Source organism: Numenius arquata, chromosome 12, assembly GCF_964106895.1.
Source record: "Numenius arquata chromosome 12, bNumArq3.hap1.1, whole genome shotgun sequence".
NCBI lineage: Eukaryota > Metazoa > Chordata > Aves > Charadriiformes > Scolopacidae > Numenius > Numenius arquata.
This window is the reverse complement of record NC_133587.1, coordinates 28,048,771-28,192,949: the sequence shown is the minus strand read 5'-3', so window position 1 is coordinate 28,192,949 and position 144,179 is coordinate 28,048,771. Positions and strand designations below refer to the sequence as shown.

At 37.7% G+C, this 144,179-nt stretch overlaps 1 protein-coding gene across 1 annotated transcript; it reads left to right on the top strand.

Annotated features, from left to right (window-relative positions):
* Positions 1-27,565: 27,565 nt before the first annotated feature.
* Positions 27,566-140,386, top strand: MPP7 (MAGUK p55 scaffold protein 7). Its single transcript, XM_074157630.1, has 19 exons — positions 27,566-27,698; positions 46,206-46,324; positions 73,836-73,913; positions 78,387-78,467; positions 95,403-95,534; positions 103,855-103,936; positions 104,861-104,946; positions 106,764-106,838; positions 107,453-107,649; positions 108,173-108,237; positions 117,255-117,275; positions 117,376-117,387; positions 118,458-118,499; positions 126,715-126,885; positions 133,797-133,877; positions 135,687-135,780; positions 136,886-136,994; positions 138,502-138,645; positions 140,207-140,386. The coding sequence occupies exons 1-19, from the start codon at positions 27,566-27,568 to the stop codon at positions 140,384-140,386; spliced, it is 1,902 nt and encodes a 633-aa protein (XP_074013731.1).
* The last annotated feature ends 3,793 nt before the right edge of the window (positions 140,387-144,179 follow it).

Sequence of the window (144,179 nt, the reverse complement as noted above, 5' to 3'; positions counted from 1 at the left end):
ATGATTCTCTTCAGATTTCTCTGTAGTTCTCGGAACAGCTTTTAGAGACCTTGTATGTAATAATACACCGCTCTGAATTAGTAAGTAATGACATGACCTTTTCTTCTCCAAAACGCATTCTTGAGTAGTATGCTGAGATACTATCTCCCCACGTGAATGCTTCACTAGAGAGACGAGTTTTGATATGGGCATGCGTGACAAGCACACTTGATAGCCTCTCTTCCCCCATGGAGGAGTGAGAACATGCCACAGCCCTAGCGAAACCCTCATGTCTGGTTACTTTGTGCCAAATGTCGTGATGTTTTTTTACTATGTTATGTTTTCTTTGCTGGATACAGACTTTAATAGGAAAGTTAATCCAAAATCCAGTGTTTGCATTGCTGCAAAGCCACTTACACATTTAGAAACTGGAAGTTACAAATACATGGGAAGGTACAAATTCTTCTTATTGGTAATTAGATTCTTTTTTTTTTTCTTTCTGCAAGTTGGATGTTTTCATGCACAAACTCTTTCTCTTGTATGTACACTGCTATATACAAAAAAAAATTATTTTATAGCATTCGTACTTGAGCACAAGGCAGCCCTCACTGCAAGGAGACTGAATTTGTGTGTGCGAGCATGCCTCTACAACTGTTACTTTGAGAAATATTTGATCTGTATTTTAGATATCTGTTGCAGGGAACCTCTCTCACTAATGACTATTCCGCATTTCCTTTGACGGTGAAGTATTTCTTAGGCTGAGGAAAAACAAGCAAAAAGAATGATGAGGTGAAGGAAGGAAAATGTCAGGTGCTCACCTTTCTTTTAGCAGTATCAGCATGTTCTTCCTGAACTTCTGTTGGAAGGGAATAGAGTAGTACTACTATGTGCCCAGAAAAAGTAAAGCTAAAGGAAAAGCTCATCTAATCTACTGCATCCTACAGGAATTTTGTAACTAAAACAGGGATGGTAAAAACTTTAGATAAAGGCCTCTTTTCTAAGGAGTTAAAGATGAGCTATTCTGGTCTCCCAGTAAGAAATCAGCTTCAGCCCTAGGGTATGAGTTAATGTCATGGTACCACTGTCTAGGTCTGGTTCCCAGTCAGTAAGTTGCATTGTCATGAGACATAGTGTTTCTTCTGCTTTTTCTTTGTTAGACAATACTGAAGAGAGAATAGTTATGGTCAGGCTGTCTGTGACTTCTTATGATAGTTCTTGACTTGATGCTGAGACCTTGTCTCAATGTAACTCAACCAGGCTGTGTTCTGGCAGTCAAGATCAGGCAGATCTCTTTTTCTATTGCTCATGTCCCATCAGAGGGTCACTGATTTGATATTTTGTCATGGGAGTCTTTGGCTTATGACTTGGCATGTGATTGTACCAGCTGCCAGAATGACCTATGTAGTTCTATGAACTTGGAATTAATTATAAATGAAGAAAGGAAAAAAAAAAAAAAATCAACACCTTGCTAATAAAAATTGCAAGTTTGTGTCACTTTATTACCCCGAGACTTGACATAAACAACTGTATTTGAGATCCAGAATTTGTGTGCAGGAATTACACCAGTCCTACTTCCAAGATAAAATTTAAAAAAATTGTTTCAAAATAATATACTAAAAACCCCTATGCTACTTGGGACATGGGATTCCTTTGCTGTCATTGCAGTGGCATAGCAAAATCATTCAGGCTGCCTGGAAACTGGCCAGGGGTGAGCGTAGGAGAGTAATCGGAATATCTGATAGGGAATTCTGCAAATTGTCTGTGGGTGCAGCTTGGAAGAAGCAGAAGACAGAAAGCACGTGCATTTTGAGATAGGTGCAATTCTTAACGTCTGCCTGTTTTCTGAGTGCTCTAAGATAGTTTTGTACAGACAGCTTTTCCTTTTGTATGCTTTGCAGTGTTTACAGTATTTCTGAAGAGTTCAGTTTGCCTGTTTTTAATGCTTATCTTAAGGTAAGACCTTTTGTGATACAAAATAGTCTTTCTAACTTTATTCCAGTTTAAGATAAGTTTGTGCAAAATTGAATTACACTTCAAGGAATTTGTGTGTTTACAATTTTGCAATATTTGGAGGAATGAAAACTGGTTCAAGTAGATTTCATCCTACAATTTAGTTACTTTTGTGTCAGGCTGCTGATTGTCAACATTAAAATGTCATAATGCATGTATATTATATTGTAGTTTTGTAATTTGATATCTAATCTGATAGCAAAATAATCAAAACAGCCTATAAACAGTTAAGATAAATTTCAGTTGTCTTATTAGTATCCAGTATATCCCTTTCTGCACGTGATGGGGAGAAATGCAGTTAAAGTTGAGATGAGTCCTCTACCCACGTCCTGGTAGTAGAGAGATCAGATGGTGGATTACGAGGAGACTGTTACATAGGCCAAGGAGCAGAAATCCATTTGTTACTTCCAGATGAAAAATGATCAAAGGCTGGAGGTGGAGCTGCACCAAGGATTTGGAAGTGGTCATTTGAGCTTTGCATCTGTTACTAAGGACTAACTAGCTGAGATTAGTGGGGTAGGTCAAGTAAAATATGTCCTCTTATGCTCAGCAGGGCTAGTGGGAAGTCTTTGGTAGTATCTTCTTACAGCGTACTTTTTTTAAGCTTGTCTGAATTATACAGTCATATGTCTGGAATATACTATAAATCAGATCTGCAGGCTCTCATAGTGAATTAAAGTGTAGGCTATTTTGATGACAAGTTTAAAAAAGCATTGGTATTCTAGTATAAGCAGATGAACTAAAATGGTAGGAAAATGTTGTGGTGTGATATAAACTAACTGAAAATGGATTGTAATGCTTTCTTGCAGCTACCACGCTTTGTACTTTGCTAAGAGAATACAGCTAAGAAAATACACTTTGAGATTAATTTACATAAACTTTATTGCTCGGACACAAGTTTTACTCTTGTTCTGCAAAACTTTTCTATATGTTTAACCACAGTGGTTTTGCAAGGGATAAGGAGAGGGAAAATAACTGAAAAAAGGAAATGCCTTTGAATTCTAAATTAAAAGTGAAATTGTGTGATAATTAATGAAAAATTATATACTGTAGGTCTGTTGACGAGAATGTAAGAGGTCTTATGCTTTCCTCAGAAGTGACCAAGAGAGAATGTACAGGAAAAGAGAATAACAAAGAGCTGTAAGGCAGCCTTTGTTTTGGTGTAGCAGTCTAGCTGCTGACAAAGACTGATATCAAAACTTTTGTCTCTTACAGGCTGTGTCTGGACCATTTGTTTGACAGCAGCCAAAGAACCTGTTCTCAAAATGTGCTTTAGGTACTTATTTGAGTAATTGGGTTTTGGCTATTACAACTTAACCAGGTGTTGTATAGAAAAAAAAAATATTACCTATACTTTGCTCTTCTATGTTGCCGGATAATTTCCTTGAGTGTCCTGAGCTTGTGTGTTATGAGAAGTAGTGAATGGTCGTGTTTGGTTTGCCTTTGATACTCAACTCCTGATGAGTGCTCATACTTTCCCATCTTACACAATTCACTCAGTTGTTACATTTCAGTATGGGCCTTCAGAAGGGAACTGTAGGATGCATGATGTGATCAAGGACTCTGCAAATAAGCAGGTGGAATCTATCAGCCAAATTTTGCAGTTTGTCTTCAATTTCAGGTATGTTGCAATAATAAAACAAAGGTATAAAAAGACCCCCTAGCCAGGCCTGTACCTGTTAGCGTACAGCCTTTCCTAGCCTGAAAGACTTGGAGGGGCAGGTAATAGTCTTTGTTAGACCAACTTGTATACTTCTTTATGTTTAGATGTCAAGCAAGTTGAAAGGCTGGTGTGCCTGAAAGACTGTCTCCTCTTTCAAACCGTAAAGCTTTGTCTAATAGAATATGTTATTTCTGCAGACTGATCATGTCTAACCAATTGTCCTAAACCATTGTGGTTGCTGCAGTTTTTCTGGTTAATGATATGGGGGCAAAAGTGGTGATTGGAACCTTTCAGGAGCAAAGCAGTTGACAGCCAGTTTTGAATCATCCTGTCTGGGCTGAATGTAGTAATGACTGTAGCAAATAAAGAGCCTGTTGAGCATGTTAGATGTAATACTGTTTCGGTAAGGTGATCTGCTGCCTGTGTGCAGAATGGTAGGGGGGCAGATGATAGGACTGGCCAGTTGCGTGGAGACCACATAAGCCAAGCTCTTTCAGGTTTTGGGAGTGAGTACTGCATGAGAGGTGTGCTTTCTGCAGCTCTTGTTTGCAGAGGGAGCGAATTTTTAGCATGAGGTTACGAGGAGTGAGGTTTCGGGTCTAAGACATTTTATGAAAAGTTACTCCGTGAAGTTTATTCTGGGCAAAGTTTGTCCTGCTATGGTATTAATATCTGGTTTTACTTTCTGTGGTACAATTATTCTTGGGTATTGCCTGACAGATGGTTGTATCTTAGACTTGTATCAGAATGATGTTATTTGCTTGACAGTTATTGTTCTCTTAGGAACGCGGGACAGGAAAGGACCTCCCTATTCATCAAGTTTATTTTCATGCTCTCGTAGGCTTTATGTCATATGGTCGTGGACATATGGAGCGCTGCCTGAAAAGCAGCTGGGCTTTTTCCCCTTGCTACTTTAATTAGAAGCCTGTTCCAATGCTAAATTGCCCTAAACATGAGGAAGCTGCTTGTAATGTTCAACCTAAATTTACTCATCAGCTGTTGGTAATAACCAGTTCTTGTGCCAAGGTTGTCCTTTTATTTTAGATAGTTTTTTCTTATTATTTTATAATTATTTCAGTATGTTTATATACAGCCCTTGCTTTTCTGCTTAGCTTTACTTTTGCTAGGTTAAGGCTAAGTCCTTGCAGTCTCCCTTTAGTTCTGTTGTTGAAATGTAGAGCAAAATGGAGGTGTGGGTACTTAGAGACTTTTCAGCTTTCACTTAGCAGGTTTTTCCAGTTCCCTGGGAAGGGTGTGTCATATTCTTTGTACTATTGCTGATAAAAGAAGTGAATAGTAGCTTCCTCGTTATTGTAGTGCACCAACAGAAACACGAAGATAGAAAATTTTGTATTTTAAACTCTCTGAACATTGTCTTTGAGTGGCAAGGTTGATCAAACAGTAGGGACTTGCGGTATATCCTCTAATGTAGGAATGCAGGCAGTCCTATGAAAGTGGTGTTGAAAGGCAGGCAGATGTTTGAGTGCTTCAAGTGCATGGGTCCCACTTTGTGTTTTTTGTTTTTTTCCTCAGGCTGTTAAATGTTCAAATCATTATTCTGTGGCTGATCTGTGCACAGACAAATTCTTTTTGCATTTTGAATGAGTTACTGCAAAAGTCTGTGATCAAAGATAAGCCAGACCTATTACAAAGGAATGAAAAACTGGAATTGTGTTAAAATATTTTCCTGACTAATATTTATAGATACTTGCTCTTATAAAGGTTTTGATAAATCCAAGTACTCTTCAAAGTTTTATTTTCTTAAGATATCAATGAAAGATGTAATAGGCAGGTACATTTTGGAGAATTTAACTACAAAAATAAAAAAAAAAAAGTTTGAAAAAACTTCAGTAGGAAGACCTGACCTACTTTCTTCCCATTTAAAATCCTGAAGACTGTTGTGTTGGATAACATAAAACAAACCCGTAAGACTTAAAATGCAGTGGAAGGTTTTATATTCTAGATTTAAAAAAAGAATTTAAGCCTTCTAATGTTCAACACTGCAGCTCCTAAAGATTAGGCTCCTGGCTAAGAAAGTATGGAGGTAGACACCTAGGGACCATATAATGATGAGATTCTGATTTCCTGGCTAGAATTTGAAATCCGTGATGTGGAGCACTGGTAGAGTGAAGCTGGTTGGTAGGAAACTGGGGTATATCTTAGACATCCATATAACCCTTTTATTGATCCAAAAATAAATTCCATACCACTTTCTGCAGTTTTTCTCTTAGGAAGGTGCTTTTGATACCTATCTTATATGTAGTAGACTGGCAGTTAATTAGCTCATTTGTCCAAGGTGTAGGAGTACTTAATTCTAGGTCCTTCTCAACCCGAGGGAGCTCAAGCCCACATTTTTCTCTTCTTACAATAGTGCCATAACCCAGTCATCCGTGCTTAGGTAAATGACCTAACCACCACACTGCGGATTCAGACGTCTTGCCTACTGTCTTGCATCCATCAACTTGCATTTCTGGCTGTATTACGGTCAACTTCATCAGGAAGGATGGGGCAGTCCTGTGCAAAGTACCCTGCAGGCTGATGAGTTAAATATTCTCCTGGAACATAGATTCAATTCTGCCCTTTCCTTTCCAGGAAAGGAAATTCTACTCCTGGAGAGCAGCAGAACCTACTTCTAAATAATCTGGTTTTATTCTAATTTAATATTCTTAGCAATTGTTTGAGTACTGTTTTCTATTTAATGTTTGACTAGGAAATATTTTAACAACCTGAGATAGTGTAATAAGGAAATGGAATAATAATGGCTGTCATTGATCTTGTCGCTTCTGGGGATGAAGTTTTAAAGTTGTATCAATTCAGGGCTATTTAAAAACAAACAAACAAAAAAAAAAACCAACAAAAAAAACCCAACAAAAAACCACTTGCACATTTGGTTTTTTTTTCTAAGACATTGTGATTTAGAATCCTGATACAGGAAAACAAAAGGGAACTTATAGCTATTTCAATTAAAAATAAATAATTTTCTGTATATGCAGGCTATACTGGGAGATGCAACTATGACTCTACTTACAAGGAACTTTTTTTCTTTTTTATTCCGAAGTGGGGGCATAACACTTGTGCAAAAGATTCCTTCTCTCTTCAGATAAAAAAGACAAGATTACAGAAAATGGGAGATTTTAGGAGGGGATAACCTAGTTGGGAAACGTAGACTTCCAAAGCATTAAAAAATAAACTTGCTGTGTGTATTTCCATGTTGCTTGCTCCCTGTGTGATAGCCCTCAAAAGTTGTGCTTCTACCTGAGCAAAGTTGTAAATGAATGAAATGTAGCCGACTTTGGTTCTTAATGAGTTACTTACCTTGGCAGTGAAAAAAAATTGTGAAAAGCTCTACTTAGTGAAACAATGAAAATAATCATATTAACTGTTGCTTTTTGGGTACAGCCCACTAAATCTTCTGGGTTTCTCAGCGTGAGGCAATGGTTGCCTTCACGTGTGAATGACTTATTGAGATATACAATTCCTGGGTGCTATAAAGTAGTAGTAATGAGAAATATGTTGAAAACTGGTATGGTTGCACCCTTTTGGGGTTGGCTATAAAGCGGAAGGACAACACGTGTGCACGGAGGGCCATTGTGGGATTGGTTCTTGTGCCCTGTATTGTCTGGAATATGAAGTAAGTGCAGACCATACATCTGATCTGCAAGACATCTTACCTTAAAGTGGTTTAGTTTTCATAGTTGGCACAGTTCACTGCAAGGAGCACATGTGCAGTGTCTTAGATACCTCCACACATTAGCTTCTGCCAAATTTCACTCATGTTTCCAAATGTAATATTATGCTTATGTCCTGTCCTCTCTTTGGCACTGAATTCAAACAGCACCTGTTAATGTTAAGAATAAATGAAGTTACTGTAATGTTGAGGATAAAGAGGTTTTGGTGAAAGAAAATTGGATATGAGATTTAGATTTCCTGCCTAATTAAATATTTCAAGTGGAGGTGCTCTACTTCAGTTTCATTTAGAAGTCAGAAAGCAGTATTATAATGTTAGCACATGCCTTTTTACTAAAATCTTCTTTCGTAAGCTGTTTTTTCAGTTCAAATGCTTTTAAGTAACAACCCAAAACATGCCGGAACATCACTTTTTTTGCTGGGAGATAAGTGTTTTTTCCAGAAGCTTGTAATTCCCCTGCATGTTGGCTGATTCTCATTTGCGTTTAAATCAGCTTTAAGAGAGTTGTGTAGCTTATTGGTATTCCTCTTCAGTTTGACAGCTGAAGAATAGCAGCCATAAGTATGAACATTAGGCTAAGGCTTACATTATGTAGCCAACAATCATTTGTTCTAGTACTATGCAGTAGAAAGGTAAAACAAAGATTTCTTGCTGCTTCAACCAGTGAACATTGCTGCGTTGGCTGCTTCAGTACTGCATTTGAATGGCATTGAAACCACTAAAAGCAGCGAACATCTGTTCCATGAATGTTACTGCTGTGGGCAATGTAGGGTAATGTTACAGATGCGTAATTGTTTTTCTAACACTGTAGCTGTCTTTTAAATAATGTGTTTCCTTTAAGATTGAAGAATATCTGGGGGGAGAAAAAATACCTGTTTTGGAATCTGTAACTGAATTTCTCTAAAGAGTGGTAGGTAAACGACCATGATGATCTAAGCACTGTTCTATTTCTAAATGAAAGAAAGAAGCATGGGGTGAAGGAGATTATAGTACCCCTATTAGGATGTGGGCAAGAGATGACTGGGGAAAGGAATCCTCTGTATTACTGCTCAAAATGTATGGTGTGCAGCTCCTTGGATGGGAAAGGAGGAGTAGCTGGTTGTCAAGGACCAAGAAATCCAAAGGGATGGTAAAGAAGTTCTGTGGTGTCTACCTTGCACTGAGAAATGTGATTAACGTGACAGGTTCTCCAATAGATTAATTGTGGAGGAAGTTGTCTAGCGAGAACTGAGATCATAGAATCATAGAATGGTCCGGGCTGGAAGGGACCTCCAAAGGTCATCTAGTCCGACCTCCCCGCAGTCAGCAGGGACACCCCCAACTAGACCAGTTGTGTTCCTTAATATGACAGTTCAATACCTTCATCTCTTAGTTCCAAGTGGTTTTCATTATGGTTATTATCAGAAAAGGAGTAGGAGAACTAGTGATTTTACTTGAAGAACACTGTTTTAGAAGTTCTTGTGAATGTGCATGGCTTTCATTGGAATCAACGGAGTAGAAGAAACCTGTCTCTCCCAAATTTTATGTGATGATAGAAATACTCTTCTTGTCTTCATTGAAAACTAGGCGTACTTCAGTTTGATTTACTTGTGCCTGGTTGAGTCTTGTTCAAATGTCAGTCCTAACTTAGAAGCTACAGAGGCATCCTTCCCAATAAATCATTACTTGAAAGTAACACAGCACTAGGATATTTTTTTCTTTTTTTTTTTTTTGAAAATTGAAATGGATCATTCCAGACAGATACTATTTTAAGACTATTTTAATGGATGGGCTTTTTCCTATTTTCTCAGTTGCTCACTCATTAGAGACAATAGCAGATGAAAATATTGTGTTAGTTGATCTGTTATCTGTTGGGGTACAGAAAAAACAAGAAGGTGATGAATTCTAGTTCGATCTGAGGGAAGTTAAAAACCTTGGTTTTCATTAACCATGTTGTTGAATTCACTGAAAAGCTAAAAAAGGGTATTAGTAGTCATTTTAATTATTACTTATTTGTGCACAAAAATAAATTTAATGTAGAAAGGCTGGATTATTTGTGCGTTGTTTTCCTGGACCAACACTAGCACTTTCACCTTTTTATATGTATTCAGATGCAGATTGTGAAATAATTTGTTCAAGACTATTTTTCTAAATTGCCATCTTGCTTAAGATTAATTTTTCTGACATACAGTCACTAGCTAAAACTGTGATTATATCAATTACAAAAACATGTAAAATTTTCATTGTTTGCAATGTTTGAATATATATTGTTAACTTTAAAAAAAAAATGGTGTTACTGTTAAGTTACACTGGAAAGTGTTGTAATAGTATTAATACTTTTATTGTAAGTTTTCAAGTAAATTATTGGAAATACTTGACTTCTAATTTTAAAAAAGCACATTACTTTCTTTCTTGAATAATACAATTCATGCTATAATTTCATCACCATTTCTGAAATTCCTCTTATGTCCTGTCTTGATTTTCTGTGAATGATGCCATTATTCTGTCTCTCACTGGAGCTCATAAACAGGAAAATATTGTCCAATATCAGTATCATGTCAAGGCTACATTTAAGTCTTAGTCATTTCAAATCCTGTAATAATAGCTGTAAGATACGTTGTTTCTGATGGGTTTAAACAGTGAAAATGTCTTGGATCGCATAATCTCTTTTGTCAATTACTGCAGCATTTGCCTCTTTTCTTGTAGTACATAGCATCTAGTCATGCTTCTTGCTGCAACACAATTCTGCTGCAAAGATTTTACAAGGCTGTTGCTTGTACCATGATATTCTTCTTTTTCTTTTTTCTTTTTTTTTTTTTTTCCTGCAGAAGTCCTGTTTGTTATTCAGTTATGTACAGGGTACCAGACCTCCCTTCAAAGTCCTTTCATTGTCTACTCCTATCCTGCCTGTCATTCACTCGCCAGCAATATGATGATATATAGGGGTCCACCTCCAATCAGCCCTTAATGACTGCCTTTATATCTTCATATGAATGTCTTGAAGCTTTCTTTAGTGCTGCCTTGTGGAGTGTGTTCCTGAGATATAAGTAAAATGAATGCATTTCTTCTGATAGTACCTTTTTTTTTTTTTTCCCTTTTTACATGTGGAAAGTCCTTGATGAAGGCAAGGCAGCTACTGTTCTTAAACCAGAAGGCAAGCTTGACTTCAGCTTAATGGCAGTCTTGTGTTCTGCAGTGGAGTGCTGAGGGAAGATCTCTACATCTTTCCAAAGCATCTGTTTTGTATGGCAGTCCCGAAATTGTGTCACATAGCCCAATGGCTGCTTTCTAAGCACTCGGAGCACACAGGAATCCTGGATGGCAAGTAATGTTGCCCTATAACTTTTAGGGCACATACCTTAATTTCGTAGTTCCAGTTAAAACTCTTCTAGCTCTTCAAAGATGGGCAGCGTGTAGTTTGTTAGCCTGGAACTAGATCTTAATCACAAGTAAAATTCTGAAGGAGCTCCATTGAAACTGTTGACCAAATGCACAATGTTTTTACAATGTGTCCAACCCAAAGCTTTCACAGTCAAGGGATCTGAAGTCACAGCCTGCAGTGTTAGTTGCAGATGCTAAGGGATTAAGCATCTGAATGTTTTCTTACATAAAACGTAATTATTTTAGCAATACAACTCCCAAATTTAAATTAAATTGCTCTTTTGAAGTAGTCATAGAATAGAATCATAGAATCTTCTAGGTTGGAAGGGACCTTCAAGATCATCTAGTCCAACCATCAATTTAACTCTGACAAAAACCAAAAACCATCACTAAACCATGTCCCCCAGCACCATGTCAACTCATCTTTTGAATACCTCCAGGGATGGTGCCTCAACCACTTCCCTTGGCAGTCCATTCCAATGCTTGATAACCCTCTCAGTGTAAATAGTCAAGTTGATCAGGTAGGGGAGAAAATCCATGAAGGTATGATCATACTAGAAATTTAAGGTCCAAGAAATAAAACAAGAACCAAACCCAGGAATTCTCTATTTTGTTTTCTAACAGTAATCTAAACAGTTGGCTGGTTCTTCTTTTAGTGTGCATAAACTTCTACTAATTTAGATAGGAATTGGTCACAAATCTAACATAGTAAGTGTGTAGGACAGATGAAAGAAGATGCTTTAGAGAAAGGCAGAAGTAGTCACGTTTCTGTGCCTCTAAATATATTTGCAAAGACGAGACATTCCAGTTCAAAACAAAATGGATACAAGTGCATGTGCAGACTTCTTGTGCGTCATGATGTCTGTATATTAATAGAATTCAGAGAAAAGAAGGCAAACTTAATTTGCTAATTCCAGTGAATGGTTGTATTCAGCTTCCTATTGAGTAATCTCAGAAGGCATTTTTCATTTTAATGAGCATTCTGAATCCTTTCTGTCTTGTTTTTCTCTGTTTTCCATTAGGTATTTGCTGTCTTAAATGTGTTCCGTAGCACTTTCATCAATATTGTATTTATTTCTAGATCAATTAAGAAGTGATTGTAGTGTGTAACTTGTAATGACTGGCTTAAGGAGGTGTTGAATTTGAAGGACTTTATTATGTGATGGAAAGTTGTGGTTTAATCTGTGAATTTATTAACATCTTTCCTAAAAAGGAAAAATCTTCTCTGGCAGAAACATCTTATAGAAAGCATCAAATGGTAGCTCCAGGGTTTTAAGTTAGTTAGATATTACGTGTGTCGAAAATTAAGTTGTTTCAAAAGAACAATTTCCTTGTTATGCCATGAATAAGAAGTACTCTGGAAAGATAGCTTTTTGTAATAAATTATCTTGGTTGTTGCATTCTGGAGTGTTCACAAACTGCAGTGGGGATCTCGCGTTTTCTTTGCCGTATTCAACAGACGTGCCAGGGAAAACAGACCTAAATATCTATGCTTAAACATAATATAAAAATATTAATTTATTACATGTTTATTTCATAGCTGACGACCAATTATGACAACCTGTATGATGTTATGGTTTTTCTGATTGTGATTACTTTCATATGTAGTTTGGAGTTAACGTACTTGACACCACTATGCCATCTTTCGTACTGCTGTAAATGGTTTTGTTTCACTCTTGCCTGGGATAAGCATAGAAAAAATGTATATATGCCTATGTATTAGGCTTTATAAACATTGTTTTCTTTTAACATATATTACTATGAAAGCATATTTTTGAATTACACTATGAAGAAAAGGCCCACTTTTGAGGTTTGGGTGACAAGAAATAGCTTGGCTTAAAAAAATTAAGAGACCGGGAGGATAACTCTGCAGTGGGGTGGTGAGACTGTGGGTTCTTTCTTTCTGCCTAATCAAGAAAGACGAGGGATAACATCTTGTAATCAGAAGTAGAGCATGTGTCCCTGTTCCATCACCCAGTGCAAGTCATACGATGTGATGGGTGTTGAATTTTGTGACCCAGTTATTTCATATGGGCAGGGTTGGGCCCTGACTCCTACATACTTGCTGAAGTGCTGGGAAGTTCCTGAGCTTCTGTACAGACAGAAAGGAAATGGAAAAATCCACAGCTTGTTTCTAAGATCCTGGGCAAAATTATTTCCCCCTAAAATTTTGTGAATGCTTGAACATTTGCTTCTTTTCTGGGACTGATGTAATTCTGGATCTCCTGAGGTATTTAGCCAGTGTAATGAAAAGAGAGTTAACAGGGAGCATCAGAAATTTGACGTGGCTTCCCCGTTAAAAGAAAAAAAAAAAGGTAAATAAACTAATTTTTCTTTGGAAAAGAGGTTCTTGAAGGAAGACATGAAAGATAATTATAAATAGTGGGAGCAAATTAGTAGGAGATTATTATTCACTATTTCTGAGACTTTGGTCTCAGAATGCAAAAAAAGTGCTTTACACCTGGCATAAGTTATAGAACTTATTTTCACAAGATACTGTGAAGAGTCAAAACAAAAAAAAAAAACAGGCCTAACAAGGAACTTTAGAGATCTGTCAGTATTACTGGTGATAGTCCAGAGTCAGCCTGACTCAAACAGATGCTGTGCTGCTGGTTGCCGGGCGAGGAAATAGTTTTTATTTATGCTATCTTTAGTGTGTGCTAGATATTCTGTCATGACTCTCCTGAATATAGGATTCTGTACTACGTGGACCTTTACTCTGGCTAAGTATTGAAGAGCTTGGGGTTTTTCATAGTTATTGTTTTTATCTGCTATGAAGAGTTGGCTGAAGAGCATGAAGGTTGTGTCAGGCCTTTGCTAGCAGTGGAAGAATGAGGGTTAGTGGGCCTGGGTCATCAAACAGTCCTAGCTTATCAATGGCTTGCTTTCATGTTGAGGAAGCAAACTTTCAGGCTGTGTGCATGTTATTCTCAGGTGGATCATCAGCAAAACAGGGACAGAGTAGTGGTGGCATTACAGATAGGCTTCTATCAACCCAGAATGTAAAATAAGTGACTGAAAGTAAGTTCTAAATATCTATAATTTTATACTAAACTAAAACTCGGGTACTTTCCCAGATGTTTTACTTCTCTTAACCTCCTTTTCTATAAAGCATCACATCAAAGTATTATAAGAGTGATTGAGATGAAGCACTTCCACAGTTGACACGGAATGGACAAGTCTATTATCCCTGGGTTCCAATTTGTCCTGGTGAGACTGAAGAGGTGGCTGTAGAGTGTGCCGGCTGGTGATAAGGTTTTGCTCAGCCTTCCTACCATACACAGTCTGTGCTGGGAATCAGGACAGGCGAGTTCTTAAGAAAGATTAGTAATCGTTGTTTCATCAGTCGCAGTTCAGACTTGATGGTGACTAATGGATGCTGCCTAAACAGACCGTGTGGGTGTCTTATACTCAGTAAAATAATAATTTAAGTATTGTTATAAGAAATTTTCATTTCTACAGACCAATTATACCACCACTTATTTGTGACAAATGAACTTGGCCTGAATGATGGCTGACCCTCTGTAAACAACCAAATACTACTATGTAGATGAAAACATTTAGGAAGTGCGGAGATGTCTGGTGGGATCATTGGGTGAGGTGTATCTTTTTAAGATCTTGGTAGAACATTTTGTGGTGCTTCTATCAACTGCTAAAGCAAAGCTTGCTATATCATTACCTGAATTATGTGAAATACAGAAGATTGGGACAGCTGCTTCTAGGGTACTAAGCAAAATTATAGCCCCCAAAATACTGGAATATGCCTATGTGTTAAAGACAAATGGAGCCAAGGAGTATTTTAATGCCTGGTATAGCAGCAAGAAGGAATAAGAAAGAGTAGACTCCTTTTAAATAATTAATATTTGTATCTATTTTATAAGGGTGATTGTTCAGCATGTAAAATGTATATTTGGTTTTGGGAGTAATTGATATTGTCCTACAATAAAAACACTGTGTTGACAGAAAATCTGGTTGTCCTCATTGGGTAACCTGTCCTCAGTGCGATGTAGGAATCTTTTGCAGCTGGATTCTGAACCTCCTCATTCTGCAGACGGGTTGCCTTAGTGTGGAGACACTTTATTCATAGTAAATCGACCATCAGTACTGGATTTATTTCTGCTTCCGTTCTACTGTACTTTTAACATGAAATAAAAATGCAGCGGAGCATACGAATGTCGCTTAAGGTAGCAGCAAAAAGGAATACAGTGATTCTGTTCATGTTGGATATTTTCTGATAACTGGAAAATATTATTTTATTGTTTTCTGGGTCAAAGTGGCAAGATATTTGTCATTTTTTACCATGATTTTAGAGAATTATTTTAAACAGTGTGCTTAGGAAAAAAGCAATACATGATACAATTATTCTAGAAATTTTGTCAGTGGATTTGTAGACTTCTCTGTCCCATATTTACATAAGCAGTCTGATCCCATCTTTAGGTTGTAAACTGATCTCTTTACTTATGAAACTAGAAGTAATGCCTTCATTCCCCCTCTCCCTCCCACCCCCGTTAAGTTTGAAAACATTTTCAGAAGGTGGATAATTTCACTCTTCCTGGAGAGGCTGACAATTTTTTTTTTTTTTTTTTTTACTCAACATCAGCAATTGACTGGGAATCAAACTGTTTTCATATGCATCTTTAATGCCAGGAGTGAACAAGTGTCTTTCCTTCCTCTTTAGAGAATTCAGGTATCTGCGTCTGGTGTTAAAATATGGAAATTCTAGGTTGAATAGAAACTCAGAGCAGGTCATGATTTTGTCTCTCCATTGCAGTCTGATAATTTAAAAAATAAAAGTAAAGTATCTCTTGTTTAGATCCAGTGAACTTACTGAACACAAGAAGCTATTTTGGTCCTTAGAAGGTGCCCAGTGGGGTATTCCAAAAGCACTTAGAACCAGGGTGGTACTTAGTTTTACTTCTTTGAAGTTTCTGTTGAGAATTCCCATCCTGTGAGGGGAATGGGGACTGTAATAGGATTCCTTGGGGAGGCTCCACTTCTCTGTGTTCATTACACGGTGCCATCTGGTGAATAAAAGAGCTTTTGAAATAATAGCATAGAGCTCTGAAATACACGCAGTTTCTTAAGGTTTGCCTACATGATGCTTTCTTCGATGTGTAAATCCAGTGTTGCTCCCTCAGGTCATCATTAACTTGTTTGTGTATTTGGATTAACTAACTTGGCAGCCTCCCAGTGCCTTACTGCAGATTAATAAGACAGCAAGTTTCACGTTGGTTTTTTGGTCCTTTCATAACTTTACATGTGACTTTCTTTTTGCTGCTTGTCCATGGCTTGTTTTTTCTGATCTAGTCTTTTAAGGAAGACATGTAGTTTCTTGAATATGGGGAGAACATTGTGTGCTGACAAATAAGATAGCATATTTATGGCTGGATAAACCAGGATATATATCCAGGATAAACCTGGATATAGGTCTTCCCCTCCCTCTGGTGTTAGGCTGATTTGTGTGTTTTCTCCTGGAAATACGGGGGGGGAGAAATTTCTTTCAGTTGGGAAAGTTTATCCCTTCTAGTGCAAGGGGAGCTGTGGAGACCAAGATTTACACTAAACAAGTTTGGGAGTATCTGTGTATTGTTTAGCAGTGCGCATGGGGAATTTTGTCATGTTATGTTTCAAATTACACTGTATTTTACTATTTCTGCTAAGCTAGTTTTGCATCCGTGGCCTGCTGAATATCAATGGGCTTAGAAGGTCTTTAAATATACACAGCAGAGCCAGTGATGCCGGTTTTCCTGCGGTCCAAGTGTAGTGCCCTCTTGCTACTGGTCTCTGTAGGTGGTGGCAAATGACTGCTGCCAGTTACCATAAGCTCCAGTGGCAAATGTTTGTGCAATGTTTCAGAAAGCTCCAGTTCATTCAGCTAATGAACCATGTAGCTGTTGATGATTTGTCATGATAAAGTATGTATTTTTTGTATGAAGACTGCAGGGAACTCTATTTCTTCACAACCAAATTTGAAAGAATACCACTAAAATTGTTGTCAGGCGTGCTAAAATTGGGCAATTTTAAGACTTGTGTTTATAGCTTAGTTCTTTTTCTATAAATGTTTTGATGGTCCTACATGACACAATATGCTCTTTGAACAGATGCCTCAATCTCGGTTATTGTCAAAGTTGTAAGGCTTATAGCTATTGCAAAAGCTTGTGGGAAAGGGAAGGTCAGGTGTCGTTAAGGCAGTGGATAACTGGAACAGGGAATTACTTCATGTTCCTACCTCTGCAACAGAGTTGTTCTAGTGAGTTTAATCACGCTTTAATTAGTGTTTCTAGGTAATTTAAAACTTTTCAAGAGATGATGCTAAATAGACATACCTGAGTTTGATTTCCCAGTGTAAATCTTTGGAAAATGGCTTGCAAAAGTCCTCTCTGTCCATTCGGCAGGAGTTTAAGTTAGTTGTAACTGTGCTGTTGCACATATGTCTTTGTTAAATTGCCCTTAAATATTAGAGTGTCTCAAAAAGGGCAGTACAGATAATCATTAGTCAGATTCCTGACCTAAGCCCACTTGTGTCTTCTCTTTGAACTTGGGGATTAAGTACAGTGATGCTCTCTTGCATGAATATTTTGAAAACGTGTGGAAACTAAAACAACAGTATAGTGCAGAGAACTTATTTAAATCAAATTGTTTTGCAATAACCATATTGGATGACAATTTATGTAAGAATCTGGAAATTTGTGAGAATTAACTTTTATAATGTTTCAATATCTTGTGGTATATTGAGCAAGTGCTGTGGAAATGCAGAAGAAGGAAAAGATCATCCTGTCTTCAGAGCAGTGCTTGGAGGGTTTGCAGCGAATGAGGGAAATACATCAGACAGTAAAGACAAAGCAAATGCTCAGTGAGCATGATTTGTCCTGTACAGTGGGTGAGATGGGGTATATTTTGGGGAGTGGGAAGGGAGGGAGAATGATTACTTATAACTGTAAAATACAGGCTTGGACGTGGTGTAACTCCAATGCTAACACAGAACATGAGTTGTTTCAAGATGTACTTGCCAGGTTTTTATAGAGCAACCTTCTGCTTCCAAGCTAGATTTTATGGTTAGACTATTGGATATTGCAAGTGTCTTTAGCAAAGTTTGGAAGTAAATTTGGTAGTGAATTCACTGATCATACTTGTTTGCACCGTGTTTTCAGGACTTCTTTTAGCTCTCAGTGAGGGGCAGGACAATTCCCCCTCTCCTCTTCCCTCCTACCAATTAGCTTCATACTCTTCCCCCTTGCACACACAGAGACTTCATTTTAGCAGATTGCCTTAAACCCACAGGCAAGGGTGGGTTTATTTTGGTGTTGAAAGATAAGACAAAACCAATTAAATGTGCATAGCTGCTTATCACAGACAGATCTTACTTACCTTGATTCAGTGAAGAGGCCCTCCCCGGCCTTCAGAGTCCCTGTGTAGCCACTTTCAAGATATGGCAGGGTGACTGCTTTCTGGTATGGTATTGTCAGATAGGAGAGATGGTGGTTGGGCTGGTTGTGGTCACTGCTGGCGTTTGGCTTCAGGAATCAAGCTGCCCAGCTGATGCTGGCGGGTTGTCAAACTCCTCGGGTCTCAAAAAGCAAAGGGAGATCGGTGGCTGGCTCAAACTCAACCCATCTCCTTCTCCACCCAGTGCTGAACAGCATGTTTCGGTGCTTTTAACGGTTATGAAGAACTTATTGGATGCCTAATTGGTGTGTTTTATTCTTTTATTCAGAGTTAAAGTAACAACTGGAGGCTTTGTTATTTCTGTAGGCTTTTTTTTTTTCCTTTCTCTTTTAAGTTCCCCCTCATGCAGCAGTGGTATATTTTTCAAATACTTGTGCATTTTCACATTGGTAACTATTGCACAAGCACCTGTGACATTACTAATAACTTTGATCTTTGACATGCTGTAGATTTTATGGCTTTTGTACTAAAAGCAATAGTGTTACCACAGGGTGTTTCGTGACCCTGTTGTTACTGTTGCTTGTGACTGGGGGGGGTTAGAGGCTGGGCCATGCCCAGTGTGGTTATTCTATATTGTTCAAGCATATAAGTACAAAAGAGTTTTTTTGAAAATCCCCTATCAACCTCGTGTTTTTTGCATAGCTTTCTAAGCTAGAACTCCTAGTGCTGACTTTTTTCAGTAAGCTTGTAGTTCATGAGGGCCTGAAGAGGTTCTGCAGGTGGCCAGAAGAGGAGAGAAAAGATTAGCAAGCCTTGTTCATCCTCTTTTGTGTCAACGTGTATGATATATCTTCAACACGGAAGGATACTCTGCTGATCTTCAAAATGCACTGTTTGACTATTTACATGTACTTACCTGTACACTTTATGTGTGATTAACCCTTGGGGGTTTGTTTTTTGAATTTGATTATTATCATTTATCTGTTTGTTTTTGTTTACGCTCTCTGCTTGAAATAGTGTGATGTGCAAGAATTTAGAACGCGCTGAAAAACTCTTCCAGAGTGCTTACGTGCTTTTGTAGTTCCATTTCCTTGCCACTCCCTTGCTGATGATGGCTATATTAGTTGCAGTTGAAAGCTGGTATTTTGTTTTGTTTCAAACTAGTGGGCTACATAATGATGAAGTATCTTCTGGGATCCACTTAATAACTTTTAGGGAATTAACTTCTAGGTCCTAATGTTTGTTTAAACTAGTCTATAATGTTATGAATAACAATCACAATATTTGTGAAAATTAAGTTACATGTCAAAACCCTCTTAGTATGCTTTAATCTTACTGCCATACCTGAAATGAGCTGTGACAGTGATATTTTGGCAAATAACTATTTTTCACAGTATATTATACTCTAATATTTTTCACAGTATATTATACTCTAATATTTTCCACAAATCCGAAGCTTACCGATGAGTGAGAGAAAAGTAGTTATGAAACTGTATGAAATTTAGACTACATAATTATATTGCTGTACTGTAAAAGTTGACAGTAATGTGAAATTTGGCAGCAAATATTACTGCTGCTTTTGCCCTGCTTTTTATCTTTATGGCTTTTCTTCTTCTCCTTCACCACCCTAGTTGAAGGTCATAGCAGATGCAATGGGAGAATTCTGAGCATCATTTTTTCTCTATCATGAGGCCAAATTTCCAGATTTTGTAGAACAGACTATTGCAGTTAGACTGACTTTGTCATTGATGAGTAGAATTATGCTGTATATCAATTCTGTTTTTAAGCACAGAGCATTAGCTCAAGAATATTAAGATCATAAAATTAGAAGTTACATAGACCAGATGGCTAATTGGTTGCTGGAATATGATGATGCTAAGTTTTATTTTTCTGATTAAGTGGAGAGTTGTGTGCGAAATGCTAATACAGTCATCAGTAAGGAGCGGAAGAAATGTGCTTCATTTGCTTTGGGAAGAAACTCAGAATGTTGTTGCTTTTACCATGGGAAAATGAAACCATATATCAAGGTCCAAAGCACTCGCCTGGGAACCTGGAAGTTCCCAGCTCACCTGGAACCTGGCTGAGAATCTTGATCAAAGTAGCAGAAAGGGATGTGAAGTGGGAAATTGGAGTGCTTACCTGGAACTCAAACCACTGGAAGATGGAAATATGTGATTTCCTGTATTCACCACAAATTGCATCTTCCATCTTAGACATTTTTCGTCTTCAAACTGGCGTGTGCTTTCTATTGAGAAGTTTTCACAGATTAACTTCTTTCAATCGAAACAAATTTCTTGGACATTCTTTACTAGGCTGTTAGAAACACAAGTAAGGACTGGCTCAGTCTTGGGACATTTTCATTGAAAGAGAAACACAAGTTATCTCCAGGATTAAGCTGTATCAGTTCAGTTGCAAACCAGGTAACTCACTATGCATGTGTCCTTTGAAGAGAAGTGACTTAAAAATTCACTGTAGCGAGATCTTTTAAATATCCAATCCATTTTATTCCACGAATTTTCCCTCAACCTAGAAAATGTAACTGGTATCACAGTGATGAATCTGGTACGAGGAATGTGTTCCCATGAAGCACACTATGAAAACTTGTGTTTTGTCCCCTTTAACTTTTTTGTGGTCTACTCTAATTTTGAGTAAATACTGCCTTTACAGTAAGGAACTAGACCACAAATTCTGTGAAATACTTGTCATTATCTTTATTACAAAAGCAGAAAAATAAGCGCTTTAATAACTATTCTGGATTTAGATGTTTTAAAAAACACCACCTTCATAAAAAGATTGATTGACAAAATACAACTGCATCAATATTCTGCAGCAAAAAGTTGCAAATATTTGTTGTAATTGGCACTCCTCCAGTTTCCTAACTTTCTGAAAATTATCAAAATCCAGTTCCTCATTTCTTGTAATTCTAGAGAAGATAAGCATTCAACTTGCTCAATTTAAAGAGAGATTACAAGAACACCCCTTCACTGTTAGGAAATTCAGTAGGTTTTCATATCTATTGCGTCATTGTTTATGGATCATGTAATTTTACTTACTAAACAGTTTGCAGACAATTATTTCAGCTTTATGTTTACATCATGTGAAAATGAGCACATGATGTGAAATAATTTTAACCAATGGGTTTTTTTAATCTATATCAGTCATGTATAATTAGAGCACTATCTATCTTAACGTTTCATATTAGATTCTTCCTGTATATGTGCTCTTTAAGCAACCCGATGCAGACCTATGTGTGGCATGAGATGAAGAGAGCTGCTTTCTTGTTACAAAAGATGAAATCCATGTTGACTTACTTGAAAAGTGCAGGAGCTCCCTCTTCTGGCTTAGAGTGCTTTAAATTGAAAGTTTATGGGACTGTTCTCAATTCCTTACACTAAAAAAATCTTATTTTGAATACTTACATGCAGAAATGTGTTCCTTTTATCTTTGCAGTCACGGTAAAATTTGGTTCAGCCCTCAAACGCCCATTTGTATTCTGCTCCAAGTGCAATATCTATGTTTCCGTAGTCTTGCCTTGTACCATCATAGACAGCAGATTTCCTCTTCTGTCAGCGTGGTTTTGCTGGTATGGTCATGACAGCAGTAGTTACTGTAGGTTTAAGTTGTAATTCCAATATAATCTCTTCATTTAAGTCCCACCTGAGCTGTTCACGTCTGTTAACAGTAATGTGAGTCCTTGGTGGTCGCTTTGTACAAAGCCCTATAAATCATCATATGTTTAGAAAGGAGAAGTGGAGCCATTTAAGAACATTGACAGGGCTTTAAAGTTGATAAGATATACTGTGATCCCTTCTATCCCCTCCCCTCCTGTTCATCGGTTATTCAGTCATTCTCTTTTCATAGCTTCTTCAATGTTGCAAATCCTCAGAGAAATGTTATAGTTATGTAGATATTTAAATTTGGTAGGGCAGCACCCAAGTCTTTCATGCAACATCATTGCCAAGGAACCTGACTGGAAAAGGTGGCACTGGGGACAGATTTCTTACCTTAGCTATTAAAAAAAAAAAAAAATATCTAGTGAATTTCTTAATTCTGAGAATGCAGGATGATAAAAAAATAAGTATTCAACTGACCTCTGTCAGTGTTGTGCCTTTAAATCATCTGTCGAAACAGGAGCCAAGAGTGCCAGATGAGCCCCAGCCACTGTTCGGTTCCTTATCTCAGGGATACTGATGGAAAGAACACACATCAATACATACTTGAAGAGATGAGTTACTTTGCAGTGACTATAATTATTGTGCAATGTATGTGGTTACCTGCCATCCCGCTATTTTTTTTTTTGACTTTCTAGGTATTTTAGCTTTTGAATTCAGAGAGAAGATTGAACTGCCCCTGGTTACACCCTCTCATAGGAGTATAAGGAAGTATATGACGTGTACAGGAACAGTGCACATTCCTGTTTTAACTTCTCCAGTGCTATTAGGGAATATTCAGTGACACCATCTCAAGGAAATATTTTTACTGTAGAATATTTTTCCATTGCTTCATCAAAACTTCTCTATCCACAATATTGTATTTTTCAAAGCATCAGATTTTTTTTAAAGTATTTCTACACTTTTATTTAGCTACGCTTGCTGGAGCAGGTATACTAATTTGTATAGCATCGCCTTTGTCATTACCTAATATACTGCAAGATATGGAAGTTGGAGAGGCCACTATGAATAACAGAAAATGTCAAGGGTTCTCTATCAAAACTGCTTAGCTCTGATTTATACAGTTTCAGACAAAATAAGAAAAAATACTTTGGTACTTGTAGCAAATGCCAAAATAGAATCAATGCAGTATTGTTCACCTAGTTAGAATTGCAAAATCCAGGAAATGCAAACATTAAGTTTCCAACAGCAACACTAACTTGGACTCTTTGCATATCCTGTGTTTTCCTGGTATACATTAAGACATAAAGTAAGGTATTAAGCTGTGAGTTGAACAAGAAAAACAGAAAAAATTCTTCATGTAGGTAACGCTGCCAACTTAAGTTTTGTTACCATTTCTGTTTATTGATCCTTTATCACTATTTTCTTCATAAAGATTGAACATTAATTTTTTGGCCAAATGAAGTGAAATCTGAGACCTTGTCTCCGTTGCAGTGTGAACTTGACATACAGCTTACCCCTTGCCTTGAATTTGACTCTTCATCATCCATCAGTATCTCAGATTTGAATTAAGGGGCTTTTAAACTTGAAAATACGACTTGAATCTGATTGCAGCAGGAATGTAACAGGCTATATAGGTTGGCAAGACAGAACTTACAATTAATTCTAATTGATCTCTTTTCTACTAATTAAATTTGTAATAACTAAAATGTGCAGAGTGACTGTATTCATAGAGTAAATCAAGCTTGAAGTGTTGCAGTAAAGATGAACTCTGACCGTATCTCTTTGAATTATAATGTATAACTTTGGAAACTGTATATATGATTGGTTCCAAAATTTTTAGGGAATGTTCCAGATGTTACTGAGTGTTGATTATATATAACTTGGAACACGAGTAAGTCCTGCTCTGAGGGTGGTTCCATCCTGGAGATGATACAGAGATGCATGCAGAAAAATCTCCCCATCTGCTCTGTCCCCATCTGCGACTGCCTGTGTGTGTTATAAACTCAAGGTTTCTTGCCTGTGTGAACTTGGCTAATCCATGTTCTAGAAGAAAGGGAAGAGCCTTAAAGGAGATGTAGTAAAGGAGAGTAGTAAAGCAAGGACTTTGCTGGTCAAGAATAGATTTGGGAAGTGAATCTAGGCTTGGAAAGCAATGGTGTGAAAAACATAGAGGGCCATTAGGGCTGTGGCAGTGGTGGGACAGGAGTGGAAATGGAGACAGGAGAAAGCAAAAACTGTAAGGGAAGTGAAAACAAAGTGTCAGGAGGTGGGGTTGTTTGTAAGAGGGGTAAAAGCAAGTTTTGTTTCTGGAAGATCACAAATTCATAAAAACAGTGAGTACATAGCAGTGTCACACAGGGAAAGGGTACAATGGATATAGGTGTGAAGCAAGAAACTGCAAGGTGGAATTGGGACGACAACAGTCTGAGATGAGGGAGCTTCACTCCTAGAAAGAGGGACATGGAGAAAATTAAGATGATAAAAATAAAATTGGAAGGAAGGGTGTCCTGAGTGACAAATCACACAGTGGGCTCAATGCAACGGTGCTCCCAGAGCTTGCCAAGGAGGAAGAGGAGGAGGGAAGGGTGTGAGGCAGGAGAACTATACAGTGGTATTTGGGAGTTAGATGGAATTGGAGAAATCAAGGATGAAGAACGGCCACAGGGAGCTTAGACGGAGGAACAGAAAACTGCGAGGAGTGTCTGGTGTGCTTGATGTGCCAGCAGTGCAGAGGCTCTGGAACAGCTATTCAGCTTCATCTTTGTTTTCTTCTACAAACTGAGCATCCAACAGCAATTTGGCTTGCAAAGCCTATAAACTTCTGGAAATCAAACACACATACTTCCTCTGACTAGCTCTCTGTTTGTGTGCGGCACTTTGTTTTCACTGTGCACATGTACACGTAAGGAAGTTGTTTGTTGCTTACACTCAAGATGCAATTAACAAATTACCACTTAATAAATCAAAACCTTTTCCATAATTGAGCTAAAGGCATATACTTTTTAGATAGCTTATATTAAATTTTAAAACTTCACGATAAAGAAATCAAATTACTGTAGTGACGGTTTTTGGATAAAAACATATACTAGGAAAGTGGGGTTTATTCGGCTTTTGCTCTCAGAAAAAAGAATACGTATTGTTTCATTATTCATTCATTCATCTTTTCCCCTTACCCATCTTCTCCTCCATCCAAAAAATAAATCATCTCATTTTGACAGAAGTGGATTATGGAAAGTTACGCTAAACAACGGAGAAATGTTCAGAAGATTAGTTTATCTGAAAGAAAAGGGATGGTCAAAACTTCTGTCTTCTGTGATAAAATATGGAAGCATTTTAAAACAACTGTGCCTTATTTGGCTCTAGAGGTGTATAAAATTTTGAGTTTGAAAAATAAATCAATGAAATGTTTACTATTCTATTAAGCATGGCCTTAATCCTGTTTTGATTTCTATCAGTTGGAGATTTTTCCATCAGCTTTTGTAGATGTGGGATCAAACTGAATTATAATACTATAAAAATATGGACTATATTTCTAAAATAGGAGTTGCAGAGGCATTTGTCACACAACTTGTATAATTGTTAGGGAGCGTTGAGGTTATCAGGCAACTCAGTGCAGCAGGTTTGCTGAACTTTAACAATTGGACTTGATGATCTTAAGGGTCTTTTCCAACCTAAATGATTCTATGATTCTCATTTACAGAAATCTGTTAGTTGTCATTTTTTTTTCAGTATTCTGGGGGGCTGGTAAGGTTTATCATGTACTTTAGTTAGTTACGCTTTTCAAACAGACTGTCAAGAAACCATGCCAGAACAAAACTGTTTGTGCAAGTAATTAATGGAGAGGCTGTGGTACCTGCTGACAGGTATTTTCCAAGAAAAGGAATGGTTTGCAGCCAGGGGAAAAGTGTTAAAAGCATACCCAAACCAGTAACTCAAACCAAAAGAGCAACCTTTGATCTGAAACATAGTTTAGGTCACATTTTAATGAATAGCTTTATTAAACTAGTTTATTAAACTAATATTATTCTGTCAGTTGGTACATTTTATTTGCAGAAAATTGGATCTGTCTAAGGGTATCTGACATCTACTACAGCGATGCTGTTTTAAATTAAACTGGTAGCTTTAGTGTATGTATTTAAAGGAATGTTTTCATACATTTAAAGGAATGTGCTCAATTCCAACACTGACATTTAAAATCTGAGTCTGGACAGAGCTCATGATGGGTATTTTGCGTTAAAGACAGGGAAGGTGCAGGTTGCAAATAGTCTTGCCACTGTTGCAATTTTATCTAATGCTGCTTATTGGATGTATTTCATTTGTTTTAAGGCAGCAAAGACTTGTCTAAAACTTAATGTACAATAAATTATAATTAATATATACATTAATACTCATAATTTATCTTTTAATACAGTCCGTATTTTATTTCTCTTTTTGTTTTACATTGGATTGACTCATTATTGAAAGAAGGTACTTCACAGTTGTATTTAGAGAAGGTTCAGATAAAAGTGGTATCTAGATAAACAGGTTTTATGTTATCGTCCCTGTTTGGGCAAAGGGGAAAAACAATCTGGCTGAAATTTGGGACATCGATTTCAGTCTTGCTATTGGAGTGTTTAAGTGAGATTTTTCCAATTGACACAGGATTAAGCTCTTCAGGAGGAGGAATATATTTATCGTTGAAGTACTAAAGGAAGCAAATCCTGTGCTGCATTCTCCTTTCCGTCTCCTGCCAGTCTTCTGAGCCTTTGAACAAATTCAGTCCAGTATGACAGAAGAGAAGAGGTCTCGATGTATTAATTTCTGGTCTGTTTTTGGACGTGGGTGGTCAGGTAGTGATCGGAGTTGTCTGTCATCTGTTAATGACTCAAAGAGGGAAGGTTCTAGTGGGAGCTCATCCTTTAAGAGGAAGAGAATAAAATTATAAAGGCCCAACCATGTAGCCGAAGTCGGTGAGGTCAATGGAAATCAGCCTTGCTCTGTCCTGGTGGTGATCAAACTGTTCGTTATAGTAAGACCTGAGCACTCTCAGAAGTAACCACCACAGACTAATGGGGATTCATTTCTAATGTCTTAATGTTTTTTCAGCACATGACTTCTTCAGTGCTCTTACGTTTTAATACTGATTTTAGGTTTTATCATTTAGGTCATCTTTTTTCTCCATCTGTAAAAATTTTCCAGTAAATGGGAACTGGAGAAATCTCTTTTCTGGTTCATTTGGGCTTCACAGTTAAATTTGATCCATGGAAGTACAAGACACACTACAATACATTATGAGTTCAGAGGAATGGTTTTTCCAAACTGAGTATTTGTTAAAGATGCCCCACAAATGTATGAATTAGAAGTCAAGCAGTTTTACATTCTCAATGGATGCTTAAGAGTGTCTAAATTCTCACCTATTATTCTCAAAGCCTTTTTACTAAGCAAGGTTGTTTCTAACATCCCCGTGGGGTAAGCTAAAAAGTTACGCAAACTAAACAAAATGGAGAACACTGCTATAACACTATACAGAAAAATATTATGCAGAAGCTTTAAATTCTTCTGAAGGTTGAAGACTGATGTGATGGCAAGACCAGGAGAAAGTTAGTGAAGGCAGCTGTTTTCTTTTCAATTTGGTTGTTCTTTTCTCTATGTTGGTGTATTAGTCAATAACATTTGGTAGTTGCCATAGATATTCCTATTTTTTTATTGGACTCTATACCCACAGTCTTTTTGCCGCTCTGTTGCCGTTACACCCGCAGCTGACTGAGTCAGAGGCAGCATCTTGCTTCTGCAGTGCCTTTGAAGTCCCATCACGTTTGTGCGCCGTGTCCTTTATGCAGTAGTTCCAGTTCAAGATTTTTCTGAGGGTTCCTGCTGACATCGTGCATGTACCACCTACAAGGGTGGTTGACCAGCTTTGGAAGCCCATCAGGAGACACCAGCAGGTTCCAGCAGTCTGTTGGAGACCCTGTGATTGAGGAGGTGGAAACTTCTTCAGAAAAGATTAAGGATTCAATAGGTCTCATGTTACAACTTCCAAGAGAATAGACCACCATTTTAAATTCAGATTTTGTCTACCAAAATAGATTTACTTCTCCCAGTCTAGAAAACCTCCTCTGGCAATTTCCTGTGCTGACTAGGTTTTGGAGACTTGTATACATGTCCCCAGCCATTCAATTACTTGAGGCCCCATGATGAATACAAGACTGAATGGCTGTCAAATTTCCTGTCTCCACATGAAATATCTATCTGGTAGTTCAAATACCATTTGCAGGCATGCTGGCTTAGTTCTGGAAATCAAGGTTACAGTCTGCATAACTGTAGCATCCCTTAGAAAAACAGGTTGAGTGTTTTTATGTCCTGTCCATCCTGTCCCCCCATTTGTAACATTGCTAGGTTCATAGTTCTTCTGTTTTTACCTGTTTTAAATCAGTCAAAAGTCTTCAGCCTGCTTTTTAAATGTGAAGAAAACAAATTTATAGTCATTAAAGTGCCAAAAATATTAAGTAACTTGTAAAATAACCTTTCAGAAATAAATATGCAGTTTATTGAGGTTTGGATGGGGAGTCAAAGGTAGAACCACGTCTTAATGCACGCTGTCCCCAAGTGCATGATTTGAACCAGTTTTTCTACCTCATCCTTTGTAGAAAAATGAACTTGACTGAAAAGAAATGTGTGTGTGGCTAATGGAGTCACTTCCATTCAAAAGCAATAGAGGATGCTAGAAAGAAGCTACTAAAGCTAAAATTATGTGGAAGGCTGTTCATCTTGGCACTCTTTGACTGCCTTCAACCTTCCTGTTTTATCTGACTGCCTCTATCCGTCATGACTAGTCCTCCTGTATTGGCCTGGGTGATCAGGAACAAGATTTATCCCCTCATCCCTTGGTGAGGGGCCCCTCTTATATGTGGCATATGCAGAAAAACTGTTCCCTCGGAGAGCTGTAATTCTAGGATTTTGCAGTTTTGGAAGTCGTTCCCTGGAGGCTTCTTCCTGGAGGCTCCTGGCTATTTATAACCGGGGAGGGGGCTTGGCACCCCAGTACGTTCTGTCACCTTAATGAGCTTGGCAGTGAAACGAACTAGAACTGTGTCTGGTGTGGTGGATGTGGGGGAGCCCTCAGAAGGCGGGGAACAGTGCTGTTCCCTTACAGGCATCTAGTTTTGGGGTTCTTTAGTATCAATTTGAGCGGAAAGCCCTAGAAATAGAAATGTCGTTCATTATACAAGTAGATGCAGGCAGAAATAATTAAAATTACTTATTGTTAAATTTTAATTAGTTAATTTTATATTGAGGTGGTCAAAAGCGGAAATAGTTGACGTTGGTACTTTTCAAGGTGCTCCTCTCCACAGCTGGGCAGGCGGCCGGGCCGGGCCCCCTGAGGCGCGGCGAGTCCCCGGGGTGTAGGGCCCGGCCCCCTGAGGCGCGGCGGGTCGTGGGGAAGTCGGGCCGGGCGCCGCGAGGCCCGGGTCGGGCCCGGCCCGGCGCCCCCCGCCGCCGCCGCCGCTAGGTGTCAGGCGCCGCGCACGGCCGCGGGCCCGGTGGAAAGTGCCCGGCGTGTGAGGGGCCTGCGCGGCTCTCGCTGTTTCCAGGCGGCGGGTGCCAGCAGAACCCGATACGGTGTGATATATAGAAGCAAGGTACGGCTGGAATAATGAAATTTCAAAAATAAGCCCTTTTTAGAGGCTGGTTGTAACGGTCCTGCTGGGTATTGTAAATGCCTCAGGTGCACTTGATACTGCTGTTACGTTCCTGGCGTTGGCTTCTAATTTTTATGGAAAGATGGATTGAACTTCAATTTAAGAATATTCGGTAATCCCTCTCAGGACATACTGTAACAGCTGGTATTTCTGTGTTGCAGCAAATCGATTCCATACAGCAGTCAGCAATGCCTATGGCTGGGCTCCGGCAAAAACTTCCAAAGCATTTTAAATAGGGCAAGCCAAAGAAAATAACATCATCACTGCAAAAATGTAGCTTAATTTGCTAGTTAGAAAAAAAAAAAAATTTCCCTGTTCCATTCCAGCAAAATATTAAGCATTTTACTGGTAAGGATTTCATCAGGTCATTTATTTTTCATTAATATATATTTAGGATCTAGAGGGAATAACTTTATGCCGTGTATAAGTTTCTTAAATAATAATGAGCTTGAATTTTTTAAAAATTGAATGATTTACTGTGAAATAAATATAAAGAAATCGATCGAGTTTAAATACGTGACATGTATGTAGATCAACAAGACGTTCCTCGTTCTGCAGTGAACTTTTTAAGGAACCTGAATTTCTATTTAATAATAGTGCATCTTTAATGAGAATGCCTTGCATGTTTGGGTTGGTTTTTTTAGTAGACAAAAGTATTTTAAGCTGCATATAAATCAAAGATGTGCCATTAATAGTAAATCATTTTGTTTTAACCAGTTTCTTACACGTATGAAAACTGAAAATGCCTCTATCCTTCATACGGTTGTAGTCGTGTGCTCACGCTAGGGACTGTAAGTCAGCTTAGAACATGACTTCTCCTTTATGGCGCTTGTATGTGTTAAAAAGAAAACAAGTAGAATTAATGCAAAGTGAACATGTTCCTTCTTAATTGGTACAGCGTGTCCTTGGCTACGATGTCTCTTTTTTTTTCTTTTTTTTTTTTTTTTCTTTTAAACTGCACCCTGGCTAGCTTTGCATATAGATGTTTTACAACTTTGTCATCACAAGATGAGCTTTCACTCTGAAATACTTAACTTCCTTATCTCAGTTTTAAATTTTAAGGTAACGGACTTTGTGCTGACTTGATGAATGTCAAAATATTTTTTTGGAAGCTGATGCTTTTTTAGTGAAAACTCACTTTTTTTCTTCACCACAAATGTTTATAACTAAGAACACACCAAAACGCTAACAAAACAATCTTAACAGATAGGTCTTTAAGTTTCATTCGGTACTTTTCATCATAGAAGAAGTTATCCAGGGTGGTAAATTCTGCTGTATTTGCTGCCTTAAAAAAACTCAACAGGTTCACTGCAGTTTGAAAGCTGACACGTGAAATCTTTCTTCGGGTAAACACTTACGGGAGAAAAAAAAAGAACTTTAAAAAGTTGCCAGACTATTTAAATTATAGGCTTATGCCTAGGGACGAGTTAACAACTAGGTTATATCAAATAATTGATTTAAAACTTACTAAACAAAATCTTGTGGATGGCCCTTAATATGTTGCAATACTTTTAGCCATGTGAGGATTTTTTTTTTTTGGTGAAAAACAAAATTTTGAACAGCATACAGTGTTTACATCACCTGTATATTACTCTTCCACAAGACTGTTGCCAAGTACAAATGTGTCCAAAATATGCATTTTCAGAGCCAAGATGACTTCAAAAGTCATTCTGATTAATATGAATGTGTTTAAAAAAAAACAACAAAACCCAACAAAAACCAAACCAGCAACAGCAGCAGCGAAACTCTCTTCTATTTGTTTATTTTTTTATGCTAAAGCAGAGCTATGCTGCTTGCTTTCTTCAAGGATCCTTTTTGTTCACTGATATCTGGAGAAAACCCGTTTTCTGTTAGCTTCTACTTCTCCCTTCCTTCTGCCTGCAAACACATCAGACCCCTGCCCTGCTATTGGTAAACATTTCCAGTCTTGACTATGAATTTCTTTTCACAAGTTTGTGTTCCAGTTTCATATTTAATGTACTTGAATTTAAATACATTCCCTTATATTTGAAATTTTGTTATATATATTCTGAATTTTCCTCAATAACTTTTAAAAAGAAAGATCCAAAATTAGTATCAGTAGGCCTGTGCAATAATTAAAAAATATGTCTTAAAAAAATACTGACTTTTTAGTAATGAATTACAGAAAAATTCTTTAGGTGATCTGTATGATAATGGCTTCATCAACTCCACCAATCAAACTGCTATTTACCTTACAGAAGTGTTTGCCCTAGTCCCGTTTTTTTACAATTTCAGTTAAAATTTAGATTATATTTTCAGATTACAAATAAAAATTGCATGTTAGATCTTAAATGAACTGAAAACAATTAAAAGGGGGCTAAGTAGAAACATTGAATAAATTACCATGCGAGTAAGCACATTTTTTTTCTGGGATAAGTAGTAGTAAAATTTGAGGGACTTAAATTATTTATTGTTTTAATAGTTTTAATAAAATAACCCTAGACTTTAACTCCAACATGTTGGGTATTTTGGAAATAAAGAGTATAATTTACATGAGAGAAATGTGTTAAATTATTTTTACAGCAGAATGGGACTATAGGCTAGACTGAAGAAAACAAAACTTGTTTCACCTGGGGGAAAAAAAAAAATCTTAACAGCCATAAATAAATGCAAACCGCTTTGTTTTAAGAGTCTTAAATCAAAAGGTTATTTTGTGATAATGATTGGATTTGGTTAGCTGCAGTAATTTACAGTTTAACAATGTTCTTAATTGTAAAATTCTGTTTCTGTTCTTTCTAGGAGAAACCAGGAGATAGCATAAATCTTCGTAGACAACTTGGCTGCAAGCAGTTAAACAGAAATTTGCTTCTGCCTTCTGGCTGCAGAGCGCTAGTCTGACGTTCCTGCGTGACAGTCTGCAGACTAAATCATGCCAGCGTTATCAGCTGGATCTGGAAGTGACACAGGTACACAAGCCAAGGAGGAGTGCATGTTTCCTCCAGATCGTATTTGTTAAGTCTACGGTCTCTATTTCAAGAAATCATCAAATAAGATAATTAATTATGGTCTCAACAGATGCTTAATTTAACATTTTAAACATAACCTTTTCCCCTTAAGTTAATCTAGATATATGAAACACGTCAGGTAAAATAAATTAATTTTTAAAAGTCCCACCACCACCTCCTTCCCTTCCGTCCCCAAGCCCCAAAAAAGAACAACTCCAAGCAGATATTATATATGGATCTGAAGAATTTAGATTAGCCTCTGAGCATGGTTCCTACAATGTTAACTTGAAAAAGGAGGAGGGGAAAAATAAAAAAAGATGATATCATACATGCCTTAATATTTGCAGCAGTCTAGACTATCCCCTCTGTGAGTTACAGTTATCAGTGAAGTTATTTCTGAGCACAGACTGTTTAGTTTTGACACTTCTTTAACAAATTAGGAGAAGAAAAATACTGTCTCAAGTTCTCTTCCTTCCCTTGCCTTCCACGTCAGAGTCCAGTTCCTATCACTGACTGCAGGCAGTGGGAGTGCAGATATGTAGCTTTCCATAGTTTTCACCTTCTTTGTCACAATATTAGACTATATGGAAAGGTTAAATCTCATCTTGCTATTATGCATACATTCTCTTCCTCTGGCAATGTTTTTGTCCCTGTTTTAGGGACAACTAAAGTTAGTATTTTTTGCTCGAGAATGTTCGGTAAATAGGTGATCTGGCTGCGGTCACAATACAAAGATCCCTGCTTTCCACCCCAGTGCTTGTTATTCTAGATCACACAGTTTTGTGCACAAGGAGTTACACCAGGATTTTGAAAATGAAGACAGAGATTTCAAGTCAGAAATCCAAGAAATATGTGTATAAGGAGCTGCATTTGATTCTTATTTTAAATAGACTGTACAGTTCAGTGATTTTTTTTTTTTTTTTTTTTCCACACCTCTGGTCCATGCAAAATTTCTCTTAGGTTAAAAGATCAATTTTTAGATTGGGTATGTGTGTTTACTTATTTACTTATTCATTACCATGGGGAAGGAGGGTTGTGTTTGGTTTTGTTTGCTTTTTTTGGTCTCCCTATTCCTGTGTTTAAGGGATTTTTCTATCAGCTCGCCAAACCCTACCTCTATATACGTTTCTTTTCTTCTCCTTCCCCCATGGAAATAAGTGCAGTTGAAGCTGTTCAGTATGCTAAAGCTGAATTTTGGAAGATTTGTCAAGGTCTACTCCAGGCTGACTTTCCACTCTGGATTTTTCCTTTCTTTATCACGCAACCTTTTGTGTCCTTCCAAAAGCTGCCTTAATTTTTTTTGGTTATTATTACTTGGCCAAATGCTTTCTGACGTTTCAGAAGTCTCAGCAACATGTTGAGATGAACAGCAGGGGGATGTGTGATGACTGGTGCCTGATGCTGACAACTTTGCTTGTTTTATTGTTTAAAGAATGGTAATATGTCCAAAAATAATAGTCGTGGACATACTCACTGAATAAAGAAAGAAAAGGGCTCCAAAAAGTGGGAAAAAAATTCAATTTTAAAATTGTGTGTTAAAACATCTCTAGAAACATGTTTTACTGTGCTGTTTAATGCATAGGGGTCCCCAAATACACCCTTAATAATTCTGGTTGTGATAAAGCTCAACTATCTCCGTTCTCCCAGGAAATCTATATTAAAATGTGATATGTACCATTAATATCGTGCTGTTAAATAATACTGCTTGTTAAATCCAATATGTTTTCTGCTGCAAGTTGTAAATTGTTTCTTTAAATAAAAACTTGCATTTGGAGGGAAAAGAGAATTATTTTCTTCCAGTTTTTTTATTGTATTTCCTGATGGGGATGATAGGTATTTAAGTTTTTTTTTAATAATTACGTCAAACTGTGCTTTCTGTCCTGGTTGTAATACAGGTGGTTTCTAATCAGAGCCCTGCTTTTCTGCTATTACTGTCTCTCTTAGATTTAAAAGACTAGTTTTCCTCTTGCCCTGCCTGAATAAACTGGTGCAATGAGTTGAAACTGCTGTAGTCCAGGAGAGGACTATCGGGGGCGCTGCAGAGTTAGCAAGTCACTTAATGGGGACCTAACAAAAATGCACCTTGAGGGTTGGGAAGCAACTTCATTTACTCTGTCTGATAAGACTGTTCTATTAACACATGCAAACAAAACCCCAGCCTAGCTTATTTTTGTTGCTGTTATATCCTGGTGAAGTAAAAGCAAACCTAGATTTAAAAATGAGGGAAAGAATTCATTGAGGATTAGTAAATAGAAGTGTATCATCTGTGAATATCAGAAAGTGGCCAAGTCACGGGCTATTGGAAACTGAGACCAGTATGGAAGCACTGATGATTTTTTTTTTTTTAACATACTCTTAGGCATCAGACCAGTGTCAAAAGCAGGATAGTGTTCATGATGTACCATATTTGATCAGACTAAATGTTGACCTACTTGTGTTAATTTTACATAGCTTTTACCTTGTCAACAGGCTTTAATAGGGATGTCGCCGTGTCCTTGCAGTTGCTTTTTTCATATACTTATACCATATTTTAACCTGTATGTTCTTCTGAACGCAGACCATGCCTCTTAAATCTGTTTTGAGAGGCATTTACCAGACTTTCAACTATGATAAATCATGGTAACAATATTTGCAATCTTTTGTTTAAACCATCTGTTTTAATTAATTTAGATTCATCAAGTGACTTTGAAATTAATCTTGTACCTTGCCAGTCTGATCTGGTTTCTTCATGTTAAGACAGAGGAGGAGTTATGTGTGCACATGCTTCTTTCCCTTCCACTCTTCATGGGCCATACAGAAACCCTATTTCTATATAATAATAATAATGATGATTGTTATTATTATTTGTTTATAATGTGCATAATCCTGCTCCTCCCTTAAGTTTTATAGTCCTGTCAGTGTCAGGTCAAAGTTATCTTAAAGCAGCCACCTTGAACGGAAGGTTGAGCTCCTGCCTGAGGCTGCATCTGAAGCCCAAAATATTTTCTGTCTTGCAAAAGTCTGCTTCAACTCTGTGTGGAAGCCCATCAAATAGGAAGAGCAAGAAGACTTGCACTTTTGCAGGTAAAGCTGGTCTGCAAGATCTGGCACTCGCTTATCTGATATATTTAGGAAGATTTAAGTTTGCAGTCTGGCTTCACAATAGTTGATGACAGCTTTGTTGCTGACTTTGGTGGAGCCAAGATGACATCATTATGCTTTAAGTGTTGTTTTAGTGTGAAAAACATCGTAAAATTGTTACAGATTTCTTTCCTCTCAACCCTGTATCAACCTTGCTCAGCTGACGAGTTTAAAAATGCTTTTCTGTTTGTCCTTAAAAACTAGCACGCAAATGTGCAAAGCAGACTTTGTGTTCTTCATTCACGTATTGTCAGTGGGAAAATCACATTTACGAGCCAGGTTTGGCCACTAAGTAAAACTGTGTGAGATTGCTTAAATATAATGAAAGGCAGAAACAGTTAATTAATTTGAATATTGTAAATTATAAAAAGAAAAAATGTGCAGGGCTTATATTAGTTTCTTCTTGAGTACATATAGGAGCTAATGCTGTGCCAGATAGTGGAGTTTTTTCAGTATTATGAGCCTGTAAAACTGAATACGTGTTAGTTTTTTAAATTTAAAAAAAAAAAACACCACAACACATTTGTTACTAACCAAACTAACTTCGTGTGGCCTGTAAAATAGTCCTGGTTTTAGTGTTTTCTTCTCTGTTTTGTAATCCTACAAAACAAAGCTATGAAATTTGTTCTAAATGTTGGGGATTTTTCCAGATGACATTTTTAGTAGCGTATTCTGTGGTTCTTTAAAACTTATCTTGATCTCTGAAGCTGCATGCTCTTGATGTGGATATGCTGAATACTGGTAGAAATATTTTGGTTGAATGTTATGTTGATATCATAGCTCTGCAGTTCATACGGATTATCTCCTAGTGAAGTGAGACCACTGCAGTCAATGCAAAGTTCAAAGACAATTTTGCAATCATCTGAACACAGAAAGGTGCTATCCTTGCTTTTACTGTTTTCATACACGTGTCTTCCCTTTATTTCCTACTAACGCATTCTAATCAACTTGCCAGTTTTACCATTATTTTTTCTAAGAACGCTTGATAATGAGAAGGATAAAAAGGTGGAGAGGAAAAAAAGAAACAGTAACACGAAGAAAAAGCTGAATAGTTGGGTTGAGCTGCGAGGGGGACATCAGAAACATTTGTAGAGGCAGGAGAAATTAAGCTGAAGTGGCTAAAGATTTTAACCTTCTAAATCAGTTTTCAGAACGAGGAGGGAGAAAGAAATCAGGGAGTTCTATTTTTACAGACTGTTTAAAAAATGTAATAACATAAAATGGTGGCCAAAGATCTGGGTTCATTGTTGTGAGATGAAGAGAATGGGACTTTAGGAGGGCGATGAAGGAAAGATTTCTGAGAGTAGCTCCTCGGTGGGAGGCTGCCAGGGCAAAGGCTTGCAGGGTGATGGAACGTTGCTCCAAGCTGCCTCCGCTTCCCCGCCGACCTGCCGCAGTGGAGATGGAGCAGAGGGGAAGCCTCCGCTTACCTCCTTTGCACCATCGCTTGTCACTGAGCCATAGCGTCCCACCACAAGTGCCGTATCTAAATGCCTTTGGCTGCATCATGATTTCAAGGCTACTTAAATTTCTCACCACTCTGAAATGCACAGATATGGCTAGATTTTCATGAAAACTGATACACTAGCCGAGGCAAAAATTATACTGAATTAATAAATAGAGCCAATATTTTACCATGCATTCTTGAATTCTCCCCATCTCCAGCTGCCAGAGGCATTAAATGGCTTGTAGGCTAACGTTAATATGGAAGACTTGGGAAAAGTATGAGACGTATGGCTAGCTTTAATTGCTATCAGATTTAATTTTAAAAAATATAACTTGCTGGTGTTGGAAAGGGTATTTATTTTGGTATCAACATATTTATGGTGGCTGTTGGAAAACTTGTTCAAAGTAGAATGAAATTTCTCTAAACTGTTCTGTTTTGGGTTAATATTTTATATTATGCTAGACTGATTCAGCAGTGTGGAATCAGAAAATCTGTGCAATTATATTTACTGATGGTAAACTCTTTAAAACTTACAGTTCTTGGACACAAATTTAAATTCAAATGGTCTGGCAGCTGTAACAATTTTTAATCTCTTTTTTTTTTTTGTGAGCAACATGTAGTTTTGTGGTAAATTTGAAAGTGTGGCAGCCTATGTTGTTTTTAACTAGAGGCTTAAATGTATAGCTACGTTTGTTGAACGAAAAGCTGTAGTTACAGAAATGGTTGACAGTTCCTAGTGATGCCAGATGTCCTTTGCCGAGAGCAGACTGCTGTGCTGTACGGCACAAGCTGTACTGCCAGCATCCAGGTTAGCCAGCAAAGTATATGTATTGTGTGCGTTTATTGTGAGATGAAAGGTTCCGTGGCTTCTCAGCCCAACATCAGGTCAAATATTGGCTGATTTAATAAAACTAAAGCTGTTAATCTGAAGGAAATCTAGTACTACTAAGACGCAGTGAGAAGCTTCCTTGGCCAGCTCTTAGTTGTCTGTTGTGGAAGACAGGGGTTCAAATAGGATTTTGTTTTCAAAATAACACATTGGTTTAAAAAAAACCCACAACCAACCAACCCAAACCACCTTGATGCAGCATATTAATCTTAGGGATAAACTATGAAATATAATAATTTCAAACAGTTTAATTTTCTAAACTTACTTTCGAGGTAAGATGACAATGTACTTGACTCTTGAAACTTTTCTGTATTCCTATATAACTCTATAGACTTGTATATCAAGTGAACGTGCCTGTATGCACATATGACTGACTGGTGTAATGGCATAGCTTGTTTTGAGTGTTAAACTTTAAACTCAGTCATACAGTGAGACACAACACTAAAAGAATATACTGGCATGTTTTTGGGCATCAGTACTGCCTAGGATGGTAGGACTTTTGTTTCTACTCTCAAGACACAGTAAGACAGGTTGAGATATATGGTAATCAAGTGGTGTTTCCAGTAGTTTTAGGCACAACTGAGTTGAAAATAGTCTTGGCTTCTGTTGTTAGAAGTCTTTATTCAGTCTCTTAATGAAATATTGTGTCCTCCTTTTGCAGATGTAAAATGCCATATTTAGTATTCCTTGCCACCCCTCCCCAGTGCCAAGTCTCTTAACCTTGCAAACTGTGACTAACAAGTTAAACATGGCAAGTGTGGCCAGTGACATCCTAGTCCTGGAATGAGTTCTTTCCTGCCTGCCTGCTTGCCAGGTAATTCCTATTGCCTCCTCTAGTGTTGATGAAGATCTAGATAGAAATAGACTCACCAAGCTGATGTCTATACAAAGGACCAGTCAATTAGTCAAGGTTATTCAAGGTGTCGTAGTATGCAGGCTTTGTTGGTGGAGCCGAGTTTTAAAAAAAAATATGAACATCAGATCTTTGTATGAGCTTTCCACAAGCTGCTTATGGATTTGTGCTTGATAGGTCACTTTAAATCAGTTTTATGTATGTGTTATTCTTGCAGATAATAGGAGAGCTTTTGAATACTCATGAAAGTACATTTTATGAACTTTCAAAGTATCGTGGTTGACACAGTGTCTAGTAACTACATTGCGAGGGGTTTCAATTTTGAAGCAGCTTTGATGAGCCATATGAGCAAGAACTCTGCAGCAACAGTCTTGCTCTGGATGAATGCAAATAGGGATCGACTATTTAACTTGCATCAGAATGTAACGGTATGTAGTATGCTAAATCTGAAATACACATGTTGAGACAAATCCTAAAAGACCAATAACTGTTTCAAACAACTGCGGATTCTTTAGCTACGGGAGCCAAGTTTCAAAACTGAAGACTTTTCCATTTTGAAGGAAATAATATTATTAAAAGTGGTGGGCTTAAATGATTGCTCGCTTTCTACATTTTCTGTCATAACGTTGTTTTAAGGTGGGTTAACAAATTACTGTAGCTCAGAGGAATAAAAATTAGGTACAACTAAAGACTGTATTGCCCTTAGTGAGTAGGTAATCTTGTTCTTTGAGTACACTTACAGCAAAATTCTTGTTTTCATTAGGAAAAAAAATAGAACATTGACATTTCAGTTGCTGTACCATCAGCAAGGATTTCGGCATTTTACTTCTTTTGGGAATTAGCAAATAAATCAAAACAGATTTTTTTTTTTTTTTTTTTCCCAAAGATGCTGATCACTTGCATGTCATGATTATCTAGTTACTCAGTATCCTGTACCTTTGAAAATTAGAGTAATCTTTTTTTTTTTTTTTTAAAATGCTAAACTGCAAATTTAAAAAAAGGTACATGCTGGAATGAGTTAATCACTCTGGTCTGCAAAGAAAACTTGTTAGTCTTTAACTTTTTGCAGTGTCAGGAAGCCCATATATTCAGTGGTATTACTTAAGAGAACATAAAAAAGAACTATTTGTAGCACATAAAATTGAGCACATAGTGGTCTTTTTTACAACTGGAGTCTGATAGCACGGTGCAGTGTGTCTATCCTAATGCATATGTGTACTGCATATGTTTTTGTTTGAACCTGTGCGTAAATACTGATCTCAAACTTCAGAATGAAATAATTGTCACTATTTAGTGTTAGTGACTGATTTTATTATGCAGCAGCATGGATGTCAGAACGAGTGTTTCTACTGCAATGCTGTTTGCTTTTGTGTAAGGCAAGTGTTGTCTGAGCCTTTATAGAACTGTAAAGTGCAGTTCAAATGTGAAAAATGTCAGCTTGTTATAAATGGCAGCAAATGGTGCTGATTATTTTACCTTTGACAAAGTGGAAAATTTAAAGGTTGGTGTGTCCCATTTTATTAATACAATAAAATTTTACAGTGTTGTTTTGGGCTTAGATATATGTTCTTTAGTGTTTATTATCCCTCAGTTACTGTAAAAATTTTTGATTCAAAGTCTGGCATCATTGTTCAGAATGCTAATTCAGGAAATTAATTAACATATGAAAGCAAATGCGCATCCATTTGTCTCCGTTTCTTTTCTTACGCTAACCAAAACAAAGTTGGTGTTTTCTTGTAATATGCAAGAGTGATGGAACGCAGAGACCATATTTTTTTATCATTTAGCACTAGTTTATAGCTTCCACAGACTTGTCCTAATAATGAAGCTATGAAGGATATGACAAGAATGGTGATATTAAATTTCTCTAGACTAACAGTAAATTTTTCCATTCTGATGTCAAGAATGTAGAGCATCTGGAATTTGCAGTGTGAGTGGTTCAGTACGGGAACACTTTCATCGACTGCTTAGCCATTTATTCTCCTCCTAGGAACAAGCAGTCTTCTATAGAATATAACACTATGAAGGAAGCAATTTTCTAGAACTGGAAAAATCCTTAATGTCCCGTTGTTTCTGATTTAAAAGCTTTCCATTGCTGCTTAGTCTTAAATATTATTACATGTGCAAATTTAGCATACACATTTTAAAATTGGAATTGCCATTATTATATACTCTGCTTTTCAGATTGAATAAAGCTAAATTGTATTAATTAAGCGTAGGAAAAGCTGAAGATACTCTGAAGACAGGAACTGCTTAAGTGTGTTAAAAGAAAAAAATTGAAATTTATCCATTACCTTTTTAAGCAGGGATAGTGCTGAGTTTTCAAACATAGCTGGATTTTCCCTTGAAATTGTTTCCTTAGTCCAAGCTGGCAGAATGTTACAAGCCTTATTCTGCAGCCATTTTATCTTTCTTGCTCTTGCAACTCGTCCAAAATCTTCAGAGTGGTTTCTTTATCCATGACAAGCTGTTGTAAATTTTAGTTTTAGATTATGTATGTGTATTTAGATTATCTACATGCATATAGTTTATAAGGACTATTTCTGTAGGCAAGGTTATCTAGTGAGTGGTTTTTAATTCCCTGTGTCACTTTCCTTGGCTGAACTAAATTTCATTAAAAGTGTATTGTGTGTCCAGTATTAATTTATTATTTTTTAATGTTTTTATTCTTGAATTGGGTAGTCAGAGTTAATAGACTATATAAGCACTTTCAGACACCCCTCTCCCTATTCCACTCTTACAAGTGTTTTATAGTATTCTTATGTGCAATGCCTGTCTCCTTTTATTAATATTTCCATGCTACAGGCTTTTACTTAATTCACAAACAGTATTACATACTGTACCTAATTTATATAATGTGAATATTCTTCATATATAGCAGCATAGTAATATCTAAAACTAGGAGTGGATTACTCCATTTACCTAGAGTTGACTCCTATTACCGCTGCCTTGTTTAATCTCGAAAGGGCTTTTTCCTCCTCTGTTTCAATGGTTTGGGAAAGTCCAGGGTTGATTACATTGTGATCTGTTGTTGCAGTTGTAGGACTGACGGGGCTTACTTCCCCTCTTATAATTGTGAAATAGTCTTACATCTCTGTGTTTAACCTAATTGTTAATTTTTTATGTATGCTCAGGTCTTCTGGGATCTTTGAATAAATGATCTGCTTTTTAAAATCGAAGTAAATGAGTTTTTCTTGTGTAAGTCGTGTTTACTTTACTGGGTTTTGACACCTGAAGTATTTTGATACTAGAAAATACCAGTGGGCATATGACTCCTTTTAAATATGAAAGCTGGTTAAATTTAGGCAAACTAGACTGAAAAAAAAAAAAAATTACAAAAACCTGAGTAGAATAGAAATAGTATATAAAAAAAGAAAAAAATTTTTTGTGAGGCTCTTTACAGTGTTGTCAGCATCAGGCATTAAAAACCCAGGATTTTGGTTTTGGCTTTTCATTATTTTTTTTTAAACACAACATCTAGATACGTTTTCAAAGCGCTTTTTTTTGTTGTTGTTGTTGATTTAAATTGTGGGCATCTTTCCAAAAATGTGTGCAAAATACTTCTTTTAATAGGAGGTCCATGCATGTCTGAGACTGAGAGGGGATCTCATCAATGCTTATAAATATCTAAAGGGTGGGTGTCAAGAGGATGGGAACAGATTCTTTTCAGTGGTGCCCGCCAACAGGGCAAGGGGCATCAGGGACAAACTGGAACACAGGAAATTCCATCTCAACATAAGGAAAAACTTCTTTACTTTGCGGGTGCCAGAGCACTGGAACAGGCAGCCCAGAGAGGCTGTGGAGTCTCCTTCTCTGGAGATATTCAGACCCCACCTGGATGCGTTCTTGTCCAACCTGCTCTAGGTGACCCTGCTTTGGCAGGGGGGTTGGACTAGATGATCTCCAGAGGTCCCTTCCAACCCCTATCATTCTGTGATATGACTCAAGGAGGTGGGATGACCAAGAGCACAACTGAGGCTTGGCAGTCATGTGCTTACAATAGTAGTATTCAGCTCTGAGCTGCTGATATATATCTCATTCCATGGCTTATGCGATGACCATGCGTTTTTAATTTACAAAACAGTTCATCTGAATATAGGGGGTATAGCTATGACCTTTTTAAAATTTAATTTTTGTTTTTAGAAGTGATTGAAAGCGTTCAGTGTAGTATCAATTCAGTCTTGAGAATTGCTACTGAGAAGATTTTAAAAAAAATACCTGGTTTCAACAGCCTGGCAGTACTAAAACTGGTGAGAAACTTGCACTGATTTCAGTAGCCCTTGGCTCTGGGTTACAGAACCACCTGAGATGCTAGTTAGTTGTGCAGGAGGTTTGAGGTTGGGCTGAAGCAGTCTCTGCTGTTCAATTCAAATTACTTCTCTTGCTGCATGGCAGGATCTCTGTCCAGTGACGCCCTACAGGACTGCAGAGATTTGAGGTACCCCCCAAAGAAAGATGGATGTTGGAAAGATGAATGTGACACATTATCAGATCTGGTAATTTAAATTAGGCCGATAAGTAGTTGCCAATGTTGTGGTTTCAACTTCATTTCTAGTTAACAACAACTGGACAAGTTATTTTGTCCCTATCCCTATTACAAAAGCACTTTCTTTTAAATCCCATTTGCTAGTAAAGTCATATGCCAGCCAGAGTTTTCAATGTTTCTTCACACTGCAATGGATAAGAACAACACACTTTGTGTAACTGAGACACAAATAAAGTGCGACAGTTTAGTTGGATGGGCGCGTATGTAGAAGATCCACATACTGTTTTCCTTCATATATAAAAATCTGCATGTCCATCTGAAAGTCTTTGATTCTGTGGTATTGGGCACTGTAGAAGGAACAAGAGAAAATGAGACTGTTTCTAAAGGTAAACCTTTACAGGTGCTAGCACCTGCTGCCCTTACCTTCTGTTTGGGAAGAGGCCACAGCTGAGATCTTTGTCTTCTGCTCTCCCCAACTAAATACCCTCAGTCCTCCTTCTGCCTGATTTTCATTTGGCTCCTTGATTGAGGTTGGATTTTTTTTTTTTAAATTCCTGCCTACATAGTGCTGAGCTTCAAGAGGAGCCTGAAGAACAGGAGCATGGTGTTCTCCAGCATGCTGTATGGCGTAGTCATCAGGTTCTGCTGCTCAGAGAAGGGCAGGATTCTGATTTCCTTCTGGCTGAAAGCTCTACACGCTGGCTTGTAGGGCCAAAGCAGGGCAGCACTACAAACATAGCCCTGGAATTGGACAAAACCGGTTAGAACCTGCTTAATTTTCTCCACTTTCCCCAGGAGAGTTGCACAGATCGGGTGCATTGCTGTCGAAGCTACCAGTAGTGCACTGGGGACGCGGACACCCATTTCCCTCGAAGGGGCGATTCAGGGCTATATGAATAAGTAAAGCCCACAGACACTTTTGAGCTGGATGTGGAACCCGTAATGAGTGTAAGCACCTGCAGGGTTAGTCAGTCTTGGAGGGCCGGGTGGCGGGATTTTTCCTCTGGGAGTTCTGTGCATAAAACCCAAGTCTCATTATAGGCAGATTCAGTCTCACCCTGTGTCACTACTGTAATAGTTAATCCATCAGGAAACATGAACTTCCATTTTATTTTCACTGGGGATTTAATTATCAAAGCTTTGAGGAGCAAGTAACGAGGATAGAATAGTTTTATAGTTGATTATATGTGAAATTTGAGCAGATCCGATGTATCAAGGAAAAGAAAGCTTACTCTGTTATACATTTCTTATTTGAAGGGAGTGGGTGAAGTTAATATTTTCTTTCTTCTGAATGGCACGCGTGAATTGTTCCTGAGCAGTTATGCCCCAGTGTAAGCTTACACTGAACTCTCTATTTCATTTTCTAACAACCTTCGAGTTATTCTGAGGTAAATATATTTGCAGTAACAAAAATGGCTATGTGCAGAAATAAAAGCCTGAGTGTAAATAATTTTTTTCAATTTTCTAAATGAAAATGTTTTGAAGCATAAACTGCGTGATAAAAATAAACATTTTTTCTTAGTGCTGAAGTTCTAATAGTTGGGAAAATCAGAGCCAAGAGTCCCATTCAAACCACTGTTCTCTGGGTGTCGGCTCAATCGCTGGCTGTGTCTTGCTAGGCAAGGCTCGGTGGTCTTTTTCGCTCCGTGTGAGATTGTAGCGGTTTGAGTTGCATTCTCTTTTTGCATTATTTCTGAAGCATAAACAAGAGCAGGTTTAAATACAAGCAACATTCTAAGAGAAATGAATGTCAACCACCAAAAATGCTTGGACCACAAAAAGAATGTATCTGGAAGGAACCTTTTTTTCCCCAAATATTTTACTGAAAGGCAGTAAAAAGACAAAAATGTTAAGTGATCAGATCCCGAAGGTGCTATATGTAATTTTGAAAGGGATATGTAGTGCCTGGAAAGGTTTTGAAATTATGTTTACTAATAAGTATTCTAAATCATAAGTTTTAGGGAGATAATAGGCATAATAATGATAGGTAATCTATAACATACAACAATGTTCTTTACCAGTAGAATATCTTGTTAATCTGTCCTTGTGATGAACAGCAGCACTTACTCAGACTAAAAATAATAGCTGGACCGTGTATCTTGGATCCCAAGAGGGTATTGGTGTTTTTGTAGACAGCAGACAGGAGAAAAAAGGCATTTTGTCCTTTTTACCCCAAGTAATCCCACTGGAAAATTAAACATGTGCTATGAATTGATATCGACTCATGCCAGGTTACCTCCCTAAAGAGGGCTGCTGCAAACACTGTTGCTACATTTCTTGGACAGCAGTTTGATGGCCTGTGTGCATGATGGATATTTTATGCTGTATGCTACTGTGGAACACTGTGCTACTGTCTGCCCTTCGGAGACCGCTGGTGAGGTGTGCCACAAATAACTGGGAACAGCAATTGCTTTAACCCTACGGAGCATCTCAAATACCTGCAAATTAAAACTGTTACTGAAGTATTTCTGTGTGCGTGTGCATCTGGGAAAACTCTGTTGGTTTTGATTTTTAAGGTTTAATCCTGCAAAACAGAGAAGTTCCTTTTGTCTTGCTGTGGATTCCTACTGAACACAGGATAAAAAAAATATTAAGAAATATATTAGCAAGAAATATTTAGAGAAACCACGAACCTTTTTTTTAATGGACCACCCTATCCAGTTTCTGTTCTTTTAAGGAAGTTTTTCCTATTCATGACTCATTTCACTCTTTGGCTAACATCAAGGGAAATGGAATAACGATTAAGCAAAGGAATGTATGTTTTTTTCTGGTTTTGTCCTTTTTTCAAAACTTTTATGAATTTTCTGCATAACCTTGTGTAAATATATATGGATGTAGAAGCCTGACAACTGTGACAAGGTAAAAAGTACACTGCTAATACTTGCTTCTTAGTAATTTTTTTAAAATGCTCCTTTTGGTTCTACAAGTTAATGTTATTCTGGATACTCCAGACTCCCTATTCGGTTAAAATGACATGCTCCAGGCAGCCAATTACACAGAACTGTTAAGTGAAATTAATGAGATCACCCCCAGATTACACTTTGTGTTTTATTTTCATTTTATAGGTCTGTACGAGCTGCTGGCTGCATTGCCAGCCCAGCTGCAGCCACATGTGGACAGCCAGGAAGACCTGACCTTCCTCTGGGATATGTTTGGTGAAAAAAGCCTTCATTCACTGGTGAAGGTAAACCACATTTAAGTCAGATTCTCTTTGAGAAGAGCATATGGAAAAATGTTTTGAGCGCCATCTAGTAAACCAGTGATCAAACTGTTGCTCAGTGAAAACAAAACAGCCTTGTTTTAACTCTGTTTCTGTGAGGGGTGGAAGTTGTTAAATAAGATTCTACCAAAAATACATAGATGATTTCATTTAAGAGTGATGTTTTGGCAGTGTAATGCTAATGCAGCAAACATATGTTGTTTGCCCTTGTTTAGAAAAAAAGAGTACGAAATAGTAGCAGGAAATCTGAGACTTCTTTATGGTCAACATTCAAGACCTGGAGTTTAGCTTAAATAAATAAATGTTCACAGCAAAAATTAGAAGGAATATATTTTCTGAGGTCAAGTATGGCAACAGTTCAGTAGCCACATTAATTTAAAATAATTTCCTTTAACAAAGTCAACTGAAATTCTAGTAAGCTGTTTCTTTTATTGGCATGCCTCCATTTAAAATTGTGTTTTGCACATAAATATGTTGGACTAAAGTACAACCTAAAATAAGTTTGGAAGAATACTTGAGTAAAGTGTCCTGCTATGAAAATGATCAGCAACAAGAAATCAAAGCATGCCATGGGAGTATACAGAGCTACCCTGCTAATGGTAAAATTGCTTATAGCAGAAAAATGGGACCAATCAGCTGGTTAGAAATGTTCCACTCCTACAAAATGGTAAGTATGTCTTCAGTCTCCAGTACTGAGCTAATTCAAGCTGCAAGGAAATTCTGAGGTCTCAAACGAGTCAGTGGAGTCACCTTTTTCCATTTCTTTTAGCTATCTTATTCCAGAAAAGGATGTAAAAATGTTGATACCTGGCCAAAATGATTTTCAAATTGGCTGAGAAATTACATATAAAATAAACAGAAATACTTGCTGGTAATTGATACACAAAAGGAACAAACAGAGGAACAGTTCTTGGCAATACTCTCTTGCCTAAAGAATTTCATCAAAGTTTCTGAAGTGCGGTGATTTCCAGACTCCATACTGCTTTGCTGCAGCTGTCTGTTCAGGTGGCTGAGAAGATTACTGAAAGGGGAACCACTGGTTTTGTTCCTAATATAAGCTGACAGTGGTGTGTATCTAAGCAAAATGTTAGGTCAGTAGCTAAATCAGTTTTCTTTCTGGATTGGGAGTTAAAGAAGTCTGGCTTGAAAATAAGTGTCGATCTGCAAAACATTGACATTTTAATGTTTGCTCTAATTTTCTATTGAGGCAAAACCTAAACCTTTTCAAACTTGTTCATTTGCTCCCTTTTGCCCCTTTGCCCAAAAGACAACAATGGTAGCACAACAGCAGCTAGTTTACTCACCATAAGTGTACTCTCAGTTTGGAAAAGTTGGCTCTCCTGGTTGCATGCCCTAGTTACCATGTTGTTTGTTATTGCAGGGTGGATTGGTCTTTCTGATTTTAACAAGAAAGAAGTAATGAGAAAGCTTTCTTGAGGCAGATAGAAAGTTTTGGGGATCAGTGAATGATCACTGATTACAATTACAATAATTACAGCAATTACAAGAAGGTGGCATTGAGGTATTCCAACTATCTCTATTATTTATCTTGTTGGGTTTAGGTCCAAGTATTAAATGTAGCTCTGACCCTGGGAACAGTCCTCTTAATGTCCTGTTAAGTCTCGCGCTACGTTAAAAAAGACTTAATTCTTGAAACCATATTTCGTGTTCCCTAGTTGCAGTTCTTTAATACTCCATGCTAATTTAATTCAAAAGGCAAAGTTTTTTAATTATAAGAATTTAGACTATTAAGAGCACCTGGTCTGACCCAGTGCATATGCCAGCCTGCTGAACATTACCTTTGATTTCTGTGGTGTTCAGTTCCGGAAAGTAGGGCATGAAGATCTTCCAGAAGTTTATCTAGTTCATATCCCTACCCCAAGATGGTCTTAATTGTATTTGAAACTCATGGTGTTTGTTTGACCTTTAACACATTTTTTTAGAAGGATTATTCATTATCCTATCAAGTTTCGGAGAAGGCAGTCCATAGCCTTTTTGGAAAAGAGCTCTGAAAGCAGAAGAATGAACCCCATCTGCCATAGTTTTTCCCTGTTACAAGGCTTCAAAAGTGCCAAATCTTTCTTTCTGGGTTTTGGTGTCTTATTTGAAAGACTGTTTTTCCTAGCAATAACTTTTTAAAGTCAACTGTACTTGCAAAGACAAATGTTTTTAATTCCTCAGGCAGAGAATGATGACAGATATTTTGTAATAAAAAAAGAAAAAAAAAAGAAAAGAAAAAAGCACTAGCTTAGAGCCAAGGATGTTGCGATCCTGGTATGTGTCGCTTTTGGAAGAAAATAAGCATAGGTATAGTACTAGTTAGGCACTAATATTTCTCCATTTAAGACAGATACACTGCTTAATAAAAATTTCTAAGCTTATCTTCTTACCTTACTGTTTAATAATTTCAAATATTAGAAAAGAGCTTTTTTTCTAAGTTATAAAATGGATAAAATGCTCCGAATTGCTTGAAAGGTTTAAGTATAAGATGAACTTCCTACTTTTTCTACAGATATTCTTAGTTTTATGGGTATTTAATTATCGTAGTTTTTTCTGTATGGTTGGATACTATGGCATATGGTTTGCTATTCTGGCTCTCTCAATATTGAAAAGAAAGAAAAAAAGAAAAAAAAAAAAAGCTCCAAACCTTGTCTTAGAGTTGTCTTCGTTCAGTATTGTTGGACAGAAATCTCTTTGTGAACTTGGATCAGCCTGAGCTGTTCTAAGAAGTCAGAAATGGAAAAGTTGTATTAGATCATCCAGTCCATTTCCCTGCAAATACTGGATTGTTCCCTGCAGTACATTCCTATTGTAGTAAGTAAAAGAATCAAAAACTGATGCAACTGTTCTTGCTGTCCCTTTTCTCAATAAAGGAATCTGTTGATTAGATTTTAGTTTGCGAAGTATAGAGAAGAGGGAACCCACAACCGTTGTTGACAGTTTGGAAGAGAAAACTGGCTCTGGAGAGTTGAATGTTTAAAATTTGTCTCCGCTTCCCTCAATTTGTTACTTCCTTGTCTTATTACACGATTCTCTTAAGTTCTACCAAAAATCTTCAGCCATCTCATTACTTTTTATATAGTAGAGATCCCAGTATTCTGTAGAGATTTATAGAAAAGAAACATGAAGAGATGATCCTTCAGGGTAATTATAAGCACTAATGTAGCTGAAACCTGAAATAGTACACATGTGCTCTGCTTCAATTTTTTTTAGAGGAACGGGAGGGATAAATAAAGATCTGTTCTAACTACTCTTTTAGATTATTTTTAGAGGAGCTGCAAGAATTTCCATGTGTGTTTTCTTGCTGTTAGCACGCTGGAGACGTTTTACTGTTTGTCTGTTTAGCTCCAGGATGAAGCTTCTACTTGCGCTGTCGCCTTAGACATTTCTGGTTGTAGATGTAATCCTCAAGAATTGACTAAGCTTATCTGCTGGGCTGCGACTGAAGCATTTCTTAGCCAATTGCAGTTTACTGATTGATTTTGGCGAGCTCAGAGCATGCACAGTCCTTTAGCCAGTACTGTACTTTGCATTAAGAAGCAGCCATAGCAAGTGGTGTTGCAGTTCTCTTGATAGAAAAGAGTTTGTACATCCAAAAAGTAGTATGTGGCACTGGAAAAGAAAATAACTACTGCAGAAGTAAGGAACACCTGATGTATCTAGTCTGATTTTATTATAACTGTATAATATTTTGGTAGTTGGCCCTGCAAAACATTAATTTGTGCTAATATTCTATTAGTTTCACCTGGGTATAGTTTTGCTTGAAGTTCTGAGAAATTATTTTGTATTTGCTAATTTTTCTCCATGTCAGCGGCTAGCAGCTTTTTCTAAGTAGTCTCATCTCCAAGAATAAAATAGTTGAGCGTATCCTGATGTAATTTCTTCGGCATGGAAGTTGAAGCAAATGATTACATAGCCCAAATTTTACAATTGTTGTGGTAGAGAAGTATTGGAAATTTTCAGTGCGAAGGCTCAGGTCTTTCAATATGTAAATGTGGATGCTTTCAGCTTACTTTGGTTTCTTTGTTGGTAATGAGAAAAATAAAGAAGGAATTTACAAAAAATGAGCTGACTAGGGCAAAGCAAAAGGGATTGATTTGACACATGCTTACAGTGATAAAATCTTCAGGTGATGTGCTGAATCTGCAGTCTGCGCTGATGCAAGCCTAGTTCATATATACATTCTTATTTTTTGCCCAGAGCTTTACGCACAAACACCATGAAAAAAGCTGTTAATCTGCGGGATGAATGACTTTGCATCTACAGTGCAGAATCAAAGAATCTCAGTAAGGTTTCATGGGCTGGTTTATGTTAGAGGGTAACTCGTAACTGTCCAACCTTTCACCTGGGAAGAGCTATGCAGATTGTTCTTGCGCTCGTGGAGGGGTCGTATGGTGCAGCTTCCCCTACCCCATGATGGATCAGACGTGTGTAACCAACATCCACATATGTGCTGCGCGGATCATGTGCATTCACCTCCCGGTCATGCATCCAAATGGTGAATGCTCCTGCCTGGGCACCTGCTCAAGCATCCACACATGTGGATCTTCTTCCCAAAAGAACGTAGAGGAAACAGAGTTCAGATTATACCCAGTGTGTGATGACTAATTGTTCTGAACGTTTAATGGTGATGTCCCATAGACTGAGGGAATGATATCTGTGTCTATGTCAAAGGAGAGGGAGGGTGGTGGTTGTGGTTTGGGCTGGGTTGGCCAATGACAAGGCAACTGATGCTCTCCCCCACCTCTCGCTCCAAGGAGAGGAAGAAGAGAGATAAAGGAAATTATGAGTTTAGAAAAAACTAAACTACTTTAATGAAATATTAACAATAAAATTCAAAGAAAATAATGAAATAGGCACAATGTACATAAATATATACAAAACTACATCAAGCTCCCAGGGAGATGTCATCGGCAGGGAAAGTTGTAGACTGGGAAAGTTCCAGACCCGACTCAGCGACAGATGGGAACTGGATTCTGGAACACACTGATTGCGATCAAAGGCAGATGAACAGCCAGGGTCTGCCTCAAACATTGGTCATTGAAGAAAGAGAGCCATTGGAGAGAGCCGACCCTTTGCTCCCTCAGTATTTATACTGGGCGTGGCAGAGGGGATGGAATACCCTATTGGTCAGTTTGGGTCACCTGACCTGTCCATGCCTCCCCATGGGTGTGGCCCCCCTATGAGGTAAACAGCCAAGTCAGCTGACCCTGGTTGCCACAGCGACAAGTATAAGCAAGAGCTTCTCTCTCTGAACAGGATGGTGGCTCTGCTCCACCCCAAACCAGGACAGTGGTGGTGGCTGAGGAGAATGTGTGAGATAGGGTAAGGCCTGAGTGTGGCACACGTTATATAGAATAAAGGGTGGAGATTGTGCTGAAATGGAGTTTCTTCATGCCAGTCCACTGGTGCTAACGTTGACTGCTTTCACGTTTCAAGTTTGAAGCTACTATTGACGTATTTTTTTCTGAATATAAAGAAGTTACTTACTTTGTTCTTCATGTATGCTTTCTCTAGAAATACTGTTTATATAGTCTTCATAATTTATTGTTGGAACTGTCTGTTTCTGCAGGTCGTGAGAACTTTTATTTTTCTGTCAACTGTTACGTTATATAGAAGAGAGAGAGGGCAGGTTATGTTTTTAATGGGATTTTGGTGGCTCGTATGTTTGCACCTGTTAAAAGAATGGTGAGAGGAGTTTCTGATTTAGGGCAGACAAAATCAGCTCCCTCAGAAGGAGCTCAGAGGAGCTGTGTTACTCAAGAGCAGCAAGTCTGGAAAATGCACTAGAAGAGCAAGAGTGGGTCACTAAGTGGGATTGGGCATTGGTGGACCGTAGGTGGCACCTAACCTCAAATCAAACTGAGTGAGTGAGTTGTGGTTTCAGGAGAAAGCATTGCAGAGTTGGAGAGATGTACAGACCACCTTGGAGTGGGTGGAATTGTTGAAACTGATAGCTCATTCACTGAGAAATTGCTTTGATACTTGAGGTCCTTAGGGTTCTTTACTGCTGGGTTCTCAACCATATTTATTTTTAAAATGCTGTGCCTTCCCAGTAAATGGAATGGATTGCAGTTCTGCAAATTCGTGTGGAGGTCTGAAGTGCTGTTTGCTTTGGAGATGGGGAAAAAATGAAGAAAAAGGTGGTGTGAGTAAGCATTTACCACCTGGCCATCTGGAGGAGGAGGTGTGAGTGTGGTGGTTGGCAGCTGGTAACAATTCATGGCCAATGAAAAGTAATTGTTCTTCATGCTCTAGAGGAGAATCGGGCAAGGTTGGTTCTTATGTTATAGTTTACATCTTTCAGTCAGAGAAGGCATGCAAAACCTACTGATGGCAAGAGTAAAGTGATCACTCCTGCCATGCAGACTGTCCAAACAATGCACAGATGTGGTCCGTTGTGCTGGTTTGAAAACTCTTACTATTTCTGGCAAGGGGAGAAGGAATTTACTATAGTTGAATTCATTAATATTGAGGTGCTAGAGAACAAGTGGTGGTTGCCATTCTTTAAGTCCAGATCATCACAGATCTAGGAAATCTTAATTTTTGTAAGGATGTCCTTGTTGAAAGAGGCACGTGGTGCAGACTTGCCTCAAATCCTTTTGGCAAACACACGATACGCAATGTTTTCAGCCCTAGAGAACTACCTAACAATAAGGTATATATGGACAATACTAGGATACCAAATCTGCAAAGAAACGTGAAAGCTGTGTGGAGAAAATTTAAGGCTTTTCTCTTTCTTTTTCTCATTGTCTGAAGAGGAATCTTGATCTGCAGTTAATTTTTGAAGCTTCCTGCTTGGGTTGTATGTACAAAATACATATGGAGTATGGTGGAGTGCTAGAATTTCAGTACTCTTCTCATCCAGAATATTTGTAAGTAACGGTCTAATTCATATACTGAAATATAAACTAGCCACATGCTTTCTGCTTACCTAAGGATGAAAATTATTGAAAAAATAATACTCTGTAAAAAAGCCTCTTGATGACTGACAATAGTTTGCATTTATATTTGGAGTAATCACCACTGAAGCAATGAGTCGTTTTGCTTCCATCAAAATTACTGCATTCAAAAGAAGTGTAATGCAAGGTGTTATTCCTTATGAAATGCCACATAAATTTAAAGTGTTACTTTTGAAGCCAAGTGATTTTTTTTTGAGACTTGCTCAGTAGCCAGCGACTGAAATCTGCAAGTAAAGAGATCGTTCTTAGCTGGAGGCACTCAGCTGCCTTTAAACTTAATTTCCATGGGAACAGTGATCAGATTAATCAAAATAAGGTAATTGAAGTTTTATAGAAAATAGTACAGGATCTTTACTTTATTCAAGCTGATATTGTTTCCATGGAAACACTAGGGAAAAGGTAACTAGCAGCCAGGCATTGAGCAAACGCTTGCTTCTCTTGTTGAGATTGGGGGGGGGGGGGTTTCTGGTCGATGTGTGTGTGTTGAACCCTTTGACTTGTTTGTGCTCTTAATGTAATAACTGTGCAAGAATAAGCAAAATAAAAGTAGACTCCTGTTTGAAATCATAGCTAAAGCCCCCAACTTTCCACGTATTGTAACATGTAACAGTTTTTTGCCATATATGTTCACACATACGTACCTGTGTTTATTTGTGCCTTTAATAAAATGAAAAAATGCACCTCCAACTTATTGAAAAAGCAGTCAGGCATAGCTTTGGAGAGTGTAACCTTGTTTGTAAGAAAATCAGATGTACATTAAGGCAGTGCCAAATGGACCGGTTAATGCAGTTGTGGTGAAACACGGATCCTATGTGATGGTTCAAATAAATGCTTTTGTTATAATTGCAGCTAGTAGATAGTTTACAAGGAGACAGACAGCTAGTGGACATAAATAATCATTTTGTCCTGAAGTCTGTTGAATGGATTCTCCTGTGGTAAATACTCTTGTGTATTTCTTTCGTATGTTTTTATTTGGTACTTTTTGGTAGAGGCTTAACTGGATATCTAGTGCTATCTAGTCTAGTAACTTCTTTGTCAGAAGTTTGGACATTTGGTATCTCTAGCACCTTGCAGTTTCTACAACAGAGTTGCTAATGTGTTTAGTAATAGGCACTTATGACTTTTCATCTAGATTTTTTATATGGAAGCCCAGTTCCTATTATCAACTCCTCTTTTCGGCCCATTGTGTTAAAAATAATAAGAAGAAAACAATTCAAAGATCGGTTTCTAAAGTATCAATTAAATTGTCTTGTTGACAGTTTAGTCTCGTAAAAGCTGTAGAAGTTGGGTTGATATCAGAAGTCCCTACAGGTATGATGTACCAACAAACTTTTGAAAAGAAAAATAAAGCTTATTAAATCAGAGGTGTGAAGTGTTGGTCTATGACTATTACTTGAAACTTTTGAATAAATCAGTGCTTTGGAATGTGAAAAAACTTTGGTTTAGGTTAAAATCCAGACAGAGGCATTTTTTTGGATCAGTGGTAATTGATTTAAAGTTTCTGCCTGGGAAACCTCCAAAGAGTTTCCAGCCAAAATGTACTGGACATAAAAGAAGTAAATCAATCCTTCTAAGACAAATAGTTTGTAATTTCATTGTTACCGAGGGGGCAATGTACCAGCCTGGTGACAAAACTGGTGCAGCAATTTGAAGAGAAGTTTTAGAACCCAAATCTGTGCTCAAATCCAGATTTTTCTTGTCTTACAAAGCTTTTACAGTATTTATTTAACCACAGTGATACATTTTTTTTGTCTATGATACTGAGGCCAATGAAAGGTCTCATGAGCTGCTCAGTAATAGTAGTCTGATAAATCCAAGACATCCAAGGGTAATGTCATTTTAAACTGTTTTTCTACAGTGTTCTTTTCCCTTGGACCAGAAATTCTGTGGCAGAACATGTGAGGGAGTGCTTAAAACAACTTTTTTTGTTACAGTCTTGGACTATTCCTTTTAAGAACAGAAAGTCATAAGTAGCCAAACAAGCCTCTGCAATGCAAAAACATTGTAAGAGTTAAGAAGGATGGGATGTGATAATTATAAAATCTTTCTGAAGCATGAAAGTAATACAATAAGATACAGTAAAAGTCACTATAAGATGTAGTCAAAATGCTTGCCTGTGTTTCCTACCAGCAGGTTTTGTTACTGTTTGCATTAACTTTCCATCTTTTTTGGAAATCGTGGTTGTATCCATTCTCCTGCTAATCCTCATGAAGTTAATTTGTAGTGTTCAGTGATATGTGTAATATTACACACATCCTCTCTCCTCTTTTGTATGGAATACAGGCATACACATACAGTTTTTACTCATCGTTCCTTTTTCTGTTCCCTGTTACTTCTCTTTCTTCTGTGCCACTGTAAGCACTTTTTTTAAAAAAAAAAACTTTTTTCAGTCATTCTTCTTAAAGCTCTTTTTTTCTTTTTAAAACATGGAAGGAAGGGAGCAGCATAGTGTGCTACATGTGCACTATTCCTTTAGGCTTACAGATAGCATTGTTTGTATAGCAGTGTTGGCTCAACTTCAGGTTGTTTCTCTAATAACCGTTTCTGTGTGTCTTTGTAGAATCCAGTGCTCACTTTGCAGGTGCGATCATGTCAGTGAAAGTTCAAACACAAGTTACACGAAGTTGAGAGCTGCAGCATGTAAACGCTAAACATGCTGGTGCTGCCCATGTGATGCACAGTCACTGCAGAGTAACCAATAACGTGCTGAAGAAGTAAGATTTAAAAACATGCAACACGTAAGGCTTAATTGTCTGTGTAAAGCAAGGATGAGTAATTTACAACAGGCAATTGCTATAACTTGACTATGCCTTCAATGCAATAGCAAAACCTAAGTGTACAGATTCACTTTGGCGTAGGTTCTTCAGTTGGGTGACTTACTCTGTTTCCGTGCTACAGAGAGGAGGGTTTCATGCTTTCTTGCTCCAGCTGAACCACTCTAAGGTACCTGTGGTGAAAAAATCTTTCCTATTGCTGTAATGACAGTTTTAAAAACACTGAATGGTCTAAAGTTAGAGCTTTCTTGGATTTGTTTTCAAAAAACACTGGTGCTGCAGTGGGCCATTTAAGAGTTGCACATGTGTACATTGTGGTCACGTATTTTGCAACTGTCTTCCCTTCACCTTCATTTTTCTTTCTAAGACACAGTTTTACCCTCAGTGTGTCCTCCCATGTGTGTCTGCAGGCTTCTTCCATTTCTTGTCTACTAAATAAGGATTGGATTAATTCCTTGTCTCTTAGGGAAATTAAGACAGTACGTGTATAAGGATGAAATATTTGTATGCCGTGTTAATGTGGCCCTATAAATTCTGAGGGAAAACTTTATCACTCTCATCTAGTTTGCATGTATTTGCAAAGGCTATTTCATCACATGCAAACTAGATGAAGTATTTAATCTTTTATACTCCATCAGCGCTGGAGTTTGAAGGTGTTGTGACAGTTGCTGAGTATAGCTGACCCCAGGACCTGAGGACTCCTCTGTCTCGGCTACAGAAGCCTAGTCCGGTACACTGAGAGATGGATGCAGCTGCTGCTCTTCCCGTTTGCAGGTCCAACCAGTAGGGAGGCTGAGCGCCTAGGCCAGCTGGCCAGAAAGGCTACCGCAGGCAGAGCAGTGCCTTTACCCATGTACGCACCACCAGCAGTCATATAAACGAAAAAGCAGACCCATTTCTCCTCTCCAGCTGATCAGGACTGAAGTTCGCCACACTCTGGATTTTCAGGCAGGAACCCATTTACAGATTCCCTAAATACCAGCACGGGCTCTAAGCCCAACTAAAGTATGTATGTATGGGATAGCTTCAGTACTGCTTTACATTTAATATGGATATCATCTTCATAAAGTATCTTGAATTTTAATGTGCTTAACAGATTGAGTTTCATGGAAAAGAACAATTTTTGTTGAGATTTAGTGATTAAATAATCCGGTAATAACACTACAGACATACACAGCTTTAATCAGGATCAAACCATAAATCAGGGTACGATTTTGAATTTCCAAGTTTCAATCATTCTAGGAAAAAAAGTAACCCATGACTGTAATCTTGTTAATTGGCATCCAAAATACTAAGCTGGTCATGTTGAAGCTTGGTATGTCATTAAAGACTAGCTACAAATCATACCATAGAACATGCCAAGCAACAAAATATTTGAAGTTGTGTGCCTATGCTCTTTTGTCTTGAAACATCCAATATCTAACATTCTAATAATCTGACCAAGATTTATTATTGTCTTCTCCCAAAGGAGAAGCAATATTTTCCTCTTGTTGCATATCAGGAAACCACTGAGTAAGACCTAGGGCTTGATCACATCTTTTGGCCTGCTTCTGCTTTCTGTCTGTGTTTTCTGAATAGGTATACTGGTCTTTCAACTGATTAGAACTGGATTATTTTCTATTTATTTTTCGACTGCTAAATTAATTTTTAATGTATGAGAGACCTTTAATTCTCCTTGTGTTATGCGCATTTTATTTTTTCTGTTAACACTTTCATAACAATTCTGTCATGGCTTCTCTGTGGCAATATCGTGCTGGTTTTTACTTATTTCATCTTTTCCACTGATTTTCCACACCTTTAAGAATGTGGGTAAGAGTGACCTCTCGTATGCTGAGGCTGATCATGTGAAGATGCATATGGTTAGAGAGTACTTCAGTGTATTTCATTTGAGCTGGGGGAGCTCAACTGAGTTAAGTTGGATTAATATTTGTAATTTCTTGTTCTATTGAGAGTGTATTGACATTTTTGCATTACATAAAAGGAAATGTGTTGCCTTTTTTTTGGTTAATGTTAAAACTAAGGCATAAAAATGTAATTACCTGGTTAATGATACTTCTTCCTGATATGATTTAAATTTTTGCTTATTTCTAGTGTTGTGTATTAAAAATTTTATGTAAATCAGGCTAGGTCGTGCTGGCTAATGCTTTGGTTGCATCCCACTGGAAAAAAAGGGGCTGGGACTAGGGGGCTGTTCCTGGTTGGAAGCTCTCAGGAAATCTCTTGGCATCCCAGTAGTTGATACTTCTGTGTCGCTGGTCTGTATTTTCATAGATCCTTATTTCTCAAAGAATAAGATTTCTCTTCTTATCTCTGTATTCTTTTTTATAATCAAAGGAGTGTCCATACAGCTCCCTTATCTTTGTTACTGTTGTCTCCTCTGTCATTATGCAATTTCTGCTGCTTTCTACCAGATTTCCAAAGTATGACATGGCTGTAATTTTGTACACCTGTACAAATACATTTTTGTTACTCCTTCCAATATAAAATGAAATTAATATCTTTGCTTTGATTTGAAGCTTCCTGTAAAATGGATTTCCATGTTTGGATGATTTAGTGCAAAAGCCTGAAGTGCAGTGGTCTGAAAAGGTAGGGGGAAATGGCACTAAATCTCTCCTAAATTACTGTATTTTTTTCCCCAATATTTTGTCATTATTTTTCATACTCGTTTTTATCCTACAACACACATTCCACTTCAGCATTGATGTTTCTCTATCCTCTGCAGGGAAAGTTGAGAATTATTTGTATCAATTAACACTACTGTAGTTATCTGGTTGTATGTCTTTGGGACATTTTGCTGTTAACATACCTCTTTTTGCATCTAAATAAAATTCAGATGCTGTCTTCGTCTTTTTTTTTTTAAATTAAAACTTTAACTATAAATTTGGGGTTTGGTATGAATTAATTTATTAGAATTTCTTCCAATTAGTGGAAGGCCTGCATAGTGCCCCTGGGTGCACTGTGCAGGCCTCCGCATCTGCTGTTCTTACTGTCTGTGACCTCTGAAGTACTCACTGCAAGTTTCTGCTGCTGCCTTTTATTGATCTTAATTTTCCCCCTATATCTACATATTTTCTCCACAATTTTCTATTTTTTCTGAATTTTCACCTACAATTATTCCCAGAAACAAGAATAAAAACTGACTTTCAACTCGTGCTAAGTGTAGTAGGGAAGAACCGAAGATCACCCTTTATTGACCACCTGGAAGTGCTTTTTAATTTTGCTGTCTATTTTTTAAGATTTCACAACGTTTCATTTTCATGTTCTAGGATATCACCAGAGATGTGTTTGTCCCTCATTGCCTGAGTTCAACTTGAGTTTTTTGTGATCTGTTTGGAAAGTTATGCTAAGTGTCAGTCACCTTTTTTTAGAAACAAGGGAAGACCCAAATGCAGATCATGTCCTCGTCAGCCTTTTTTTGCTTTCATAACCATGGCTTCATTAAAGAGCTTTTAAGCAAATGCTTAATTTCACACTTGCAACTTGTCCTAATGGTCTTAAGCACTTACTTAATTTTAGTGATTAATTGTTTTCTATTTTGTTTTGCTTTGTTTTTTAAGCTGTACTGTAAGCAGGCAGAGGGAGAAGGGAACAGTAGCGTTTTTAGCTCTCTTCCCTGTTGGCAGAGGCTGGTAGAGATTTTGTGTGTTGCATTTAAGCACCCTTGTGTGCTGCTGCTTTTTCTTTGTAAATCTCTCTTGCACATGGTTGATGTATGGAGAGTCTGCTACTGTTAGCTTTTGCATTTGAAATTCTTCAGTGTTATTAATTTGCATGACTAAAGGCCCCACAATTTTTAATGTAAAACTGACTAAAATCAATTTCTAGATCTCATATTTGAGAAATGGGATGAATGAGCATGGTTAGTTCTTAGGATATGTATTTAGTGTAGGTAACCTCCCTTAAATTAATTTGAAAATTTCAGAAGTATTTCATCTGTCATTTTATTAGCATTTTGGTTTGAGATCCAGTGTTTGTGTGACTTTGATCTGTTTTTATCAAAAGTTATGTTTACACAGAATTCTGCTCTGATGATGGAGAACTTAAATAAAAGGGTTTTTTTCATTGTTTGCATGCATTAGAGTAGCTTGTTTTAGCATGGTGGATTTTTCTGGGGTGTGTGACGTGGGAACAGAAGAGTAAAACCAGAAAATAATAATTAAATTGTAATTGTGTTTTGCATGTGTATGAATGCCTAAAAGGTGGTGTTTTTTCTTCCTATCAATAAATTTTCATAAGTATGTACATGCAGCTTTCAGTGTCACTATATTTCTTAAAATGTAACATAGCAGAATAACATAATGTTATGAATTAAAATGAGAGCATTTGGGCTTTTAATTGCATCTGAATTGTATTAATTACTTGACCTGTGCTGTATCATGACACGTTACACAGGATGTAGAAAAACCTGAACAGTAAGCTGCATATTTCTCATATCGCATAAATTGTACTGACCCCACTAGATGGTGCTAATTGATAAACGTATGTCTGTATGTGTATATATATATTTAATTTTAACTCAAAGGATAGATGCCCCTGTCTGTGATTAAAGTTTGGGGTTTGAATGGGTTAATTCTGCATTGTTGAGCTGCGTAGAAACAATCCCTTCACTATTATTAGGAACTCGGGGAACCTGAATTGGATTGGATCTTGGACTAACTTGCATCGAGTAGAGATTATAAGAGTGGTGTTTACTGTACTGAGCAGGAATAAACCAAACTCTTCATGATTTAAATTTAGCCGGCTCTGCCTGAATAGCGAAAGTGAAAAAACATAAGTCTATGCTCAGGTTTCTCAGTCTGTATGCAGTGAATCCTAGTTTTTTATCTATTTTCTTTAATTAATGCGTAATTGGCATTTCTGTAAAATCTTAGTTATGTAGAGAATGGAGCTTGGTGAAAAAAAAATAATCTGTCTGACAACCAGAAGAGCAGTTCAGCCTTCATTCATGTTAGAATCCGTTTATGTGGTGGGCAGGGTTAAGAAAGGTCTTTCCTTTGGATTTATATTTTTAACAGAACAGTGGAAATCACTTGCTTTTGGAAAAATGTCTGGAAATTAGGTTGTGTATAATGATGTAAAAGTAAAAACCTCGATTCAAATTTGTGATGAGTGTTTAGAAACAGTAGTATCAGGAAAAATGAAGCTTACAAAGCAAATTGTTTACAAGTAAAACACTTGTGGGCAAATGAGAACCTTTTAATGTTTATAGAAGTTTTTGTGTTTTCTGAGGGAAAGGACAAGGCATTTATGGAGAGAAGTATTAAATCGAGGCACATATTTGTTTTGTTTCTAGCATCGAAATGAAACCTTGAGCTTAGCCTTCAAGGAAGTCTATTAGCAGTGAGTTAGAGACTACCTGCTCTCACTGTGCAGCACTTTGTTCCGTGCTTAGCATGTTTCCAAAGACACCTCTCATCTTTCAGTTCTGTCTCACTTTAAAGCTGCTTCTTCAGCTGTATTTATGTGGCAAAGCAGGACTGTACAGTTGTTCATTTAAAATATGCCCTGATAGCTTCTTCATTTGGAAAAGTATTCTTTTAATTTAATTTTTTTTTTTTTTTTTTTGAAAGTGCTATCTCCGTATTCTTAGCAAGTTACCTCTTCAGTCCTCTAATTTGGGCTCTGGGAATATTTCAACATGAATGGGTATTAGTATTGGCACAGAAAGTATTGTACATTTATGTTCGAATTCACTTTATGGCTCTTTCTTTGCTAATCAACATACCAGCATAAAGCAGTGGGAAATAATGGAACATTGGGGTTGTGGGTTTTTTTAAATGCTGAATTAGTTAATCAAACGTAATCGCAAGTCATTAAATGTTCAGGATTGCAGCTTTCCTAGATGTCTCTCAGCAATAAGATGACAGTGCTGGTATATTTTGTGCTTAGGAGGACTTCAGATAATGTTAGCTTCCAAAACCCAATCAGTCAGCTGTTGACACGATCTTAGTTCTTTACATTCTAGCTGCATCCGGTCTGTTTCTTTCATTTTCGGTTCATGTTTAGTAGTATAAATATTTTTCTCTTTTAGATAAATTTTTTTCTTTGAAATATTCAAATGTGATATTCAAGAGCAAGAATGATTATGTTTTTCTGTAGTACAGAAAGCTGACTTTTCTAAGGAAAAATCCTCCTCTCCAGTTTACCTTAAAGAACTTTAAATTTAAAGTACTGAACCCCACATGGAGAAACACTTTTCCTGTATAGAACAGTAACATTATACTTGTGCTATTTAAAAAAGTTTTGTCATAAAGCTAAAGGGACTTTTACATTTCTTAAAATCTGACCAATAGCATGACTTAAAGAAGTCTTTAATTTTTGATGTTTTGGATCAATTCTTTGGAATAACTGTTACACATAATAATAATTCAAATTAGTTAGGCATACATTTTACAAGTTTTTGTTGCATTATTTACAGGCAGAGTCACGTGATACCTAAAAAAGAAGTATCAACAGAGTTTTTTAAGTGGGAAAAAATTGAAGATTTCCTTAAAGAAAAAAAATGAAAGTTGGAATGTGGGATTGAAATACTGTAGGCATATTTATATTTTTTCTGATCAATCTAATTTCATTAACGCACTTAGTGAAATAAGTTTTTCCTCAAGTTTTGTATGCAAAACCATTGTAAAAACATCAGGCATTTGATCGTTGCAGTAAGAATTATTTCCATCTGTTTTTCAAAACTGAAGGGCTTCAGTGCAATTCCTTTCTTGCTTACATGAAGTATTCTTTAAGTAAAAGTGTATTTTAAAAAGCTAGAAAGACATGATGTTTATATGACAACTATATCAGGAAAATATTGCCATTGATTATAGGTATCTTGCTGTCTTTAGTTGACCAAAAAATTTAAGGTGACAATAGTTCTTTTCTGATTAGAAGTCATTTTAGTAGTATTGGTTTGAAAGTTAAGTACGCTTTGTGATTCGTCCATGTCTTCCTTTCAGTGATAAAGAAATTGATGCTTAGTTCCATTGTTAATGTGCTCTGAAATCTTTGGATAAAAAATGGTGTCATAATCCTGAGTATTGTTACCATTTTAAACTGTGATTGATTTGCTGTGTCTGGAGTACTACAGAGAAGTATTTCCTCAGGTCGTGTATAAAGCATGAACATAGAAACTTAAATTATGCGGAGAAAGAGTGATAAAATTTGTCATTAATAAAAATTTGGTCTATTGTTTTGTGAATATTTAATCCTTACCATATTTTTGATGAAAGGAAGAGAGACAAATAAAGACCCCAAATTCTCTTTTTCATTTAAATCTGAATGCTTTGTTCAGAAAGTGGTGTTTATTGAAGTAGTAATGCTGGGGGTGGATGGGCAGAGTGTGCCACTGAGTGGGAGTCAATAGGCAGAAAGGTGCAGAGCCATAAATTGGAAAGAGGAGTTTGTGACCTGGAATCCCGAGTTCAATATTGCACTTCTGAAATTTTTCCTCAAACTTTTACCAAATTTAAGATGGTTTTATATAGGTCAGTGGGTGCTTTTGGAAAAAAAATACTGCTATACTTTTATTTTAGCAAATTCAGGCTAGTACAAATCAGACTGGTAGTTGATGGGTTTACTGCTCAGATTTTGTTTTACTTAAAATGCATTTATGAAGGGTAGTGTATTAAAATTGTAGGGATCTTTTAGCATCCATGGACTCCAGTTTGAAGACTGCTTGTTTCAAAGGAGAAACAGTTTGATGTTGTTCTGTTCTTTCTGTTCAAGGACATCATGTCCTTAGCTCACACAAGAGAGTGGCTTCATTCAAATTTGGAATTGTTCTGACACTCCTTCCTTTGGAAATGGGGTTAAAAGTACAGAAAAACAATGTTGAAAATACTGTATACAGTAGCCATGTAGGCTGTTTGGCTCTGAAGGGGCAGGGAAATTTATTCTGGAGCAAATGCAACTTGTTTGGCTTTGGTCTGAACTTCCTCTGTCTACTTAGGGACCCTCTTCCTATAAGCAAGGTCATCAAAACCTTTTATTAGTACTGACCAAAAAAAATGTGCATTTGAATGAAGCCTGTGAAATCTCATATAATAGCAGCTTTATTTTATTGTATAAGGAACAATGAATTCAAAGTGAAAAGTGCTTCTTACAGAAAAATAAACATTTTAAGAAACTCCGCAAGGAGTAACTGGGTTTGTAGCCAGTATTTAGTCTCTTTTGCTTAACATTGCAAAAATAAAATAGCTAATACATTAGTCTTATTACCATATGCTTTCATATTCATTCAGACCAAAATATTCTTATTCTTGACTCCTTTCTCCTTTTTTTTTTGTGATATAGACAAAATAAAGTTCTGAGGTATTAAAATACAATTTTTAAAAAAAAAGCTTTTTAAAAACGAAGGGAAGCATCTCACAACGTAAGCTATAAAGAAGTTAAAATCACAAATAAGTATGTTGGAGTACTCTGCAGATGGGAATGAATAAAGAAATTAACATTTCATGTAATTGCTATTTTAGTCTTTAAACTTCTAGTAGTTTTGGGCTCCTACTTGAATAATAATTATCAACTGTGTGAAAACAAGATGGCATGCTGTGGATTATCAGCAGTTAAGGAAAAAACGTATTGATCATAGGCAGATTGCAGGCAAGACCACTAATTAAGTCGACAGTAAAAATTCCAGAAGAGAGCAGTTAGAATGATGAGAGGGCTGCAAAACATGATCCACGGGGGAAGATTGAAAGAGGTAGGTTTTAGCTTAAAAATGACTGGAGAAGTACCTAAGTTTTCGTGTTGAAGAGACCATCACAAAGACAAATCAAACAATTTGTTCTCCAGGATCAGATGGGAAGGCAGGTAACCAGTTTACAGCGCATTGCAAGCCCAGTGCGAGGCTGCTGCTTCTGTGGCTGTAGGATCTCAAACGGGCTGGGAGCCGGGTTAGAAGATGCTTCCTCGCAGGCGCTGGACCGCACTCTTGGCCAAATGAGCAATGGTTTGATTACATGTGTTATGGGAATTCCCAGCTCCTGCTGTATTGAGGTGCCCCGTCCACTCTGTGCACAGTACTTGCTCTGCTCACACCTCTGAGGAGCTGCCACCAAGAATGGTTGGCAGAATACAATTTCATGAGCAAGCCTTACCTGGAGAATTTTGTATCATTAGAAATCTACAGACCTTATCTCTGGTTCCTTGGCTGTGAGCAGAAGGGGTTGAAATTGCTGTTGCCATTGTGTATATGGCCTTTGTCAATTCGTCAAATTATTCTGTTCAGTTTCTGTATGTAGGTATAGAAAGGTTGTGTTTGTCACATTTCCACATTAAACAAAAGCTTCAGGATATGTCTGTTCCTTTCTTCCTGATGAAAATGTCTGGTCTTCATCAGCTGTCCCATCAAGTTCCACAGCACCCAAATGAATTTAAATATGTGGCACATTGTCTTCAAGGTACTTACCTGGTCTTGCTTTTAATCATGCGTTAAGCAAGGAAATGCTACTTTTCCATTTTACAAATAGAGAATGGATGGACTGTCATTCAGGAAGGTGGTGGTAAAGCAGGAAATTGGTCGCTCACCGCTTCATAGTAGGCTCATACCCTAGAACCTTTGCTTTAAAACTGGCTGAAATTCTGTACCACTAATCCCACACTTAACTGCACTCATGCCTTTCCTTTCTTATCTGTTCTTGTCTCTTCTCAAAATGGATAATACAAGCAACCTCACCAGTCCTCCCTGTCAGGTGTACTTTCTCTGCATTTAAATCTTATTGACAGGTGAGCAACTGCTTGCTTACAGTGTGCTCTCCAGATTAGGAAAACTGATTCTTTGGTGCTATCGCTGTTGCTCTGAAATGTTCCAAATGAATTTAATTTTTTAAACTTAATTTTAGTGGCTCTCTTTCTTTTGAGCTAGGGAGAAGGCATGGTATATGAGCGTAATGGAGGCATTTACTGATTTTCTTTCACATGCTTTGTGACACTGACATGAAGACAGGGAATATTGAAATGAGAAATATAAGACACATATCTGCAGGCATACCCCACTGTTCATGAAGGATGTGTTGTTAAAAGTGTCAATAGCTAGGTACTTAACAGATAGTGAAGTCCTTTTTCCAATAAAAATGTGATGGGGAGGTAGAATTTAAGTACACTGGGACACCGTGATATCAGGACAGAGAAGCAAGAGCAGCAGCATCAGGCTCATCAGTTGCTCACTTAATGCCTGTCTTGGTTTTCTCAATATAGAAAGAATGGAAGAGATGTTTTTTCATTTTACAATAAAAATCAAGAGATGGGCCCTCACAGACCTGAGACTTAGATTGGATCTCTGTAAGACAAAATCAAATCTGGCAATGCCCTCACGACCTTGTCAGACTAGTCTCAGAAGCGCTTCATCTGTGCGACTGCCTCAAATAAACCCCTGAGTGCAGGTGTTCTTCCTGAAGCAATGCATTTTCTCTGTTGTGATCATCTTCCTCAGATGCCCCCTGCTCATCAGGTCGATCAAGGGTGAAGGACAGACAGATGAGGTAACAAGGCACAGTGTTAAATGATTGAGGACGAAACTCTGAAACCACAGATTAAAAACATCCATGGAGAACAGGATTTTCCTGTGCAACTTAATGCAATGTGCACAGACAGTTTTTCTGTCTTGCAATTTCTGGCTAGAAAATAAAAACTGGTTATTTGGCTGGAATGACTAATAACCTACATGACCTGATTTTTTTAGAAAGGCTCTTTTTTGTCCTTAACAAAATCAATACATCATTTGATTTTGACAGTTGAGAAAAGCTGCCTTATTTCCCCACAAGCTTGCTTTCTTTCATTCCTAGCATGCTGTGCTTCTTTTATTGGCTTTAACAATCTAATTCATAATAATCACATGATATTTGCCATTGCTGTTAACTGGGCACTTCTGCTGTAACAGCTCTGTCACACGTATAAGAACTCTGTAACCGAGTTCTTGCTGAATCAAAGTTCAAGCAGCAAGTGCTTGTTGAGAGCGAAGTTGAAGCTGTGGCCTTTCCAGGCAATACTGCTGATTTGCATTGATAGCACCTGATTTAAAATAATGCTGCTCCGATAACTTTGTAAATCTGCAGATAACACACCACTGCATAATTTTTACAAAACATAACCTGACAAGAAAAATGCCCTTAAATACGATCTAATGTGATTCTATTACCACATTTTGTAACTTAGAAAATTACTGTAATTGTGCATAGAGTTCTGAAAAATTATTTCTGAAACCACTATGCAATTAGAAATTTCTGGAGGAGTTCTGTTTTGAATACAGGTCACAAGTGATGCAAAAGCAGTCCCTCACCACCAGCTGAGTGATGCCCATCCAGTCCCCAAGCAATGGCTGCTTTGGAAAAACGTGGCGTTCTGTGGTATGAAATATCTCTTGGGTCAGGTGTCCAAGCTGTGTCCCCTGCCAGCCCCTTGGCCACCCCCAGCCTGCTCTCTGCAGGGGGCAGAGTGGGAGCAGAGAAGGCCTTGATGCTGCACGGGCACTGCTTGGCAATAGCTAAAGCACTGCTGCCTTACAATGCTGGTTTGGTCGCAGGTCTACAGCACAGCACCATATGGGCTGCTGTGAAGAAAATGAAGTCCCTCCTAGCCAAGCCCATTGCAACAGTTTATACCAGCCAATCTGCAGGCTTTCTGATTTTTTTTTAAAGTGATTTCATGCTATAGCGATAAAGAAGCTTATGATTCTTTTATTATAGTGCAAGTTTTTAGTTCTTTTGTTAAGGTTGTCTAACATTGGTGTTCTGAGTGACTTCTGACTACTGACTCTCTACAGTTCAGGCAGAAATTGCTTTTGAATTCTTATGAACTTAATGCTTCTGCTCTTTGGAATAAGGGCTTGGAAGAGAATTGCTTATCTGTTGTGATGAAAGTTTTTGCTATGGAAAATAGCGCCAGGATCTGAATATCTGTTTTGATGTCTTCAGAGGCGTGCTTTGATACTTGTAACATTCTCTCAAAAGCCTTTCTGCGCTGTGCAATCACTTAATTTATATTTGAGGCAATTTAATGTTACTATGGGGAATGAAATTCTCTTTGCAAACTTTGAGTAGTTAGCTACGATTTATGCATCTTTATTTTGTTTGTCTTTTCTGAAATAATAATGCTAAATTCTTAGCAGTATTCTATGCCTCTAACTGCAATTCAAGTCAATTGGTCTGACTGGAATGTGATTTAAAAGTTGTATGTGTTCTAAGAGAGTCGGTTTTCAAGACGTTGCATTGGGTATTTGAAATGAGTTGGCATTTGATTTGCTGCTCAGTTTTCCTACACCTCGTGTTCATCATGCCACATTACTGCAGAGTTGTTCATACATTCAAGTTCGTTAGTGTGCCAAAGCTGTGATAAGTACATTAAGTACTATAGGAAGGTTTGGGAACAAATGAGTAGTTTTGCATTCGCTCCATATTCCTGTGAATAGGTTTACAGACACCCACTAAATGATGAAAATAAAGCAAAAAAATAGGCTATTTTTTTTGGTTCCTTTCATCTGATACAGTAGGGTTCTGCGAGTAGAAAAAGGTATTAAAAAATCAGTTACTCTTTGGCTTTCTTTTTCCATTCTCTTCATCTGTAAGAAGGTAAAGATTCTTTTAACCTATTCTATATGTAAAATTTACATTTGTGCTTGCTCAGTTGAGAGATGTGGAATCGTGATGAGTAGGTACCCACAGAATAGAGTATTCATAAGAATATAAGCATACGGGCCGCAAGGTAGTTTCTGGTGACTTAAATGTATTGATCTCTATTTAGAAAGTAGAAAAAAGACAGTGGAAGCAAGGAAGTTGAAAAAATAATTTTGAGATGGCAAAGAGGAGGGGAACAGAGGACAGAAAAGCAAAGCTGGTGTCACAATATAGAGAAGCAGGGATAGGAATGGAGAAGGTTGTAAAAACTGAAAGGCAGAAGTCTTAAGTTCTGTTTAGATCTCAAAATTATTTCTCATAAGTAGGCTTCTGTCTCTGTTTTGGAAATTTGTTTTGCTTTGACAGGACATTTGACAATCCATTCAATCTAGCAATTTTCTGTATCTTTAGTATAGCTTATTGGCATTGATGGGAAACTCTACTTTCAATTTGCTGACACTTTCAATATCTCCTTTAGAAACATTCTGTTTTATGCATGAAGCATAGGTACCTCAAGCAGTGAAAGACTATATTTCTTCAAGTTTGGAAAAAGGAGATAACATGTCGGACATACTGCATTTCTTGGATGGCATCACCTTAGGATGAAAATAGTCTGTTTTGGACTTCCATTTTAAATTTTCCAGAAACTTTGTATGTGGAGAACTTTCTAAAAGATTGCTAATAAATCTTGGACTGTAGTACCGATACAAGCTATGCTTTCTGAAGTTGTAGCTGTGTAGTATTCTTCTGTAGAGCCTTTCAGAAAAGTCTTGCTTATAATAAAATTATTCTTGTAATAAGGGCATTCCCTCCCAGAAAGAGCTGGGGTATTGGAAACTGATTATATTATTCTGTGTACATGCTTATCCCCCTCCCCTGTCTTGTTTTCAGCCGTATGATATCAGAACTCTACCTGGAAATTAAGAAATATAGAAGGAGAAATTAAGCTTATTTTGTAGGTTTCTTTGCTTAAGTTTTGTTTTTATGACTTAGAAAGCACCCTGTGGGTTTTGAAATAGTCCAGGCTTGGGACACTGCAAAAAATGTATTTCTTCTCTACTTTGTTGTAGAAAGCTTAATTCAATGTCTCTGGGAAAATACAGAAACAATTCCCCTTGCCTACAAATGTGCCCAAAATTTTATAAATTTACAAACTTTTATTTTTCCCTCTTGGGGCATATCTTCACAGTAGATTGTCAGTTTTCATAGAACCTCATAAGTATAGCCAAAGTGCCCTACAGTGAAAAGGATAGGTAGTCATAAAAAAAAAAGATTAAAATACAAAACCCCAGGAACTTAGTCATCTGTTTGGCAGAACAGCTTAATATATTTTATTTACAATACATAACTCCTCCTTTAACAGACTCAATCTCATCTGTGAAGAGATTTTCAGGGTTCAAGCTTTACACGTAAATGTCAGAAGAACTTAAAACAGATGTACCATATTTCCTATTTTTTAAGCATGATACAGTCCTATGCTATCCGTATGTTCAATAGATTTCCATTGGAGAGAAGGCAGTAGTATTAAAGTTAGTGGACGTCAGGTATAGCCACAGAATACAAGATAAATGTGCCTTTTGTATTAAATAGAATTTTTTAGAATGAAGCTCTAAGAAGTGGTTGCAAATATGAAATGTTTTATCTTGAATAGATAAATGCTCTCTCTTCTACTATTTTGAATCTGCTCTCATACTTCTCTTGAAGTGCTTCAGGATGGTTTTAATTTCTGTTACAGTTTAATTTAATTGAGTGAGATTTGCAAAGGAGTAAAGTACTTGCAGCACCTTGTCTTGTTTTGCTTTTCAATTCTGGGTTTGCGTAGCTTACACTGCCTTCATTTTCATCAATGTGGTTGCTTAATCTAGATATTTAAATTTGAAATTATACTTGTGTAAGAGTTGAATTTTTGAAATATAATGCTAGATGTGCATATAATAGCATGAATTACAAATTTTAGATTTGGGAAAATAATTAGCTGAAAGACAGCATGTGGCAAAGTGGCCAAAACGTTTGGCTGCGTGCACAGTAGTTTTTCTAAAGTTGGTAGTCATAAATGCAGTCATTAATCACACCAAAGTCTGAGAAATTCAAGGCCACCAGGTGAGTTTGCAAGTGTGCTTTGTCATCCTTGAAAGGCAATAGAGGTCACCTAGTCCCCAGTGACTAGAAAAAGGCAAGTGTTGTACCTATCTTAAAAAAAGGCTAAAAATACAATTTGGGGAACTAGAGGCGAGTCAGCCTTACTGTGATCTGTGGGGAAAATTACAGACCAAAACATCTTGGAACACATTTTTAGACACAGAGAGAAGAAGTTGCCTGAAAATGTATTTTTGCCTTACTGAAATTTTCGCTTTGTCAGTTGAATTGCACCAGATCTCCTGTCTTACTAAATTCCGGAAGCTATTGTATATATACTGCATACATTATGAATAAATTAGTTATCCAGAAGTTAGAGGTAGGCAGTAACCGTAGGAGAGCAGTAGGAAGTAGCATTTTTATGATACGTATGATATGAAAGGTGATCCGTCTGTTTTGCATTGGTTGCAGCTTTGTGCACAGACCAGTGCTTTTTTAATTTTCTTAGGTAACTCCTTTAAATTACAAAGAAAGACAGATATTGCCATATAAAGATCTGATTGAAAAAGAACAGATCCATTTAGCAAACGAGTCAAAATACTACCTATTAAATCAGATGTTTTTTGAAAAAAAACCCACAACCCAACCAAAAACATCTGTATTGCATCTCAAATGGAAGTGTGCTGAGGTTCCCGTGTCTGTTACTGTAGAACATATAATGTTTATCCCTGGAGTCACTCATTGTGCCAGTACAGTAAATTAATAAAACTTCCAACCTGATGTGGCAAAACCTAATATCTAGATGAAATGTGTGAGAATGTCTCAGCATTTCTTTTGTTTGGTTTTGGTTGGGTTTTTTTTGTTTTGTTTTGTTTTTTAAGTTTCGCTGGTAAAGACACCTGCAAGTTGTTCAGGGTAAAAACAGCTTCATCAGCAGTGGCACTGCTATTTAGTTTGAGACACTAGAAGGTAGCATACACGACTGCTTTTAACCTCAGAGCTGATGGAAGCTTGGCCTGGATAAAATCAAGATGTTGGCTAAAGCAATCAAAAAAAATGATGGATTTGAGACCTTTTGATTTATTATGCCTTTTAGTTATTCAAGTTCACAGTCTAAGTAAATCACAAATTTCTGCTGAAGTCCGGGAGCTGCAGCTCCTTGTTTTGTTTAGTTTCTGTGCTTTGTGAGCTAGAAATATGAAGTTTTCCAGTCACTTATAATTTTGGTAACATCCAATATGGATTAGTCTTACTTTGCTGAGTAAACAATGTCTATATAAGCTATGTAAAATTCAGGCTCATGTTCTGGAGATAATAATGCTTTGCATTTACTTTCCAGATGAGGTACAAATACTTGCTGCTCAGAAAAAATAATTTTACAACTTTGCATTGAGCAACTGTGTTGTTCTCATGCTTCACCCTGATGTTTCAGAACTTCAGTATCCTTTAACAAAGCACCTACAGAAGTAGTCAATTCCTTCATCATTTCTGTAATCTTAATAAGACTAAGACAGATCTTGCTATGCCACACGACATTAACAGTGTGTTGCATGGCCTTCAAAGAACCTATAGTCTAAATGAGTAAAAAGAGATGTGGACTTGGGAACTGTTATGAAGCACAGCAGAAGACAGGAAAAATGGCAAGGCCAGGTGTCATTGACATGGCATTATCTTGTTATGGGTGTGGTTTTTAGGAGTTCACGTTAAAGTCAAGAGAAGGGGCTGGGGAGAAAGCTAAGGGAGTCCTGGAGAGTGATAGGAGCGAGTGCTGCTGCTCGCTTTTACCCCAAAAGTGAGCAGAGAAAAGCAAATGTGGAAGAGGAGGGAAGGCTGGAGGAAACGGTGCATAAAAGATACAATCCAGTCAACTCCAAACATTTTCAGTGTGCAAAGACCACTGGTTTGGATGCTCTTTACAGTTGCCCGGCGTCTGTCCCGTTCCTCCCGCAGCAGTGCGCTGGGGAGGTGTAGGGTATCGTTGGGGTTCCCATACCCCAAGGATGTGAGTGGCTCCCCAGCCAAGTCCTGAGCCCTGCAGCCTCTGCCAGACCCCATGTTCCCCTCCTTGCCAAGCACAGAAGTCCCAGATTTAGCTCCTGCAACTCCCCCAACCATCTGGAGTCTGTGCCTTCTTCAGAGCAGCAGGTCTAAAGTAGAAATCTAAGAATGGGGTGTGTTTGCATCAGTGCAGACTACTCTTGTTGTCTTTTTTAAAATTTTAATTAATATTTGTACATCTGTGTATCTTCAGGAAAATAATGTAAATAAAATTGAATGTTTAATATATTATTTTATGCCATTCTGAAATAACTTTTTAAAAACTTGTTAGAAGCTTTAAAATAGGTTGGCTCTTTTAAGCTTTCACACTGGAAAAATCTAAATTTTGAAATGCATGACTTGTGGAGGAGGGAAGAAGCTGGGTATTTAAATGATGGCGTATCCTTTCCCCTTTTGAAAGAACCAAAGCACACTGCATTTTTAATGTTGGTAACTCCCCATTAAAAACTTTAAATGCTCCTAAATGATTTTAACTTGCTGAAGGACTGCCTTTTTCTTTCAGATGTGTTAGAATTCATACTAGCACTACTTTGCCCTTGTTTCTGAATTATTTTAATGACGGCAGCCGCTCCACGAAGCTGTCTGTCAAGATGTGGGTGGTAGGCTATTATTTCACTTCATAAATCATAATTTACAGGGTTTTTTATATCCATCTTGGGGATAAACACTTTATGCTTTGTGTTTTCAGCAGCAATATAAAATGTAATTGATACTTAAAGCAATATGTTAGAAATATGGACACAGAAAGCCAGGAGAGAAAAATCACAAATGTTTAGTTTTTCTGTGGGTTGGTCTACATACTGAGCATTTTTTCCATCTGATTTCATATTCTTAGCACTTCAACAGAGGATGATGATGAATTACATTTACATGATTGCTGCCTGTAGGTTACTATAAGGATGTTTCTTTAGTTACAGACACTCAACAGGTCAGTTAGCTCAACAGGGTCATTTTGTACTATTTCTCGTGCTGCTAAATATGCTCATCATTCTGTGCTATTGTCTTCCAGATTCATGAAAAACTGCATTATTATGAAAAACAGAACCCGGTGCCCATACTCCATGGTGCAGCAGCCTTGGCAGATGATGTAAGTGTCCCCTGCTGAGATCACTGGTACCAAGTCTCCCAAAAAACTGTCTGCAAGCAGAACTCCTCATAGTGCAAACATATGAATGTAATCCTCTGAGCTGAAATCATAAGAAGCTGCAAATGTTTCCAAAGGTGCTGTCATCACCGGGCTTGTTGCTGATATTACTTTGATTTTTTTATTCACTTGCCTGTTAGAAAAACATTGCATCTAGATAGCCTCTTGTTCTGCTTTAGTAACTACGTAATAGAAATTACAGGTTGGAACTCTACTGGGAGGGGAAAAGCTGTCAACTATTAGTGTTTTGAGAAGGTCAGAGACAAGAGGAATGCCTTGGAAAAATAAAGACAAATGAGATAGCAGCACTGCTGACAGAACATGAAAAATGACAGATAATACTACAGAAATGGAGCATATGAAATGCCTAGGAAGGAGGCTTGTTAAAAAAAAATAATCAAAAACTATTTAAGAAAATGTACAGTAGTGATTTATTGATATTGGAGCTCTCCAAATTACCTTCATAACCAAAAAATAAATTGTAAAAGTGGTCGGCATTGATGGAGTAGTTAATTTCCTGTTACTATAATTTTTATTTTAAAGAAAAAAATCCAACCTGCCATTTCTTGCTATTTGGTTAATTCTAGGATTCAGATGAATTGTGCACACACCTGTATAAACTATGACTGAACCTGAGGTAGGCCAGGATAGAGAAATGTTTAATAAACTGTGGTTTAGGTGAAATCCAGAAATCTTTGTTGCAATTGATGATCTCAGGTTGTGTTTTGGAAAAGGCGCTATGTATTAGGATCCGTTTCAAATACAACATGTTTGAAACTTCACATACTTTATAGATGATTTAAAATCTTAACTATCCTTTTATATAATTATTGGCTTTTGATTTTTACATTTTACAAGTGGTTAGATGTTGTGAATTGAGAATGGTAACATTTTAACAAAAAACTAAATTAAACATTGGAAGTCTGTTGAAAAAAGGATATAATGTAATTCATCATGCTTCAGTAGGAGGAGAGCTATATCGTGTAACATACAAAATACAATAATGCATTAGCTTTGACATCAGGCATATACTAGTAATATTTTTTTAACCTTCAAGGAGCTCTGAATAATGTTGATAGTAATTTTGAAAATTAGAAAGCTGATCAAAATTCTCTTCATTAAGTTCTTGGTGACATATTAATAATCCTTGTTAACATTTGTGTTACGGATCTCTGGGCTAAAATTCTTAATAAGAATCATTTCTTATTTTTGGATGCAAAACTTAGCTCTAGATATTTTCAGAAATGCTGAGCAATCTCATTCTTTGTTCAGCTCCATTTAAAACGTATACTTTTGGAAATCGCCAAATTAAAGTACTCTGTCACTCCTCAGTTGAGAGAGGTTGGGGTTTTAACCCTATGAATGCATTAGTATGCATATATATTGTAGTATTTTTAAAAATGTACATATGTTAGGACATGAGTGTCTCTAGACATCTGCCTTCTTTTTAAGCACAATTTCTATTTAAACAACGTCTTGCTGGTTCTTTTCTGCTTATGTGCAGCTGAACAGCTGATTTTATGAACAGCGTCGCATAGAATGAGGATGTCCGTTGTCAGCTGGAGTCAGGCTAGCACACTGCAGGATTCTCTGTGCTTCAGTAGCTATCAGCAAACTTTGAGGAAGTTAATTTACATGCAGTGGGTTTTGTCACTCCAAACCCCCTGAAGTTCCAGGATTAAAGTGCTGTTCAATTTTTGGCACGTTTGTGTAATTAGTTGTCAGCTTCAGGGATTTAAGAGCGTGTCGGTGATATAAAATACACTTTTATTTCAGAGGGCTTTAAAATAATGTTTTATTTTCCTAGTGATAGTAACTGTTCTGTAGTTAAACAAAGAAGGAGATATTAACAAGTGCATATTTCCTCTTTGATTTAAAATGCAAATTTGAGGTGCTGCTAATGTAACTAAAAGCAGTTTAAGTGTGGTTTTCTTGTGTTATTTTATAAAGCAATTTCAGAGGCAACAATTGTGGTGAGGCTTCTTTTCTAAACATTTTCATACTCCTAGCTGCCATAAGTTCTCTCTCCTCACCCCCAGTGAGCAACAGTGTCTGATGCAGGATTCTTGATTTCATGCAGATGTTCTAATCATTGCTGGCATCATAGGTATATGGCAGGTAAGCCCCCTAGGTTATTAGAAAGACTGTTCTGGCAAAAGACGTTTCAAAACTTTCTCCAGAAGCTTTACACCCCAAGGCCCTGATGCTCCTCATCTCACCAGTCTCACTCCACCTCTGCCCTTCTCCCTTGCTTTGTTTTCCCCTCTCTTGTAGCCGCAGCTCTTCATAAAGAACTTGGTGAAATGTTATGGTTCCCTCAACAGAGAATCATAGAAGAGGTTCTCAGCCAGCTTTTCCTGCAGTCTTTGGCATAGGAGGTGATCAGCACGGTTTCAGTGTGCCCAAAGTACTCCATATAGTTTGTACTGCTGCTGGCAGCTGTCACAAATCTTGGCTCTTCAACAACAGCAACTAAAAATCCAGTCCAAAACTGCTAGGAGCACAAGAAGCAGCTCTGGTGATACCTGTTTTGCTAATCTGGAAACATGGCTTTGTCTTTCTCTTCTGTTGATCTTTATCTTCCTCCTCCTCGTGAAACATGGGGTGTTACATGGTCCTTTAAGACTTTTATGGAAATGTTTGGAAAAAGCTTGTAAATTATATTAGTGAAAACAAATTTTTAATTATTTAATCTCCGAGCAAATATTTTCTAAATTATGAGACTAAAAAGCCTATTAAAGCAATAACAAAATATTCTGTTTCTCACTGTGCCTTATGTACCTGCTTTTATTTTCACATCACCAAAACGAACACCAATTCTGCTGAAGTTAATAGATGCTTGTGCACAATTCATCTGAGAAAAACACTGAAGGAGTCATTCTTACTGAGTGATTACTAGTTCTCATCAATGAGACACAAATGAATAGATTTTCTCCTCTAGTGATGAGTAGTACAAGCTAAAGAATGAACCACGGGGAACCTGTGTCATCTACCTCCTGTCATTCCTCTCATGGCTTATTTTCAGCTTGGTAGAGCTTTTCCGTAGAACATGCAGACTAGATTGCAGTCAGATTACCTCAATACTTGGCTTTATGTGCCTAAAATATTTCATTCTGACCTTTCCTACAGAGATCGTTTACTAATCTTTCGGTATTAAGACACAAATATTGTTAAGATTAGCACTGATGTATTTGATGGATGTTTTTATCTATGAATTATAGTTAAAAGGCTGTGGGACTGTAGGTGATGAAGTTTTCAGTCCTGTTACCCCTGTATTAATTTGAAGGTTAAAAAAAAAGTATCCAAACCATGTCTGATGTCTATAATTGCTCCTACAATTGTCTATTACATATAATTATGCAAAATATACTTCAATCCATTTATATTGACAATTTATACAAAATGAAAGTACAAATTTAAAATTCGGCTAGGCGAATAGAATTACTTGCTGCAAATAACCAATCTTTCTTTGAGACATTTTTATGGTTCTGATTTAATGCAAAGAAAATAAGTGATTATCTGAAATCACGTTTTGGATTATGAGCCATGTAGCTTCAGAATTTTAAACTAAAGTTCAGTGTTGTGAAATATGTTTTAGCTTTTCCTTCTTCTGGAAAAACAGTTCAAGTCTGAAATCCTGCAGTAAAATATGCCTCTTGAGTCCAAATTAGTTGAGAATGTCGTGATAAGAAAAACTCAAGACATGAGCCAAATAGCCGTGGGATTAAACGTTAGACTGCTGCCCTATTGTTCACCAAACCACAATTTTGTAGTATAACCAAACATAAATTACTGATCTTGTTGTTAGGACGTAGCTTGTGCATTTTAGGGGCTTGAATTGCTGATGACCTGTTATAAACTATATTATGATTAACCCGCTCCACGTTTAACAAGCTCCTTCCAGTGTATGTGTAAACATAATAAAAGGTTCAGATTGCTTGCGCTGTAGGGGCACTTTGCTTTCTTATCCCAGTTCTAAACAGCACAGCTACTGTGGGTTTTTGGAAGCAGTGTGGATTTCACCACCTCATTCAAAACTGTTTTTTATAGACAGTGTCAAAGTTTGATCCAGTCATTTTTACAAGCAGTCCTTTGTCTGCACGCAAAGGACCATTCACTTAAATGAAGTGCTGGGATTTGCCCCCATCGCTATAAATCAGAATGTGATCTGGCTGCACCCTTGCCAGAAATGATTACTTGTGTTAAACTGAGCCAAAAGGCCTGGCTTAAATCTGGTCCACCGAGGGCCAGAAAAAGAAGCGCGGTGATTGATGGTGTTTTTCTTCATGCTGGCTTCTGTTTGAACACGCTGGAAAGTAATAACCTTGAACAAGATAGATTCTGGGTTGTCACTGATGCACTGGGTAAAACAACGCTTTGCTAATGTTCTCTGTGTCAATTCCATCTCCCACCCAGCTGGCTGAGGAGCTGCAGAGCAAGCCACTGAGCAGCGAGATCAGAGAACTGTTGAAACTCCTCTCAAAACCCAATCTCAAGGTAAGGATGTGTTGCACCTGCACAGTGCTTTCTGCATAGGTGTCTGCATCTGCTCCCTCGGGCTGCGTGGGGGTTTGTCTGCTTTAATGGATATGTGTGGTTTTAAGAAGGGATTCAGTGTTAGTCAGAAATACCTGTTATGAAGAAACACATTTGAATACTGCCTGTAAATTATTATGCTGTTACTGATATTTGTAAATGGAATTCAGTGGAAAGCTATCGTTTATTCACAATAGATATTCCAAAAAGTAGATTCTTGATTTATTTTTTTTTGGTCTTTTGCTAACTTTTATTGCATGTACTTCATAAATGTATTAAAAATGTGGGTTTGCTAAAGGGTTTTCGGTCATACCATTGATTTAATTGCACTGTCCATAAGTAACACAACTTGGTACTTGGAACAAATTCCTGATGGATTTTTTTTTTTTTTAAAAAAGCTAATTTTGAAAATTCGTAGGGTTCTCTGTGGTGCTTTTGTCAAACTTGGCACCTTTTATCTGAGAGTAGGCTGTAGAACCATTGGATCGCTCAGGTTGGAAGGACGTTGTCTAGACCAACGTGCTGCTCAAAGCAAGGTCAACACTGAGTTCAGACCAGGTGGCTCAGGGCTTTCTGCCATCAGGTCTTGAAAGTGGCTGGGAGCAGATACTCCACAACCTTTTCTGTGCAGCCCGCTCCGGTTACTAATTACCCTCCTAGTAAAAACTGTTTCCTTATAACCAGTTAAAATCTCCTCTGTGTATCTGTATTAAGGCATACCATCAGATTACTTTGTCACTCTAAAGAGAACAAAGAACTTAGTGCTGTAGTTGTGCATTGCAATGCTAATTAAATGCAGCAGTTGATAAGTTTAGAGGAAAAACTGTGGAGTGGAAAAGAGCCCTTTTTAAGACAGTTGCTTCTTTATATTCCCTGTAAAACACTGAAGATATCGTAGTGTCTCAGATTTTGAGATCAAAGTGCTATAGAATTTTAAAGATCAATTATGCCTCCTCTTTAAAGAATTTTGCACAGTTGGTTATTCCGTAGTTTGCAAAGTGACAAGCTGCTTTTTGCTGAAGGGGTGAGCAATGCCAATGGTGGATTACAAGAGGAAATGTTGGTGCATCAAATTGCAGAGATTCTAAGCTTCACTGTAGGTATTTCCTCAGCAACTGTCCACGTGTGTTTCATACTTCTGAAGCTTTAGGGGATTGAGTCTGAAGACAGCTCGTTTGCCACAACTGCATCTCTCCCGCTTCCTTTTTGGCTTTCTCTTTCTCTTCCCCCCCCCTTACCATCTTGCTCACCCTCACTCACTCACTCTCGCTGTCTGTTCCTTGGAAGCAATTAAATGCAATGTAATAATCTTAGTGGGATTTCAGGAAAAGAAGTGCTTTACCCTCATCGTGGTTAATATGATCGAACAACTGCAGTAACTCAGCAAATGTCTTTCTTGGCTGGAGGAGATGGCCAGCAGCAGGGTACCGAGCCCTTTGCGTGGCCAGGCTGTCTAATCCTGCAGAAGGCACACGTTTCCCTGCCCTGCATAGCCCGCAGGTGTTTGTGAGAGCTAGGGGAAAGAACTAACATTATGCCTGATATTTTTGCTTATCCGTTATCTTCTCCATCCACCTTTTTGTGGCAAACATGCCTGGGAGAGACGTTATCACCACTCCCTCCTCCATCACGTTGATCAGATGACAACGTGGGACTCAGTATTTCCAGTTCCTGCCTAGAGACGCCCTCGAGTCTTCTCAGCTGTATCTGAGCTTATGCCATACATTCCATAAGATTTTCTAGCCCTTCACTATTAGGTTGATGGCTGGAGAGGGTTTCTTTTCTTCTTTCCTTCTAGATTTCTGGGGCAAAAAGATGCCGAGAACAACTTTTCCCACATGTCTGAAATTACTTGGGATAACTGATACATCTTTTCCAATGATGTGTCGGTCACAACAACCCCAGGCAATGCTACAGGCTCAGGGAGGAGTGGCTGGAAAGCTGCCCAACAGAAAAGGACCTGGGGGTGTTGGTGGACAGCTGGCTTAACATGAGCCAGCAGTGTGCCCAAGAAGGCCAACGGCATCCTGGCCTGTATCAGGAATAGCGTGGCCAGCAGGAGTAGGGAAGTGATGGTGCCTCTGTACTCGGCCCTGGTGAGGCCTCAATTCAAGTACTATGTTCAGTTCTGGGCCCCTCACTACAGGAAGGACATTGAGCTGCTGGAGCGTGTCCAGAGGAGAGCCACCAAGCTGGTGAGGGGTCTAGAGAACAAGTCCTATGAGGAGAGACTGAGGGAACTGGGCATGTTTAGTTTGGAGAAGAGGAGGCTGAGGGGGGACCTCATTGCCCTCTACAACTACCTGAAAGGAGGTTGTAGAGAGGAGGGTGTTGGCCTCTTCTCCCAAGGGAATAATGACAGGAGCAGAGGAAATCGTCTGAAGTTGTGGCAGGGGAGGATTAGATTAGATATTAGGAAGAATTACTTTACTGAGAGAGTGGTCAGGCACTGGAACAGCCTGCCCAGGGAGGTGGTGGAGTCACCATCCCTGGAGGTATTTAAGAAACATGTAGACATGGGACTTCAGGGCATGCTCTAGTGCCCGAGATTGTTGGGTTGGGGGGGGGGAGGGGGTTGGTGAGGGTTTTTTTTGTGTGTGTATGGTTGGTCGATGGATCTCAAAGGTCCCTTCCAACCATGAAGATTCTGTGTTGCAAAGGCTTTATCTAAAAACTTGTATATGGTTTAATGTGGAATGGACTTAAGCTGGCTCCATGTTATTCTGCAGGGGAAACTTTCCTCTCCTGACCTGGTTTATAGCTGCAGTGTTAGATGGAGCCAGCAGGAGAGCTTCCACTTTGCTACAGTTCTGCTCTGATGTTCACAGTACAATGAAGGATGGTTAGGATTAGTTTACTGTACCACATCCCTGCTTCCACAAGTTCAGTGGTGTAAAGGGAGAGGTCTAGGAAGATGATTATAACTTCATGGGTTTGGTTAAGATGGCAAAAAAAGCTGGCAGACGTTTCCAGCAAATGTCTGATTAGGTGAATATTTTTATATTTTCATTCTGTTTTACAAAATTGTTATGTTTAATATATTCCTGAATGTTTGCCTCTGATCAGTAAAGCTTTTACAAGTTTGTGGTATTGATGGTTTCCATTCATAGAGAAATGTTTTGAAGAAGAAAATAATTTTGCTGAGGCAGTTATAGTTATCAGACCTGAGATTTTCAAAATCTCAAAAGTCATTACAAGGTTTTGTCAGGTATATTTTCTTTTGGGAAAAAAAATAAATGGGGCATTTCTAGTCTTTCAAAAACTGTATGCAATATCCCAATACACCGAGTGGGTCTTTCTTCCCTGCTCTAAATGTGACATCCCTTACCAAAATTAAGTGAACTAATCATGGTTGTGGTTTACCTTGTCTGATTAAAACAGAGCTCTGAAAGTAGAACAGAGCATGTAGCTCTGGGACATCAAGTGGATTTGTTTAGCTGTGTGTGAGATACTGCATTTACGTTCTAGATTAAAAATATAATTGCATCCTATGGATGCAGGCCAGCCACATCTATTGTTTTTAATTTCCAATGTTGAGTAAAGACTTATAGTTTACATTCTGTAATCCTGCTATACCTTGTTAAAGTTAACAGCAAGTAGAAGAGTATTTCCATACCTTAGAACCTGAATTCAGTTGAATGCAGTATTTGATTTTTAAGCAGACCGGAAATTGTCTTTGAGGTGCATCTTGTTATCTGTCACTCAGAATTAAGTAAATGTGTATCTTCAGCTCTTTTCTCTCATAACCGCAAGTGTGTGATCAAATGTTTGCAATCAGTTGAGGAAGATAACTGTTAATAAATGCTTACACTTCAAGGATATACGTATGCAAGTTTATCAGGTCCACTGAGCTGGTTGTTAAAAAACAGCTTAAGAGTTTAACATGTCAAAGTTAGTGATGGTAAATAACCAGAACTAGATGTACTGAAACTTACATTGCTGTGCTTGTGTTTCTTAAAGCTGTGAGGGGTGTGGGGATTTTGTTTGGTTGGTTTTATTAAGTTGCAATGAAATGTATACCTTAAAGATATAAAACATAAAGCTATATAAATGCATGGTCAGGCCAGGCCAGGCTGCGGGCAGTGCTGCGTGGCTCTGGTCTGAATGGGGTTTGGACCAAAGGGAGGACATGCTCGGGTGATTTGAAACACCAGCAGATCAGGCTTGGATGTGCCTGCCGTAGCTCTCTGTGGACATGTTTTAGATTACTGAAAGTGAAATTTCGGTCTTCCCCTACTGCCTGCGTTCCCTGGGTGTTGTAGCAGCAGCACTCCCCGCATGTTTCTGCGTTGCAGTGGGAGAGGCTGTGGGCAGCCTGTGCAGTGGCAGCATCTCCAGCTCTTCCCCTCTCCTGCTCAGGTCTCACAAGGCAGGCAGGAGCTTGCTGCACCTGTACAAAACTTGCTGAGCGCACACCCTGCCTGCTGGCCACCTTCTGACGCATGTTTAGACCTTTTTTTTTTAAATCTTTCTATTTGTTCAACATAGAAGCCAGTGCTTTAAATTAATTGCTTATTAGGTAATCTGTGTAGTGCTACTACCATTTCCATTCTAAGTGTTAGGTAGTGTGGTACCTCTGTTACAACTTCACATGAATGAGAAAAGGAGGGAGGACTGCGGTGCCGTCTGGAAGATTTTATTCTGTATTATTCCGTCTAATGGGCTGCATTTGAAGGTGGTAATTCCTGGCCGATGTGGGAATGGGTGGGTACTGTACCCACACCTGGCTTTTTCCTCAGTTCCTGGAGTGGCTTTTTAAGACTTTTATAATTCCTGAGGAGTAACCATGAATTAGATTATTTTCAACCCTATTTCAAGTTTACTTTGCTTATTTTATGAAGGAAGCATTTAGAAGATGGTTTGTGTTTTCAAGATTTGAGTTTTACATTCCAATGTTGTTGATGGACTTACATTTACATTGAAGTTACATGATTTTATACATGTTTGAGTGAAACACAATGAGGAACTTATGCCCATGGAAAACAATATATTACATAAAGGAAGAAATGTCCCTTACCTTCCTTGTCTAATGACAAAATTAAAGTTACTTAATGCTTGACATAACACTAAACATCTCTCTTACAGGAGACTTAATTTGTTTTATGTTTTCTAGTATATATGTTTTCTATAGTATAATTTTCTATTTGTTATGTTTTCTATATTTTATAGAAATGTTTTCTGTAACATGACTAGAATATATAGGGTAGATATACATGGGGAGTTGGTGTTTCTGATTTCAGAGAAGATACTCCTGTGTGTGCTTTTGTAAAAAAAATTACGAATAATAGCAAAAAGAAATAAGCGTTCTCAGCTTTGATAGTTTATAATCTGGAGAAATTTAGTGAACTTATGTGACAGCAAACGGAACGTATGTGAAGAAGGAGGTTGTACAGAATTCTGAAAATTTTTAAAATTATGATGCATCAGGTAGGCACCAGTGCAATTGAGAGAGATTGTCTTTATAGAGCAATTTGGCTTTTTTATGAATCTGGAAGTATTGCTATTGCCTGAAAGGACTAAAGTTACATTATTTAGAGACAAAATACTTTATTTTTAATTGTTACACAATTGTATAAATTGGAATATGTAATTGGAAGCCCAAGATTCAAGGTGTTAACACAAAATATATATAAAATGGAATTTAATTCTGGATTTTTAATGCACATGTCACAATGAAATTAGCAAAATGGTCATACCTGTCAGTAAAGACCCAAATGGGAATGGAGGTGGACACTAGAGTTACTCTGTCAGTCACAGGGCAGAACCCCAGTGACAGACACTGTAAGAAAGGAGATGTAGTAAATATGACATATGATGAAACTAAGAATGATAGATTTTAAAGCTTCCAAATTCTCTTCCACTTTTAATTAAAAAGCTTTATTGAATAACAGCTTTTGGTTTCTTTTCTAACAAGCCGGGAAAAGCTGAGTTCTTTTGGGGACAGTGCCATAGCACAAGAGCATAATTGTTATTTATTTTTAAAATTATTTGAAATTTGAAAAACTAAAACAATTAACTGTAGGAATTAACATTTTAGGCACTTATTTTGTTGGTATGGCTGTAAACAAAAAAGACTATAAAAAGAATGCACCATCTTTTAGTCCATTGAACAATATTATCCCAATTATACTGAGTTTGAGACAGGCTCAGGATATGTTATTCATATCTGATTAGCTTTAACTTCATGATTATAATAGGAGTTACATTCTTGATCATTACTTATTGAAATGAGCAATTTACCATTTGGAGTTAATCCCTATTAGGGTAAGCTTAGTGTGTTTTTAAATTCATATAAAATATGTTCTTTGTGGTCATCAACGTAATGGGCAGAACAATAATTATTTCAAAAGCTTATGCCACTGTGCTGAAACTATTCTGAAGGATGTTTATATTTCTTATTACCCAGAGGAAATTAAGCCTCCTAAGAATGCCAGTGATGGTTCTGCCTGTTTCAGCAGAGCTTATCTTCTGTTTATGCGTGCTGAAAAGTTTGCCAGCAGCTAGTCTGAAACCTAGACCGGGTGCCTGAAGAAGGGCAGAAGGCAGGGCTGTGAGTGACCTCGGTGCATCACGGTGCACGAGAATGTAAAGTTTTGGGGTTACTTTGGGCGCTGTACCTGTAGCCGTAGAGGGGACAAGCGGTGGACATACTTGAAGTATTTTTCTTGGCTTCTCTTTCATTACTGGAGAATGAGTAGAATTTTGGAAGTAATTTTAAGATAACTTGCAGAGAGAAGGGAAAACCGCTCTTGTATGAGTGGGAATGTTTTCAGATTAAGTTATCCATGGACAACTTCAATGTGCTGTTCAGAGAAAATACAGATTCTTTAAGTTGTTTTCAGGTTTTTTTTAAGTTGCTTTCAAATGGAAAAGATCCGTTCACAAGAAAATTGTAAATAAGATTTACAGTTGCTGCTTTATTCGAAATTCATTTGAGATATACTTGACTTTCAGCTTCACAAAGCATAAACGATTTGCATTTGTAAACATTTTCATCTAATAAGTACCTCCTTGGCTTTCCTTCAGAATAGAACTATGAGTTAAACTAAATTATAACTGCGGATAATGAAGCCAGGGCACTTTGTTCTTCATATAAATGTTTCCTATATTTGTTTAGGTTTCTTTTAAAAAAGAAACAGTGCTTCTTTTACCTGGAAGCATACCTTTTCCGTTGTCCTGTGCTGTTCTGGTTTCCTTGTATTTACTGGGAAGTTTGTAAATTCTAGCCTTTATTTGATAAACAACTGCTGATACCATCATCCATGCCATCTGAGGCTTACTAGATTTGCTTAGTGGCCTAATAGAATGTTCTGATCAAAGCGCTACTTGTTCTGTTAAAAAACCAACATTTTAAGCCTTTATCAGCAGAGCCTCGTAAAGCTGCCTTACAGTCGCTGGCAAAAATTGACAATATAATTTACTGCGCAGGAAACAGCTGGCATTTTTCCACAAGAACTTTAACATACAAAGTACTCAAAATATTGGGCTATAACAACACAAAGCAAAATCTGGTTTTGCTTTGAAAAGTTCATGAAGCATTTCTTGTAACATGTAATTAAAAATATCTTAATCTAAACTTTGTCCTCTTTCCAACATTTCCATTGTAATTAGACTTGCTGAGGATTTTTCCATAAGGGCTTTTTCATTGAAATACGCGGTTTCTGCAAAGTCAGCATTTTCCACTGGAAATTGTTGGGATTTGCCTACAACTGTTCAGGTTTTGCATCTGGAAAACCCAATACAAATTTCAGGTCAGTTAACATCTGAGTTGCATTTGGGCTGTTACTGTATCTCAAGCTCTTGGAGGACCTTTTGGCCCTGTCCTTTTAGAGACCTGTCTTCCCAAATGCACCCATGTTTTGTATTTTTGCTCATGTCCTGTGAGACTCTTCTCCTCCTCTTCATGAAATATTCATGCTCATACATGGTAACACAGGTAACAATTTCTGTTCAAGAAGTGTAATTTCTCATGAGTTATAACTACTTACTCATCGATGGTCTGAGGTTTGCTAGTAGGAGTTATGCTCTTATATTAAGATGTTTTGCTGTACAAACTAGTTTAACTCCATTGATATGGTGAGCTGGAGTAGATTGTACTTCATATGTCAACTGAAAAGCTACTAACCTAATCCTCTTTTGAAAAAGCAGGTGCTATTAATTTGTAAATCTGCAAGAGCCTACTTGATTTTGGGTGGTATACTCTGAAGTATCAGCAGTGAGAGAGAAGTAGTTATTTTCCACCAAAGTAATATATGCAAATTGTCACAGCAATAAGGAAGGACCACAGCATTGATGGTTTGATATCATTAGTTGATGGGTAACATGTGGATGTTCTGAGCATACCAGCCATGAAGCTGGGGGAGAGGAGACAGTGCTGGGGAGACGTTTTGTTAGCGAGTGAGAGAGATCCTTCTGCCCAGTATTTCCTGCCTTTGAACTATTTGCCACTTTGGGAAGCCCTTCATCATGCATTTTGGCAACCTTGTAGAGGAAAAGTAGGTTTTATTCTTAACTCTTTTCAGCTTCAGACCTTGACATCCTATTTCCATTTCCACTTGCACCCATAATTCCAAGGAGTTTTTTATATAAAACTTTTTGTGGGTGGGGAGCACTGGGAGAATATGTTGCCATCTGTCTTTTTGGAATGTTCATGTGAATGGAATAGAATAAGTAAAACAAAAATGTAATAGCAAAATAGTCCTTTTTGAAGCAGCAAGAAAAGCCATGATTTGTCACATGTGACAGGCAGAGAAATTCAGAAAGCAGTTGTGGCACTCTCTTACAGAGCATACACATAACAATATACAACATATCATAACCATAGACATACAATGATATAAAGAAGGTGAATGAATACTGCGTGAATATATTTCAGTAACAACCATCATGTTACCCTGGAAGTGCTCTCAGGTCTGTCTCAAGTGATAGCTCAGCTGATGTCCAACGGACAGCTTGTCTGTCAGTCTGAGATGAATAGATATGAGAATTCTCACTAGGAGCCAACATATAATAAACAAAGTGATAGATATAATAAACCAAAGTGAAGCCAGGCAGGTTGGCGGCAGAAAATAAAAGATTTGGAAAGTAAATCAAAGAAGCTATTTGGTTATATATACAGACTTTCCCACATGAAGGAACCAACCCTAACCCGTGTAAGAATGTTGAATTGCATACGTGTAACTATAGCATTCATATATAGCACATAAAAGTTGGCAGTATTACTAAAGCTGGTAATTTAAGAGGAGGAAAAAATCACTATGGATAAGATCGTATCCCATTCAAGTAGCAATTCTATTCAGCTAGTGAAAATGGAGAAACTACACAGTATGAAGCAAATAATCCATTTTTAAGTTATCATCTTTTTGTGCTGCTTTTTCCTTCAGCAGTGCTTTTCCATTGCATTTGCCAGACCATATTCTATTTGAACTCTCCATATGCTTATTCAATGGTCTCCTCTTTTCTAATTCATTGATGAATCTGTTCAATAGTGGTCCAGTGTGCTCTCATAATTGTTATTTTTTTCCTATTTCTGCTTGTTCCTGGATTTCTAGTCAGTGGCCGGACTGATTATGTCTGATACTCATGATTATGTAACTTATAAATCTATAAGCATCTTTATCACAAATATTTTGGAAAATTGTAAGCTTTTTTCTTACACCTGCTGTTTTGCTGGCCTTTTAAAAAGAATGTTACTATTTAAGAGGCAGGATTTATTCTACTGCACCACATATATTTTAATATTTTATAATTCTTTAGTTACAACTTTATTAACTACTTGTAGAAGATTCACTTATATATAATGGTGAAGATAACACTCACTGCAGCTTTTCAGTTTTCCAGAATGAGACCTGAATTTAGTGCAATTGGTATATAGAAAAACTACTTCTAGTGTGCAATATAGGAAAAGTCCAAAGCATGCAAAAGTAATTACCTTAAAAGCTAAACTGGTTGAATATTTTTAGTTAGGTGTCCATGTACTATGAGTACTTTGTAGGTGAATTTAAGATGACCTTATCATAAAAAAATAAAAATTATTATTTTCTGGATCAGTAGATATTTTTCTTTTAAGACTTTAGATGTCATGCTGTTGTCAAATAAAAGCTGGATCATTTCTAAAAGACACTTTTTCAGAAAAAGCAACTGCAACCTCAGCTTTTACTTTAGTTTATATTTTCACTTGATTTCTTTTGGGAGCGTGTGTGTCTTCAGCTGGTTTTCAACTAAGAAAAGATGTATTCTACTACTGTAGGCACTTAATATTGTCAGGATGCTGCCACTTCTTCGGAAAAGTAATTGATTGAGGATTGCCAAGACATTGGAAGAGTTGCGCTGTCTTGGCATTTTCCACTCCGAAAACCATATTACTTGTGTTCTTGGAAGTTATTGAAATAGGGCTTAAAGCTTCAAGAATACTTTAGCTACATGAATCACATTTATGATAAAAAGAGACTTTGTTCAGATTCTTCACTACTGATTTAAAATCAGAGCTTATTCTACCATTATCCACAACTGAGGAAAAACATAGGGCTGTCATCTGGTAGAATATTAACACCTTTACCAGATGACACGGACGGGCTGTGTTTCTGTGAACACTGAGAACGGTTCGATTTCGGAAGCGTCTCCGGGGGCTGCAAACAATGAGCCAGAGGAAGCAGGAGTCTGAAGATGCAGAAAGTTCACTTTTCTCTTGGCTATTGCCGTCTGGCTGCCAGCTGCAGGTAGACCCATCAGTTCAGATTGGTGAATCTGAAATCAAAAGACTGTGTTTTCAGCCAAGGAAATTACCCTTCTGTGAAAGGAGGTTTGTATATGAATAAAACCCACCATAGTAAAGAGGAAAAAGTAATATATACTGAATATTGATCCAACTGAGATGTTGCTATGCTAAGAACATTAATACATGGTAGATATTAAGAACACAAAACCATACATGTACAGTGTGTGTTTTTAATATTTTGAATCACTACTGTGACCCGACTGCATCAAAGTCAAATTGGAAGAGAAAGGGATTTAATTGCCAGCTGGACAAGCTTGAACTAGAGGACAACTCTGGTTTAAGTACAGATGGGACAGTTGCAAGCATGGAATGTTTTTTCTCTTTTGTACGTACGTAACTGCTGTCTTCTCACACAATATATCATTTCTGGGGATTTTGTAGAGAATATATAGGAAAAATATAATATTTGAAGGATGGAAAGAAGTAAATTAACCCTGATTTTTTTTTTTTTCTTTTCCCCCACGAAGTAGTACACCCATTGGTTTCATGATTACAAACAGAAAATTATGTTTAATTTAAAGGACCTTAGTTTATTTTTCTTACCATCACTGTCAAAGGTTTTTTGCTTATGTTGGTTGAATAATGTAAATGATTTTCAGTAGCAAAAGTAAAATATGTTCATTTTTTTGGAAGTTAACTGATTTCTTTAACATTATGTACTGTGTGTATTTAAATTTGGAATTTTGTTCAGAACAGAAAATCTCAGATTTCTGTAGAAAAGGGATTACATTATTGCACCATCAGAAGGAATAATACTACTTTTCAGCCTGATAAGTGGTTATTGTAGCTTCTGCACTCTCTCACTGGTTCCACTGCCAAAAACAAAGATTCAGTTCACTGTTATCCCAGCCATGCTCCGTTCACCTCAGCAGCACTACTGAGTTTCTCCTGCCTGTAGTTTTATTGCTTGTTTCTGCTTCTAGATTCACACTTCATGCTTTAGCCAAGTTGGAGAATGTAGCTAATGTGGTTGTTCCTATCTGTCAGTTGAGATGCCTGTTCTCAGCTGCCCTCCTAGCCCTTATCTTGCAGCAGGGTTAGGGTTGCACGTACTCCCACGGCAGGCAGCATTGGTGATTAAGAGACTGTCACGTGCTGCCCTTTTCTGATGGCTGTTTCGCCACCCATGAGAGGAGAGTGGAAGTAGTGGGATGGAATTCATCAGTACATCAATCTAAAATCTAGCTTATTTACTCAAGATAGTAAGTTTAAAGACTAGTTCTCCTGTAGAAGAAGAAAGGTTGTTCTCCCTCCCCGCAATCTAAATTTTTCCTCCATTTCCCCTGTTAAGTTTATGCTGCTTACTGGTTGTTCTTGATTTTGAAACCATTTATTTTTATGGTTATATTTTTATACCTTTCTTCTCTAAACTGTTCCCAAGTCAAGTTGCTTTTCTGTGCCTAGCGTCTTGTATGCCATCACCATTATGCTTCAACTTTCTGCTGGTTTTATTCTCCTGCTTTCTAAATTCTTGCACATGTTTGGCTGTTATGACTCCTATGCTTCTCCTTCCATTCTGATGCTCTTGATGGTCTTTCCCCTCAGTGGGTTCAGTCTCCTCCCAGCTCTTTCAGCTTTTCTTCTTTGGTATCTGTTCCTGGATGACTTCACACACTTGATTTTAACTTCATGCAAGTTACTCATAAATCAGCCTTTCCAGTCTTGAATAATTTTCTCCACCAACATTTTCACCTTGTCTTTTTGTATTTCTTCTGTAACCTTATCACAAAGGAGAACACAATATGGCTAGAGCTCTCTGGAGGATGTGCTCTGCCAGGTGAGCTCAGGGGCACGTTCCTGTGGTTGCTGATGAAGTTTTCTTCTCCGGTGTAACTTCTCTGTGCCAGACTCAGTGGAAGTTACTGTCACCGTAGCGGAGCAAAGAGGTGGGAAAATGTCTCTGTCTCACCTGCTGGAGTTCAACTTGAACTGCCAGAGAAGGTGGCTGGTGCTAATGATCCAAGCTGTGGACTGGGACAGCAAAGTCATGGGCCATTTTGTTCCATTTTGCTGACTGTGCTGCCAGGGCGGCCATCGACTCCGTCAGCAAGGGAACCAGCAGCTGGGTTGGCAGGGTCACAGTCTGCTGTGGCTGCTGGCTCTCATAAAGGTTGGTTTGAGTCCCTACAAACTTTGTGTCAATAATCTTGCCTATTAATTATTTCATATTCTAATCTTTTCAAGTACCACATAGAAAAAGGCTGCTTTTGTTTCTTTGTCCATTCTGTCTTGTTTCTGTATTTAACTTACTGTTTTCTAAAATGTTTTTCTAGACTAGTAAATACAAAATATTTCTGAAAAGCTTAAATTGAGATTCTTTTTTAATTTTTTATTTAATAATGAGAATTCAAGAACATAAGGAGTTGTGTTCATGAGTCAGGAGCTACTTGAACTATTTTTACTTTTACAGATCTCAATATAAACAGAAGCAAAAAATATTATAAAATTTGTCATTGTTTTAAAGGAGCAAAAATGTAGTCAGTGTAGTTAAATGATACACATTTTTCAAAATATAGAAGTGTTTTCATTAATAACATTCTCAATTTAAATAAACATTTAAAGTTTCAAAACAGTTTAAGAAAAAGAACTTTGAATGTTTCCAATGTCAGATTTTCTTTGTGTAAGTTGATAGTGTAAAATTTCAATTTATAAACTGTGAAATGATCAGTGATAGCTTTAATGCAAAAAATACAGCACTAGTTATTAGGCATTTCAGAGGTCTGATGAAAGTATTCATTTCCAGCTAGATCACGTCTAAGAATTTAGCTGAACATCAATATTTATATTTAGGTAGTGCAGGAGTTTGAATCATACCTTCTTTCAAGTTCTAAATATGGACCATGTTTGCATTAGTGAATCATAAGCATAGAACTTAGAGCTGAAATAAAATCTTTTTCTCCAGAGGTGCTTAAATATACATGACCCTAATCTTGGATCATACGTGCATAGTTCCGAAGAGTTGTGTATTTGAAAACAAAAACAAAACATAAAAAAAAAAATTAAAATGTCATCTGTACTTCTTGCAGTTTCTTGTGGCAGGGAAAAATTGGTATTGTGGAGTATGAAACTGCCGTGAATAATAGATCACTTCTTATGTACAAAAAGGGAACATTACTACCTTTATATTGCCTTGTGCATTTGCTGCCCAGTTATTTTGTGCAAGTCTTGCTCGTGATAGGATCCAAGTTTTATTTCTTGGCGCTTGTAATTTGTGTGTTTTTTAAAAAAGTCCCAACCTTTTCTATAAAAGTCTAGTCTGATAGATAGCTTTTTGGACTAAGCATACACTATAGCAAATGCAGAGCACAAGGAAGCTGCTGAAGAAATGTCCCTTTACTCTGTGAATATGGTCTTTTTTTTGTGTGTTCAGGACATGTGGAAGTTCTCTTAAGGACAGGCTCTCATCACCTCTGGTTGAATACATTAAGTAAAATCAAAATAGCTTTATAAGTTTTGCTTGCCGATTAATTATTGGCCAATGTCTCTGCTGCTGACTATTTTAAGAGCAGCTACAGTGGACAGAGAGTAGTGTGTTAGAAGAAGCAATGATGGAAGACAAGCAGGAAAGTAATAATCTTAATATGGTCAGTGTACAGCATAAACAAGTTGTGATGACAGAAGCTCTTCTGGAAACTTGACTGAGAAAAGACACACCATTTCTGGCATTCGTACTCTTGCCTAAAGTATGCATCTTTGCACCAAGATAAAATAATACCAGAGTTTGGGTAAAAGATCTTCTACTGAAAACTGTAGTATATTGTGGTTGAACGTGTCTTTTGGGAGGAGGAGGGAAGGGGTTGATAAGTTCCAGTTGTTGTGAGTGAAGAAAAGCATCATGAACACCAGACATTGATTGGCATTGGTTTGTAATACTTGGGCTGCATCATTCATTTGTGCGCGGTGTCCAGGAGCCTAATCTGGCAGTTGGAGCAGGGAAGTATCTAATTAACACTGGTGGTGGCATAACTCACTGTAGTAGTGGACAGAATCTGTTTTGCAAGTTTCATTGTCAAGAGTAGGTTCTTTTGAATGTGTTTTAAGTTGCTACCCTTTACTGTGCAAGTGCTTTAGATTATTTTCATCTGTTTTCTCTATCTGCCTGATTGTTTTTAAACTGCAATATAGAACCTCATTAGGTTGAACCAGTCCATGAATGTTTCCTAGCTTTATGTGGAAAAATGTAATTGCAGAAGACTAGTTTTAGAAGCCTTAAGTCTAAGACTTAGAAGTCTACTGTAAGTAGCCTGAAGTAAAAGCGAACACTATTTTTGTTTTAGTATATCTTTGATATTTCACATACATCTTTAGAGAACTGCATGTGATTGCATGGCTTTTACGTTATGTAATGCTTCCTAATACACCTTTCCAGGAGGAACCGTAATTGTTAGCCTGAGGTTTTGAGCTCAGATCTAAAGTAAAGCTAATGTTTCGTGGGAGGGGAGCTGGTAATTTCTGATGGTAAATAGTAAAAATTTATAACTGTGTCTTGGGAAGAAACCCAGAAATAATTAGTTAGATTGTGTTGAAATGTTTATATCAATTTGTACAATATGCATAGAAATTAGTAGAACAATAGCAAATTCCCATGAAGCAGGCATGGTCTTCCTCTGTGTTTATATTGTTGAAGACTTCAAATTTAAACTCAGAATTTCAAGATTACTGTACGCTCTTTACCTTCTGCTTTCGACATGATAGCTTATAGCCTGGAAATTGTTTTCCGTTCTACAGTCTCCTCTGTTCAGGAAAAAAACCCACCTGGAATAGCATAATGGAAGTGTAATGTTTTTTTAAAACATTTACATTATCCTTGATAACATAGAGTTTCTGGTCATTTGTGTACTCAGTCTAACATTATCTGCCTTTTATTTAAGTAGCAAGTAAACTGGCATCAGAAAAATGTAACCCTTTCCTATTCTTCATTAAGGAGTTTCTTCTTAACCATTACTGTAATTGTTATAATAGATTCATTATTATAGTCACTGATATGATACCATCTGATATCATTCATGTCAACAACATTGATGTGTTCTGCTTTACCTTAAACATCTCAACATTTTCCAGAATGCTTTACTTTTACTGTTGGGTAGGTTATCAGTTTGCAAATTACTTCTGCTGTTGCTGTTATTCCTGCAATAATACATAGTTTTCCCTACAAAACTAAAAGCATTACTATACCATTTTTCACAAGTTTAAAAGGTATAACAAATAATGAAGACTTTTCAAAATAGAAAAGAACTTTAGGAGTTCTGTATCTAGAAAAAGCTGTGAATTTTAGGTTGTAGTTGAGATTTTTTAGAGCCTTAGGAGAATGAGTTTTCTACCTTTCTTTGACTTCCAAGGTTTTTTTTTAATTTCTGCAACTTCATAAATTATTTTATTTTTAAAATTGAACCTTTTGTCAGGCTTTATTAGGCTTTTCTTTGAAAAATCTATTGTTCAAGCTATACATGAACTGTAGAAGCAACAGAGAAAGAAAGGAAGCGAGACATGCGACAGGTGGTTGGTAAGCACCTGCCTGAGCCAGGTCATTTCAGCTATATTTTCCTCAATCTCAACCATGAATTCCCCAATAAATTAAAAATTCCTAAGATTATTTGGAGGTCCTATGGAAGGGAGCTAGTATGAAAGGGTTCCAGTAACCAGGTAAGCTTCCAGAGCCCCTCTGAAGGGAATGGTTGGGCAACAGCTTAATGTCACACATCTCGTGCTTCAACAGAAGTACTGGAAGATGCTTATTTTGCTTATTTGTTTCATAGGACTGCTCACTGGATTGAAGAAACTTTTTATATAGGACAAGTAGAATGATGGTCTTCAGGAGACTTGGATTTTCTCTTGATCATGATTCTTGTAATTTCAGGCTAATGTGCAGAGCATTCAATATTTTCATGTGTATGAAGACGTTCTGTATCCACAATTTACTAGATGTGTACATTGTGTATATAAAAACATACACTTCATGGAGTTCTTTAATCAGTTTGACGTGTTAAAATTATACACAAGAATTATATTCAATCTGTATGCATCACGCTAAAAGAGTTAGGCTATGAATAATATCCTCTGCTTTGTCTTTCATAAACTTTTCAGATGCCAAATAATATACTGACTGTTAATGTTTCCAGGCTTTGCTGGCTGTACATGATACTGTTGCTCAGAAGAACTACGATCCTGTCTTGCCCCCCATGCCTGATGATATTGATGAGGAAGAAGATTCTGTTAAAATAATCAGGCTTGTCAAAAACAGGGAACCATTGGTAAGCAGCCCTCTCTTTCCGTTTGGGTTTTTATGTTTGTGCACAGGGTGGAGAGTGTTCAGATTCTGAATACGAATGGGTGACGTTAACTTGAAACGTGGGTAGACAGACGTTACACGTTTATTCATAACATTCAATAATACACTTATGACTTCCATTTGCAGTCATTACTAGTGAAGTACACGAAATAAATAATGTGTTCATTTGTGGTGTTTGAGCAATATATATGTGGGCCAGTCTAAGCATTTAGATCAATAATATATTTGCCTTTTATCTTGAATTCCAATCATGAACTTGTTTTAAAATGAGAGAGGCAGAATGAATCCCCAAAGAAATCTTGACCTTTGTTTTCAACTGTGCCTGTTAGCATTCATGTAGAAAAAAAGTGACCTTTTGTTACACTGAAAAGAAAGCATAAAAACATACTTTAAAATACTTGAATTGAAATCTGGGCAAATTTAAGATGTCTGTTGTTGTACTTTGGATTATGAATACTAGAAAGTTAATATCTTCATGGGGATATCTGGAAAAATGAAAGGACTAAACCTAGGTTGTATTACAAGAATATTAAAATGCTTTACTGATTTGGTTATTTTTATTTGCTGTAGAGTGGGAGTCATCTTGTATAAAATTTAACTATACCCTTTTTCTCCTGCAAACCAGTAAGAGCTTTGTTTTATGTTGAACTGGATATTTGTTTTAATGGATAGCAATCCTGAAGAAATATCTGCAAAGTTACTTTGAGAAAGCCATGATTCTGTATTTGATGACAGAGGGAGAGCTATGCCTCTGTTAGGTATACAGGGATAGCTTGTCCCACAGTAGATATCTTGCTATCACTCTTGTTCTTGATGGCTTTCTGGCATCAATAAACAAGAACTAAGTTTTGGTATTGACTGCCTGTAGGTGCCCATGGGCATAATTAAAAGTTTGACCATATGGAAAGTTTTTACTTTGTTTTAACGTATTAAACATTTTTTCCCCAAAATATTTAAATCACAGCTTTAAGCTTTCCTGGTTTTTATCAAAGAAATTCTTTGAGGAAGAAAACAAACTTGCTTTAGGATTTAGTATCAGAAAGGGTATTAATTCTGAAAGGTGTGAAAAAATTTGAATATAGTATGAGATGAGTTCTAATTGAGTAACTTATTTTTAGTGTTAATGAAAGTACCTTTGTTGTTTTTTCTTGAATTTATGTCAGAAAAATTTTAACATCTTAAGTTATGTAGTTTCATGTTTCAAACATGGTTTGCTACTAAGACTTTTGTGAGTTAAATACTATAAGTTAATAATATCTCAAAGTGAACTGGATAAATAGCAACTTTGAAAAAAAAAAAACCACAAACAAACAAAAACAAAACAAAACAAAAAAACCACCTGAGGGATTTTCTAAACCCTGTTGAGATATATACACTGTATATCTGCTTTTGAGATTTTTAAGCTCTTTTAAAGGGACAAATAGAGTTGCCTAAGCCAAAGGTTATCCTTGGGCTGTTCCTCAGATTCCACTCTTGTCCATTCACCCCAGTGGGATGCTAAGCTCTTCCAGATACCTGTATGTCTGTTGTAGTTGAACCTCGGTAGGCAGCTCAGCCCCACGCAGCCGCTCACTTACTTTCCCCAGTGGGATGTGGGAGAGAATCAGAAGGATAAAAGCAAGAAAACCCACGAGCTGAAATAAAGATAAATAAAGGTTTAATAGGTAAAGCAAGAGCTAAAGGCAAGCAAAGCACAATGAGAAATTCATTCACTACTTCCCATTGGTGGGCAGGTGTTTAGCCATCCCCAGGACAGCAGGGCTCCATCATGCTTCATCCTGGTGATCTGGGAGGACAACACACCATCACTCCAAACATACGCTCTCTTCTCCTTCTTCCGCCAGCTTTTATTGCTGAGCATGACATCATATGGTATGGGATATCCCTCTGGTCAGTTGGGGTCAGTTGTCCTGGCTGTGTCCCCTCCCAACTTCTCACGCACCCCCAGTCTGCTCCCTGGCAGGGCAGTATGAGGAGCAGAAAACACCTTAATGCTATGCAAGCACTGCTCAGCAATGATGAAAACATCCTGTGTTATCAACACTGTTTTCATCACAAATCCAGAACATAGCACCATACAAGCTATTATGAAGAAAATTCTACCCAAGCCAAAACCAGTACAATTTCTTAAAAGGTGCATCCAACTTAGTACAACTGTTGTGCTAATGAGGTAACAAATCAGGCTTTATATTAGAACTTTCTTTTACTAGACAGAACACAGCCATGGAAAATATAAAAAAAAAAAAATAAAGAAGAAAAAGAAAAAATTAAAACTCAGTCTTCAGTTTGTCAAGACTGTTTAGTGTAATTACCAGGGTGAAAATAGCCTTCTAATGGAATCTGTGATAGACCGGTTGCTAGGAAGAGGCGAAGGGCTGGGAGCTAATTGCAGCCTACAGCCGCTTGAGAGTGCGGAGCTCACAAGGACAGTAGAGTCAAACTCTTCTCAGCAGTGAAAGATGCTGAAACACAGGGTAATGGCCACAAGTTGCAGCCAGGTTTAGACTGAGAATTTAGAAAAGTATTTCATTCACTGGGAAGTACAGCACTGGAGCAGACTGGCCAGAGATGTGGAATCTCCACCCTATTCCATAAGGCAGTGGCTGACCTGATCTGGCATTGTCAGTAGACCCAATCTGAGCAGGAGATTGGCCTAAACGACTTCCAAAAGCTTCCCTTCAACCAACACATCAAAGATTGTATGTTAACTGTAGGGGAAAAGGACTGTTTGTGGTCTCCCCAAATCCCCAGCATTTCTTGATGTTTTATTTTTGTTGGAGAACAGCTTATGGTGAGTTCTGTTTTGCATGTTACTTGTTGTCCAGGAAGACTTTGAAGAATAGTGTTCTCCTCTTCCATAACCCACCTTCAACCTGTTTTAACATTATTAATGTTAATGTCAAAGATTAATTTGTTTGTGGCAGATTTCTAGTCAATTATTCTTATGACACCAACACCACAGTACATAAACCTATTGTTTGTGTCTTTGCCTTCCCCAGATTAATGTTTTTTTTCCTTAGGTAGAGGTGAGAAGAAACATGGATGGTAATTCAGATAAGGTCCTACCATAATCTGGCACAGTAGAATAAAGAAAGACAGGTTTATGCTAGATATATTGGATGTACTGCATCTATGCTTCCTGAAGTTGTTTTACTAAAGAAAGGATATGCCATTATGTATGTTTACTAAACTATTTAAAATTTCATTTTCTATTTGTTTCCATGTCGTTTTAATTGCTTTTCCTTCAAAGTTTGTTCTAAAGTCTTGGATATTGTTACCTGGGTACAGATCAAAGAGTCTCTACTTATTCTGTTTATCTATTCACTGTTCTCCAGTCATAAATTCTGATTTCCACTTGCATAGTTATATCAGAATTCCTGCTACTGAACTTGCGATTTGGAGGTACCATACAATATTTTTATGGAATGGACATTGTCTGATTTCTTGACTTGAAGTTACTGAGCTCTTTGAACTTTTCTTTCACCCCAGATACATTCTTATTCTTTCTTTGTACGCAAACAGTAGAGACTGTTTTTCTGCAAAGCCGTAAGCTTTACATCAGCTGTACACCCTGGACGTTCTTGAATTGGATATCTCCTTTGGATGACTTTCAGCGGTACTCTCTGTGAAGTAAATTAGACGGTCTCTTAACTTCTTTGGAATATATCTAGTGACCATTTTTATATAAAGCTGCACCACGTTTCCCCTTATACTTGTTCGTGCTTTTCTCTGAGTTAAGCACCTCACCAGTTCTGAGCCGGTGTTAATCACATATTAATGAAGCCTGAATTCCCAGGAGTAATCATCTTAAAAGAGAGGGAAACACATGGTTTGTGGGAGGGCATTCTGCTTGCCAGATTTCATCAGTTCAGAAGTCAGTGCTGAACTTTCCTCCACTTTTTTGGAAGAGATGATTTAAACTTATTGTTAATCTTTCCACATTTTTTTTCCGAGTACTCTGTGAGTGAATGCCATTCTAGCAGTGTCTCACTCAAGTGAAATGAAATTTTGTGTTAGGAGGTTTTATCTGAACGAAGTAATTTGTAACATTTCTGAACCTTACGTAGAGAGAAGTAGAGACATCTCTTTTCAGAGATAATCCAGAATTAGCCTGCCTATAATTAGGCTTTTTATCAGATAGCTTAGAGAGTTTTTGCTTATGCCCACCTCTCCAGGGCTTTTTCAGCCACTGCCGCTTTCCTGGTTAGCATTCCTGATATCCGAGATGTACATCCAGGCTACCAGGAGTTTGGCTCCTGGTCTCTTACTGCTTCTAGTTCCCAAATGATATTCCAGGTTTGTTAGAGCTGTCACGCAGTTGATGTAGGATAGGATGCTTCTTTACATTAAGATGGTTGCTGCTTCATCACACAGATTCATTTCACATCAATTTAGCCAATTGAAAACTAATCTCTATGCTGCATCTCTAGTCAAGAGAAAAATAGGCAGTTCCAGAGAATAAACCATGCCATCTATTTAAGATGCCTGTCTTAATGAAAGGATGATTCATTCTCCAGAGCTGCCTATTTCTTTTCATTAACTGTAGGAGGAACCTAGACACCTAGCTTGAACTAGATACCTGATTTCCATAGCTGAACTTGGATGAAATTAATTGTGATTTAAGAGAGTCATTTACATGTTCTGCTCATGCAAATTCCACAGCTCTTCCTTGCCTCTCACCCTGAGTCCCCATGGCTCAGTTCTTATTAGTGAATCAACCCAACTATCTTATAGGTGAGATTAATTTGGGTGTAGGGACGGCGTTAAGGTGCATAGTCTACATGCGTGTAGACAAATACTCATATTTGTCTCTGCATTTTCAATACAGAATGTATTAAAATAAGGTTTATTGAAGTACTTACTTGCATTCAACATCTGCATGTGCTTTTGTTTAACAGAAAGGTATGCAAAAATATTACTGATGTTTCAAACTTATTAATAATTTATTTTACAGGCTAGTGTTTCTTTCTTTAAAAATAAAGGCTTATAATGTTTATATTCTGGAATCAGCAGATAAATGGATGAATTAACACAGCTCACATCTGTGAAACCGTGGGTGATGCTCACCAATCAGTGTTACTACATTAAAACTAAAAAAAACCCAAAACCCAAAAAACAGTGAAAGAGCCTTGCTGAAGGAGCTTGTATTATTTTTAGTGCTTTTGCATGGTGTACCTTTAAACATTTTCTCAGTCTGATCACCATATGGCTCCCAAACTCCTTATTTTTCCCTTTAAAAGTATTTTAAACTGAGCTATGCTATTACATCTGTATATGTCTCATTTAGGGTAACTTACACTTTTGGCTAGCAACACTGAAAATATTTTCCAGCTCTCAAGGTCCAGTCTAACCTTCTTCCATTTTTAAAGCTCTAAATGAGGAGCTGCACTGCACATGTAACTGAAAGTACTGGAGCTGAACATCTCATAAGGAGAAATTCTTGCCAGATTATGTATACCTCATAGTTTAAGCAGGGCTGGCAGCAACACAAGAGAAGCTGCTTTTTCAGAAAATCTGCGCTTTGGGTTTTCAGAAAGACACTTGTGTTTGATGATTTCTGTTAAAGTATCCTAAATTGAGAGTGAAGGGAAATTTAAGGACCCCCCTTTTTTCTTTGTGTACGATAGGTACAGCAAAAACACGTAGATTTAAATACAGGTCTGCCCATTCACTTTGAATTTGCCATAAAGGAGTTACTGACAGCGAGCTAACTTGGGTTAAATAATTTCCCTGTAAATTCAAACTTGTTTTTCTGCTGATAGTTCCAGGTAATTCCAAATTACTTGTTATCTCTATGGGGGCATCTTTCAGATCAGCTAATCTGTGCTGGGAATTAATTTTGTGCCCGCACATTGGTAGTGATAACCACATAAAGCATGAAGTGACCATTCCACTTGGAGAAGAGCTTTATGGTTACTTCCAGATGCCAGCTGGGTCAACATTGTCATCTTCGATCGCACACACGCTTTTTCTAGAGTCTGTCTGAAAACAAGGTGAAGTACCTGTTTTCAGACATCAGCATTAGGGCCTGCAGTAGCTGGGCGATCGCAATGGAAGGCTGTCGTCTTGCTCGCCTTTTGCATTCGGTGGCATTTAATGGTGTTGACGTCTAGGTAAAAGGCATAAAGCCTTTCCTTTCAGGGCTTTTCTCCTGATTAATTAGGAGAGCCTCTGTTTTATATGGGCAGTATAGTGGAAATGTCCTGTGTTTATATTTGGCTCTAACATCCTAATGCTGCTTTTTTTCCCCTTTTTTCTGAATATATCCATCAAAAACATGCTTTGCACTTTTAAACAGATGTAACTTTCCAGGTATTAATAATAAACTTCAAATTAATAGCTCTTGCTGCAATGTCAAAACTTAATATTGTGATATAGACTAAAGGGGTTAATGCTTTGTTTAATATTCCTAATAGTATGCAATCTGTTTTGCACAGAAGTCTAATCGGGAGTTTTTAAAGTGAGATTAGCTGCAGCTAAATCTCTATCTTTTTGAAGCTATCAGACTCATTTGAAACTGTAATACAAATAAATGCTTGCTGATATAATTACATTATAAATAACACATAAGAATAAGGCTGGCAAATTGTAGAATTACTTTGCTTATGGATAGAATGTCATACTAATAAATTTAAGATGTAAAATAAAATGCACAAACACAGCACATCAATTTTGCTGTGGAGTGCTGGCTACTGTTAAAGTTTCAGCCACAGTGAATATTGTGTGGTGACTGATTTAATTTTTCTCTATTTGTAATAAATGGAGCTTGCATATGTTAAAATATAAATTAATCTCCCATTTTTGTCTTGTGCTGTATTTCCATCTTAGAGGCAGAGGGAAAGGGAAACCAGTTTATTACCAGTTAGTAAAACTGCTAACTGTAGTAAAATGTCACCCCCATTATTTATTTGTACATATTTCAGCTTCATATCCATGAAACATTTAAAAATTGAAGTCTGGATAAACATGTTCACGTTTAATCTAAACAAATATAGAAAGCTAGCTGTAAAAGCAATTTAATTATTTAGGGAACTTTATAAAGTATTTCTGTACCTCGCTTCAAGCACAACACTTCTCTGATGTCAGGAAATTCTAACCACTGTCTTGTACTCAGAGGTGTAGTAATACTGTTCATTCACTAATCAAAAATATGGAGATTTTCAGAAAATTGACTTACCTGCCAGAGTCCTAAACATTTCAGTCGATTAACAGTTAGAGCAGTTAATCACAGTTAACTAACTACATTGACTGGCAAAGTAATTGTGTGCAGATAAAAAGCTGTTGACCAGGAGATGCTTTTTTTTTGTGGTGTGTTTTAAAAATACTGGATCGAATAATCTTTTTGAGGGTGATTATACAGTACAACTTATCTAGCTAAAATCCCCCTTGTTATTCTGTGGATTCTGCCTTCCAGAGCAGGGCCAGCATTTCCCCCTCTCTCCTTCCCATCTGCCTGGAAGGACTGACACTGCACCTTGGGCAGTGGCTCCGAGCCTCCGCTTCCCTTCCCTTCTCACTTGTCGCTGCTGCTGCTGGTGCTGCTGCTTCCCTGTCACCTTGTGTCTCTTCTCAGTGCACCCTCGCAGTTCTGGTTACAAAGGCTTTTTTCTCATCTAGACAGCTGCTCACTGGAAAGTTAACTACATGATGTCATTTTACCTAAATGCCTCACTGCTGTGTTTGTGTAATGTATGAAAACAGTCATGACTAACACAGGAAATGTTCCCCTCCTCTGCATTTCTGTCCCTCGGGGATCCCAGGTGAGCCCTGACATGCTGGGGCATTTCGCAAATTCACGTTTATTTATTGATAAAGTTGTAAAGCAAAATTATGACTAGTGGGTACACAGGCAGTTCTGAGCCTAAAGTGCAACTACTACAAATATGGATAAACTTTTTGTACCCACAGTGTGTAATGTGGCCTGTGTTAATGCAGGAAAAGCAATTTATCAATTCTTAGTAACAGTTTAGTGCAGTTTTAGCAGCAGACTCAGGTAAGGTACGTTGCAGTTACCATTTAGTCGAAAAGTAAACTTCTTGTTTCATTTGTCCAAACTGCATGAGTCAATTCTGAATGGCAAAGTTGACATATTTTAGTAGGATGGTAGTAGAGCAACATCTTTTGTACATTCTTTTCATGATCAAGTATCATTTCTGGCATACTCACACATTGATACAATGGCAACTTTTTGCACTTTTACATAGCAAATTTTTTTTTTAGTGAAGTGAATTAAAATTTTAACCCAAGATTAACCAAATAACTTTTTTTTTTTTTTTTTAAAGGGAGCTACTATTAAAAGGGATGAACATACTGGTGCAATTGTGGTGGCCAGGATAATGCGTGGAGGAGCTGCAGATAGAAGTGGTAAGGTGTTGCTGTTTCCCACTACCCATTCCAGTTCTATAATTCAGAAAAAGATGAGATAAAATGGGAGCATTTTGTACACACGAAATACATCACTATCACAAACAAAAGTATCTGGGGTTTGGTCAGCTTTCCAAAGTGGTGTTTCAATACTGGTGAAAGTATTCATGCTGAATTTTTTCTTCAATTCACTTGCAACTAGGTATCTTTGAGATGTATCATCTTTTTTTGAGATGTATCATGATTCATTTCCAGTTGAAGACATCCACTTAGAAATTATATGATATGATGTGCCAAGATTACAACCTGCTGATGGAGGAACTCAGAGCGGCTGCATTATTTTATGTTGGTACATCCATGTGGAGTTTCAGCTGGTAATTCTCAAAATACCAGCACATCCTTGCCTGCCATTCTGCAGTTTGGGATGTTCAAAGTCTGCAAGAGCTCAAGCAAGAGGTCCTGAGTTATACCCTAAAGGGCTTCTTTTCATTGAAGAGAATCTAGGACAGCTGTGTTCCACACTTAGATGGGGTAATGGAGTATGTCTAGATATATATTGTTAAATTAGGAAGCATTTGTGCCACAAATTAGCACTCACAGCCTAAGCCATCTTTGCAGTACTTGCAGCTGTGTAGCGATGAGAAAGTAGTATGAGTAGAAACAGAATTGGCACACACACTTTTCAAACATCTGCATAAAAGTCTGGAAAAGTCATAGAGAAACGGGACTAATTTTCAGCAGGAAGGAAGGGAGGTGAGTACACCAACCATCTCAAACTTATCTGTGAGGACACTAACTGTTGTTATATATTCCTGCTTGTAGGAACTTCAAGTGGATGAACAAGGGAGAAAAAAGCTGAATGTTAATGGAATTTTTTGTAAAATATGTAGCTACCTTTTAACAACTCCTCTTTGCCTTCTGTAGGTCTTATTCATGTTGGCGATGAACTGAGGGAAGTCAATGGAATTCCTGTAGATGATAAAAAACCTGAAGAAATAATACACATTTTGGTAAATACCAAACATTCTAAAATTAATTAAGGGGAGTCAAGAAAAAGTAATTAGATTTATGATTTCTGGTGTATTTTTTAGAAAAAAAGTATATATTGTATAATGCTTTTTCTTCCAGTGCCATCATTTACAAACCTCTGTTTCCTTTCTCTTAAAGAATGATTTTTCCTCGCATTACATATGTATGCAATTACAGATTACTTGTAAAGAGTTAATGATGGTAATATGGCTGAAAATATGTTGCAGACCTCAACATATAACCTGCAGTTTTAAAGGCACACCATGATCTGTTGAATTCGAACTATTTTAAATGTGTTCACTACTTACGGGTTAACTCCATGTGAAAATTAATTCATAATACACATACTTGATAGAATAAACCGACTGGTATATTAAGATTATATTTTATATTGGTTTGCAGTATATAGCCATATATATGTTTATGTTTGTACTCCTCTGAGCTGTGCAATCTCTAAAGCCAGCCTAATTACTCACTTATGGAGAGCTATTGCAAATTAAGTAATTTGGACTTTTTCAGAAATGTTTAATATTTTTTCAGCAAAGAAACCAATAAGTGTCATGACAGGTCTTTGTGTTCTTGGTGTAGGCATTTCTATATACATAAATACCTTGCTGTCCTGCTGAATTGAGTGGCTGTCTCACAGATTTGGTTCAATAACTGAGATGATTCATTTCAAATGTTAGCCTGCTGATATTCATACTTGCTTTATGGTTTTGTGTTCCCTACAGAAACATATTTTCCTGCAGAAATTAATATTTTAAAATCTCTAGAAACACAATAGCACTAGAAAAGGTGTGAACAATTTCCCCATTTACCTCCTTGAGGTGCAATATAAACATCAAAAGCTAGTTAGAGCTTGTTTCAAAAGTAACAGAAATATTGATTCCAGTCCTACGGCTGGTGAAATAAGAACTTGGCTGCTGCTTGTCAAACAGTGAGCTCTTGGATCGCAGACACGCCGGCAGAAGTATGTCTCGCTTGGTAGTGGACAGGCCTGTTTCCATTTTGCTTAAATCGTTGGCTGTCTGTTGCACTCTGCTGGTTTTATGAAACTTGTCGGCTGCATGCAATAGTAGCAGAGGCTCCAGCTGATTAGCACTTCCTTCAATAGCAAAATGTCACTGAGGCAGTGGGAATATATTGTGGTTAATATGTAAAATGCAGCCAGACACACTTTAAGTGGGATATAGGGAAAGATGAATGGATGAGGTGGTTGATGATGGCTAACTTGTTTTAAGATTTATAGTGGAGGGCTTTTTTTCCATTTAGTACACGTAGTCTATTCAAAAATGTTTTTCTTTTCTAGATTCTTAAAGTTGCCAAAAAAATAAATCCCCCAATAGTTTTATGTGATAAATATGGCACAAGCCTGTTTGATTTTTCTATCTTTTTTTTTTCTTTTTTGAAAAATGAAATGTTAGTTGGATTTTTCCAGGGGTTTCCCAACTGTGCCAGCAGTCCAGCAGTTGCTTCTAATATGCAACAGTTTAGCTGTAGCATTTGCTCCTGCTTTCAGTGCAGAAGTGGGACCTCTGAAACATGCAGGTCCCAGTTTTTAACAGTCCATCTCTTCCCACCAGTGAAGCAAATAAAAATGTTTTAAGTGGGTATTTTAAACTTTGCGATGCACGGTTTGGTAGGGTGAAGCTGTCAAACTCTATATATCATGCTTGGGAGAGGATAGATTCATTATATTTGAGTATTTTTAAATTAATTTGAATTTCTTTTCCTTTTAAGATTTCTTTGAAATGTACAGCTTGATTCTCAGTGCATTTTCTTTTCAAATGTTCACCAGGCTCAGTCTCAAGGAGCAATTACATTTAAAATTATACCAAGTGTGAAGGAAGAAATGCCAATGAAGGAAGGCAAGGTAGGCAAGACTATTTCAGAAGCTATTTCACTCACTGTTATGCTGAGGATATATATTGCTTGCTTGGATGACAGAGCTAAGAATGTGATTTATGCCTGTGGACTCAGTTTTCCTAATGTGACAACGTGTAGTGCACTGGTCGCTTCAGTACTCGTGCTGGATTTACAAGCGGGTGTAACAGGGTTCTTAAGCCCTAACTCTACAGCCATGAAGTTGACATAAGTAATCTTCAGTCTTCTGCGAGGACCTGGCTTGCTTCCAAGTACTCCTTTTCTTCCATCGTACACTGAGTAGAAGACACTTGATAGCACCTTGGTTCAAAAGTATCTTCTCTTCTGTTCCCCATATGGGCACACTATTCACCTGCAAAGTCCTATTTGCCTTGGATCATAGAGCCTTTACTACATTGGGATTGTGGTTGCAGAAGCAATGGATTTAACATTCCCATATGAACTTTTAATGTTAGACATCCGTAAGGATGTTTTACTGCAGTAAATGTTTATTGCTTTACATTATTTAGTTCAATGGTTTTGAACAGTAACAGCAAAAAAGGGAGATTTCTTTGGATTACATTTAATATTTTGATTCTACAGATAAACCATGGTTTGTTTCAGATGTTTATCAGAGCCCTATTTGACTATGATCCTAATGAGGATAAAGCAATTCCTTGTAAAGAAGCTGGACTTGCTTTCAGAAAAGGAGATATCCTTCAGATCATGAGCCAGGATGATGCAACCTGGTGGCAGGCCAAACACGAGGGTGATGCCAATCCCAGGGCAGGCTTGATCCCTTCAAAGCATTTCCAAGAGAGGTGAGCTACTGAGAAGTATAGTTTCATTATTTTTTGTAGTTAGAGAAGACACATATTTGCTAAGTTGTTAAGTTAGCATAGTTGTCATATGTAATGCTCATAGATGACATGGGTATGATAAACCTGCATTTGCAGCAAGACAACTGAACTTGGAAACCTGTTGCTGAAATACTTTGGATTTCCTTATTTGTCTGGCTAGAATTAATAATGACAAAAACTGATAGGATAACACTCATCCAGATTGAAAGAAAAAACATATGGAAAATAGCACATCAGTATCTGTATTTGCACTGATGTACTATGCAGGAATAAGAACTGCAGCAGGTTTTGGAGAGGTTACAAAAATTCAGGGCTAAGGATTTAATTTTTTAGGTTGTGAATAGATTGCACTGTTTTAAGTTAATTTCTTGTAAAATTTTCTGGATATTTTGCAATAATTTCTTGATGTTAAGTGTTTATTTTCCCAAACTGGCAGTGAAAACTGAAGATTTTGTGTCTTTCCCCTACCACCTTCATTCTATAGGAGATTTGCACTAAGAAGACCAGAAGTGCAGATTCAGCCACTGAAAATTTCCAACAGAAAATCATGTAAGTTTGCTAACCTGGAATAGAAATCATACTCCTGATCTCTAAGCTTATAAAATAGCAGTTTCTTTCAGCCTTGTGACTACAGGATGCATTTCTCCTGGGTGCAATAGCTTCTTGATCATGTTGTATTGGTAGGAAAATAAATATAAGAGCTGAAATTAAAAGCTTTAAAGGAGCTAACAATTTTTCCCAACCCTCTTTTTATTTGAAGCACCAAGCCCAATTAATGTTTTGATATATAATATTTCAAAGGTTGAAATCTGTACTATTTCCTGTTGAAATAGTACAGAATTGGCTCAACAGTTTATATAATTTGGACCGCATCAATACAGTGAAATTTATATTGAGAGTGAGATAAAAGGTCTGATAGTCTCCCCTTCTCACCCCCATATAGTTGGTGGTTTTTTGTGTCCTATGAAGCAGCACAAGTTTTTAAAAGTCAGGACATTCAATTTGACAGGCTTTCACAGAAACACTTTTTACTGTTTTTTAAACAAATTCATTTTTAATAGCCCTTGCTTTTAAATACCGTAGTTGCACAATATGAGAAAAATAAGTCCTAAGAAAGCGCATACATCGAAACAAATATTTTCTTTCCACTGGAATTTACATCAACATCTGGTTTAAGTATTATTGCATATTTTACTTGACCTGTTATTTTTTTCAGTTGTACAGAGTCATAACAAAGTGAGTACAATGTAAGAAACTATCATGCTTCAGTAGGATCTAAATCTTAAACATAAACATGTTTGTGAGTTCAACTAGAAATATTCTGAAAGTGGTCTAAAATTTCCAACCATCTTTCATTCTCTAACATTAAACAAAAAAGTATGGATTCTATGGCAAACAATGGAAGCTGGCACACTAAATACAGAACTAAATGCTTTTAGCTTTAAAACTTCTCACCAAGGTTCCTGTTGCAATTTTCTTAACTCCTTGCTATGGCTGTTCTGTTCTGAAGTTTGACAATTACTGATAGTTTTCTAATAATCTGCATTTTCTATCTTTCACTCCATTTCACGATTTGATTTTGTGCCCTAATGCTATTGTTAACTCCAAAGCTCTCGATTAGCTTTGTAATTACAATAACAGAGGATATGATTGCACTATAGCTTTTCTAATTTACATAGATCTTAGAAACAAAGTGGAGCTCCTCCAGCTTGTAGTAAATCTTTTGTCTTTCTAGGTTCTAGGTCAAGTTGCTCTGCCCCAGTTTTGGAAAAGTGTCTGATCCCAGGGTATAGCTATTTCTCTCTGTCCACTGTTCTTGAATCTGGATAATACCCTCAACAAGAGCCTTCAATTAATGTGGCACTGGTGGTTTTGAAGAGATAAATCAGCTGCTGCAACAAAACTGCATGATTCCTTTTGTAATGAACTGCATCTTTTTCGTGACCTTCAAGTGAAAGGTTTTACAAGATGCATCTCACTCTTCCTAATATGCAGCCTGATCTTGATTGGGAATTGCCAAAATTACAAGCCAAAGAAGACCCACAGTATGAGGTTTACTGTTCTTGTCTCTTATGTCTCCACTGACTTTGCCTTAACTAGGCCTTAAACAAAGGAGAAGAGTTCCTCACTTCCTCCCCTTTGTAAAGAAAAGTGACAGAGCCTTAAGGTCAAGCAGTATGCCTGTTATCATTCTCTTTCAGAATTCCTTTAAACAGAGCAAGGTCCAGCTAAATACAATCTAGAAGGTAGTGGTGCCCCAGGAAGCAGGAATGACTGCAGAGTAATGCAGGATTGTCATTTTCTCTCTTTCCCATTCCTTAGGACAGTAAGAATTGGCTACATCTGCCAGATTTCCAGGGGAATAGGGGAAGTGCTGTTCTGAGTCCATCCCTTTAAATAAAGGTCCATCCTTTATTCAAAGGCTGAACATGTTTTTAGCGCTGGGAGGGAATTCAGATCCTTCATGGAGGAGGCATTATAAGGACCAGAATTCACCTGTAGAAAAGATCTTGGGACTAGGATGTTGTTCCAGTTGCTCACAGGAAAACCTTCCACTTGCTTGGCTTTTCAAGAAGATTCCACATAAGCTGGGAAACTCTGCGCCCTCGTGATCTTTCTAAAGTTAGGCAGCTTTTTCATGTTACCAAGCAGAGCAGTGAAGCTGTGAGATGTGGAGGCCGTGTCTGTATTCATGCAGAGCAATCACCTTGCCAAAATTGGGATATGCTGGAAAATCATGCATTGCTCAGCTGAAGGAACAGCGTACTGCCAGTATGGGAAACGTGTAAGGGAAGTGACACAGAGAACAGAAAACTGGAAAGGACTGCTAGGTCTGACTTTTTTTTTAGGCCTTTTCTGTATTGTGGGGAATGGCCCACTGATTATTGTCCTCTAAAGTTTTATTTAAGAAGTTCACAGGTAAGGAGGTGGGAAATTGGTAATGCTTGATTTCATCTGATTCTTTTTTAATCCTGTACTACAGCCCTTCAACTTGATATAGGGTTCTCCAATGTTTGGAAGGGTAATTGTATGGGGAAATATGTTCTGTAGATCTTCCTGAACTAGCTGAGAGGTTGCTTGCTATTGCGGTGGATCTCATCAATCACATGACCTGAATTTCCTTAACAGTTTGGAGGGAAAGGGCAGTTTGCCAGGTGTTATTCTTATGGCTTCCCAAAGACAAAAACCTGTTGGCTTCAACAGAGCTGCTAATAAAAGTCCCTTTCCTGGCAGGACTGGGAGTTGCACTAGGGAGCTTTCTCAAGACATGGTAAGTAGCACTAGATGTCAGCCTGCTCTGTTCTGTCAACTTATTCCGCAGATCCCATGTTTTGTAAGGAGGAAGAAGCCTTTGCTTTTAATAGGGAGGATCAAGGAGAAGTATTCTATTTTCATGGGTACCAAGAAAATTTGAGTCAGCTCTAGTTTCTTAGTTGGGCTTCCACAGTAGTAGTGTCCTTCTACTTGAAAATTAATCTAAAATTAGTCAAAATTGTATAACATACAAGTATGTTATATTTGTATTGTTGTATTTATCTAGAATAGAGCTGTCTGAAACATAGTCAATAACTGTATCCACAGTAACATTAATGTCCATCAGGATTTGCTTTGATAATTAAGTATATTTCAAAACCTGCAAGGAGCTAGACTGAATTACTTTTGGGAAGCCTTCTTTCTATTTCCAATTTTGAATTTTTTATACTTTTCAGCATAGCACTGCATATCGTGTAAAGTTGTTAATCTGTACACATATTTGTGTGTCATAAATTTGGAAGCAAAAACAATGGGCTTTTTTGGTGATGCTGACCATGCTTGTTATATATACAGATGTCAAGGGAGTAGAGGATATTTTCCAAGGAACTTTTTCAGAAATAATTATTTGCACGGAAAAAAACAGAAACCCAACCCAATTCTAAACTGTTAAAGGATCAGTTTATAATGGAAATGCCAATTCATATTTCACTTTAATAGCCAAGTCAACTTGTTTCATTGTGTCTATGTGTAAAGTGAATATAAGTAAAAGGAATTACTTCAGCTTTGTGGAAGATACATAAGTACGCCTTTCCCAGAATTTAGCTATTTTCTTGGAAGAGATAAGAGAATCTTTCTTGCATTGCACTAGTCAAAGTGAAAAACCTTTAACGTGTACACCGGAGGAGGGGACAAAACAATGTACATTCCATATTGAAAGGTAAGTGAAATCACACTTCCTCACTTCAAAATGGAGAGGGTGCATAGTTTGATGGTATCTGGGAGAAAGGTGGCAGGAAATCAATAATATAGATGGACCCTACGCTGACAAGAGATGACTTTACATTGAGAGGAAGACTCAGAAAAAGGAGGAATAAAGAAATAAAGGAAAAAGCAGGGAAGTGAAATTTCATATTGAGTATGAAGAAAAGGAGAAAGTATTGCAACAAGGGTAATGGAAGAACAGATGGACAAAAGCTGCCCATGAACCCCGTTAGGCAAAAACCCACAGAGGATGGGCTTTGAAAATATTAAATTAGTGCAATTAGCAGTATTATGCAAGAGCTTTACTGTAGTCAGTATCTGCTCTATATCTTGATTCCATTTAAAGCAAACACTAACATATTTGTTTTGTTAAAGATTTTGAAATGGTGAATGTAAAAATTACTAATATAAACTCTGACAACATTTTGGTTTTTATTATTGGTAGAAAACCTCAGTAGGTTCAGCATTAATATTTGTAAGTTTTAAAGGCATGAGATAAATGGCAGTTAGATGTGCTGACCTGCTGACAAGACTGATAGTGCTACTTCTTAGGCTCTGAGTTAGTACAGAAATGATGGAGGTATACCAAACCTCTCAAGCATTTTCAGCATTTTTCTCAACACTTAACAGCAATGACTTTTCAGCAAAAAGCAGTATTGCTTGTGCATTAATACTATGGGAAAATGATACTGGGGAACAAATGATAAGAAAAAGCAGCACAGGAAAGGAAATAGGAAAATGGAATGAAAGTAGAGGCAGAGAGATGCATGAGATGGTGTGAGTAGGACTAACCGTCCGCGTGCTGCGATGGTGACCGTGCAGCGTTCCTGACGCGGGTGCGAGGGAGGGAGGTAAGGTACGTGTGCCCGGCTGCATGCAATTGGCTTTGGTGTGTCTCAGCATGTGAGCCGTGGCTGATGCCAGCTCTGCAGAAACCTGCTTACCTGGTATAATAATTAACAGCTTTCCTGCCTTTAGGAGGTCATCTTAGCTTGGGCACAACTTTGCAGCCAGAGCTGGCTCTGTGAGTTCTTCTGTCACTGCATCCCGGCTACGGGACTGCATCTAGGCTCAGTACAGGGAAGGATTCATTTGTTTTATAGTTCCCAGTCTGTTAACTTGAATACAAAGACTACTCGCGCTCTGGCTGTAATAGTCACTGCCAACAAACGTGGTCGTTCTTGCATTTGTAGCTTACTTTAATTTGTAGATAAAACACTGATTACCTCTTCTTTTAAGAAAAAAAAAAAAGTACATTTCTTTGAATAACAACCAAATAACTTACTGTTCTACAGTTATTATCTGCCAAGACATTATATTCCTTCAGCATAATTTTGCTTTCACAGTGGTTACTGTGTTTATTCTTATGTTATATATGTGTTGTCTCTGGTATGAAAATTACTTGTAACTTTATATTTTATACTAGTGTAGCCTGTAACTTCTGTTAACTTGGGCATGCATATGTGTACGTGTATATCCGTACCCTGCATGTATAGTTATATATAAATATATGTATGTGTGTAGCATATATGACAGAGCTGTTTGGAGATGTCTTTTCCTTGAAGATACGTTTGTTCTGTGTATTTAATGCTAAATGTAAATACTTACTGTGGCAAAGCCATCATCGTATAGTTTTTCTAGAGCTTAAAACCCATTTTACTTTCAATTTTGATTTACCATATGTGATTGGCATTGTATGAGCAAGAGGAAATATTTAACTGCAGCCAAATGGTGTTCATTCAAACAAGATGTAACCCAGTTTATCCATAGATGAGTGTCTTGTGAATTGAAGATCGTGTTCTGCCAACAAAAGAATTTAAACAGACTAAAAGAATGAATGCTTTGTACTACTTGTATTTGAAGACCAAAGATTTAGGATAAATGTATAATAGGAGTCTTTTGCTTGTTATAATTGCTGCACAATCTTAACTCTGCCTTTCTTCTCAGTATTTTTCCGTGTTCATATTTGAAACTTGATTGCCCACCTGCAGGTAGTTATGAGTGAAAACAAAAAATAAACCAGACTTATAGAGTTAAATTAGCACATTAGTATCTTTGTTCAGAAGTCTTCTGTCCTTACAAATATTAACTTCTGATACCACAGAGAAATTAAGGAAACCTGAAGCTGGATGACATTTGAGTCAAGGTCACATGAGACAGAAGTGGAAACGGATCTCATAAACTCTTACTCTGTCCTTCACCGCAAGACTATCCTTCTTCATTTTCCAAATTATCTTCGTAGAGATACTGTTATCTGATGATGTTGAGAGAGGGTTAAGTTAGATCACTTTAAATTTCCTATAGCATGAACGTATATGTATTGTTTGATCTACAAAACCCTATAGGATAAAAAAAACTGCAAAACAGTATAAATGTCGATTGCTATGTGGAGCCGTTCATCACTAAAAAATTAAGTGTTTAATATTCTCTGTAACGCAGATTGTTGTACATCACAGTTTCTTGCTTACCAGAGTGAAATAGAGTTTAAGGGACAATGTATCTTGCTTGTGATAAGAAACTAGAACAGAGCTGTTGGATCTAACTTTAGACTGAGAAACATTTACATAAGATTCTTTGATGGAAATATTGTTGAAAGTAAGTCAGCAAAAGTTAAAAATTTTAATCTGGTGCTGGACTGTTGTAAAGAGTTGAGGACGTTCCTGGAACAGCACTGATTTTGAGCTTCATGGGGGAGGCCCCCAAAATCAAATCTAAATATATTTACTTTAAAATACATACAAAAATACAGTGTATGTGGTACTGTTTTGTGTTGTTATAGTTTAGCATATTGGCTACGCTGAAATCTTTCTAAAATGAATAAAAACACCTACTTCCTAAGCTTCCATTGCACTTGTGTTTCCTGTTTCTTTTTCCCATTTCTCTCTTGGTACTGCTTTGTTATTGTTCGAGGAGCCTGTTCCATGACTATTTTTTTTGTAACTTCCTCTCCCTTATTATCACACAACATTTGTTTGATCGTATCTCTTCTTTTCTCAGTGTTTTATTTGCTCCACGTTGCCTTATAGTTTTTTTTCATTTTGTCACTGCTTTTATTTTCCTGCTTCCCACCAGATTCCCTCCTCTTTACTCTCTGTCCTCTTTTAGTCTCTTATTTGTTCCTTTCAGATAAGCACTTCTGTTTTCTTTCTCACTCGGCTTGAATTTAGTAAAACTACATTGGCCTGAGATCCACCCAAACTTTCCACATCTCTAAACTTTCAAAATTCAGGCATGTATTCGCACGTATCTGCTGCATGTGTACAACTGCTTCAGACGCTCAGAGCTGTAGTAGTTAGCCGTGAATCACAATACAAAGTTTCCTGGCAAACAACCTCTAGTTTTACGAAGGACAGGCAATAGCCCTGGTAAAATTGCTGGTAAAGTTCAAATTGGGACCTGCATGTTGATGACTCTTTCGTAGGTGCATGAAGCATCAAAGACCCACTGATTTACCACACCGTTTCATTATAGACCGTTTTGTTCGCCCTTAGGAGTAGCCCAAGGAAGCCAAGAGCAGTGTTAAGAAGGAATATTTTTAACAAAACACAAAAAGTTCAAAAGCCTTCGCTTTATCTCAGCATTAAACCTCAGCTTGCAGACGTTTTGGTTTGTGCTTTCTGGCATCAGCTGGCTCACTTGGGAATCTTAACATCTTTAATTTATAGCATGGATGGATGAGACCGTTTCCTTTCCTAGCAGGGGTGGCCCAGAAGCCTGCATTCCCTTCAGCTGTTCTCAGCCCTGCTGCTGTAGTTCCACCATCCCATACTTACAGGTCTCCTCCGAAGGTCTGCGGTGGTCAGGGTTGAGTGAGTGTATACCAGTGTGTACATACAGACCTCTTTTTCTCCTGGTCTTTCATGTCCATAGATGTGGACTTGTCCATTTCCAATGATAAAATACCAAACAGAATACTCTAAAATGCACAGTCACTAGTTAAGTCAAATAACTTTGTTGAATTCAGGAGACTTTTTAGGTGTATTGATGTATTTCAGGAGATATATTTGCAGCCTATTGAAAGTCATGGAAATGGAAATACAGAAAAACTTGTCATACATATCCGGAAGTGTAAAAGGTCTCTCAGCACAGAGAAAGAGAAAGAAATAGCACCTGGAAGCCAGCCTGCCATTCTGGGTCCAGCTTTAGGGTGTTTGTCACTTCAAGAATTGGGAGCTTTTAAGGTCAGGAGAGAAAAAATGTTCCAACACTTTCACTCTCAACTCACAAAACTGTCGGCACTTTCTTAAGGCACCAGATGTGGTCAACCTTAGAGGACTTTCCAGTCTACTAAAACTGTATGGTCATCTCAAGTGCAGAAATAAACTTTAAATAGGATTTAGAGAAGTCTTCCAAATTAATATTTTAAAACATAAGTCCCCAAGAAAAAAGGTACCAAGAAAAGATCTTTGTATCTGTTTCATGGCATGAAATGGGAAAAGCTCTTCCATGTAATCAGATAGGCAGGAGAGTTTTGGCATCGCCTTTGTTTGGTACATTGCTTACACATGAAAGATTGTAAAACATCTCTTGAATAATTTCTTCACATTCCGAGGGAAGACCTGTTTCATGGAAACTCTTTATAATATATTTGTATTTTAGGCATATTTATCCAGATTCCAAAGGAAATTTGAATGAGATGTAGGTTGTAAAATCTCTATATAAATCTAGACTTTAGGATGTAATATCTGTGAACAAGAATTCATTACAGATATTTTGCTTTTCTGTAAAAGCCCAAAGATGATTGTAAAACTTTGTTTTCTACTTTCAAGGAGGCAGAAATTTATTGACTTAGTATAGATAAGCAGAAAGTCTTAAGTAGATCTATTATATTAGGATAGTGTCTGACAAGAGTATAGAAATTCTTTTCAGCTACAAGTATAGACATTCAAAAAAATTCAAAAACCTCTCCAACACCCAGCTCCAAGGGCAGTAGCAGCTGTTACTGTAAGTGCAGAAAAATACTGAGATTGCGTTCATGGTAGTGATTCTTAGAAATTCTAGGTTAAGATTTATTAAGTGGAATTTATAAACTCGGCATTAAATATCAAAAAGATTTTCCATGACAACTGGGTAAGGTCATTGCTACCAAATGAATAGAGGAAGAATCTCCTATAGGGAATCTAAAGTGCACGTAATATTTCCATGTCTTTTTAGGTCCTTTTCTAACTGAGTGTAGTTAAACATGTAAGTTAACTCAGTGCTGGTATGTTGGTATATGTCTCAATATAATAGGTGCTATCAAGAGGATTTTAGAGTAGCTTACATAGCTAAATTTTTTCCTATTTATGAAGTATTAAACAATAATACTTTGTTTTTTTGGCTGTTCTAAGATGAGGAAGCGGTTGAGTGTGGTAGGTGCATTTTTCTTCTTCAATTTAACTTTTCTTTCTTAAGTTATGTTTTCACTCCATTTAATGATTTCCTTTCCTATTTTTCCTTTGTGCTTCTCAGAGGAAATTGAAGGTACATGTACAAAAGTTTCCCTGCATAGCCCAATAATTTATTTAGAGAACATGTGTTTAGAATTAAATTGAATATAGTCCAACATTTTTAAGAGATGTTGTACATATAATGCTTTTATATTGCCACCAAATACATTGAATGATTTCTTAAAATTCCAGAATATTCCTAGTTGCTTCATGTAAAGATCAGTAATTTGAACTATTGTTTTAAACTGCTTTCTCTCTCTCTCTTGAACCTTTGGAAGATACGTATAGAAAAGTAGTATCATAAAATAATATTAGCGAAACTTGGGTGGGCTGAGTTGAAAGGAGATTGTTACATGGCCATGAGAAGTCTTGCATTTCTAATTAATACTGATGAAGTATTTCTCTGAGATGGTAGAAAGTTCATCCATGTAGTATCATCCTTACTGTTTTCCCTCCGAGTGTAGCCGGTTACTGTTATGCTTGCAGCATATGTTAAAGTAATAGCAGCTGATCTCTTGTAATTTTTTTTATTTTTTTTATTTAAGAGGCCTTTGTTTATAAAGGCATTAGAAATTGTAGCTCATATTTTTGATCAAAGGGCCTCTGGCATGTAAAAATATACATTATAGCTATTTTATATCAAATGGGAGGATGTGTTTTTGATCAAAAACCTTTCTGTCTAATCCAGTGAGCCAAAACTTAAAGCTAAAGTCTGATAATGTATAATTTACGAAAAAAGCTTGATTTACATCAAATACGTTTTGCTTTCTTTTAAGTGGCATCATATTTTCTATTAACTGATAAAGTGTGAATAATACACTGTTAGAATTCTTTTTAGAATGTTTGCTGTCGTCACAATTTTTGCTTGAAAAGGTAAAAAGATCAGTGTGCATGCTGCAAAGTTCCAGAATATCTCCAGCTAAAATATAAAACAATAAATGTTGTTTTATGTTTTTAAGAAAATGGCTTATCTGAGGCTTTTTAATGCTATGCTTTGTACAGTTGTCATTTTTTAAGTAATTTCTTCTGTATTTTTTGCTGGGCTTCTAACTATTCTGCTTTATTTCTTGGCTCTTATTCTGTATGCTTTTACCCTTCGTCCAGAAGATGCTGAATGTGCTGGTCACAACAGTGGATCCTATCTAGGTGAGCAATTGGTTACAAAAGACAATTTCTTCCTTTCTTTCAGCTTCTTTTCCCTGGAACTACTGTGTCCACTTTGCTTTTGGGGGTAATCTGCATATAAATGTCCTTACTCTGCATGAGAAAAGCATGAATATTGAGGTTTTAAAAATGGCTCATTGGATTTGACATAAAGGGTTTATGTAGTATATGCCTTTATCTGGTTAAACTTAAGCTACTAAAATACTGGTTGATTTTTAAGTCAAAATATATATATACACATAAATTTGGGAATAAAGTTGACTTTTGAAGTACATTAAGGAAGCAATGTGTCTAATGAAACAAAAAGGTTACTGTATCGTGAAAAGTTTGAGTAAGTCTTTAAAGACATATTTTCAAGGTTTTATGTAAGTTTTGCTTAAACTTTCTTTGTACACATCTATCTAACAATTGGGGGAGGATTCAGTGAGAGTACGGAGCAAATTTGCAGGCAACAGTTCTTTTTCCACATTACAAAATATATCATAATAACTCAATAGCTTAAATTTAGCTTTAAAGCTAGTTTGAGCTCAATGTATCATTGTGGGGCGGGGGAAGAAGAGGGGAAGGAATCCTTTGGATTCGGCTTCCAGATCCCAAATTTCAAACAAAAGTAACATTTAAAAAAGGTGAATGTTCCATGATATGTTTCAACTTTTTAATTTGTGCCATTTTAAAAGCTATATAAAAATATTTTAGTTGAAACTGTCCAGAATTCCTGCCAGCTGAAGGCTGGCTGGAGCAGATTTTGTGGCAACCAGCCCTTTTCCCAAGGCTTTCATCCTCCTACTACAAGAGGAATGGGAAGAAACTTGTCAAAGTGCTTTAGTACGTCCAAGCCACTGGACTCACTGAAACACCCTAGACCACTACTGTAAATTAGAGATGGTTTTCATATTGCACTATGCTGTTTTAAAATGTGGTATATAAACTACACCAGGAACACAAAATCTATATAACTGAAAGAACTTTGGCCTCTTTCCAAAACCTTAGCGTGGTATAATTTCATCATGTATTTGTGGAACTAGTAGTTATCTGATCGTGCTGAAAATAAACTTCTTACCTTTGTTAGTTAATCAACTAAATTAAGGTTGAATCGTAATTGTATTGAGAGATTGAAGTATGCTTAGAAAATGATACTTTGGATGTGATTCCAGACGAACTGCATTTTCCTTATCAAATCTTCTCTTTGAAACAGAAATTACCCTTTTTCCCGCTCCTCCCCAATTTCCCCTCTTTCTGTCTGCAAATACAGATTGCATGAATTCTCCAGATCAGACTATCGTGGTTTTGCAACCGTATCAGTGGGCTGATGCTGTATTTGAGAATGAATGTGGCAAAAGAGAATCTACCTTTTCTTGGTGCTGTAGCCCTTGCAGTGAAACATTTTGGTCTGCAGTTGCCAAAAAGGTTTGATCGTCTTGGAGGGAGATGAGATGTCTTGTGGAAGAACCTACTGTTGTCCCAGGTGCAAAGAACAAAAAATCAAGATGGAATGTAGTTTACCTACGCAAAACTTTACAAAAATTATCAAAGTACAGTGCAGGCAATGGTTTATCTTGAGAGGTTCCACACGGTGGAGTGCAGCAATCAGTCCAGAGATGGTACCTTCAGCCTTCTCACGGTGGGTCTTTGCTGTTGGAAGTGAGGTGCTGGAGAGGAGAGCCAGAAGACAGAACAGGGAGAAAAAAAAGACTTGTCAAAGGTTAGGAGCAGTTTGGGGGTAAGGACACAAGTATATCCACTGGTTGTGAATAATTAGCTATTTGGTGTGGAAATTAGAGGTTCCTTGGAGCTCGTCACTAAGAATCGTTTATTAAAAATTATCTTCTCAAGATCAAGCAGGTAGGCTTTTGAAAGCTGATGTTGCCATTCTTTTGCACATGGTAACAGGACACAGTGATTTGTAATTCAAACTGTCTTACGAACTCCACTGTCGTCTTGCTTCACAAAAATCCTTTGCAGACACATTTAGGGTTGCTTTCCTCCTAAATTATTTTTCAGTTGTATTTTCTCAAGGAATAAACTACTGTGGAATAACTTTCTGGGCTGGACAAATGCCACTGCCTAACGTGTAATAATTTGAATAAAACTTGTTGACCAGCTGCAGGGAGGACACAAAACATTTACCTATGTGCTGTGCAAGATATAAAACTCAGATAATGTATAAGGTAAGAGAGTTTTAGGCAAAGACACTCTATAAACCCTGTGTTAGGTACAGGGAAGTCAATACCATATCTAACTGTTGCAGTCTACCTGGGGCCTCTTTCTTTTCCACTGGTCTGACTATATATTCCTTCAGTGAAGGCCTTCAAAGTTACTTTTATTCCCTGGCTGTTGTTTTTTTGAGAGTGGGAAAGCAAATATGTCTGATTTTTGAAAACAGCTCATTCTGGATGTCCCCCTGTGTTTTGCAGTACTGTTTTTTGGAGTGAATCCTGAGTGTCTCAATTTTTCTGAATGCGCAGATTCTTGAAAGATGACAGACATTTATGGCACCCCTTGATTACTAAGTAACTAAGAATTTCTAGGCAAGTCTCTTCATTATTGTAACACAAAGTCTTCACTAAACATAATCCACTGAAAGCAAGACCTAAAACATTGTCACTGAAGGGCTTGGGTCACACCAACAAGTTCAGGGGGTTTTAGTGACACCCAATTAAATGCCTGTTTATATGTTGTAACCTGTTACAAGAGCAAAGGAGTCTGAATTGGCTTAACCGTTGATGAAGGAGTTGACCCATTGTACCGTGCATTTACAGCAGGTTGTATTCACACATGCAAGCAGTTAGTATGAGGTAAGTTGAAGTATGATAAATAGTTTGTGTGTCTGAATTCTAGAAACATTTTTCATAGTATGGATACACTGGTTACTTCCTAAAACCAAAATGACTAAGTCATGTTTCATGCTGCTTTTGATAGTATGTAATCACATCAAGTGAACTACAATTCGAATATCAATTCATGACTTTTCAATGTATTTTATGGCTCTTTATGGGTTTAGGGCTCTGTATTTGTTGGCATTTCAATCTGTGATCCAGGATATTCTGTGAACATCTGACCCTCTCTGAAAGGGTATGTACTTCAGACACACACAAGGTGGTCGCGAAGAGCAACAGACGAGGCAGCTTTCGGAAAGCAGAATGTCTGTACTATCCGGGGCCAGATCTTTTTATGTCTGAGGTTATGCTGCTATTAATTTGAACCCTCCCCTCTAAAGTGACTCCGATAAATTTCATGATTTTTCACCGAATTCTAATATTTAAGTCACAGTATAGTATTGTATGTTTCTGCAGTAATTTCCTGAGGAATTGCTGGAGAGAACATTAGGAGTTTGCCTTTGCCAAGCTTAAATTCTAGTTACATTACTTGAACCTTTATGAACATACAGTAAATATAGATGAATATCATCTGTTTACTATTCTCAATTTTGTCTTAAAAATCCAGACATAATCTAAATTTTTATTAACCCTGTCTAAATGTGCAAGCTGGGAATCAGTCCAGAAGCAAGCAGAGTAAGAAGTCTGCTCTGTGTTTGTGCAATTCCTGTGTAACAATAGAAATACTCGGCATATGAGCCAGTATAAAAAACCCCAATATTTGAGGGGAAAGAAAAATCCAGAAATATCTACTAAAAATACTGTATTCATACAAACCTAGATAATGACTGTGGTATTAAACTTGCTTTTGTTGGTAATGTGAATACAAAAAGTACTTGCAAATGCATTTAGAAATAAACAGCATTTATTCACTATAAAATTTCTGTTCTGTAAGATTAGACTAAATTCAGCAAAGAGTATACATAATTTAAACACATACTTAAGCACTTGTTTTAATCAATGAAAATGAACAAAAGCATGTGTAAGTGCTTCATAGTAATGTGGAGCCTTACTGGTCAATATATGAAGCGTAGGTGAATTTAAATTATAATATTTCCTGTTAGTGTAATTTCTCTAAATTTGATAAATTAACTTTCTACTTTCCTGAATATATTTGGATTTAAAATCATACAACATAGTTGCAATCTTTTGTTCTCTCCTTCTTTAGAATTATATAACTAAATCTAAGTAAGTACAGCTTTTTACATCAGCATCCTTTTAAAATATTTTAGGAGAGACAGGTTGATGCATTGCCTGTTTTCAGTTTGGATTTCTGGGTGAGGTCCAAGTGGATTTCTCTGTGTAAACATAAGGATGCTGTTCCGAGATGACCAAATGTGTATTGCTAGTGGTTAAAAGAATCACGCTTTTCTGCTAGGTTTTTTTTTCATTCTTTATTTCTTAGAGATATAAGTAGGTTCTCTTGGATTGTCGTTGGGCCTTAATTAAGTTTATTAGTACCAGCCTTTGATTTTTATTTCATGTTGAGAAGTGTTATAAGGTTTGGAGACATTTGTAGTTTGGGAACATTTGTTCTTCATATTTTCTTCCCAGCGGCTGTTCTTATTTCACCAAACTGTTACATTCCAGCAGTAGTTTATGGGTTTGCATGTTCATAGGTTTCTCGTCGTGTAGCTGAACCCAGGGAGCTGGTGCAAGCTTCTCAGTGTTCAGAATTTTATGTTGCTTTAGTGACAGAATTTTCTCCTTTTATTTTATAGTCTGCATACTTGGCAACAGGTTAATCTCTGCTGATATCCATATTCCACAGACAGTATACCCTGCAGCTGCTTTCATATTCATTGAGGTTTACATTATCAAATATTCTGGGCAAGCAATGCTTTTCCCCTTTGTTTTTTATGGGAATTTACTTTCAAGCTTAATCATTTTCTAGAAACTTTATTTTTCTATTGCATATCAGTATTGGTTTTGTTTTTCCATAGTGATTTTCACTAGATTTTTAATAATGCTTTATTGTTAATTTAAATATATGAAGTTTATTTTTATCTTTCCTAAACTGTAGTATGCAAACATTAGCAGGATATTTTTGCCTGTTCATAAATGTTTTTATTCCTTGCAAGTATGATGTTCTTTCAGTTCAGCTTAATCTTTTTGCACAGTCATAGCTGCCCAACTTATAATGCAATTATAAATGCAGAGTTCAATAAAAATATTTATTAACAGTTCTTTATAAAATAGCTTCTGAAGGTAGTAAAGTTAAGCTGCATATGTAAGGATATATGATGGCAGATGTGAGAAAGGGAGAATCATGTTTCCAGGAATGCAGTAGCAGTATCATAAAAACGTTGAAAATGTTTGAAACAGTCTCATCCTTTCTCTCTGTACTGTGCGTTTCCCTTGGTTTTGAAAGCTGCTAAAAGCAAGCTTTCTGGGTTTCTCTATAGGGCTATTCAGATGTGCTTTGAGGAACAGTTAAAACAACTTTCAAATTGACAATAGTCTTAAAGTGCCAAAGCAATCGGTGTCTCACAGGTTTTTAATATTCACTAGTTTTACAGAGCGTCTTCACCAGCGCACTGCGGAGAAATCAGCCACACTGCAAATCTGCTTCGTTATCTCTGGCTCATGTGTTTCTTCTTTTTATAATAGCTTTTCTGTAATGTCTAAGTCCTGGGTGAACTTGTTATTGAACCTTCTTAATACACAGGACAAGATTACTATTTTCATTTTACCAGTGAGTTTCAGTTACAGATTATCAACTGTTTTAATTGAGAAAACCCATGTTAGCAATGGAACCGTATCAGCCAAGTCTTTGTGATGCTCTATATGCAGCGTGTAGAAGTGACAAGGGGTGAATCAACCTGAAGACAGCACTGAAAGATTTTCTCCTGTTTGATACAAAAAAAAAAAAAACAAACCCCAACCCCACACCTGTTTTTTTTCCCTCTTTTAAGAGAAGAAGGAATGAAAATTCTTAAGTAACCCACCACCGGGTAGTTTGGTAATGGAATCTTAATAAAGTGGATGGAGAAAAGAGGAACAAGTTACAAATGGTCTTACTAAAATCCAACACCAGAGATTGAATTGATATGAAGATTTTGCAGAAAGGATATTTTTCCTAAAGATTCCACACTTGGACATGTAAGCCGAGGTTAAGCAGTTGTTGGTAATGGTGCTCTGAGACAGCTATGCAGAGGCCCAGAGCTCTTGGTTTTTGTAAGGTCAGCACCAAACTGGAAAGGAGACGGTTGGTTTAGCTTCATTTGGTCGCTACCCTTACTTTTTACCTTTTCTGGATATGTGGATTCTGGTTTTTGTGACAAAGCTCTTTATTCTGTAAACCATTTAGTAGTGAATAGTGAAGAATTATTCTGTCTTTTTCTTTCTTCTCTTTTTTTTCCTCATAAAATGGTCATACATTAAAAAAATCAGAACCATTTTCAGCTTACTTTTAGGGCAACTCATGGGGGTTTATTTTAATCTGGAGCCTTTTCAATGAGGCCTCAGGAAACTTGTGAGTCACTTCATGTGTCTGTACTGCCAATGTTACTTTTAACCTTTCTTTATATAACTGTCTATACGGTCAGGTGTAGTTAAGTAGCAAGAAACCATCCTCATGTCATGGCGGACTTCACCCAAGTTCAGACAAGCTCTCCCGGGCCCTCCCTTGGGTGCGCGCGCTCACAGCTACCACCACCCCAACAGGGCTTTCCTGACTGCAGTCACTTCAGTGTTGGTGTTTTTTAAATAATAAAATAACGTAACTCAGTTTATTTCATTATGTTTTCGTATCTCACGTTTTGGTCTCTTTTCTATCTCAGCCCATGGCCTTCTCATTGGAGAATGGAAATGTCACCATCCTTTTCTGTTGTCCTGGTTTGAGGATGCAAGCTCTTCTTTTTTGTTGATTTTTATTTTACTTATTCAAATTTTGAATGTGAATGGGTCAGCATCACTGTATTCTCAAAGAAATTTTTCTTCCCTTTTTGTGTGTATGCATGTGTTGTAGATTCCTATAAGTACAGGGGCTCACATCAGTAAAATGACTTGGTTAACATCCTCCGTGATCCAGGTTCTGCAAAGGTTTATGCTAAATGGAACTCTGTGTGTGCAAAATGCTAAGCCTGTAACTAAGCCTTGTAGGATTTCACTTCAGATCTGGTTATAAATATTTGCAGAACTGAGTCTTGAATTTGCCAGATACTACCTTTGAAGAAAAAATTGTAATGTGATTACTTCTCAAACACCTAAACCTAAGTGCTTTTACAAGTTTATGAAAACATATTGCTGAAAAATCTGGGGTCACTAAAAGTTTACACGTGTTTACTGTCTTATGAAATGTTCGGGGGCGAGGAGAGGGAAGGGTGTTGGGATTTTTCCAGTATTTAAAGTGTAGTTTATGTTTTACTTTATTACCCCCAAATAATGAAATAAGCTTTGCAGTCCTTCTTTGCAGCCCTTCCTGTAGTTCCTTCTAGAAAAAAAAGTGGTGCCACAGAGATACTAGTAAAATGTAATACAATGAGGATTTATTTGAAAAACTGTAAGGTAATCGTTAACAGAGGAGTAAATTGTTTTTTAACATATACTGTAGAAGGGGGTTTTTGTGCTGTTCTGCTTGAAATTGCCTATGATTATCTCCTTCGAGAGTACTTAAAAGCTATGTGAAATTTCCAGTTTCTAGATAGGCACTGTAGATATCACACTGTTGATGCAATTGCAAATGCAAATTTAATAGGAACACTAACTTTTAATTTCATGCCAACATATCCATAATATGGGTACTGCATTGTCTAAGATGTGTCATTGTGGTTTGGAATTTAACTAACAGTGTTTGGTTTTACTTTTAAACATTTTTGGGGAAAGATTTTGTGTGCTTCCTTTATGCTACCAGCATGGAGCTAAGCAAAAAAAAATTGTTCAAGGAGTGAATTCTCATTAACCCTTTCAACACCAGATGTGTTACTACCATATGTTGTATTTGATGTCTGTGTGCCACTATGATTTAATAGAAATGCATTAAGTGTGGTATGAGAGTCCAGATTGCATGAATTTCTTGTGTATATATACTAATGTGTAAGACACTCGAATTATCTAAATATGTTAACAACTTATTATATTTTATAGCTTGTTGTTGCAACTGTTATAAATTTATTGGTAATCTTAATTTTGCAGTTTAAATAGGCACCTGATATAGTTTAAAACTGTGGGAAAATATCATTCTAATGACCTGGGTTACTAAACATATAATATATTTTTTTATTCCATGCACCAATCCCCAAATGTTTGGAAGAAACTGTTTTCAAGTACTTTGAGACGACTTATTTTCTTATTTTGAAAAAATCCTGTTCTTATTGCAGCTGGTTTTAGAAGAAGCTTTCGTCTTAGCAGAAAAGATAAAAAAACAAACAAATCTATGTATGAATGCAAGAAGAGTGATCAGTATGATACAGCAGATATCCCAACATATGAAGAAGTTGCAAAATATAGACGACAACCTAATGACAAATACAGGCTTGTTGTTTTGGTTGGTAAGTTGCTTGCTTTATTTTTGACGGGGTAAAACAGAGGACTGCTGATTAGCACAATGCTTACCATAAAATCATTTAGATTGAAAGGGATTTCAGGAGGTCACCTGGTCCAGCCTCCCACTCAGCAGGATTAACACTGAATTTAGAGCAGGTTGATGATGACAGCAACTTTGGGAACATGTTTTCCCACCATGTCTTCTCTTGTCTTCCCACCACACACCTCAGTAAAGAGGTGACCTCCATCTTCTCAATGGGCATCAGAAGGATGCTGGTGGGTCCCCCTGAAGCCATCTCTTCTCTGAGCTAGACAAGCCCAGTTCCCTCAGTTTCTCCTCACAGGTCATTGCTTTAGCTCCTGACCATCTTGGAGGCCCTCTGCTGGCTTTGCTCCAGTTTATCAACATCTACCTTGTAGTGCAAAGTGGACAGAGTATTCCTCACAGGGTCTAATGAGTGCTGAGTAAATGGGAAGAATCATTACCCTCCGTCTACAGGTTAGGCTCCTGTTGATACAGCCCAGTCTTCTGTTAGCCTTCGCCGCTGCCAGTGTGCGCTATGGACTCGTGCTCACAGCCCACCTAGACCCCCCCTAGGTCCTTTTCATCCAGGCTGCTCCCCAGCCAGTCAGTCTCCAGCCTGTACTGCCCCGAGGCTTAGTCTATCCGTGATGCAGGACTTTGTGAAATTTGATGAGGACAAATACAAAGTCCTGCCAGCCCATGCCTGTAGCATATCAAGGTCCCTCTGAATGGAAACCCGGGCCTTGAGCAAGTCACTTGCATCACCCGTTTTGGCATCTGCAAACTTGATGAGGGCCCATTCTCTGTCCTCCTCCAGGTTATTGATACAGATATTAAACAGAGTATGTTCCTCAGGGTAGACCCCTGAGGAACTCCACTTGTAACGACTCACCCAGTAAAGTATAGACCAATAACTCTTACACTTTGAAAGTGATCATTCATCCAGTTTTTCACCTATCTAGTAGTCCACCCACCTAGACAGCATGTCCCAACTTGCCTATAAGAATGCTCTAGGAGACCACGTTTAAAGCCTTGCTAAAACAAAAGGAGATGACATTAAAATATAGCTACCATGGTTACTAGTCTGCTCCTGGCAGTCAAGCTGTACTAAAACTCAAAAGAATTAGGTTGGGGTTCTGCTCTTAGAGATAAATCAATTATCTATGTGGAAAAAAAAAAAAAAAGAAGAATAAAAGAACAAAATAAATACCTGTGGTCAGCCAAGACAGCGGAAAGAAACAAAGCCGCCATCTACTGTGTTAGAATCGGTAAATAGACAATAGAGAGAAAGGTGGATGAGAGGTGGACTTCTGTAGGCCAAAACCAGATGTAAACATAGCTGCAGAAGACTCAAGATGTCATCCTTAGTCAGCTTTCTGTTCTTCTATGATCTATTGCTGCCATGGGTTCCCCACAGCATTTATTATCTAACCAAAATGCATCACACTTCAGTCTCCTAAAAAAAGAGAAAGTACATGATCTTTAATTTTTCAGAGGTAACCTTTGGGGTACCAATGACTAGTGAATAACCATTGTTGCCAATGGGTAATGTCTTATTGCTTATTGTTTCTTTTGCAGTAGAACATAGGTTGATGCTTCATTAGTAAAGTTTCCTCCGTTCTGAAAGCAGCAGAGCAGAGAAATATGACCCTCTATCAGGGACTGTTATGAACTGTTGAGTAGCTGTGTTTTTATATCACTCATATCCAAGGGAACGTTAAATTTAGTTTTTAATAAACAGTTTTGTCACTCTCGAGCACTAAAATTCAGCCACCTACTAGTGTGATCACTGTGAGATTGTGGGCTATATACAACAAGTAATAACATGGTTGAGTTGATTTTACACTTACATCAACAGAGTGCAGTGCAAAAGTGTGATAAGTAGACTTTTTATAACAAATTGCATATGGCTGATCTAAGGAATACCTAGAGATTTCATTTGATTTTTGTTGTAATAAATCAAATGAAGAAAGTGTGCTTTTTCAGTAACAAAAGCAGTTTAGAAATTTATTGCAGACTTCAGTAATTCTAGTGTTTTTCTCTGGATATTAAGAGCAGCTTAAGTCTGGCCAATACCATAAAAAATGTCTTGGGCAAAATGTGGAAAAACTAGCAGAGCTGAGCAACACAGGTATAGTAGAAGCGAACACGTTTAAAAAGCTTTTTGTGTGCCAGTAGCAGCATTCAATATAATCCCTCAAACATAATTTGGATCTTAGTACCAGGGAACAAAGGGACAGATAATTAATTTATAGCTGTAATTGGTGGGGACATTCAATGTCTGTTGTGTTTTGCTAGGCCTAAATGTATAATTTACTGTTGGAAGGGCTTTTAGGGTTTGTTTTGCCCTTTTTTAGGGGGAGGGAGTTTGACAACTTTGAAGTGGAAATTTCTTTTTGCTTCATTTTAAATTGGTCTAATCTAATTTAAAGAATGCAAATTGCATACACAGTAATTTTTAGCGCCCTGTAGTGTGATAGATACTATCACAGGTTCAGCTAGATGTATTAGTTTGTAAAGATTTTTACCTTGTCTGCAAATGTAGGCTCATGAATAAAGTCCTGCATATCCCTGGGGCTAAAATAACAGATCATCTGAAGCAGTAATCATACAGATGCTTCTGCCGTGCTTTTAGTTGTTACAAATGTGATGAGTCTGCTAAAAACAAAATTATCCAGTGTCATGTCACCAGCCGCCTTCTGGTAACTTACTGTCCAGGCTGCCAACAAATCCTTGAAGTCTTTCTTCAGAAATATTTCCTGTATCCTAAGCATGATACCTTGCAGCCCTATCAGGCAGAGTATTTTAATATGAAATTAATTACTTAGACACTAGAATTTTCATTTACATTAATGAAGTCCTGCTCACAAAGGCTTCTGCTTCAGTAACTGTGAGGGCCAGACTAGCACACATTTTGTTTCTTGAGTCAGAATGGATGTGCCACATAATATAACTTTACTCGGTGTAGTATCAGCTAACTCAGAGCTTTCTCAAGGGGCACTGCTGGGATAAAGCAAGGTCAGCAGTAACAAACCAGGAGTGTGTCCCCCAGAATGCGTGCAGGTGTGTGCGTGCGGCGTTATCACCAGGAGCACACAAAGCCTTTCGAGAGCTGCTGTCGCCCACGGTGATGTGTCTGTCCCGAGTGGGCACTGGTGGAAGGAAGGAGCAGAGGTGTGTAACCACAAAGGAGCAGTTATTATTGGTGTGTGAGACAATCGGAAAAGGCTCTCTGTCTCTGAATTAGGCTGCCAGTACTCCCCACGATGGTGTCCTTCTGGTCACCGCTGTGAAGAAAAGGAATCTAGGACTGGAAAAGTTCTCTATTGTTATATTGCTTATATTTTTTTTCAAAAATCCATCACCTCTGGTTTTGTCATGGAGGAGCTATGTGGAAGCTAGGTCTGTCTCGGAGCAGGGAGGATGAAATGGAAGTGGCTCCTAGCTTTCTACATCTCCTGACTCACCTTTAACACATGTTCAGTAGTGGCTTGCAGAGACTTAATAGATGTACAGCAGTAGTTCAAGTAATGGACTACCGTGGCCTTAATACTTCAAGTAAATCATCTGAACAATGACAAAAGAGACCTAGAATTGTTATCTTCATTAAACCTTCCTGGTCAAAGGCATTGGTTGGTCAGCATGGCTCAGGAATGCATACACAGGCTGCAACATATTGGCTAGCCTTGCCCCTGAGAACAGCAGTATAGAATCACCGATCCTGCTTCAGTGAACAGCTAATCTAGAAGTACACTCCCACTGCTAGTTGTAATTTACTGTAACACAAACATGTGAGTTTCTGCTTTCCTACCGCGTATCTCGTCAAGCTACAGTTGGACATGCGTGTGCAGTCGTTGCATTATAGTGGTCAGTTGTGCTAGAGAAGGAGTAACTGAGCCACGGAACCTCGGTCAAGCCATGTTTTATACAGGGTCTCTATGATCCCAGTGGGAATGTTGTCACCTGACTCCTTTTTTGAAAGACCACTTCTACCACTTCTTTTTTTTTTTCCTTTCAAATAGACTCCTGGGAAGTCAGTGTGTATCTATGGGTGAAGAATGGCTGGTTGGGTTAACCCTCCTGAGACGTGAACTTACATCAGTTTTTTAAGTTTTCTTCAGACATGTCTGAATGGTGCAACATTGAATGCAGGTTTTAATGATTGGTGGTTTAGTTCTGCAAGTGACCCTCAATAAAGTGAGGTAGGGAATACAGCCCATTTGTGCAAGATTTGACCATTACTTATGTGACTCAACATGCAACAGTAAGCAACATAAATGTTCCTTAAAAAAAATCAATAAGCAAAATATCTCTAAATCTGTCACTGTAACTCTAAATATTGGTGCCTGGGGTGATTTATAGTAACCCAAAACTATGCTACAGTGATGGATCCCACATACCTGGCATTTTACTATAAGAATCTGGATTGTCCTTCTCAATCCTGGTCCTTTATTCTCTTCTTGAGTTCAAATCATGTTCAGCTTCATAATTAGTAGAAACTGGCATCTTTCTCTGTTGCATCAAAATGAAAAGAATATTCAGAATAGAAGTGTACATTACACTTGGGAGATATAGTGTAAAAACCAGCATAATGGATGGCATTGCTAATTAGGAATCAGCCTTCAGCATCCATATGCTACAGTTATGAGAACTCTGTGAAGACAGAACTGAAAAAGAATCTACACCTTCCAGTAGTTAAATTTAAAGATGATTTTTAAGCAGTAATCTAAAAGGGGAGACAGAGTAATAGTAAGGTTGTGGTCTGGAAACAGATTTAATCTAAGTTTCCAAAGCATCTGTCACAGGAAGCCTGGATTCCATATATATATAAATAGAGCTAAAAGCATAATGTTGATTCGACAATGTGTAGATGGAGGAAATAACATTTGTGTAGATTTGGTGGGGGAAATCTTTTGCTTGAAAGGAAGACAATGTTTTGTGGTGGTTTTTTTTTTAATTGAATTCCACTTCAGTTTCATTCTACTTTGCTAGGATATATTGAGAATTTTAATTGTTTTTCCTATAAAAATCCATATTTGCCTTAAATAGCTATACTATTAAAAAAGGAAAAATGCTTTTAAAAAAAAATAAGAACAAAATTCATGCCATTATCTACATGACACATTGCTTTCCTCTGCAGATACGCACCAGTAGAGGCTGCTGTACACCATATTAAATAAACATTTATACATACTGATAGATTAATTTACAGGCAGGTCAGAGATGGAACTTGAAATGTAGTTGTGTATTTAACTTATGTAAACATATACAAATTATAAATGCAGAAACCCTAAGATTTTATAGAGAGACCACAGTCTGGGGCTAGTAGCAAACTAGCAAGCACTTGCTTTCCATCATTACGTGTTTCTAACTCCAGACGGGGTGAATAGTCGTTTTTACAAATAGGCACCTGAAGGTGCTGAAGCATCAGTCTCTGCTTTTTGATACCAGACTCTCACTAGTAATTAACCAGCACATCACCCTTTCATTAAAATGTTCGTTAGGTTTTGTATTTCTGATGTCTAAAATGTCTCTGTTAAAAAGCACTCCAGGCATTAATTTATCGCTTTTACTAGATGAGCAAGAATTTTCCTTAAAACCACATGTATTATCCTTGTGTATCCCTGCATTATCCTTATTATTATTTGGGATACAGTTTCAGTGACTCGCTCTGCTGTTGACCTGGCTCTGCAGAAATGAAGCCGCTGCACTGTGGCTTCTTTATATATAAGAAGCACGAGCACGCAGAGCTGAGCTCCCTCCACCCACACCCACGCGACACCATGGTCCCACCACTGAAGGGGCCGGGCAGGCTGGAGCCCTGCCCAAAGGGCTGCTGGCGACAAGCAGCGATTGCCCTGTGGTACCTTTGAGGCCTGACAGGACAGAGCAGCCTCACTGAGACCTAGAGCACCACTGGCAAATGGCTGAGAGTTAGGGACAACCTGAGAAACAAGAAGGAAGCTCAGTAGCTTCTAGGACAGCAGTAGACAAATGGAGGTGGAGGAGACGCATCAAAAAAATTCCATGCAGTCTTTGTTTCTTCCTGCCATCCTCTTTCCAAGAGTGGTCTTTTTTTGGCAGCTGCTTGAAGAAGGAAACATTTGCTTTGGACCAGTTCAGACAGCAGGCAGGAGACAAGCATAGTTTAAAAGGAAATCAACAAGAAAGAAAGAAACCCAAACATCCCAAAGGGGTTGTGACCTGGGGAGTGCCGCCCTTCCTTCCTCTCCCTGTGCCATGTCACCCTGGCCCAGTCGTAAGGTGACAGCTAGAGCCGGACGGATTCCTGCCTGCAGCCGGGCCTGGAAGGAGCCCAGTGCCCCCAGGGCATGGGGAGAAGGTGGGAGCGGGGCTCCTTGGGGGAGTCTAGCGCAGACAAGGGATGCAGCAAGTGGAGGGAGTAAGGAGAAGGCCATGGTGACACATGGAGTGCAGAGGCTTCAGAGGGACTTTGCGCTTGCCAGCTGGGGTCCTCAAGTGTGTGAGTTGGGGATGTTCCGGCAAAATGAAGAGACAAGCCAGTTTTTGTGCTGGAAAGCTGCAGGTTAGGGTGCGGGGGTCTGTAGCAGGGCTGAGGATGGAGATAGGTGCGTACTGCGGGCAGCTGCTGGAGAAAAGGAAGTTAGCTTTGCTGTCAACTCCTACACTGATTTTTCCTCAGTAGTAAAGTCAGAGCAGAATAACTGCCAACTACATCCCCTGAACTTTGTCAGCGCTGTATATTCTAGGAGAGGCTATAACCATGGGCGTTTCCAAATGACTCTGATTAAAAGCCAATATATATTATAGCTATATGCTGCGTAGTCTTACCTCGGAGAGTACTTATACCTGAGGACGAGAGAGAACTGGTTGTTGGGAAACAGCATGATTTTTTTTTTTTTGTTTCAGGTCCTGTAGGGGTTGGACTGAATGAACTTAAACGGAAATTGCTGATCAGTGACACCCAGCATTACGGGGTAACGGTGCCACGTAAGTAAAAATACACTTCCATTCTCCTAATGCTGTACCTGCATTATTATCCTTTATTATTGCATTACCTTAAGGCACTTTCAAATTCGGTTCCCTAAATGCATGCTTGGCATCCAAATGACTTTTCTAATTTTTAAAAGTGCTGCTGCAGTTGTATTTTAAATAGCATTGATTAAACAGATAGGACATTTTGGCTCAGAGGCATTGCGGTAGACTTTTAGTACAAGTTTAACGTGATTGATGTTAGTGAGGTTTAGTAAGTGAAACTCAGCTGAAGAGCACCCTGAGTTTGGCTGTAAAGCAGTGAAACGTGCTATTACCAGTGCTTGCTTTCAGCAAAATGGCCTTTCTATATTAGACAGGCTGAAAAATGAAGACTGATGATAAGCAGTTTAATCCTGTGAATAAATGAATTAAATCCCTTTGATTAGCTTTAGAAAAGTTGGAGATTTTTTTCCTCTTTCCCCCTATCTGACCAGCTGGCGTTACTTAGTATAACATTGAATAATATTGTTCTATATTAACTTCTACAATACTTTATTGGGGTTTCTTTAAGAGCTTGGCAGTTTTAGTTAGATTTTTATTCCTTGTTTTGCTTTCTACTTGTACTTGTGCCTCCTGTGAGGATCCTTCAAAAATATGTGTCCAACATTCTGCATTTGGGAAATACTGTCACAGGATTTTTGAAAGTACAAGCATTCTATAAAATACATATATGAATGAGTTTATAAGGTAGAAAAATGAATACATTTGGTTTTGGCAAGTCATTTCATTTGCACATATTTGCTTCAGCTGGGTATTGAAAACAACAACAAAATAAGCCAGATGTTCCCAAATATTTAACACACTGAAACATATGCAATCATTTGCCCAAAAATATTTCTCTAAAAATTGCCAGTATTCATCAAGCTGCCTTCTCTCTTTTCTCTTCCAAATTTGTGGTTATAATTTAAAACAAACACGTAAAGAAACCCCTCTCCCTGAAATTCAGTCAGTCAGGAGTTGGAGGGAGAACTGGGGGTTCTTGTCTTGGACGTGTTCCTCTTCATGTCAACCTAAGAGGGACATGATACCAAATGGCATTCAGGACTGTTTCTGCAGGCAGGTCGTGTACGTTCCTGTGTGATGCTGTAACATACAACTTGTATTAAAAAGGACTTTCGGATGAGTTCATTATCCATAAGTGGCCACCCCACAAAGAGGTTTTCATTTATAAACAAAACCTTTGTAGCTCGTACTTGAAGGAAAGAAGTGCAAATACTACAAGGCTACTGAAAGAAAAAGGAGTTTGTTTTTGATCACCAGAAAAGAAAAGCATTAAAACATAAAACTCGCACCCCATTTTTTTATTATCATGCTGCACATACCATAGCTACAAGTGTTGTTAATGAACATAACATTTTATAAATCAGGTTGGTGAGCTTTGTTTCCCTTTATGGTCTCGTATGCTAATAAGTTTAACAAGTGGCAAGGTTGGGGTAATTGTTATGGACTGCTGCTCCTTTTATTATTCAGCTGTCCTCGTTTTATTGGATTTTTCCACTAGTTAATAAAAATGATAATCTGATACTTGTCCAGTAGTTTTTTTCCTGCACCCTTTTAAAACTCAATCCTGTCATGTGCTTGTGTGCCGCCTACCAGATCCAGAGCAGCCTTATGTTTGTCAGAACTGAGGGAACCATTACGCTGAGTGTTGCACAAGGGCTGTGTGCTTTGCGGTGTTTCCTGAACTGGTTTGCATTATATTGTTTTGTGCATCTTTTCCTTCTGTTTTTTTTTTTTATTTATTTTTATTTAATGAAACTGCAGACACTACCCGACCAAGGAGAAGCCAGGAAAGTGACGGTGTCGAATACATTTTCATTTCCAAGCACTTGTTTGAGACAGACGTACAGAATAACAAGTATGTTGAAGAGATTTTAACTAGAGCTGCAGTTAAAACAATGGCTTTGTTATAAAATGGGGCTGTTTGTAATTTTAGATAACAAGTCAAAGTGGATATAAGTTGCAGTGATTTGAAGATGTGTTAAAATTACGTTTTGCTATCTAAGGAGTTCAAAGCAGCTGGCAAAAACACCAAGGAAAAAAAAAAAGCAGTATGTGCAAACACAACTGTTTCTGAGCTTGCAAATGTTTCCGGTACTTCAGCTCATCAAGGAGACACTGATATTGTAGGTGTTCAGGATGAGGGAGCACTCTTTTCACAGGGCATCATCTGCAATAGCAATAAAGCCTTGCAGCTCTAGGAGGGGGGGGGGCGGGGAAGTGCTGCAAACGTGCCCGAGTCAATGTTTGCGTAGTTCTGCTCTCTTTCAGGCCAGGCACTTCCTCTGCTTTTGAATTTAGAGATCTACAGTGAAGCCCCTGCCTGGAAACCTGCCAGAAATTAAACAAAAGTGGAGACAATGGTAGCATCGTGCTCTCCAGCAGCTTGTAAAATACCGTAGCTTGAAATTCTGCCCCGGTGTTTCAGAGGGCAAAAGTGTATTAGACACAAAGCTGCGGGTTTTATTGAAACTTCAAACTGTGCTTTGCTTTTTTGGCAAATAGCGCTTGTACTTTTATAGCGCGTAACCAGCCGCCTTGGTTCCATTAGCACCATCGTCGCTCCTCCTCCTCTTCTGAGACAGAGAATTTGGATACTCTGTAGTGTGCAATGAAATTTCAGTAGTTTCTATTGTTTAGCTTATCCACTGTTTTATTGCATTGCATTAGTTCAGAAAAAGAGGTGATGGAAAACATTAGTGGGCTGTTGGACTACAGTACTTTTTTCTCTTTAGCTGTAACACAAGCAGGTGTTACTGATTTGAAAGTGGTAAAGTAGAAGATTTCTTAAAATTGACATGCTGAAGTACTTGACAGCAGTTCCTTTATAAAACATGGTAAAACTCTCATGTAAAGTAAAATATTTTCGCTCCTGAATTAGATCTTACCAACCAAACCGATAAGTTTGGTTTTTTTCTGGAGAAAATGGAAATGATTCCGTTTGTTTTCACCTTCTGCCCCAGGTTTATCGAGTACGGCGAGTATAAGAACAATTACTATGGTACGAGTTTAGACTCCGTCCGATCCGTTCTAGCTAAAAACAAAGTTTGCTTGTTGGATGTGCAGCCTCATGTAAGTAAGCATGTTTTTTGGACTCTTGTAGTTCCCCACATTGCATGTTGGGATTCCAGGGAAAAAGTTGTTTCTAAAAAGGTATATTTTATTCCACGCTGAATGACTGTAGAGTGGGCTTGCCGGGTACCTTTATCACAGCAAGACTCTCTGAGAGGAGGAGGGGAAGGAAACTTCGATACACATTGGCAAGTATTCAGCTCAGTAATTAAGTGAATTGAAAGCCTGCAGCATGATACCAAAGATTTAATTACAAAATGCTCCTATATTTCCATTCATCTTTCTGCTGGTTTGGGTTAGAATTTCTCTCTGAAACTTCAGTTTCAGAACGGCTTGAGCTACCACCCAGTCCAGCAACTCTCTCACACGTTTCACCAGACCGTTCATGGAAAAGGTTTCCATGCAGGGTGGACACGAGTCAAGGAACGCACTAGATGTGTTGTTGGCTGGATAATTGTTAAGAACATTCCTCTCTAAACCATTTGTTCTTGCATTGACCTTGTCTTTCACCCCTGCTGAACAGCTCCACTGGGAATTTTTATGCTCCTAATAACCACAGCGCTTCCAGGAGCTGGACTAGTTTGTTTAAACCCAGCCAAAGTATTTCTTCTCCAAGGGTGGCCAGTCTGTGACTTCTCAACCCTGGCAGCTTGTGAACAGTTCCTGGGGCAGGTTCGGCCGTGGGGCTGTGCCCGAGGAGCAGGGCAGGGGCTGCGCGAGCAGGGGAGCAGTCGGGGAAGCCAGACCCCGCGCCAGGGGAGGAGAGGAGCTGGGAAGGAGCTCCTGGGGCTGATATCACCAGGCTGCTCTGCCAGACCACTGCCTGTCCAGCACAGCCTGTTTTCCAGGGAAGCACTAAATTCCCTCGGGGACCCAGGCTTGTGAGCTGTACTGAGACCTCACTCTCTGACACGGCGTTTTCCTGTGGGCCCTGGCAGTGTGAAGAGGACAGAAAGCTGCTGGCCATCCCATCCCTGCTTCACCCTGTGCGCAATCTGAATTGTAGACCTATCTCTAACTATCTCTATCTCTAACTCCATATGCGGCATCACTAGACTGACTCAGGAAGAGTGAACAGCAGGAGTTATGTGGTGGAGGCACAGTACTGAAGAAAAAAAAAATAATCATACCTGTTGTGGCTGAGTATCACAGACACTTTTGCCCGCTACTTTTCATGGGTACAGAAAGTGTTATTCCTGCTGAAATGTGTTGAACTTTTCCTCCCCTCCATCCTCTCACTGCCAATGGCACTGCGGTGCAAAGCCCTCCTTTGCTGGGCCAAGGGGCTTTCCCAGCAGCCGGTGTGGAAATGGAGTTTTCTTACTATTCACATGAAAATTCTCCTTAGCGAATCAATGCCGGTCACCGGGGCGGGATGGCAGTAAATGAAAGATAGCCTTCTAGAGGTGCTTTATGGGTTTATTTTGGTTAGTGGAGAGTTTCTTTTATTACGGTAAATTCCATTGTGTAAAACAAACTAATTAATTAAAACCTTTCCTCTTCCCAGACAGTGAAACACTTACGGACATATGAATTTAAACCATTTGTTATATTTATAAAGCCTCCGTCACTTGACCGTTTGAGAGAGACCAGAAAAAATGCCAAGATTATTTCAAGTAAAGATGACAAGGGAACTGCAAAACCCTTTACAGTAAGTATATATAGACACGGTAAAACATGAGAACTTGTTAAGAGTTTTGTTGTAGTGGTTTACCTTCAAAATAAAAGGTGATCACTGGATCTCATCAGCGGTACTTGTCAGGGCTTACACATAATATCTTCTTATTTCCCAACCTCTCTCACATGGCAAATTTACTATGGTGTTTTCATTGTTTATGTGCTCATGGGTGTTTACATTTCCGTGGTCCCCTGGTTTTGTGTCATTGAAGAACCCCCACAATGCAAGTATATTTTTATGAGAAATAATGCTGTGGATTTCCTTGAAAAAAATTTGCATGTGGGCTTAGATGTTTTCTATTTAAGTATAAGAATTTCCTTGTTTTATCAAGTGTATTATTTGGTCTACATTTAGAAGAAAGCCCAAATATAAAGCATGAATTAAAAAAGTAAATGCTACTTTAATAAAAGCCCATATTTGTGGACACAAGAAACAATTTTTTAAAAGTTGATAGGAAAATGGACACTGTAAGAAAGAAGGAGAAAAATTGAAGCAAGTAACAAATGCTGCTTTTTGCCAATAATCAGAAAAAAATATTGGTCAGATTACTCGACAGTAACTTATTTACTTCCTTGAAATATAATGAAATCATATTGTAATTGAAGCTGAAGCAAAGCTGATCATCATTAGACTTTTTATCTACATTTATGGTGTGTATCACCTTCCCTCATTCAGATGTTATTTAGGATTTTTTAGCTTTTGGTTCAAACTGGGTCATGGATATAGTCACAGGCTGTATCTGTGTAGAATTTGCATTTGAAATAATTTGGAAATAATGTGCTATAAAAATATGTTCTATGGTATATAAAATGTAAGAGGAGTTCATGCCCCATCCCTGGAAACATTCAAGGTCGGGTTGGACGGGGCTCTGAGCAACCTGATCTGGTTGAAGATGTTTCTGCCCATTTTGGGGGGGGGTTGGACTGGATGACCTTTAAAGATCCCTTCCCACCCAAACTAGTCTATGGTTCTGTGATTCATTCTTAAGAGCAGCCTTCAGGGCATTGCTTAGTTAGGATGGGTTTTATCTCTCAGAGTTAAGTAAACAATGAAATTCCTAAGATTTGTTCCCTCCCCAAACATGAAGAGAAATGCACTGAGCCGGGCTGAGCCGGGCATAGGAAGACAGCTCCTACCCAGCTCTTAAAAGAATAAAGGCTGCACTGTAATATATCGCATGCTAATAGCAAGCTGAGATGTAAGTAATGAAACCTTAAATGTATCATCAAAATAAACAGCTAGAAACATTTTCCACTGGTACTGCTAACGGAAAATGTCTTGGTAATTACCACGCAGTGACTAATTGTGTCACTGCAAAGGGAGAGATGAAAGAATTGCCTCTTGAGCAAAGTCTACTCATGAGAATGCTCTCTGATATCATGTGTAATGGTAGTTTCTATAATTTTTTTGAATTAAAAGTACAGATTCCGTCTCCTGATGAGATTAGAAATAAGCAAGTAGCTTTGTGTTTACCACCGAATGAGTTGATGTGATGTTGCTGTGGGCTGACTGTGCCTTGCACTGATCTGACTAGGAAGAAGATTTTCAAGAAATGATTAGATCTGCCCACGTGATGGAGAGCCAGTATGGCCACCTTTTTGATAAAGTGATAGTCAACGATGACCTTGCTACAGCTTACAGTGAGCTTAAAACAACTTTTGACACGTTGGAGACCGAGACCTTCTGGGTTCCTGTCAGCTGGCTACATTCATAACGATTTAAATGGACAAAAATCTGCTGTTGTCTCAGCATCTAAATATGGGGCACGGTTGGGCTTTACTCGATGGCTGTTTTCTTGGTAGGAGGGCTTTCTTCGCTCTGCCTGAGCAGCAGGTACACTCTACATCCACTTGGGACTGGCCTGGTTTTCCTGTGTCTTCAATCCTCCTGCCCACGATTTTGGGGCAGATCAGTCAGATTAAACCAAAGTCCTACTGTGCTCCATACCGTGAGGTAATACTAGTGTAACAGAACCACCGAGCACCTCTTTATCCTCACCTGCGTATGACCAAGGTAAGCTTTTTTAACGGAGAGTTTGCAGAAGATACTAATTAACACTGGAGATCAGCACTTTGATGGTTTTAAGCATAACTGCTCCCATAAAGAGCACATCGGCACTTGGAAGTTATTACCCCTTAAGTGCTTGAGAGAACTGAAACAGGCAAAAGCGACCAACATTTTTATGAGGAAGACATTGTAGTTTTAATTGTGTATCAAGATAAGTGTTTTTACTTTTCTAGACGTGAACCTTGTCTTATATGTACAGAGTGATTTTAGTATTCCTTTGCACTTACGTAGTCATGGAAAGAAAGACGTATTCAGTGGCTTAATTGTGAAATTCTCTGCTGTGAGCATGCACGGATTGAAAATATTTTCACGCATGCGTGAAAACTCACGGGAATGTTTATTTAAATTGGGGGAACTGTGAGTTACTGTGTATATAACTTCAAAGTCTTTGGGATTAATCTTCTGTAAAATCAGTGGCAAAGTGATATGAATAGCAACAAAGTAGAGAGTAACTTTTTTTTTTAAATTGATTTCAAACATTTTTGGCATCCTCTAGAACAGTTTTCCCATCAGAAATTTTCAAACAATTAGTGAGGAAACTTTGGAGATCTGGGAAACAGTTGCAAGAGATTCATTCTTTTTATTGTTTAGTATGTAGTAATACTTTGTAGTAGCGTAACAACTATTTTGTCTCCACCCAAAAATAAAATAATGCCGTAGACTTCACTGTAAAAAGTATCCTTGTCACTGCTCAGACACAGTTGGAGACCTCATTTTAAAATTTGATGTGGCAGCGTCAGCAGATGTATATTAGATGATGTATTTTTAATATAGATAATTTGGTATTTTTCTTTATTTACTACTGAGATGCAGGAAATGAGTACGTCTGTAAAGACCAAGTGACACCTGTGCGTTGTGTTGTGAGTGTGTCTCGTAAGTACAGAGTGTGTGTAGGAACTTGCTGACTTCAGACCATCACATCTGTGGCACTCAAACAGGAAACCCTTATTTCACGTTAATCTGTAAAGAGAATATAGCTGTCTTGTTTAAAGAAAAAAGAATTTAGTGAGACTTTATATATTTATGCAAGGGTTGAAAAGGGATGTTAAGTTTTTAAATATCTTGTCAATGTGATCATTTACTAAGGAGATTACTGCGTCTGTAATTTGAAACACTGTCTCTGTAAATGGAGCTCAACATTCCATGTAAATATTTTATTTCAGTTCGTACGCTGACAAAGCCATCAGATTTTGCAGTTTTATTCTAAATGCATATTTAATGTGTGGGTCATTGCGTTTGGCTTCGAGTCGTAGAAAATAAATGAAATGCAAGCAACAACAGAAAAATCCCAAGGAGTCTGGAAATGTTTATGCAAGAATTACAGATGTACTGGATCCCAGTACGGATACACGCTCTGCTTGAACAGCTAGAATGTAACTTTTGTCAAATTTCACCATTTTCCTGGTGGACTTAAACTCTTTTGTAACGTAAATAGAAATTTGTCGATTAAATTAATTGGAGATTATGTGAGTTGAGGAAACGTTTTCTTTTTTTTTTTTTTTAATTACTGAAAATCAAGCTATTTTTCAAGGGATCTGGAATTCAGTGGGTCTGTTTGCCTTTGCCTGTGAGACGCCGAGTGCCCTCGCCACCTCTTGCAAGCAGCCCAAACCGAGAGGGCACTCGGCACCTCTCAGGATCTGGCTGTTTCCAACAAGAAGGGCTTTAGTCCTCACTTGAAATGCTCTTAACGCTGCTGCTGACCTGGGCTGTCTCAGAACATGCGTGTTCGATAATGCTCACGTAAGGGACCTGCTTTTCTCCTTAAGAAATAGATGCTAGAATAATCTGCAAACTCCCTGTTAGAAACAGTTCTGGCTGTCCTGCAGGCTGTTTTTCCTGTCCTTTTGAAATGAGTTTAATTCCCATTCCTGGGCCCGTGTGGTCTGGGAGGACCTTCTACAACAGGTTTGCTGTGCTGGGCAGCAGCGAGCGGCGCTCGCAGAGACACTGACCCTCTGATCCCCGGCACAGTCCTGGCAGGAGTTTCCTAGACGGATGGCTGCCTGCCCCGTCTCCGAGCCAGGAGCTAATTCCTGAATTGTAACACCTGCAGAAAGAAAGGGAATCACAAAAACATAAATCCAACCAGCAGAGGAAAATGTGCGCAGTCTTTGAGGAGTGAGAAATAGTTTTAATTAAATTACTAGATTGCTCTTGAAAATCAACATTATTGCAGTGTAAGCAAAAAAAACCCAACAAAACAAAACAACTCAACTCAAAGCCAGTGGCCTCTGTGAGGCGGGCAGGGATGACAGTAGGTCAAGGCAGAAAAATATCTTAGCCCAATGGTTTCAACAGGACGGGAGCCTGCTTATCGCGATGGACGCTGAGCCCGTGTGCTGAATTGTTCTGGGATACCAAGTGGGGGGAGATTGTTCCTTTGACTCCTAAGAATTTGGGAACGAAAACGACTAAACATGTTTCCAATATTCCACATATTCAAGTTGTGCTGTGTGGGTTTTTAGAGAACTGTATGTTTTGACAGTCAAGTCCAGATGTTTTTATTGTGTTTTAGCTGTTTGCCATAGTCATACAAATGATAGTATTTTTTAATATTGTACCAAGCTCTATACTTGAATTTGCCATCAGGTCCTTGGTTGATGTCTTACCTGAAATCTGATCTTACCTTCTTATGCAAAATAATAAATTATTGATATATCACTAAAGGTGGGGGTTTTGTTTATTGTAAATTGCACCATATCGTATAGGCTTAATGACTTTAAAAGGTAAAACGCCTAAGTAATAAGTTCTTTCATAAGCGTCTCTATTAACTTTGAATCTCCAATAATCTTCAAATGGAAAAATAAAGCAACTTAGAACAAGGACTAAAATTCTTAATTTTTCATTTTTGTTGCTGAATTCTCCTTCAAAATAGATGTTTACCCTTTCCTGCAGCCCACCCCAAAATAAGCCATTTTCTTTCGGAGAGGAAAGGCTTACGTCAGTGGATCCAATGGAGACGTGAGCTCGCCGGGGCTTGCAGAGCACTTGGAGAGTTATCCGAGTTCTCGACTGGGAGTGTTTGATGGGTCACGTGCGCTCCCAGGCCACTCACGAGTCCCATGGGGGGTTGTGTGCGTTTGTAGGACTCAAAGAAAGTGATGCTTAAACTACGTTACTTTTTGCATTATATTATGTCTTTTCCAGGAAAAAAAAAAAACGGCTAACACATGGTGGGATTAGAGAGAAGACTTTTAAGCCCCTTCTGTTTTGTTTCAGTGCAGTATTCTGCATTTCCCACATGTACTTCGGTTCAGGTTTCTACTGTGCATGGAGAATTTTTTCTCCTCAGTAAAGCTCATGCTTATTTTTTGTGAGATTGTTTCAAAGGATGAATAGTTTTTTCAGAGATTTAAAGTTATAATCTGAGTCTATTTTTGCTACTGCGGTATCTACAGTCATTTCCCCACGGGATTAAGAGTTTTCTGTGTATCAAT

Excerpts from the sequence above, each read along its gene's own strand:
- MPP7 (XM_074157630.1), top strand. The coding sequence starts at position 27,566 with ATGTACCACCTACAAGGGTGGTTGACCAGCTTTGGAAGCCCATCAGGA. Across the intron at positions 103,937-104,860 it reads AGGAGCTGCAGATAGAAGTG|GTCTTATTCATGTTGGCGAT; the intron begins GTAAGGTGTTGC and ends TGCCTTCTGTAG. Across the intron at positions 133,878-135,686 it reads TTACGGGGTAACGGTGCCAC|ACACTACCCGACCAAGGAGA; the intron begins GTAAGTAAAAAT and ends ATGAAACTGCAG.